General features: G+C 37.7%; 12 protein-coding genes and 2 pseudogenes across 61 annotated transcripts; 7 read left to right on the top strand and 7 right to left on the bottom strand.

Moving 5' to 3' along the window:
• Positions 1–2,272: 2,272 nt before the first annotated feature.
• On the bottom strand, positions 2,273–5,747 carry LOC126602006 (probable receptor-like protein kinase At1g11050). 2 transcript variants are annotated; one of them, XR_007615933.1, is made up of 2 exons: positions 3,294–5,745; positions 2,273–2,753 (listed from the first exon to the last, which is right to left on the bottom strand). XR_007615933.1 is itself a non-coding variant. In XM_050268804.1 (2 exons), the coding sequence occupies exons 1-2, from the start codon at positions 5,410–5,412 to the stop codon at positions 2,738–2,740; spliced, it is 2,028 nt and encodes a 675-aa protein (XP_050124761.1). In that variant the 5' UTR covers positions 5,413–5,747; the 3' UTR covers positions 2,273–2,737. The 2 variants fall into 2 exon arrangements, 1 of the variants encoding a protein (XP_050124761.1); XM_050268804.1 differs by having other exon boundaries at positions 3,401–5,747.
• A 6,118-nt stretch (positions 5,748–11,865) lies between these two features.
• Positions 11,866–13,941, top strand: LOC126602005 (uncharacterized). The gene is made up of 3 exons (XM_050268802.1): positions 11,866–12,183; positions 12,444–13,084; positions 13,232–13,941. The coding sequence occupies exons 1-3, from the start codon at positions 12,073–12,075 to the stop codon at positions 13,683–13,685; spliced, it is 1,206 nt and encodes a 401-aa protein (XP_050124759.1). The 5' UTR covers positions 11,866–12,072; the 3' UTR covers positions 13,686–13,941.
• Positions 13,942–21,178: 7,237 nt separating this feature from the next.
• LOC126601996 (uncharacterized) lies at positions 21,179–29,966 on the top strand. Of its 17 annotated transcripts, XM_050268786.1 has the most exons (13): positions 21,179–21,476; positions 21,921–21,981; positions 23,065–23,088; positions 23,666–23,728; positions 24,444–24,554; positions 24,802–24,870; positions 25,873–26,701; positions 27,208–27,281; positions 27,567–27,808; positions 27,950–27,998; positions 28,490–28,549; positions 29,689–29,734; positions 29,830–29,966. In XM_050268786.1, exons 1-7 carry the CDS (start codon positions 21,364–21,366, stop codon positions 25,939–25,941), a joined length of 510 nt encoding a protein of 169 aa, XP_050124743.1. In that variant the 5' UTR covers positions 21,179–21,363; the 3' UTR covers positions 25,942–26,701; positions 27,208–27,281; positions 27,567–27,808; positions 27,950–27,998; positions 28,490–28,549; positions 29,689–29,734; positions 29,830–29,966. The 17 variants fall into 17 exon arrangements, with proteins under 17 accessions (XP_050124743.1, XP_050124742.1, XP_050124736.1 ...); XM_050268785.1 differs by having other exon boundaries at positions 29,689–29,966; XM_050268779.1 differs by lacking the exons at positions 29,689–29,734; positions 29,830–29,966 and having other exon boundaries at positions 25,873–25,976; positions 26,628–26,701; positions 27,581–27,808; positions 28,490–29,619.
• Positions 29,967–30,217: 251 nt separating this feature from the next.
• LOC126602000 (uncharacterized) lies at positions 30,218–31,436 on the top strand. Of its 2 annotated transcripts, XM_050268800.1 has the most exons (3): positions 30,218–30,480; positions 30,634–30,724; positions 30,902–31,436. In XM_050268800.1, the coding sequence occupies exons 1-3, from the start codon at positions 30,226–30,228 to the stop codon at positions 30,946–30,948; spliced, it is 393 nt and encodes a 130-aa protein (XP_050124757.1). In that variant the 5' UTR covers positions 30,218–30,225; the 3' UTR covers positions 30,949–31,436. The 2 variants fall into 2 exon arrangements, with proteins under 2 accessions (XP_050124757.1, XP_050124756.1); XM_050268799.1 differs by lacking the exon at positions 30,902–31,436 and having other exon boundaries at positions 30,634–30,900.
• Positions 31,437–31,760: 324 nt separating this feature from the next.
• Positions 31,761–62,949, bottom strand: LOC126604479 (receptor-like protein EIX2). Of its 4 annotated transcripts, XM_050271753.1 has the most exons (4): positions 62,720–62,948; positions 35,887–35,921; positions 34,619–35,757; positions 31,761–34,042 (listed from the first exon to the last, which is right to left on the bottom strand). In XM_050271753.1, exons 3-4 carry the CDS (start codon positions 35,364–35,366, stop codon positions 31,938–31,940), a joined length of 2,853 nt encoding a protein of 950 aa, XP_050127710.1. In that variant the 5' UTR covers positions 35,367–35,757; positions 35,887–35,921; positions 62,720–62,948; the 3' UTR covers positions 31,761–31,937. The 4 variants fall into 4 exon arrangements, with proteins under 4 accessions (XP_050127710.1, XP_050127707.1, XP_050127706.1 ...); XM_050271750.1 differs by lacking the exon at positions 35,887–35,921 and having other exon boundaries at positions 31,761–34,271; positions 34,848–35,886; positions 62,686–62,949; XM_050271749.1 differs by lacking the exon at positions 35,887–35,921 and having other exon boundaries at positions 34,619–35,886; positions 62,686–62,948.
• LOC126602001 (protoheme IX farnesyltransferase, mitochondrial-like) lies at positions 38,473–40,480 on the bottom strand. Its single transcript, XM_050268801.1, has 2 exons — positions 40,355–40,480; positions 38,473–39,133 (listed from the first exon to the last, which is right to left on the bottom strand). The coding sequence occupies exons 1-2, from the start codon at positions 40,371–40,373 to the stop codon at positions 38,709–38,711; spliced, it is 444 nt and encodes a 147-aa protein (XP_050124758.1). The 5' UTR covers positions 40,374–40,480; the 3' UTR covers positions 38,473–38,708.
• Positions 43,289–46,282, top strand: LOC126601995 (uncharacterized). Of its 4 annotated transcripts, none has more exons than XM_050268769.1 (2): positions 43,289–43,885; positions 44,799–46,282. In XM_050268769.1, the coding sequence occupies exon 2, from the start codon at positions 45,599–45,601 to the stop codon at positions 46,271–46,273; it is 675 nt and encodes a 224-aa protein (XP_050124726.1). In that variant the 5' UTR covers positions 43,289–43,885; positions 44,799–45,598; the 3' UTR covers positions 46,274–46,282. The 4 variants fall into 4 exon arrangements, with proteins under 4 accessions (XP_050124726.1, XP_050124723.1, XP_050124727.1 ...); XM_050268766.1 differs by having other exon boundaries at positions 43,289–43,927; positions 44,841–46,282; XM_050268770.1 differs by lacking the exon at positions 43,289–43,885 and adding an exon at positions 44,276–44,580.
• On the top strand, positions 50,985–58,111 carry LOC126601998 (kinesin-like protein KIN-14L). Of its 22 annotated transcripts, none has more exons than XR_007615918.1 (10): positions 50,985–52,122; positions 52,232–52,300; positions 52,403–52,450; positions 53,479–53,559; positions 53,691–55,536; positions 55,672–55,722; positions 56,498–56,535; positions 56,670–56,833; positions 57,533–57,799; positions 57,913–58,111. XR_007615918.1 is itself a non-coding variant. In XM_050268797.1 (10 exons), the coding sequence occupies exons 5-10, from the start codon at positions 55,448–55,450 to the stop codon at positions 57,920–57,922; spliced, it is 417 nt and encodes a 138-aa protein (XP_050124754.1). In that variant the 5' UTR covers positions 50,985–52,122; positions 52,232–52,300; positions 52,403–52,450; positions 53,479–53,559; positions 53,691–55,447; the 3' UTR covers positions 57,923–58,111. The 22 variants fall into 22 exon arrangements, 9 of the variants coding, with proteins under 9 accessions (XP_050124754.1, XP_050124750.1, XP_050124748.1 ...); XM_050268797.1 differs by having other exon boundaries at positions 57,735–57,799; XM_050268793.1 differs by lacking the exon at positions 57,913–58,111 and having other exon boundaries at positions 50,985–51,533; positions 51,998–52,122; positions 57,533–57,848.
• Positions 58,865–62,166, bottom strand: LOC126603096 (receptor-like protein EIX2). Its single transcript, XM_050269846.1, has one exon. The coding sequence runs from the start codon at positions 62,164–62,166 to the stop codon at positions 59,086–59,088; it is 3,081 nt and encodes a 1,026-aa protein (XP_050125803.1). The 3' UTR covers positions 58,865–59,085.
• Positions 62,950–70,829: 7,880 nt separating the features above from the next.
• On the bottom strand, positions 70,830–74,973 carry LOC126602003 (protoheme IX farnesyltransferase, mitochondrial-like; annotated as a pseudogene).
• Positions 74,974–77,120: 2,147 nt separating this feature from the next.
• On the bottom strand, positions 77,121–85,595 carry LOC126604480 (pentatricopeptide repeat-containing protein At4g32450, mitochondrial-like). Of its 2 annotated transcripts, none has more exons than XM_050271755.1 (3): positions 85,271–85,595; positions 79,228–79,501; positions 77,121–79,111 (listed from the first exon to the last, which is right to left on the bottom strand). In XM_050271755.1, the coding sequence occupies exons 2-3, from the start codon at positions 79,459–79,461 to the stop codon at positions 77,249–77,251; spliced, it is 2,097 nt and encodes a 698-aa protein (XP_050127712.1). In that variant the 5' UTR covers positions 79,462–79,501; positions 85,271–85,595; the 3' UTR covers positions 77,121–77,248. The 2 variants fall into 2 exon arrangements, with proteins under 2 accessions (XP_050127712.1, XP_050127711.1); XM_050271754.1 differs by having other exon boundaries at positions 79,228–79,526; positions 85,271–85,594.
• A 1,278-nt stretch (positions 85,596–86,873) lies between these two features.
• LOC126601992 (membralin-like protein At1g60995) lies at positions 86,874–96,625 on the bottom strand. 4 transcript variants are annotated; one of them, XM_050268764.1, is made up of 15 exons: positions 96,249–96,625; positions 95,484–95,546; positions 94,951–95,033; positions 94,779–94,860; positions 92,860–92,941; positions 91,827–91,888; positions 91,599–91,693; positions 90,835–90,914; positions 90,594–90,677; positions 89,420–89,536; positions 89,008–89,093; positions 88,767–88,873; positions 88,100–88,191; positions 87,940–88,016; positions 86,874–87,553 (listed from the first exon to the last, which is right to left on the bottom strand). In XM_050268764.1, exons 1-15 carry the CDS (start codon positions 96,399–96,401, stop codon positions 87,068–87,070), a joined length of 1,749 nt encoding a protein of 582 aa, XP_050124721.1. In that variant the 5' UTR covers positions 96,402–96,625; the 3' UTR covers positions 86,874–87,067. The 4 variants fall into 4 exon arrangements, with proteins under 4 accessions (XP_050124721.1, XP_050124720.1, XP_050124719.1 ...); XM_050268763.1 differs by having other exon boundaries at positions 94,599–94,860; positions 96,249–96,624; XM_050268762.1 differs by having other exon boundaries at positions 94,599–95,033.
• A 9,925-nt stretch (positions 96,626–106,550) lies between these two features.
• On the top strand, positions 106,551–110,027 carry LOC126604478 (putative calcium-transporting ATPase 13, plasma membrane-type). The gene has a single exon (XM_050271748.1). The coding sequence runs from the start codon at positions 106,750–106,752 to the stop codon at positions 109,834–109,836; it is 3,087 nt and encodes a 1,028-aa protein (XP_050127705.1). The 5' UTR covers positions 106,551–106,749; the 3' UTR covers positions 109,837–110,027.
• Positions 110,028–114,389: 4,362 nt separating this feature from the next.
• The window catches only part of LOC126601994 (calcium-transporting ATPase 12, plasma membrane-type-like), a 20,781-nt pseudogene continuing 15,748 nt past the window's right edge, over positions 114,390–119,422 (top strand).

The raw sequence follows: 119,422 nt of genomic DNA, 5'->3' as shown, positions 1-119,422 counted from the left end.
TCTTGGGCTCAAAAACTCACAATTAAGCCCAAAAAGTCACTTTCCAACACCGCGCACTACTTTTTTATTCCATTGCCAGAAAATAACCGTTTGGTAGAAAAATCTCGAATTCTGATACGAACACGCCAAGGGACACACGATTGTCTTCCAATTTGAATCACCTCAAAATTCATCCGTTTGATCACGTTTTGCTCCAGAGGAAGTCGAATGTCCTATATTGAAAATATAAAATAAAGTATCAAAATTCTACCAAAATAATTACCAAAATATACTAAAAATAAGGTAAAATATATGATGTGAAATTGAGTCATCAAACGGCAAGGGTGACGGCGTGCCAATTTGCTATATAGAGAGGTGGATAATGACACCTCAATTCAACATCATATACACCAAAAGAAAAAAGTTACAAGTTAGTCACGTTAAGTTTTCTTCAATAGAATAGACTACCAAGTAGTTTGATTATTCCAATTTTTATTCAAGAAATTGAGCGGTCATAATTGAATTTTAAAAATGCTATTTATTGAATCGAAAAAATACTATTTTTTTTTCTCTTTAACAATCCAATGGATGAAAAGGCAAACTGACTCGATTGATGTAGCTCTGATTCTTGTCATAGTAATGCAGTTATCAAATACGTACATGCATAGTTAATTACACTTCTTCGACTCAATTGAACTGTTTCGTTGCCTCAATAGTCACCGGAAAATTCTTGACGACCATTCACTTGAAACTAACACAATACTTGGCCCGCGAATGGGTCCGTATGTGTATCACATAGTCAAACTAACATAATTTTAAAAGGAAAACTAATGAAGAGGACTTGAAAACTTTGAGTTTTAATGATAAGGATAAAATAAAGGGTAAAGTGAATAGTACCAGGATTGACTTTTTAGTGTAAAAATGTGGTTTTTCGTTAAAGTGAACAGTACCGGGTGCTTTTCGTTAAAGTTTCCAATTTTAAACCAAAGTTAACGCAATGGACCATTGACTACACTTTGTTAAATTCAAGGACTAGAATTGACCGAATTTTAATTCGGTTACTAAATCTAAACTAAGGTTATAGCATAGGACCAAATGAAAAAGTTACTCTAAAAACTCTATAAAAATGGTTAAAAAAAGATCGAGTTGTGCACATTAGCGTGTGATGAAAGGCTAGTATTGTTTTACGACAACATTGAAAAGACATGAGAAAATTAAATAAGTGATGTCATTACTGTCTTGAGCATCAGATGAATACAAGACAACGTCTTATATGTTTAATAAGAAACAAAACACAATTAAAATAGTTAAAATTTAAATTAAACCTTGGAAGTAGATAGACGCATGTTTATTTAATCTTCAACTTGTACCAAAACAAGTTGTTGATTGGGGGATAATTAGATAATTATTTGACAAATACAACAGCCAAATTGTCCGGTTGGATAAGGAAGACAGACAACAGTTGTTGGAGGACGGCCAAACTCGGTGCATGGTCGGATGCAGTCTTCCTTGGTTTTGCATTGGACTTGAACCCATCAGGACATTCTCCACTTGGACCCTCACTCGGTCCTTGCTCTGATGTCTACATTTAGACACACACACCAAAAAACATGCGAAAACGAAAGTGTTTTAGTAAACGAGATAAAAACGATGTGCGAAAATCACAAAGAGAGATGTTTTACCGAAGCATTGAGCAAAGAGAACAAGAGAAAGCAAAAGAAGAGCGACCACGGCGAGCTTCAACTGACATTGCTATTGTATTATCTTATATCCCTTCTAAAAGAATTAAATTTACAATATTTGACAAAAATTCTGAAGGTAAACATGCGCTTATTTATACTGTAATTCGGATGATTACAATTAATAATATTACATGAAATAATGTAAATATTGATATGCATTTATCTCGTATTGACCATATAATTATCATTATTTATTTATTGTAGGTCGAAATTTAATCTGCACTAGTAACACATGCATTGAACCAGATATGTATTTGGCACTTTGTTGATGATAATTTTCTGCTATAAATAAATAAAATACATGCATTGAACCTGCAATTCACGTCAGGTTAAATGGAGCTGGGCTGCCATTAAAATGGGAAAGGGATCATATTCGGATCTTGAAATTTGATTCAACGGTTAAAATTAATAATATTAGCCGTTTGATCAAATTTCAAGGGTCCGGATTTGTTGATTGACAAGATTTGGTGGAAGAGATCCGGAGAGGATCCATTTCCATTAAAATGAATCTCCGTCCTACTCCAAATCCAATCCATTAAAACAAGTTCCAATTTTTGAATCACTCTCTATTTTCCAGTTACTTCTTACAGAAATAGGGAAATATAGTGGGAGTGGCAGCGGCAAGCCCGTCACTGAGCATTAACAACTTGGATTACAAGTTGCCCACAAAAACGTATTACAAGCAAGGAAACAAAACAACAAAATTTCCCACCCCTACAGTTACAAGCTGATAGGTATTTACTATTTACCTTACTATTACTATACAAATATAAATCAAAATCTCACCAAAACCTATGTACATACGCTTTTGAACTAATAAACACGTTAGAGCGGTAAGAGAGATTGTTGAGTGTGTCGAGAACACGGCCCACTGAAAAATTCCAACCTCTTATATTATTACACTTGATAAATTAGGTTGCGTTTGATAAACTAGGTTGTGTTACTGCCATACTGAAATTTTTCGAGCTTTAAGAATCTCCCAAGGACTCAGACGGTCAGCAGGCCCATGAAGTGCTTCACTCTCTGCTAAACCTGTTGTGGGCATAGATATCAATGATGCTACTTCAATCGAGTAATTAAACAGTTAACGAATACAAGATAAATATATGTATTGCAGCTTGGTTACAAGAGAGAGAGAGAACGAAACACATAAAAGAAAGGAACCCATGATGAGATAGAACGGAACAACCATGAAAGTATAGGTTTAATAACGAATTGATTTCTCATTAGATTCATTTCCACATAAAATTTCCGAATTCATGATGATTTCGACTCCAACTTCTTGACTCAATCTGTACTTCTTGAGTCAATCTGTTCTTCTGGAGTAGCTGATTCAATTCAAACAATACTGTTTGCTTATACAGTTATCTACTTCTTCACTCGCGCTATTTATAATGTCAAGCCAACCATGTAGTTTGGTAAATATGATAACACCACAAGAAGTTGCAACTTTATAAAACACAAAGATCCTACACTAGCCGGTGCAATTCCTAACCTCGGATGTGTAGTATAGCCTTTAAATTTGTCTATGAGTTCTTATATGTCATATTTACAAGATTCTCAACCACATACCTTGAATGAACTCATGGACTGGAGGGTCTTCCATGAACATGCTTCTCACTCTTTACATCCTTCGAGGCAATGTACAAACTAAAGAATCGCAAATCTTTCTAGATTACCTGAGCATGTCTCTGCTGTGTAATTTTGGCCCGCTCAAAGCTGGTGATATGCTGAACGTGTTACCGTTGCCATTGCCATAACTTGAAGGATGACCAAGAGGCATCGGCCTATCTGGAATCTGTGGCACCTCAATATCTCCCTCCAGCATTTTCAGGGCTTCCAAAATGGTAGGCCGTAAAGCCACCATTACGTGAGCACACAAAATGCCGACCAGCAAATATCTCTCCATTATGCTCTTTGGATTCGAATTCGCATTATCCCCATCTCTCACCAATGAGAAGTCTAAAGCTTGCTCAGCTTTTCCAGATTTCACAAATGACCATGCCCAATCTGTGATCAAAAAAGCACGAGGGGAACCTGAAGATGACAAATCAAGTGCTTTTCTCCCACACATAATCTCCAAAATAACCACTCCAAAGCTATAAACATCGCTCTTCTCAGTCAGCTGTCCATAAAGAGCATATTCAGGGGCTAAGTATCCATGAGTCCCTGCCACTCTAGTAGTGAGATGAGACTGGCCTTCCAAGCTCTGTTTTACAAGCCCAAAGTCTGCCACCCTCGCTCTCATATCGGCATCTAGTAGTATATTTGTAGCCTTAATATCTCTGTGATATATCGCAGGCTTCACTCCATAGTGAAGATAAGCTAAACCCTTGGCTACATCCAAGATTATGCTCTTTCTTTGAGGCCAAGTCAAGGGTCTCCTTTCAGTTCCGCTCTGACTACTAGGCTGAGAAATAAAGAGATGGTCATCTAGATTCCCATTCGGCATGTAATCGTAGACAAGGTATCTGTGACTTCCTTTCTCCTCGTAACTGTCTTCCCCCTCGACCACACAACAACCTCTAAGCGGGACAAGATTCCGGTGCTTCAAATTGCTAATAATCTCAACCTCATTGCAAAATTCAGCATCCCCTTGAAAATCAGATTCTATAACTTTCTTAACAGCAACCGTAGTCCCGTCCTGCAACACACCCTTGTAAACAACACCAAATCCACCTCGACCGATAAAATTCTTCTGCGAAAATTTGTTAGTAGCCTTCTCAAGGTCCTGAATTTTAAACCAAATTGAACCGGTGTTTGGTCTCACTCTAATCCTAGCATCTCGTTCATCCAAGTCAAAACCGGATTCCATTCGAGACCCTATAATCCTTTTGTTCCTCCACCTCCTATCATACCAAAAGTACAACCCCAACAAACTAAACATGACAAACACCGCAACCCCAGCGCCAGTGAGGCCGAAAACAAGGGCAGTATTGCTCTTTTTCGACGATGGCGCATTGGAAGAAGACAACCCAAATATACAGTTCACAACACCATTGCTCTCAGGGCCAAACTCATTGACAATACCAGCAGCATAAAGAATAGTAAAGTACCAACAGTCTTTAGTGTGAGAAGAGTTACCATCGGCGGCAATCAACATCTTCTGAATGGCAAAGCCGGCGTCGACACAGCCCCCGCAGAGGGAGAGATCGGCGAGGTCAGGGCGGCAGGCGGAGTCGAGGACGGTGGAGTTGCCGAGCTTGGAGACCCAATCACTGGTGGACTGAATGTTGGCGCAGATGTTGGGGGAGATGACAAACTGGAGAGGGTCAAAGCAGTAGGAGACAAGATTGGGAGAGAGGGAGAGGGAGGAGAGCTTGGACTGGAAGTTTTGGAGGCAGGAAATGGAGGTGGGGAGGTTGGGGAGTTGGAAGAGGGAGGTTTCTTTGAGGTGTTGGGCGAGGGAGATCCCGAAGAGGGACAAAAGGGTTTGGCAGCAGGGGATCTTGGTGAGGTCCTCCGACTCCATTTGTGTGGTTTTGGAAGGAGGTTGGAAGTTTTTGCAGGTGGAGGAGTTGAAGGGGATTCTTAGGACATAGCTCAGATCCATTGGGCACGCTGCTGTTGTTGTTATATTTGTTCTGGGAGGAGGAGCTGGTGCTGGTGCTTCAGCTGCTGTCGATGGAGATAAGGTAGAGAGAGAAAGTAGAGAGAGAAACAACCAAAACCCAACTGCAAGTTTCATCATCTCTTCTCTTTGTCTGTTCTAAATTTCCAAATTTCTAAATTCCTAAACTTCAGATTGTGGGTTGTGTTTGATTTTGGAAAAGAAAAGCTGTGCATCTAGTTGTAGAGAGAGAGAGAGAGAGAGAGAGAGAGAGAGAGAGAGAAAGGAACTGACTTTCCTGTGCTGAGTTCGAGTTCTGAGTTAGGTTGATCTTTCACTCCTCCTCTGAGTTTCAGAGATGAGCTTTAGGATTGGTTAGTCAAACCTCCTCTGTTTCTTTTCTTCTGGCTGCCGGGATGGTTGGTGCCACAGGAACTGTCAAAGGGCGCGTGGCCTAAACGGCCTTTTTTGTTGACAAGATTAGATTATGATGTGCATGAACGTCAGAGGAACGTGTTGGACTTACGCTAGATCCGGCAATTGTATTAATTAATTATTAATTTGTGATTTAGAATCGGACGACGCTCATTTTTCTTACGCACATTTTTGGACCAAGAATGTCCGCCCTCTCATTTTTCATCCCCTTCCCATCCTTTTTTATTTTTTTATCATTGATTTCATGTTGAGTTAATTTGATGCTCTAGATTTTACCAACTCACATATTTTCACTCTCCTTTCTTCCTCTTGCTTCTGCTACTGCATTCACAATCCATGGCTCCTGTCACCTATCTCTCCCACTTGTCACGAGGGACAAGAATTGTCTGCCTTTCACTTTGATGTCCTTTTCATGTTTTTCTGTTTGTGTGGTCACGGTTAAGTCACGTCAATATTTTATATTATTATTTATTTTTATCTTATTATATTTATAAAAAAAATATAAAATATTAACGTGGCTTAACCGTGACCACACAAAACATGAGGGACAGAAAGGGCACCAAAAGTGGAAGGCAGAGAATCCGGATCCCTTGTCATAAGCCCCAGAAGCGTCATTTCGAATGGGGTGGCTTTAGAATCTTTAAAGTTGAAAGCTTTCAGTCCACAGTTTTTGCTACTTAAACCCCCCAAATCGCACAATCTAAATCCACCCAGAGCTTCCACCAATGGCGCCGACAACGGAAGCATTGAACCCAGCAAACCCACTCGCGGCAGGAAAAAGGGCACCCCTTCTTCTTCTTCGGAAGCACCGAAAAAACCCAGGCGTTCGAAGAAATCCGAGGTCGTAAACGGCGCCGTCGAACCCCAACCCGAAAACCCGAATTCGGAACTCGAGGATTACGACGACGGCATAGATTTCCCGTACGATTACCCGCCTCTGGTTTGCTGCTTCGGCGCCGCGCAGAATGAGTTTGTACCGACGGTCCGGGTCTCCGACAACCGGATGCACCCGGATATCTACTCGCAGTGGAAGATGCTTCAGTGGGACCCGCCAGATGCACCGGGATAGCCATTGAATGACGTTTCTTGGTCTGTGAATGTAGCAGCAGAAGCGAAGAGGAAGAAAGGAGAGTGAAAATGTGTGAGGCGGTAAAATCTGGAGCATTAAATTAGCTCAACATGAAATCAAAAGCTAGAAAAATAGAAGGGGATGGAAGGGGATGAAAAATGGGAGAGAGAATCTTGATCCCACATTTGTATATCGATTTTGTAGGACCTCCTCTATTGAACTGTCTATATTTTAATTGATCATTTATAGATTATTCATACAAAAAACTAAAATAATTAAGAAATTCATTATAAGTGAAGAAAATGGACAAATAGTTTTACAATAAGGGGTGTGATATCCACATATCATTTTTTTATATCTCACACATTCTTCTAATTTTCGACCGTCGGATTGAATGAATTAAAGAAGATCAACGAACAGAAATTAATAAAGGACGCGTGAGAAGTAAAATGGGGTGTGTGGATAGCACATCCTTACAATAAAACACTAAAATGACTATCATTTAGTCTACAGTCATAAGATTTGGAATTTGAGTGATTTTTTATAAACATGATCTTTGAAGGAAGACCCCATGATAGATAGTTTGGATTGTTGAAATATATTACAAAGTATGCCCTGCAAAATGAGTGTCAAAACATGTGTCCCTCGATCCTCACCCGTTATTTAAAGTTTAGATTTTACCTCCGATCAAGCCCTAATTAGCTGGTAATTCAATATGGTGCTAATCTCTCGTTTGAGCTCGCTTTACAAATTAAATATCATCATCATAAGTGTTTGTTTTTGAGGTCTTCATTCATACATCTTTTTTGCAAAAAATCACTCAAGTCAGAAATCGTTTAGCGTTTTAACTATAAATTTGAATATTTCATGATTAATCCGAAAAAAAAAGGGTGATTGCCTATCCTTCAGGTCACGGTTAGATAACTAAATGTATTCTGGTTTCAATGAAATTTTGCAGAATGATAACCTAACAAATAGTTGGTTCATATTATGAAAAAATATTGTCAAGGGGAATAGACAAATGATTAATGCCTTGTTAAGTTGCTAACTGATATCGCTTAAGCACTCACATCTCCTATTAATTAAAAAAAAAAGTAGGGAGACAATTTTTTAGGCCACGATTGTAGATCATATGATGTGTCTCTAATAAAAAATAAACTCGTTAATCATGTATTTAAGTAATAATCTAATATTTCCTTTCCCCTCTTTCTTACAAAACCCTAAATATATAAACTCCATATCCACCGGCCCGTTGGTCCGGCTTAAGGCCATTGGCAACCCCGCTCTCCATTTTTCTAGTATTCCTCCTTTATCTTCTCATGGATTGTTGCTTCTCAATTTTTTTGTCTTAGTATCTCGCCAATAAGTGTCTCCTTGGTGAGGTTATGTGTGAATCTTTCTTCATAAGTATTTAATTTTGTATTCATGTGATACCAAATCATTTGGTTCCACTTTGTTGGAATTAGTATCTTTGTCAATGGTGTTACTTGTAAAATTCATGGTGATATGGACACTAGTTGGTTCGCTGTTGTTTCCTCTTTGGAGTCAGAGATGTTAGTTGTTAAAGAGTGTTGATTCGTTATATTAAGACTTTGTGCGTAGAAGTTTTCTTAAAAAAAAAAAGGGAGTTTATCTAGCTTTGGAGTGCCATCTCAATTTTCTGAGTTTGGGAGTGGATCATTTCAAGACTTGGATGTGTTTCTTTGCTTATTATTGGGCATGTCTCGCCCTCAAATCCACCAGTACGATGATAATTAGATTGGCCAAGTTGACCTTTTATTTTATGTTAAAGTTTCATTGGATTAACTATTATCTCGAATGTCCTCCTTGATATTTGTAATGATTCTTAAAGTATAATAAAACCGCTATCGTTTCATCTAAAAAAATTAGTAATCATCAACAATCACAGTATATATTCTTTACAAAATATAATTTTAATAAATTGTCTTGTGTCTAGCATTACCCAAAAAACACACACTGGCAGATTGGCTACCTTTTCTAGTAACTTCTTGTTATAACCATCTTCACATTAAAATAAAGAAAACCAAACTAACGAAAAGGAGGATAAAACATGAATTACATATGCCTTTAAATATAATATAATATCAATTAGTCCACAGTTGCCAATTAGCTACGGTAACGTGTCCGTCCCTATCCAAAAATTGGACTAATTTATAATACCAACTTGTACAATAAAAAACAAATTTATTAAAAGTAAACAACTAATTAGAATTAATTAGAAAAAAAAAATCAACATAGTTTACAATAATTACACGTGTATTGAAGGAGGCTGCTTGGACGGATCTACCCCTCTCACACACGGGATAATGATAAGCATGATTGAACACACATTTCAAAACATATATCGAAGTACTTAAAAAAAAAAAAACATATATGTATGGCCGCGAGCTTGCAATGGTACCTCTTGTAAATGAACGAATATCCTTTCTGGATTCTCTTTGTAAGGATTATAAAGATTCTTAAATTGTGTCTGTTCATCATACATTATACGGTCAAAAATTATTTTAAATATTTTTATTTAAAATTAAATATGAACATTATCTAATGAAAACTGATCGTACGATGTACGATGAACAAACATAATTTGAGGATATCCGGAATCCTCACAAAGAGGATCCGAAAAGGATCCTCATTCCTTATGAACAACCAAAGTCCAAAGGGCTCTTAATGACGTCCATAAATACGTATACTCAAATCAAACAACTAATTGACTTAATAAACCAGATAATAGTTTATAAATCAACATATCAAAGAACACCACACACATCTCTATGAGTTATCATCGTGTTCAAACTTATCAGGTATAGAAGGATATGGTTTTTCACCATGTGACGTCACAGAAATCACCTATCTTTTCTTTGTTTAAATGACATAATCGGTTTTCGACACTTGTGTAGAATTCGTTTCGGAACAAGATATCAAACTCTAAAAGAAAGTGATTTGACTAAGCCAGGCAATGAGTCATTCGTAACTAGATATCAAACTCTACTTAAATATTATATGTCATCATTATTCAAGTGAGTCAAATTAAGACTTTCTAGTTAGAAAGGAATATGTATGCCCCACTAAACAAAGAAAAATTAAATCCATGTTTTTAATAGGGGATTTGAATATTCTAAATCATATAAATTGCTTGTATTAAAAAAATAATTTTTTAAATTAATGATACTTATACAGTGGAATATGTTGATGCTGGACTCTATACAAGCGCGTGGAAAATGAATTTGCCGGCTTTGGATAGAATAGGATAGAACGGTTAAAGAGAAAAAGTCTGCATGCTGCATGTAGCAATGCCATATTATAATATACACCGGTGTGGTAGCAAAATCTCATCGTCTTCAGTTTTGATGAATTTGTACTTATAAAATAATTAACGGTCAATAGATTTGGTGAAAGACCAAAGCTTCACGCTCCCACGAGGGGGATTTGGCCAATGGTCCGATGCTTAAGTTAGTAACTCTGAAAAAAGTGAGTGTTTAGGGTTTGTATGGGTAGTATTTTACCAAAATTTGATAGAGATTGACATATTTATAGGAGGATTAGCCGGCCATAGTGTTAGAGTTTTGCCCTACATATGACTGTTTCATATTGGCCAAGATGTGTCATCCATTAGATGAATAAGAAAAGGATATTCTCAAGATATAGATTAGGAGATAATATATCGGGAAGAGGATGAAAGGATCCATGATTGATTGTGATGGGGATAATATCTAGGGTTCCTATTAAGTTAATTAGGAACCTTTTCGAGCCTAAAAATATCGTGAAATGTCCACGATCACGTTGGAGCAACAGAGCTCCTCGCGGGAGCTTGGAAATTCTCACGATTCCAACGTCCTTTCTTCGAACAAAGGGTATGGTTAGGCTCGCGAGCTTGCAAGGAACTCGAATGTGGTCTCCAATAGCTGGATTTGTGCTAGATGAGGATGGTTGGGTGTATGGGTGTATGGGTGTATGGGTGTACGGACGGTACGGATGAGAGAGACTTCGAGAAGGATGAGGGAGAGGAAGAAAGGTTACGTGTGGGTGTGGGTGTGTGTGTGTGTGTGATTGAGTTACGGGATTGGCCGAAGAAAAATATCAAGGGCTTCCCATTGGGCAGCCGTGTGAGGGAAAAAGGAGAGAGGGAGAACCCAAGTGGCCCAAAACTTAATTAAATCCAATCCTGATTGGGGTCCAAGAAAACAGGAATAATTGCAATTGATCTAAGTTTTATTTTCCTACTTGATCCAATTGTATTCTAACGTTCCTAACTTTTTCATTACGAACCCAATTCAACCCTAATTCGTGTCCACTCGCTCGTGACGACGAATACAATTTAATTACATCAGCGAGAAAAATAATTTAGCACTCTATACGTACATCCACGTCACTAAGCCTCGAGGGCATAACCATCATTTTACATACATTCGGGGAGAAAATATTTGTTTTTATTCGGGACGGGTCGTCACATGAGCCCACTCTCTCCTCCTTAATATAGATAATATCGTTTGTTCAAAAAAAAAAAATCAAATTATATTATATTATATATATGTATATATATTAGACATGATATTGTAATGAGATGAAACATATCTAAATCTGCAAGCAGCCCTTACCACATTGATGGAAAAAAATTGTGCTTTTGCTTTCTGGCGTGGGTTTGAACCCCGTCAGCTTCCTAATCTAACATTTAGCCACTAACGCTATTGCCTTATAAAAAAACATATTTAATCCTACTAGATAAAGGATATATCTAATACTTAAAGGTTGGGATGATTCATGCCTGTATTCCACACGACACATTTTGAATTTAATTCTTGGCGTTGGTGAATTACATGATAATGACCAAAGGGAAGTTGAAATACCTCTGTGAATCTTTCTGACCTCTAAAAGATAGACTATTGTGATGAAACCCCGCTAATCTCTTTTTACAAACAAACATAAAAATACATGACTGGTCTGTAGAAAGGGTGATGAAAGTACATAAAATAGTGAGGTTTACTCGGAAATAACCTAAAAATAGAAGGTTTTCAGTGTAAATGTAAATAATAAAAAACGACACTACTTCATGCATGTCACAAAAACAAACACACTTTTGCCCCATCTCACCAAAGAAACAACACTAATATTTTGCCTCACAAAAGCTCCCAAGGAAACGCTTCTTCATCTTTGGATCCCCAGCCACTATCTTCCGATATCGATCGATCTACCTCCCTCCTCCGCCCTCCTCCTCCCTCCTCCCCCTCTCCTGTATGGGGGATCATCCACGTTGAGCGTCAACATCGGATCTCTACAACATGCTCGGAATATCGAATATCTGCAAAGGATACAAATCCTTTGTTATGAAATTGGCCCCCAACCATAAGCACGGAGACTCAAAGTTTGCAGACAATCATGACACCACCAAGGTAACATGCACACATTCATAATCCCTAATCATTAATCGTGCAATTAACACATGATTTACGAATGCGGAATTACGTTTGTTAAATTTAACGACATGTGTTACATATTTGATGATTGCCTTTATAAATCTATATATTAATTGACAATGTTTTCGTGATTTATATATCAAATTTACATGTATCATGATCTTGAAATTTTTTCTAGCTCGTTCCTGATGTAAATCTATGCTTAATTTGCATATTGTTTGTGATCCGAGGAGCAGGACGATGAAAATTTTACGATTAGTTACCCAACAACACCGGTAGGCGGGTTCGATAATCAACGAAGTATTGATGATAACTTCTTGCGCCGAAGTCTTTCAAGGACCTCGAGTAGAAGATGTAAGACACCGACACCGAGGAGCTTCTCAAGAAGTGCAAGCCGGAGCACCACTCCGACACCCTCGTCGTTGTCAAGAAATATGAGTCGAAGGAATGCCATGGAGACCGAAATTTCTGCTTCAGTTTCGAGAAATATGGGTCGAAGGAGCACTTCAGAGATGGAAATTCCTTCCCTTCTATCAAGAAATATGAGCCGGAGGCACCCTTTTGAGACTGAAATACATTCTCCATCACCCACCACAGCTTCAGCACCAGCCTCTCCAGCACCCGCTTCTCCATCACCCGCCTCTCCATCTCCAACCTCTCAAACGTCTAATGGCAGTAAATCAGGCACGTCTGATCAACCGGAGTCTTTATCAAGAAGTGTGAGCAAGAGGAGCACAACCCCGATTGTCTTCTCTCGGACAACTGCGAGAAAGAAACCTCGTCCGATTGAGAAGAAGCTTGCATTCACACTTGAAGAGTTGTGTCACGGATGCGTAAAGAAGATCAAGATCACAAGAGAAGTCATCAACAATGCTGGGTTTGTCACTAACATTGCTGACAATTTCTTACGTAATTAAGCAGCCTCTGTGTGTGTGTATATATAATGATGTGTATATGTGTATATATATAATGTGTGTATTTGTATATATATATATATAATGTGTGTGTGTGTGTGTATCTACAGGATCATTGTCCAAGAAGAGGAAACACTGAAAATAAACGTGCAGCCGGGATGGAGGAAAGGAACGAAGATTACATTTGAAGCGAAAGGCGATGAGAAACCAGGTTACCTCCCAGCTGACATACTCTTCTTGATAGATGAAAAGAGGCACCATCTGTTCAAGAGATCAGGCCGCGATGATTTGGAAATCGCTGTTGAGATCCCTCTGGCAGATGCACTGGGAGGCTGCTCATTTCCAGTTCCTCTGCTAGGAGGAGACAAAATGACAATTTCATTCGATGACATCATATATCATGGCTATGTAAAGGTCATTCCAGGACAAGGAATGCCAAAGCTTAAAGACCCAACAGCGAGAGGCGACCTCCGCATCACATGTCTTGTAAAATTTCCGACACATGTGAGCGACGAGAAACGAGCAGAAGCAGTTGAAATTCTACAAGATTGTTCTTATGATTAACAGTTCAAATATCTCTTCATCACTTCTGACTTATGTGCAGAGGAGCCAACTAGCATTGTTCTCTTTCGATCTTTTCTCTACGGGACGAAAAGAAGAAAAAATACTCACACTTGTTGAATTTCTAATTGCATTGCATCTAGCCATGTACATAGCTCTCCAGTGGACCTATATAATGTGAGAACATACATATATAAATTCCTCTGAGAATTTTGTAAAAGATAGTGTTCGTAATGTATTTGTGCCAATCTTAGCAATCTTTCCTCGAGTTTGTTATTTTTCCGATACAGCGGTTAAGCTTCCAATTAGTTATCTTTCCTACAGAACCACTACGTACTAAATCCTAAACTCCACATGCTTTACCCTAATCTTCCAACTAAATCCAAATGTTTTATGGATAGAAGCACAATTAGTACAACAATGTGAATATGGCTGGTAACATCAGATGGACTTGATGTGTTCAATACGAAAAGCCTAGATTACGGCACTGAAAATCTTAAGACTCTAGCCAAACAACGGTGAAAGTAAGCGGGCCATTTACACAAAACAAAACGAATTAAGTTTGATTTTATCTATTCCCTTTGTACTTTGTATGAAAAGCTTCATAAGGATTGTCAATTTCCCTAGTACTCACAACACATTTGTGTTTTCTTTTGGTCTACAACAAAAATCAAGCACAGATGAAAACTGCGTTTCAAATTCATAACCTACAGGTTATTGCACATCAACAGCTTGAGCTTTTCGATGGCGGGTGCTGCCCAGCAAGAAAAGGAACTTCTACCACTGTTCCAGTAATGCCATCTCCAACAACTATGGTGTCTCCCATTTTACTTCTCACACACGCTCTCAATTTATTTCACAAATCATATATTTTTATAAAATGATGAGTGACGACGAAGGTAAAATGTCTGCAGTACAACAAAGCAAGCCTACATTACTCACCAAAATGATATCTTTACAAGTACGTCAACAAAATTTCCCTCCCCCTCCTCCGCTTTGTAATTGCCTGCTGTAGTAGTACTAGTACAACTGATCATCAAGTCCGTTTTGGATCCTTCCATCTTATGATCTTATGATCGTTGATGATATTTTCGAGAATCATACTGAGCTTGCTTTGCATGTCTTTCATAGTAGGGATCGACCCAGTAACGTACCCAAGAAAACTGAGCGAAGGAAACAAATCAGGAATATCAAACCCAATAGCGAGTTTGATCGATCCGTTTAGTAGCGGAAGGAACTCCTTTTGGTCTTTGCATTTTGTGGAAATTTGCCATGTCAAAGTGTCTTTCTTGTATTTTCATGAAGAATGAGGTTACAAAAGAGGGCTTTAGATAGAGACTGAAAAATAAGAAAGGAGTCAGCCTCCTTTAACACACAATCAGATTTTAAGGAAAAAGTGCAAGATACTACAAGACATAAACCCTAGAATTAAGGGATATGATAAAAAAGAGATTAGGTAGCAAACTGACAGTAGTGGCAGCAGCAACTTTTCCTGAAAATAAGGGATTGAGTTGCAGCTGCAACTAGTGACAATCAACTTGTAGTCTCCAGTTTCAATACTCCCCCTCAAGCTGGATCAAGAGGGTTGATTGATCCAAGCTTGTGCAACAGCTGCTGAAAATTTGTAGAGTCCAAGGCCTTTGTAAACAAGTCAGCAAGTTGATCGTGACTGCGAGTGTAAATTGTATTGATAACTTTGGATTGAACTTGAGCACGGATGAAGTGACAATCCACTTCAATGTGCTTGGTACGTTCGTGAAACACCGGGTTGGAAACAATATGCATGGCAGCTTGATTATCACATAATAGGGACATAGGTTCCTTGTTAATGTGGCCAAGGTCTGCTAGCAAACTCTTTAACCAGATTAATTCACAAGCCGTAGCTGTCATGGCTCTATACTCAGCTTCTACACTTGATCGAGCAATCACGGTTTGTTTTTTACTCTTCCATGTCACGATGTTTCCACCAACAAACGTGCAGAACCCGGTGGTAGACTTTCTATCTAGAGCATTACTTGCCCAGTCAGCATCTGTGTATGCCATAATATGATGTGAACCATTTTTCTTCATGAGCAAGCCTTTGCCAATTGACCCTTTTAAGTATCTGAGAATCCGTTTGACAATCTCCCAGTGAGTTAGAGTAGGAGAGTGCATGAATTGACTGACGAGGCTTACGGAATAAGTAATGTCAAGTCGAGTGATTGTTAGGTAGATCAACTTCCATACAACACGTTGATAGACACTAGGATCGGATAGGAGTTCACTTGAGGCATCAAGTTGGAGTTTGCTTACAAGAGGGGTAGATGCAGCTTTGCAATCCAACATATTAGTTTCTTCCAGAAGATCAATAACATATTTACGTTGATTTAAGAACAAACCCTTGGCAGACGTTGCCATTTCTATGCCCAGAAAGTACTTTAGGGTTCCTAAATCCTTAATTGCAAACTGTTGTTGGAGAGAAGATTTTAGAGTATCGATCTCTTCTAAATTGTCCCCTGTTATAATGAGATCATCAACATATATAAGGACAATTAATCTGCCACTTGTACCACACTCGAACAAACAATGAAGAATCTGCATGACTCCGTTTGAACCCTGCAGTCTCAAGAACCGAGCTTAACTTCAAGTACCAGGCTCGGGGTGATTGTTTAAGGCCATAAATAGCCTTGTGAAGCTTGCATACTTTGTTAGCTTCACTTTCTTGTGGATGTCCAGGAGGCATCTTCATATATACTTCCTCTTCAAGGTCACCATGGAGGAAGGCATTCTTCACATCCATTTGGAATAAAGGCCAGTTATGGTTGACCGCCATAGACAGCAAAACTCGAACCGTGCTCATTTTAGCTACATGAGCAAATGTCTCATTGTAGTCAATTCCATAAGTTTGAGTGAAGCCACGAGCAACAAGCCGAGCTTTGTGACGTTTAATATTGCCGTTGGAATGGTACTTTATCTTGTATATCCATCTACTCCCCACTGCATTTTTTCCTTTTGGAAGATCGACTATACTCCAAGTGTGGTTGTCATTTAAGGCCTTGAGCTCTTCTAGCATAGCTTCCTTCCATACTTGACTTTGCACAGCTTCATGGAAGTTTCTTGGTTCAACATTTGAAGATAACTGACTTAGGAATGCAGCATAAGATTTTGACAGTCTGTGATATGATAGGGCTTCTGAGATAGGATGTCTTGCATTGTAAGTAATGTATTCTTGAAACCTGGAAGGAGGATGCCTATCCCGAGTTGGATTTCGTCGAGGAGCCTCAAAAGATTATGGATTAGTGGCTGAGCTTTGTTCACTTGTAGCTATTTCCTCACTCTTAAGTTGCTCCGAGAGATGTTCGAGGGAATCATCCTGGACATGAGCTTCAATAAAACTTGCTGGAGTAGGCAAAGGAAATATATCCTGTAGGCCCTCCCCCTGAGACTCTTCACCACAATTTTTATGAAAGAAATGAGCAAATTCATCAAATCGGACATCTCTAGAGACTCTAACCTTACCATTATGAGGATTAAAGTATTTATATCCCTTTTGAGAACTGGAGTACCCCATGAAGACACATTTCACAGCTTTTGGTTCGAGCTTATCACGGTGTGCAACTTGAACATGGACATAGCAAGTGCATCCGAAAGTTTTGAGATGAGAGATGTCAATGTCCCTTCCCTTCATTACTCCCATAGGGGACTGTGAGTTTAGAACTCGTGTAGGTAGCCTGTTGATGATGTATGCGGCGGTGAGAAGAGCTTGTGACCAAAACCTTTTAGGCACATTCATTTGAAACATGAGAGACTTAGTATTCTCCAACAAATCATGGTTCTTTCTTTCAGCTACTCTGTTTTGTCGTGGAGTGCCAACACAGCTAGTACGATGCAAGATTCCATGCTCACTTAAGTAATTAGACATGTTATTGGATGTGTACTCAGTGCCATTGTCTGATTGCAGTATGCTTAGCTTAGATGCGAATTGATTTGTGATGAGTTTATGAAAGTCTTTAAAGGCATCGAAAAACTCACTTTTAAATTTTAAGAGATAAACCCAGGTAACCCGAGAGTAATCATCAATGAAGGTAACATAATATTTATATCCATCAAATGAGTTTACACGAGAGAGACCTCAGATATCTGAGTGTACGACCTCAAAAGGTTTACAGGATATAGACTTGGAAGAAACAAAAGGGAGCCTAGAGGCTTTAGACATTTGGCAGATTTCACAAGCCTGTGTAGGTTTACAAAAATTGGGAAAAAGTTTGGTCATCACAGGGTCAGAGGGATGAGCCAATCGAATATGCCATAGCTGGTAATCTTGAGAGAGATTGAGATTGGCAATTGGGTGCTTAAGAGACTTGAAATCTTTTGAGAGGTAATAAAGACCATTCAGAAAATACCCTTCACCCATCTTCTTTCGAGTAACCCGATCCTGAAATATAACACTATGAGGTGAAAAAATGGCAAGACAATCTAGAGTGCTGGTGATTTTACTTATGGAGAGAAGTTGGAAATGGAAAGTAGGTACATATAAGGCCGATGACTCAATCTCATCACTTAACAGTTTAAGGTTTCCTTTTCCTAGAATAGGTTCTCCATTCCCATTTGCAACAAATACCCGTGTGGACTCAGGCAATTTTTGAAACTTATCCAAGCAAACATACTGATTTGTTATATGATCAGTAGCACCAGAGTCAATAATCCAACAATCATGACTAATTTCATTAAGGGCAGAGTTGAGGGCAGTAATGATACCTGAGGCATTGTTATGATTTGAGGTTTTAGCCAAGAATCCTGCAAACTTGCCTAGTATGGTAGTAGGAGTTGTAGTGGATACTTCCTTGACTTCAGTGTTGCCTCCTCGTCTTTGAAGAAAGATTGCAAATTCATTTATCAACTCTATTGGATTGGCAGTGAAATTTGAAATTCCACCAGTTGAAGAACTAGAGGATTGTAGAGCCTTAGGGTTGATTCTTTTCCATTCTTTGATCATTCTTCCTTCCTTATCGTATTTTGGCTTCAACTCCGGATGTAAAATCCAGCACTTGTCCCTTAGATGACCTTTCATGTTGCACTAGGTGCATTTCCAGTCTGCTTTCTTATTGGCAAAAGATTTTTCACCAGTATTCTTAAGGTAGCTCGAGAAAACCCTAGCCTCGGGATTTGATTTTGGCTCTATGTTCATAACTTTTCTTCGAGTTTCCTCCATTTGGACAGCTTGGCAGACACCATTGAATGAGGGCAACTCAGGTGTCATCAACAAGTGACTTTGAAGATTTCATATTCAGCTCCTAGACGTGCTAGAAGTTGAAACACCTTGTCCTCATCAGCTCTTTTAAGGAGCACAGCGGAGTCAGTTGTGTGTGGTCGGTACATATCGAGTTCATTCCACATGGACCTCATGCTTCCAAGATGTTGCATGAAGGATTGATCATCTTGCCTTAGTCCAACAAGGTCCTTCTTGAGCTGAAAGATACAGGCTACATTGTTTTGATTGCCATACATTTCTTTAACTGATTCCCAAAGAGAGGTAGAGGACTCCGAGTAGCTAAAAAGTTCTGAAAACTATGGTTCCATGGAGTTGAGTATCCAGGACATAACCAACTGGTCGTTGGCATGCCATGCACCATATGACGATGGTGATTGTTCAGGCTGTCTGATGCTTCCATTGATGTATACTAGTTTCGATCTTCCACATAGGGCAAGTGAAATAGCACAAGACCAAGGGAGATAGTTGAACTTATTTAGCAATAATGAGCACAGACGCAAGTTCGGGTTGATCTCACCCTGAATAATACTAGGAGATGCGTTGTTTTAGGAGTTTGTAGCCTCCTGGTTTGATGAGCTTTCTTCAGTCATTGCAGCAAATGAGGCCCGGTAACAGCAAGAATTTTGAATGGATGAATCAACAGAGACATGACCCTATGGTTCCTGCTCTGATACCATTTGGAAATTTTCCATGTCAAAGTGTCTTTCTTGTATTTTCATGAAGAATGAGGTTACAAAAGAGGGCTCTATATAGAGACCGAAAAATAGGAAATGAGTCAGCCTCCTTTAACACACAATCATATTTTAAGGAAAATATGCAAGATACTACAAGACATAAACCTTAGAATTAAGGGATATGATCAAAAAGAGATTAGGTAGCAAACTGACAGTAGTGGCAGCATCAACTTTTCCTGAAAATAAGGAATTGAGTTGCAACTGCAACTAGTGACAATCAACTTGTAGTCTCCAGTTTCAATACATTTTTTCCCAAATGATGCATTCGACACTACATCATTTGCGAAGCTGCAGCGAGTGTCACTAAAATTGATGGCAAGTCCCTCGTGAGACATTGAGCCAATGGACTCAACAAGATTTCGTACCTTTTCTTCTCATACGGATCTGAAAGACTGAACACGTTTCGGGCTCAGCAGCTCGAAAATACAAATCTTTCTCAATGATCTCCATAAATTTGCATAACCTCTGCCGCCAAAACCATAGGACTCTGCGCAAATGCAAGCTCATGTGTCTGCCACCGAAATCACACAACTTTCACATCGATAACAGAAGTTCCAGAGAAAAAAAAAAAGCATCACCTTAATGTTGAAATATCCCACATCGACGGTTTCTATGAGAAAAGAAGAGTTTAAATATCATAACTCCACTCAAACTAATATTGAGACCTTTTGTGATAAAACTCCTAACATGTCGGACTGTGCAGGTGATAATTAACAAGTTGCCGATAATATATATCGGTGTTATTGAAAGTGCGTCTTTTACCCGTCTCTCTAATAATTTGACACTTATAAGCCTAAATAAAAAGCACAGAAATTTACTTACTCAAGAAAAAATGTAGTCACGATTGACTGTGGTACATACAAGTTGTGGATCTCGTAAATCGAATTATTGTGGCCAGTCTTAGTTGATACAAGGAGCCTTTGAAGTAGCAGACATATTTCATAGAGCTTGGAGTGATTAGGTTACACCTGTATCTTACCTTGTATTTCCTTTGAACTTTCTTTTGAGAGATTTTGATTTTAGTGTGGATTTCTTAGGATAGATGGTCGGTTATATAGATACAAAAGAAAGGATTAGGTTGTAGATAATGCCACCTAATGATTCATTAAAAAACTTATCGAAATCTATCATCAAAGATCCTAAATAGATGACGACACGTGGAGCAACGAGATTGGTTAAAAATCTTATTGGAAATCTATCCTCAACAATTCTAAATAGGTAACGACACGTGGCGCGACGGAATTAGATAAAAATCTTATTGAAATCTATCCACAAAATTGTACTTTCGGATAATGACACATGGCGTGATGAGATCCGGTTAAAAATCATATCCGAAATTTAAAATAAAAAAATCATCTTTTATTATTTTATAAAAAAAAATACTAATATTTTAACACGAATTGCCTGATATATTCAGTTTATAGGTGGAAATGCAATAGGTAATTATTGTTAATCAAAAGTAGTAACTATTTACTTGTGGGGATTGAATTACCTATATGGTCATATGGTCATGGGAAGCTTTTACACACTGCAAATGCTGTAAGGAAAGAAGGTTGCGGCAAGGGAAGCCGTGGCTGGATATTTTTGAAACTTTTAATATTGTAGCGGGAATCCTTTTTTGGCCCCGGTTTTGGTTGCTTCCAAATTTTTTTACCATGTTTGGTCCTTGTCAAATAACATTGTCCCCCCAAATGTGATGGTAACACTGTTTTGGAGATTTACAATGAGGAGATTTATGATTTGTTGTCGAGCAATGGCGGCGGAGGATTCGGGTTTGGATGGCCAAAGAGCAATGGCTCCAATTCTAAGGTGATAATATTAACTGGGTCTCTCTTTTCTTTGTTGAATTCTTGCCGATCTATGGTTTTCTGTAAAAAAATTCTATGTTTAGAACTGTAAATTCGGATTTGGAAAATGGGTTTTCTGTGCAAATTTCGATATTTGGATTTGGTTGGTTGTTGGTTAAACTTAGGGGGGACTACCTTCAATTCTAAGGTGATTAGACTAACTGGGTCTCTCTTTTCTTATTGAGTTGTTGATGATTTATGCGTTTTCTGTCAAATTTAATTTTTGTTTAGAACTGTAAGTTTGGATTTGGAAATGGGTTTTATGCAAGTTTGAATTTTTAGATTTGGTTGTGTTTGCTCACTGTAAATTTGATTAAGTTGGTTGTGTTCACTTAAATTCAAGAAAACTAATTATAACTTACTTTGAAGACTGTCAATTTATAAGGATGAATTATTGTGAGCTCAGTGTAGATTTGGTTAAGCGGCATGTGTTGGCTAAAATCGGAGGAAATTGCTCCAGTTCTAAGGTGATTGTACATTAATGGGTTCTCTCTTTATTAATTCTTGATAATTTATGAGTTTTCTGTCTGTTGCAGAGAGAGATGGGGGAGAGCATGGGGTAGGGGCAAGGATTCTCCGGGAGGGAGATATGGGTTTAGGGAGAAAAAGTAAGGGAGGAGTATTGGGGTAGGCTGTGCCATTTGGGGGTAGGTTTAAGGGGAACGCGTTAGCCATTCTTAATCGAGGTGATGGGGACAACTCGAGGGGTTGAGGTGGCGTCGGGAAGGTGTGTCGTTTCTTTCTTCCCCTTCTAAATCTCATCTTCAGTTCACGTTGCTGATGCATAAACCCATCAGTTCCTCTGTAATTCGTTTAGGTTTTCATTATTCTTTTTCGATTTGTTTTGTCAAAATTGGAATGGAATTTCTTGGCTTGATTTTGTATTAGGCTGCGAGAGGGTTATGTTTTTAGGGTTTTCTCTCCGTCCCGCTCCCTCTCCCTCCCTGTTTCTCTTATTCAATCAGTCCGATTTAGTTTTGCAATTTAGGGTTCAGTGCATTTCAATCTTTTTTACTGGAATATACATACATATAAATGTCTAAATTTGTTCAATTTTTCTATACACAGGGCTGGGTTAATTTGATTCTTGACCTATGATTGGATATTATATTACAATTGTGGGTTCTGTTTTTGGGAAGGTAACATCATCCTAATATATTTTTTGAAGCAATTTACTTATTTGCATTTTTCAGTTTTATGTGTCCAAGAGTTTTCAAGTGCTAGTAAGGACCTCGAAAAGGTTAATCAGTAGTGCTTTAGTGGTACAAAATGTAAACATCACTTTGAGTGATTAATATAAACTCTGTACGTTTTCGTTTTGAGTGATTAATCTTAAATACGTGGAATATGTGGATATGTAACTCCAAATGTTCAATTTTATCAAATGAGTGTTGGTTGGTTGGCTATTTTAATCATGAAAAGCAATTTATTTTAGTTGAGCAAACATTTGGGTACGGGATTTCGATTTGTTCCGCGTGGATTTTTTCTATGGTTTTGTTCTTCGTTTCTTTGGAAACTGATATTTGGTTGTGTCGTGCTTTTGTGTACAGGTTTGGAAGCTGCGTATGTTAAAGGTGAGTGTTTTTGTGTTCTCCCTTTGGGAGTTTTGCACAGGTAGATTTTTTATTTTTGTGTGTTGTAAGTCTTGATTGAGCACTATAAGATGTGATTGATAATAATTTTTTTATGAAATCCCAATTGAATCTAGAGTGACAAGGTTTGCACACTCACCCTGAATTTATATATGGAGAATAAAGTTTTATATTGGGAATCCATGATATGTTTTTCTTAATCTGTTGTTCTTGATAGGAAGAGCTTGGTGAATAATGGTTTCTTGTTTGTTTTCAGAATTGAGATATATGTGTATTCGTGTTTTTGTTTACGTTTTCTACCTTTTAAGAGATTTTGAGGTTTTGATCCTGTTGTTTTTATGTTTTTTTGCTTTGCTGTTTTCGGCTCAGTTGTTTGTGTTTATTTTGCATTTATCAAAATTAAACTAGGGGAAATTGGTCTTTGTGTTCTCCAAAATCTTTAGAGATTACATTTGGCTTTATTTTTCATTTGATCTGTGTAGCAATTCTTTGCGTTACTTTTTGTGGATGTTATATGCTTGAATGGTGTTTAACTAATAGGCAATTTACTTTGAGGTAGAATGAGAGAAAAGTGAAGTATATGAATCAGCTACAAAGCAAGGTGTGCCTATTTCAAACCCAGGCAAGTGCCCTTTGAGGATACGTCGCATTATTAGAGGTATAAAAGATGTTATTGATTGTTTTTCTTTGTTTGTTAATTGGATTCAAATCGTCGTTAATGATATTCAATTGATGGAGAATGTCATCTAATTACCATTGAAATTTGATTGTTTTTCTTTGTTTGTTAATTGGAATCAAATCGTGGTTAATGATATTCAATTGATGTAGAATGTGATCTGATTCCCGTTGTGGATTGTCATTCATGTTTTATGGTTCTCCATCAGATGTTTTTGTGTCAACTCTACAGTCTAGACTCTAAACACAATGGTACCTCAATACAGTAAGCTTGGGTATTAAATATAATTGTCAGAAGATGTTGTATTGGAAGAGTTCTTTGTCATTGTAATTTCTTTCGTTTAATATAAAGTTTTAAATCTTGGGAGCAGCCTCTCCATAAATGGGGGTAAGACTAGCCGACATTCACCTCTCCCAGACCCTGCGTAAAGTGGGAGCCTTGTGCACTGGGTACGACCTTTATTTTTTTTTAATATAAAGTTTTAAATCTATAGCCTTCAAATTCTGAGATAAATGGAAAATGAATTTAAGGGCAGCAGTAGACTATTCAGTGCATTTGATACAAATATTATATGCATTGATTATGTTGTAGGATCCAAGATAACTGCAGAACTACAACCATACTATGGTCGCATCTTTCTAACTTATGTCATTTTCTGTAGCTTTCTTTCTTGCTTTTGGATTTTGGACTTAATGTGCGTGAAGTACATGTCCTCTCGACAACTGATGGCTACTCTTTAGATGTATTTGTGGTTGATGGATGGTCTGTTGAGGTAGTTTTCTTTTACTATATAATGTCGGTGTATGTTTGGTTTTTAAAGGGAGTTAAACGTTAGTGATTTATGGGTTAAAATATTCATTTGTTGGTCATTCATGTTTTATGCTGCAAGTTTACAACTTCATACCAATCTGACGTCATGTTTTCCCATTACAACTTCATACCGAAACGATTATGTGACCAAAAATTGAAACGATTTTGTGTATAAAATAAAGATCTACCTATTTTTCCTCAAACATCAGAACCGTCTTCGGCAACTGCTCCTGTCGTCTCCATTTGCTACTGCTGCATCGCATCTTATGCATCTACTGGTAACTGGGTTTCGGATTCCATGCTTGAAGCTTTCTTGTTCTTTTTGTTAGAGTCCTCTGCTTTACTGATTACAGTCCCCTTTTGCTTTTCTCAATCCAAACGAAAAGCTTCTTTTGCTTTTCTGTTTTTGCATATTATAATAATATTATTGTTAGTGGTCTAGAATATTTTAGATTATAATATAATTATATATGTTTTTATGTTGCTCTGTTGATCTCATAAATTTGAATTGTAACTTTTTATGCGACTACTTTGAATTGATTCTTACGATTTATATGTTGATAATTTAGGAAAATAAATCATTCTGATAATAATGCGAATGTTAATGTTAATCTAGTTGAGAATGTTGAAAATGATCATGGTACACTGTAGAAGTATGTCAAAAAGCTTGAAAGAGTGGAAAATGAAAGAGGAGATATTGTGTTTCAATGCAACTATTGTCAAAAGATTTTCAGAGGATCCTACTCTAGGGTCAAGTTTCATTTGTTAAAAATGTTTGGAAATGGGATCATCTCTTGCAATAAGGTTACTGATGAAGTTTTTGCAGAAATGAAAAAGCTAGTTCGAGAATGAGGGACTCTTTCCTTTTATTTTTTAAGTCGTTTGGATGTTCTTTTTAGTTTTTCAAGTTTGAAGACTAATTTAGTTGTTTAGTGGATTATCTTTTTAAATGTTTGAAGTTTATCGAAATAAATTTGAACTTGAATAGTATATTTGAATGCTTATTTTATAATATTTAGATATATTTATTTATTTATATTATTTTTAATTGCCGTATCCTTGCCGTATCGTGTCTTCATTTTTAGAAATTTGACGTATCCCCGTGTCGTGTCGTATCGTATCCCCGTATCCGGGTCCGTGTCCGTGCATCATAGGTGTAAGATATTGGCCATCATTTTTGCAGATAGCGTTATGTTGCCATTCCTAAGATACCTGTACATATATCTTTCTATATCGGGCCCACACTTGGGGTATCTTTACAGTTCAAACTCTTTATTCAGCTCCGGGCTGTGGCTCTTGAAGAAGCTCAAGAACACACACTGCATTCATCAGCTTACCTTCACCAATGATCCAGATCTTCAAAATACGTTCTTTTACAAGCTGGGTAAAGTACTGAATTCCTGTATTTAAGGCACTTAGCTTAGCCATCAGGTGTTAAGCTTCCTTGAATCTCGGATGGTTCCTCAGGGAGGGCAGATTTGTGGGTTTTTGGTTTTTAGGGTTTCACGATTGGTTTGCTCCTGGAGGTTGTTAAGCTTCCTTGAAAATCTGCATCTTTGCATTTCTTATGTGCTTTGTGTTTGTGGTTCTATATGGTTTGATGACCTTTTCCTCAATTTTTAAAAAAATATTTTTCTATTTAATTTGAACTGTTAAGATGTTTTACATTGTGGATTCACTTATAGACGCTGCACTCTCATTGTTTAGGTGTATAACGAGTCGATTCGTAGGCATTAATGTATGGCGGAGAAAGCATGGAAGAGAGATTTGGGATTAGGGATAGGGAAACAGAGGAAAAGAATATGATAGAGGAATGGGTTCAGTTCATTTTCACTATTTTTTAACTGATTTGGGATTTTGTTTGGGTTTGAGGCCATCATTGGCATTCAGGTGTTTATTGTCAGACCGTATGTGTTTTTTGCTAACTTTTATTGGTAATTTTTTATGTTGTTCTTGCGATTTTGTGTGGTAGGGTTTCTAAATTTTATCGTTGATCATTTGGTTTTTTGTTTGTGTTGGTTTGTTTGCTTTGCAGGTTGTGTTTGTGCTGGGACAACATTTTCCACCTTCTATTTGCACTGGGATGACTGCATTTTAAAATTGTTGAGGGTTAGATTTACATATGGAAACATTCCATTTTTTTCCAAATATTTGCATTTAGTTATCTTTAATTTTAAAATTTAAAAATTAAATCGTTATTTGAGTAAAATGTTTTCCATTGCTCTCAAACCTAGACCAATAGCGGAGCTAGGAATTTTTTACCGGGTGGGCTAGTTTAAAATTTTAAATCTTTTTAAATAAAGAAACTTGATAGCCTATTTCTCATAGTATCAGCTAGCTTAAAAAAATTCACAAGGTGAGCAAAAAACGTGTTAAAATTAAACAAATTCAAATTTGTACATGTACAAGAAGCGATGGGAAAAATAATGTAAGAAAAAGAGATGGTTTACAAACTGTATTATATAATTTTATATAGTTAAATTAACCTAGAAAATTCGAATTAACGACTAAATATTTGGTGGGCTTCAATCAAAATTACATGTAAAATTTTATTTTTCACCACAAGCTACCTGTAGCCCAGGGCAGCCCTTAACTTGGCTCCGCCATTGCCCTAGACTCCAGTCGAACTCACTTCCTTCAAGGCCACTTCAGCTCTTCGACTCGCTGCCCAGAAGATCAAGTTCTCAAGGTTTGATGTTTCATCAATTTCTTCCCCCTCAACGATTATTTTGGTCTTTCTTGTGTATTGATTTTTTTATTTTTGTTCACTTGGTGCGATGGCAAGTGCCTTCGCCCATGAGCGGTAGGTCTCGGGTTCGAGACTTGGGAGCAGCCTCTCCATAAACGGGGGTAAGGCTAGCCGACATTCACCTCTCCCAGACCCTGCATAAAGCGGGAGCCTTGTGCACTGGGTACGACCTTTTTTTGTTCATTTTATTGACGAAGAGAACAACGACTTTTGTAATATTTGTAGTCATTTACGCACAGATTCATAAAGCGGTGTTAACGAGCATTAGGCGAGGACTCATTATTTCCCTCTTGCTTTGCTGTACTGGTCGTGCTATATTGATGGAACTGCGACAGTGCTCTTCAGCTGCTTTGTTCTTCAATCATAATATGTTGCTTTTAATTTTTGGGGCAAAGCTTAAAGGAGATTGTGAAATACTGCACTGAGGTCCTCCCCCAACAAAGCCGTCAATGGCCTCCTCGCCCAAGGTCCTACGCCTATTTCTCTCTCCTCACTTTGTCTCTTTAAAATTTCAGATTTATTTCTCTAAATTTTTTAACTTGAAGTTTTTGGTTTTTTCTATTTTGGTTCTGGGTACTTTGTCTCTCTCACTCTGCAAATTTAAGCAGCAAAGCACACATCTTTGTGTTCTTCACTTCAGACAGTTCCGTATTACAGGTACATCCACTTTCTATCTATCTTTTTTTTTTCTTCTGTAAAGTGATTAGAGTTGTTTCGGTTATAATTGTGTTAAAATTTTAGTTAGGATTGAAATTATTGATTGTCCAGTTTTTGCTATGTGGAATTGGACGTGGGTTTTGTGTTAAAAGTCAAGAATTTGTGTGCAATAATAGGGATTGAGTTTCAAAGTTGTGTGCTTTGTGCATCAATTGGTGAATTAATTTGATTGGTTCTGTTTTTTGAGATTGAAATTTGAAACAAAATATTCATGCTTTTGTGGCGTAAGTAGGTGAATGAATTTGATTGGTTTTGTGTGGCTTCGCTGTTAAAGAAAAGCCAAAACAAAACGAAACAAAAAAGAAAATTAACAAGAGTGATCGAGCAATGATGAATAACCTTAACAGCGTCGGTGACCCTGAGTAGCATGAACTAGAATTATAGGTATTGACCTTTCCTTTTTGTGTTGAATTTTTTTTTTACTGATTTAGGGTCAGATTTGAATTGGCGAATTGCTGCGGTTATAGGAGAGCTTGATCATGGTGATGCAGGTACAAGAAAAATTGAGATGTTAATTTGATTTTATGTTTACTTTGGAGTTTTGGATACTGATCATGAATTTTGGTGGAAGGTATGAGATTTCTTTAATTTTTTGCTTGGTTTATGATTTTATTACTGGATTGGACTAGCTGGGGGCTATGGGTCTCTTCGAATTTGGATATTCAAGGGTTTCTGACGAGTTTTCTGTTTGTGGTTTTTGTTTTTAGGGCTCGGATTTTGAGTGTGGCTGTAGTTTTTTGGGGCTTTTGTGTGTAGGCTTCCAAGCTTTTTGTGCTTGGGCTATATAATTTCAGATTTTCCCTTTGACTTTTATTTTTGAAGAAAAATTTAATTTTGTGTGCTCTGAAGGTTGAATACGTAGGGATCTATCTGTTTTTATATTTTTGTGCATTTTGAGAATAACGTTTCCTGTATTTTACGGTTTTGTATCATATTTTATGAGTTTGCGCTCTTTCTTTATCGTTGCAATAGATTTTGCATTCCTTGGTGGGAAGTCAATGGAAACCCTACTGCTTGGATTTGGCTCTCCATTCACATTGAACACAATCTATTAAGCATAACAAGATGCCCATTCCTTTCTTCAGTTGGAAGAAAATGCAAACCCTATCAAAGTCTGTAACTGCAAGCAAACATGAGGAGACACAAATTGGGCAGAAGAAACCAAAAACAAAATTACGAGAAAAGCCAATGTGGCAGCAAGCAGTCTGGCAATTCTCCAAGAAATATGACAACTACCAATACATACGACAACGTCGTCCTTCTCAGATCTCCCCCACGAACTCCTTTCCGTTTGGATCATCTCAATTTTCTAACCTATTATTACACTCATTCCTCTGTCCTTTTCCTGTTTAGTTGATATAGAATGAGTTTTTGTTTGTTTTAGAGAATTTTTGTTTTCTTACCTATAGAAAGAAATTGAGGATGTATATTTTTGTGTTAGTTGGAAGGGTGGAGGCAGTAGTTTTTGAAAAAAGGTTGTTTTTTCCATTTTTTATTTCTGTGTTCATGGTTGTTTCAATGGATCTTCGTCTAATATAAACAGAGCTAAATTGAATGCCTATTTTTCTGCATTGTATTTTCCTTTTTAAATTCATTCCTTTTTCTTGATGAATGTAATTTGGTTTTGCAGTTCAAACTTTTCCAGCAAGAAGATTTAAGCTTCGAATTGGATTGAGGTATAAATGTTTCCACTTATTTAGTGTGCTCAATGGATTATTGCTTTGAATGCATTGTGGTTTGGAACATGATTTAGTACGTTTTTGATTGACAGTGAGAGATTGAGAGATTTATGTTTTGGGATCAGACAGAATCCCTTTAACCACAAAGACTATTTTTGGGGAGTTTTTTTTAGTGAGACAACGATGTTATTAAAATGCAGTTGGTAATTCTTTTTTGTAATTGATCAAATCCAAATGTGGTTAAGTTTAAGAAGGTTTTCAACATACCTTATACTCTTCATACCATTTGTTGCCTCTTCATTTTTTACCCTTTTATGTCTCTGCAAGTCTGCTTCTCTTATTTTGTGTGTGTGTAGAGAGAGAGGGAATGGCTTACATTCGGAGTGATCAAGAGGTGAGTGATTTTATTCAACTACAATGATTTCATGTCTTTTATTCATTTTTGTGTGTTGATTAGCATTTGTTTTCTATAATTTGGAGTGTGAACCATGAGTTACTTTACAGTAGTCTGTCTCATTGAGTTGGAGTTTCTTCCTTTTGCACACGAGGCAATTCCACGAGGTTATTCTGAGCAGACGGTACTCAAGGAGGGCATGTTTGAGGACCTGAGCTTGTCCAACAAGCAGCTCCGGTTTGTTTTGATATTTTTAATGGTATGCTTGCTCTTGAATTGGCGAGAGATGGTCCGGCAGCTGCTCAATCAGCTCAAAGTCTTGGTTGATGAGTGCAAGAGGACCTTCCAGGTTTATGATTTTCCATTGTTTTGTTATTAGGGTGCTTTGATTTGTTAGAAAACATAAGTTTAGTGTTCACATTCTTGCTCTATGTGTTTTTAATCTTTTCTAACTGACTACTATGTTCATTATCCTGTTAGTTAACTATGTATTTTTGTGCAGCCATGGGTAATGAAAAGGGAAACAGTTATTGGGAAAAAGAATTGCCATCAAATTTTGACAGAAGTGGGACTGAAAAATTTATTCGTGACAAGTAAGTTGTTTTCTAAAATTAATTATGAGCTTTATGTGGAACATGGAGAATGTTCAGTTATTATTTCCTTCTGCTCTTTTAACTTTCTTGGGAACTGTCAGTTATGAGCGTTATGTGTCTCTCTGTTCATTCATGATTGTGTTGAATTTATTCAAATTAAGTGTATTATTCATGCAGTTACACCTGAAACGGTTCCCGCCGCAACGCGTGAGCTTATTATCTAGTATAGTCGATAATGGTTATTTAACTCTTCATATTGCTCTCTCACATTAAAAACCGATGAGCTTTATTCTCCACATTATGTTCGTGCAAGTGGAATCCTTGCCGGACAACAACACTCAAGTTGGTGGGCTAGTTTTTCCACTCAAATTGGCCAACGGGACTCTACTATTTCAGTTACTCATCTGTCCTTATATATGAGTACATAAACTGAGTATCCGATGAGTTCCTATACTTTAGAGACTCATTTCTGATCAATTGGAGATTTAATTTGTCTTTATATTTGTTTTATACCGGTTTTATACAGTAGTTGTCCCTATTAGGGACAGCACTGGAGACGCTTTTAGCACCTTCATGTCTTCCGTTTTTGCTGTAAAACATGTCATGCTCTGAACAACTTATCATGCATGCAGTGGAGGGTTGATAACCTGTTAGGTGTGGCCCTTCGGGGAAGTGGTGTTGAAATAATTATAGTATTTTCAGCAGGTTTTAATTTGGGCCCGAACCTAATTTCAAAGAAAACTATACCCAATTTTTAGTAGATTATTCGAAGTTATTTTATTAAATTGGATCTGCATGCACGTTATGGCTACGTCACATTCTGAGCGACGGAAAACACGTCTTGATTTTAGTGTTCAACTTGACATCAGGTTAAGATGTGTCAATTTCATAAAAGAAGAAAACAGTGGCTCAAGCAACATATATGCTTGAGGAAATTGCATATCTACGAGAGAGATCATAATTAAACTCATCTAACTTAAGATTATATATATATATATATATATATATATATATATATATATAACTTCACGATCCGTATTAGGAATGTCATATTTATAAAGCAAATCTTACAATTTTATACAACCAAAGAAAAAAAACCAAGGAAAAGACAAAATAAATTGGCACAAAGAAGCATACAACAATGTAACATTCTAATTGGATAATAAAAGAGTAAAAACAAACCACACAAACTTGATCTATCAACACAAAATAGTTAATAACGTTCAACGATTGCAGCATAAAACTTCTTCACAATGCGATTTTGGAACTGAGAAAATGCATTGCTCCATGGCACATTAGACAGTAATGAACCAAGAACAATCCAAAACCCGAATGCAAAACCAAGCCCCAAACTCATATAGAAACCACCGTCTTCAAGAAAATGACCTTCTCTCTGCTTCTCATCACCTACTGGTGGCATGGCCTCATTTTTAATGCAACGCTCTTCCAATGGTGGTCCGCAAAGTTTATTGCCAACATAACTGGACAAATCAAAGCTTTGAAGCTGAGTGCTTTTTGGAATCTGCCCAATCAGATTGTTATAGGACAAATTTAGATGATTGAGAAATGTTAAATTCGAGATGCTTGGAGAAATTTCGCCAGAAAGTTGGTTCACAGACAAATCAAGCGACTCTAACGCTCCCATATCACCAATTTTGGAAGGGATTCTTCCGGTCAGAAGATTATCAGATAAATTCAATGTTTGTAGACTAGTGAGGTTGGTCAACTCTTCAGGGATTTCTCCAAATAACATGTTCCTTGAAAGGTCCAAGCTAGTTACCAAACGAAGCACTGTGTTATATTTCACTTCTCTGCCTTTGGCCACAAAAACTGCATTCTCTATGTAGGAGAATTGAAAAGAAGAACTATAAAACTCATAAACCGAGAATTCAGTACCGGAAGCTCCTTTGCTTGTAAATTTATTGGCCATGGATGACAAATTTTGGAAACATCTAGGTATCGTTCCCGAGAGATTGTTATGTGCAAGGTCCAAGATTTGGAGCGTTCTGAGACTACAAAGTTCATCAGGAATGGTGCCTTGGAACTTATTTGAACGAAGAATAAGAACCACCAAGCTTTGGCCAAACCATATTGGAATGCTTCCAACAAACTTGTTTCCACCAAGGTCAAGAAGTAACAACTGCTCGCAGTTTTGGAGGGACACGGGTAAATCTCCAGATAGGTTGTTATTGCGCAAGTGCAACGACTGAAGGAGAAGTAAGTCTCCAATAGAGCTTGGAATTTTCCCTGTCAAATTGTTGTCTTCTAAATTCACTACTGTCAAGTTTGGCCAGTGTAACCAACAATCAGGAATTTCTCCAGTGAGGTGATTGTTGTCAAGAAGAAGAACTCGAAGGTATTTAGGTACATCACTCGTATCACAAAAAAAGTGAGAGAGACTTCCTGAAAATGATGAATTGGAAAGATCTAGTACAAACACTGCCGAAGACACAAGAGGCAATGAACCGTTGAATTGGTTAGATCCTAAAAAAATGTCAACTGTTTGCAAATAAAAATCCAGTTTTTGCCAATGGGTAGAAGCTATATTTGGAACCTCCCCGGACAATTGATTACGCGAGAGATCCACAAAGATACTTGCATATCCCATTTCTTGGCTTTCAACAGAAGAAATGTTCCACAACCAAGCCGGAATGGTACCTGAAATTCCTGTACTGGACATATTAAGAGCGAGCAAATGTTTTTGACTCTGAAGCCATGCAGGCAACTGTGATGGGTCCAGGCGCCAAGAACTTAAACTCAACAGAGAAAGTTGAAAAGGAGGAACCCAGTCCGGGCTAGTTTTAAGAGTCAAGGAGTTCTCATTTGCATAAAAGGTATCCAATCTTGTAAGATTAGTAAAATGAGCTTCAGAGACAACGCCCTCGAATAAATTGTTAGAAATGATCAACTCCTCTAAGCGTGATAGATTTCCTAAAGACACTGGAATGAGACCTGATATTGAATTATTTGAAAGATCAAGGCGGTGTAAATTTTTAAAAATTCCCAACTGATCAGATAAATGACCTGAAAAATTATTATCTGAAAGCTGTAAAGAATATATTTGACCAAAACTACAGCTAGACAAACTTTCAAAGATTTCTGATACCCTCCCTCGAAAATTGTTTGACGATAGATCAAAAGAAGTCAACTTACAAAGATTTCCCAATGAGTTTGGGATTTCCCCTTCAAGCTGATTAGAACCTAATTCAAGATCAACAAGGGCTGTCAAGTTTCCAAGGGAACTCGAAATTTCACCATGGAAAGCATTGGAAGAAAGATCAAGGGACTCAAGATGGTTCAAACTGTACAACCATGTAGGTATGGCAGAGTTGAGATAGTTACCGTGTAGATCAAGAACTTTAAGACTTGTCAAGTTCGGAATACCACTTGGTATGTGATAAAGTTCGCAGCTTGACAAATGCAACTCGACCAGGAGAGAAGGGAGTGTGTTTACTTGTAACCAATGAGATGCCCTGGTAAGATCTATATTACTCATGCCAAGATGTTTCAACAGAGAAAGACCAGAGAGCCATTTGAGATTCTCGACCTTCCAACCATAGTTATAAGAAAGGTCCAGATAACGCAGGCTCGAGAGATTTCCCAACTGATGAGTAATGGTTCCGCTGAATTGGTTCAAGGACAGATCAAGAACTTTAAGACTTGTCAAGTTCGCAATACCACTTGGTATGTGATAAAGTTCGCATCTTGACAAATGCAACTCGACCAGGAGAGAAGGGAGTGTGTTTACTTGAGGTATGGTAGAGTTGAATTGGTTCCAGGATAGATCAAGAACTTTAAGACTTGTCAAGTTCGCAATACCACTTGGCATGTGATAAAGTTCGCAGAAGGACAAATGCAACTCGACCAGGAGAGAAGGGAGTGTGTTTACTTGAGGTATGGTAGAGTTGAAATAGTTGGAGGATAGATCAAGAACTTTAAGACTTGTCAAGTTCGCAATACCACTTGGTATGTGAGAAAGTTCGCAGCCTGACAAATGCAACTCGACCAGGAGAGAAGGGAGTGTGTTTACTTGTAACCAATGAGATGCCCCGGTAAGATCTACCCAACTCATGCCAAGATGTTTCAACTGAGAAAGACCAGAGAGCCATTTGAGATTCTCGACCTTCGAACCATAGTTCCCAGAAAGGTCCAGATAACGCAGGCTCGAGAGATTTCCCAACTGATGAGGAACGGTTCCGTCGAACCTTGCATCTGAGAGATTAAGATATCTTAAACCTTTAAGAGAACCAAGAAAGCTAGGAAACTGTCGTCCTCCAAAATCATTGTAGCTCAAGTCCAAGTAGGTGAGATGCTTTAAATTGAGTAGAGAAGGATTTACCTTACCACCCAGCCTATGGTACTCACCAGCCACTTCATCATAATAAGCAGCAAGGTGGAGCTCACGGACATGACCGGTTAAATTGTCGCAGGCAACACCGGTCCAGGTGCAACAATCGCCTTCAGCAACCCAAGAGGAAAGCAGATTTGAAGAATCATTGAGATCTTTCTTGAACATAAGAAGTGTTTGTCTCTCATTTTCTGGGCAAGGCACATTCAGGTTTCCATTGCATAAGCTAAGTGTAAAAGACGCAATGGATAGAAGAAAGGTGAGTAGTGGAACAAGTCTCATGACTCTAGCCATATAGATATCAAGTAGGTGATTGGTGTGAGGAATGAGTAATTTAGAGTGCTATTTATACACACATTAGTAAAGATAATTACCACAAATTACTTTTCTACATCTCCAGACCTACATAGACGGTAGTGAGTCAAGAGATAAAAGACAAAAAGGATGGTCCATCCCCAAAACAAATTGCAGACAGTGATGGTTCAACTTCATCCCCAAAACATAAATACAAGTACAAATTGCAGACGTTCGACCACTTTTATACAGCAGGAATTGATTCTCAATTTCACTCTTGATAAATAAAAAAATGAAAATTTAAAAGGAAACAAAAGCCTAGATGCCTTTGCGCCTCCTTCCACGGCAAAGCCCCACCCAGTTTCCGCCATGGCTGCTGTTCCAAAATTTTCTGATGATTTCCTCATCAGTCACGGAAATTTCAAAACAAAAGAATTAGCCTTGCAGCTTCCCAGTAACTTGTAATGTTATACTTTCTTCGCAACCATACATAAACTAAAATTGAATCTAATTGTCTAACCTTCAAATCAAATCCCGTTTTCTTCTTTACCAACTCTCCAAATTGAATCTAATTGGCTATAATTTCCCGTTCACAGGAAGGTAAAAAATGAACAAGATGTTTGAACCCAGAATAAGTTTGGGTCTATATTAGGCCTAATGCTTTTATTTCACTCAAGTATGAATGGATATTTAATTTCAACATAAGTGAACGGTAACTGAGCTCGAGGATTTGAAAGTACTTTACACGTGGCATTGTGGGTGACAAACACTCTGTCACACTGTACATTTAACCCAATCGGTTTTACAGAGAAAACGCTACTTTCTAATGACATTTTGGTAGTTTTGAGGAGATGGAAGCTCAAGTTGCAATGTAAATAATTTTTTTCTTCCTTCACTATTCACATCAACAATTAGGAGCAGACATAATTATACTAAGAGTAAAGGGTTTAAATGGGAAGAAATGTATGTTCTATATATAGGAACATAAAGAAAGAAGAAAAGGGCACACAACTCACAACTCATAAAAACTTTGAAGCTCTGCAGCCTACAATATTCCAAATTCCTTATGTAATCTAGCATATTTGTACTTGTATTCATGTTTATAGCTTTGCTACTTTGCATGTAGGATCGGTTCCCTTTAAGAAAATTCTTTTCAAATCACTTCAAGTTATTGTATTTTTCATTTCTTTTAAGTTATTACTTTGTAGTTGGATATTTTCCAAGTATTTAACATCATTTCTTTTCTGTTCTTTCATTTTCTTACAGTCTTTCATACATTTATGTGAACATATTCATGTGAGAATTGCCAACTAAGTTGAACTAAGAGCCAATCAGCTTGTGGTTATTATTTCTCATACATAAAGAAAAAATTTGAAGTCCTTTATAAAATAAGGCATAGAAAAGAGCTTTTTAATTAAAATTAGCTACTTGTGCATTGAAAATGAAATAATATAAACTTCATCACTTTTCATGATTCATCTCTTTTAAATTTGAGTGGTAGACAATGTTCTTCCATAACTTATATGTCAGTCTACAGGAGAGGAAAAAATGAACAAAATGTTTGGACCTAAAATAAGTTTGGATTAGGCCTAATGCCTTTCTTTCACTCAAGTACTAATGAATATTTAATTTCAACAAAAGTAAACAGTAATTGAGCTCAAGAATTTGAAAGTACTTTACACATGACATTATGAGTGACAAACACCCTGTAACACGGTACATTTAACCCAGTAGGTTTTACATAGGAAAAACTACTTTTTAGCTTGGAATTTTATGAAAAGAGCTTTCTATTTCTACATATCCCTTTCCATGTCACACGGTACATTTAACCATGTCGGTTTTACATGGAAAAAACTACTTTTTAGCTTGGAATTTTATGAAAAGAGCTTTCTTTTTCTACATATCATTTTCCCTATCACACGGTACATTTAACCCTGTCGGTTTTACATAGAAAAAGCTACTTTTTAGCTTGGAATTTTATCCTTTTTCTTGTCACACGGTACATGTATCCCATTCGGTTTTACATAAGAAAAGCTACTTTTTAGCTTGGAATTTTATGAAAAGAGCTTCATTTTTCTACATCTAGCGGCCTAGTTGGTTTTACATAGAAAAAGCCACTTTTTAGCTTGGAATTTTATGAAAAGTTTTTCCTTTTTCAACATCCAACCACGCAAAGACGTTTGACAAAGTGTATAAGTCAGTCAAGAGAAATAAGACCAAAGTGATGGTCCATTCCCAAAACAAATTCCGAGCAGTGATGGTCACACGTGGCCAAATGTAGACACACACTTGAACAGGTGCACATGTAATCTGTAAACACGTTTTAGTATGTTTGAGCATCTTAAAAAAAAACATCAAATTCAAAACATCAAATTTTTATTTGATGATTGATTTGACAATTTGACATGCTGTTAATATTTTCATTCCACCCAATAAGCCAAAATTTATTGTTTTATTTATGTTTTTTTAAACAAAAATAATAAAAGTTGGGTTGTTGGTTTAAAAATAATATAATTTATTACTTCATTTAAAGTAAAGCAAGTGGAATACCTTTGAAAATAAAAAAAAAAAAAAATCCAATTTGAAAGCAACTTCAAATTTAACATCTCTTTGTCCATGTCAACTTAACCTTCTTTTTCATGTCATCTTTGGCATATCGGTTGAAGTAAATGATATGTCAGCTTAACCTTCTTTTTCATGTCATCTTTGGCATATCGGTTGGAGTAAATGATATGTCATTTATTACTGTTATATATATGTGGCTAGTTAGTTCTTGGAAGTCTTCCAATCCCATATGTGAAATGCTAATGGACTTGCACTTGAATAGGTATGGAAGGTGAACGCAAAAACGATTGTAGAGCGATCGCCTGTACTCAAGCTTAAGAACATAAAGTCGACTCGACTTGTCTTCACAAAAACAACTGTAGGGCAATCGCCTAATTAGTAAACGACGATCAAATGATCTAAGAAGTGCACAAACCCGTGATTCAACCAGCAACCGCTCGATCATGCAGTTGATGCAGATATCTTGGCTCCTTAAGATTGCGGAGTTAGAATTTTGTGTTTATGATCAGAACCGTTCATATTATAAATCACCCTGTAAATATCATCTCCACAAAAAATCAATAGCTGCCCTTCCATAATCATTGAACAGATGGCCACCTTGTTCGTATACTTTAAATCAACAGTGCAATACCAACTCAAACACCTAAACCTCCAACACTACAAAGCAAAAAATACATTCGCAACAAGAAACTTGCAATTTGCAAAAGAATACAGGCTTTCGACCCTTCCGGGAGACGTTTGCTTGGGGAAAGACATTGCTCTTTGAACAAAAATACTTTATTGGGCAGCTTTCGACGTTTCATTGTACAAAACAAGGGACCCAGAAACATATCTTGGATCGGCATACGAAGGAACTGGGAGGAACGGAAACGGTGCAATAGAGGCGTATGATACAGGTGGGCGAACTTGTGAGCCATCTGAGGTATTCCTCAACCTACTCTTCCGTTTGACATTGCCGTCTTGTGAGGACAATGAAAGCTCAACGCTACTCTCTAAATTCTCTTCAGAAAGGCTTTGTTGATTATCAACGATGCGGTGGAACATAATCCCCGACATAAATACAGGAAGGTAAAGAAGGCTGGCATGAAACATCTTCCTTGCTTTATGTGTAGTACGGTCTCGGTAGAACGAAAATGATGTTGCAGCTATCGCGAGAGTAAGAAGAGTAGATTCAAGACAAAACCATCCAGACGTCATACCCCCTGCAGACAGAAGAAACGGGCGGAATGAGATGTAATCCCCAACATTAATTATTCCCTGATTAGTGATCAAGGGCCAAAGATTGCATCTCAAGCATGGAACATGTTGGTCATTCTACTACCAAGAAGAGTTGCATGATAACAAAGATGACATTTCCGATTAATCAATCACGTACTACGATGATCAAGAATTGTCCCCGCAGTATCATACAATTGATAATCGGTAGAAGGAACCACAAATTAAAGTCAATGTACGAGAGGACCAATGACATATGAAATCAACCAAAACCATGAATAACAAATATAACTCGTCAGCTTTGTTAAAACCATCAAGAGTCTTAGGAAAATGCAAATAGCTAAAGACTCAAAATGCAATCTGAAAACAGCCATATCAGACACGAAAGCCAGATAACAATCTATTTCGTGGAAGAAAAAAATGATAACATTTCTTGCGTTTTTCCCAATGGTAAATGTAAGTCTAAATCACTTATTTGCAATTCAAAGAAGACAAATGCTGACACCTCTACGATGGAAAACCTTCTTTCAATAAGACATAAGATTGATCGAACATTGGTTGAAAAGAGAGAAGAAAAACAAAAATGCTCAAAGAGCTTTACAAGACAACCACCAATAGAAATACAAAAATACAAATAGAAACACGATTAGGAAAAGAAAGATGGTTTGTGAGTCTTGGACTACAGTCATAGGCCAAGAACCCCAAAGGGATCATGTATATGCAATTCCTTAAAGCTACTGAGGCTGTTCTCTGACCAGAAGCATCAGCAAGGGAGAACATCCTAAATCTGAATATGAATCAAACGAAAAAGGATTAGAGAGGAAGAAGCCAAGTGAACTGCATCAATAATCTGTGGACCACCATCACACGTACAAAGATCCAACCTACAATCAGCTTGACTACAAATTCCTAAAATCTCATGCTAATCATTTAAAAGGGGAAGTAAATTGGATAACAAAACGGCTGCTCACACCATTCGCTCTCAAAAAGTATAAAATCTGTCGACTATAATTCTTTCTGCCTTGACCTCATAGGGCATAATTGGATATTGATTAATTCTTTCCATGAACAGATACATGGCCCATGAAAGCAAAGGCAGGAAATAAAACTCCTGTTCTGAAACAATTTCCAGGTGCAAAATATTTGAATCTTTTCAACTGATGACATAAATGTTAAAGTAAGACCATGAAAGACCCAGAAGCTCATACCCTCCAGCGGCATAGTCATTACGGCACAAGTATGCTAGGGCCATAAAATGAGGTATTTGCCAAAAGTAGAGAGCAGCTGGGAGTAGCATTGCATTGAGGGAAACCTGGCCGGAAGCTGCAGCCCAGCTGAAAGAGCCCAAAAGAGAAATCACGAGCCAACATGCAGGAAAATTCAGTTCTTGATATATGTCATGACTCGTAATGTAACAAACAAAAATATCAGTTAGGTCTGCAAAGGGATCAACATGAAGAAAACGATAGAGTTGAAAAGAAAACTTCAATACGAAGAATTATAGAAAAGAAAACTAGATCTATTCACATTTTTTTTCGATAAGAATTATTCTCATATGAATAAGAAAAAATAGGGTTGAATTATAGACAAGAAAATAGTAAAACTAATAGTACCTACATAAAGTTTCTATTTTTATGCCTACAGCTAAAGTCAGTCACCATGATTCCCAATCTATCCATAACAACATCCTAAGACCAAAGTTGATTGGCAGTGTGTGGCTACGTTAGAAGCTTCATTTCTAAAAATCCATGAGGCAGATAAAATGGGATATCAGAGAGAGGTAAGTAATTGTCACATATCTTCCCATATACATACCAAAGACAAACCGATCAACAATAATTGTGCTCCTTGTGGTGCAGGCCTTTGCTACAGGAGTGCTATACCAATCAGATGGTGAAGCAAAGAAAACCATCTCTGCATGGGGTGGTTCAAGATCATCAACTTGAAATGGTCCCATTACAAGGTGTAAACACATGCAAACATGTGTGTGTTTGGCGAGAGAGACATCTATTTTACTGTTCTATTTTACTGTTAAACAAGTGGAAGCTACGAGATAAGTCCATAGATATTGACAAAAAATTTCAGACCAGAGAGAAAAAGATACTGGGGGAATATGCAAGTTATGTGTATAAAATATTTAGTACAGTACAATGGGTACTTTTCAATAGATATTGGAAAACAAACTTGGTTTTTATTTAAAGTAAAACCCTGATCAGTTTTGGGCTGCCAAAATATTTTGCAACAACTAACATTTAAGCTACTATGAGTCAATTGAAAGCATAACTTTTCAACAGCCAAAGCAATACAACAACAACAACAACAACAAAGCCTTTTCCCACTAAGTGGGGTCGGCTATATGAATCCTAGAACGCCATTGCGCTCGGTTTTGTGTCATGTCCTCCGTTAGATCCAAGTACTCTAAGTCTTTTCTTAGAGTCTCTTCCAAAGTTGTCCTAGGTCTTCCTCTACCCCTTCGGCCCTGAACCTCTGTCCCGTAGTCACATCTTCGAACCGGAGCGTCAGTCGGCCTTCTTTGCACATGTCCAAAATCACCAGAGCCGATTTTCTCTCATCTTTCCTACAATTTCGGCTACTCCTACTTTACCTCGGATATCCTCATTCCCAATCTTATCCTTTCTCGTGTGCCCACACATCCCACGAAGCATCCTCATCTCCGCTACATCCATTTTGTGTACGTGTTGATGCTTCACCACCCAACATTCTGTGCCATACAACATCGCTAGCCTTATTGTCGTCCTATAAAATTTTCCCTTGAGCTTCAGTGGCCTACGACGGTCACACAACACGCCGGATGCACTCTTTCCATCCAGCTCGTATTCTATGGTTGAGATCTCCATCTAATTCTCCGTTCTCTTGCAAGATAGATCCTAGGTAGCGAAAACGATCGCTTTTTGTGATCTTCGCTAGATTGCTCCGGTCATTAGTGTGGATAAGTATATAACTGGATAGAGATAGGAAAGCAAACACAAGATGTACGTGGTTCACCCAGATTGGCTACGTCCACGGAATAGAAGAGTTCTCATTAATTGTGAAGGGTTTACACAAGTACATAGGTTCAAGCTCTCATTTAGTGAGTACAAGTGAATGATTTAGTACAAATGACATTAGGAAATATTATGGGAGAATGATCTCGTAATCACGAAATTTCTAAGTATCGGAGTGTGGTGTCGTCTTAACTTGCCTTATCTGTCTCATAGGTAGATGTGGCATCTTCTCTGGAAGTACTCTTCCTCCATCCAGGGGTGGTATCTTTAACTGGTGGAGATGCACAAGGTAATGTATCAATTTCACTTGAAGCTTACTTGTAGTTTCAGGCTTGGTCAAGCGCGATACAAACCATGTAGTAGGAGTCCCTCAAGTCGCCGAGCTAGGGGGTCTGCTGAAAGAGGTGACAGACAAGGTAAGCAATCAGAGCTCCGACTGATTGTTCACCTTCTCCCCATCTTGCAGCAGCATGAAGGATAAAGAGAAGAAAAATGAGAAGAGATGATATGAGATACTTTTGCTTTTGAAGAAGTAACTTTCCACAGGCTTATTCTTGAACTGAGCTGGAGGGTTTTCTGGTTTCCTCCAGAGTATAAGGCCGAATGAAGAATTTGAGGGTCAAAACAAGTCCATCAAATCTAGAGTACGTTCCACCCTGCTGATATAAGATACTTTTGCTTTTGACAGAGTAATGAATGTATCGGCACGTGTGCTGTTACGCTTGTCTCCACATGCTTCCTTGTATCCTTCGCACTTACCCTATCTGTTCCTCAAGCAGATGCGGAATCTTCCCTGGAAACATAAGATGTTGAAGATGAGTACTCGAGAGCAATGCCAGGTAAGTAATCAGGTAAGGGGTTCCAGGCAGTCAGTTCCTGGCTGGAAGCTTGATTCCAAGTGCTGACTGATTGCTCTCTTTCTCCTTGTCTTGCAGGTAAAAACAAGGCCAAAAGAAAAGACAGGGAAAAAGCATGATATGGGATACTCTTGCTTTTAACCCTGATGATATGAGATATTTTTGCTCTAGTATAGCTTGTTTGCAGAGGTATTATCGGGGGGAAAGAAAGCTGAATATTTCGAAAGGCTTCGTTGGGAGTGCCCTCTCAAATCTGATGAAGGGTTGAGCATTTTTGCAGGTCTACCTGTCCGTTGGGGATGGAGGTCGACATATATAGGAGTCTCCCTAACAACAAGTAGTAATGCTATTCCTTTACCCTGCTTGGTCATAGCACGGTAGTGGGAGCTGCCAGTTTCACATGTTTTAACTCTGTCAGAGCACTTTGAAAAAGTGGTCTGTGGTATCTGGCTCTCGAGATTCGGAGAACGATGCTTCTTCGATTTTTGAGAAAGCAATCATGCTGGGGGTATGACTCTCGAGATTCGGAGAGCAGTGTCTCTTCGATTTTTGAGGAAGTAATCATGTTGGGAGTCTGGCTCTCGAAATTCGGAGGGCGGTGCCTCTTCGATTTTGGAGCAAGCAATCTTGTTGGGAGTGTTGTCTCGAATGTGAGTAAAGGTTGGGCATGTTTGCTAGTCTACCTTGCCACGAAGCACAAAGGTTGACACACAGGGACTTTCCAATTATCCAGCAATGGTACTGTTCCTTTACCCTCTCTTCGATTTTGAGAAAGTAGTCATGTTGGGAGTCTGGCTCTCGAGATTCGGAGGACGGTGCCTCTTCGATTTTGGAGCAAGCAATCTTATTGGGAGTGTTTTCTCGAATGTGAGTAAAGGTTGGGCATGTTTGCTAGTCTACCTTGCCACGAAGCACAGAGGTTGACACACATGGACTTTCCAATTATCCAGCAGTGGTACTGTTCCTTTACAGTTGTGGGTAATAATATGGTAGCTAGACCTTCAAAATTTATGTGTCTAAACTTTTGTTAGTGCTGTTTCTTTGCTATTCTTTTACCTTTCTTGGTCAGAGCGATGTAGTGGGAGCTGCAAGCTTCACGTGCTCAACTTTGGCAGAGAACTTTGGCAAAGTTATTTGTGGTACCCATGAGCTATTGTTGCGTGTGGGAAGTGGGTGATTGAACAGTAAGATTCATGTGCTTTCTACTTCACCAGAAGTCTTCGACAGAATGCCCATAATTTCTGCAAAGCTGAGTGTGCGTGTGACAGGTGCTGACAAGGCTAGAAAAGTAGGTGCCTCTTCGATTTCTGAGATCGGCCCTCGTGGTCTCTGAGCAGCCCAGCTTTTGAGAAAGCGAGCGCCTCTTCGATTGATTCGGAGAACGATGCCTCATCGATTTTTGAGAAAGCAATCATGCTGGGGGTCTGGCTCTCGAGATTCGGGGAGCAGTCTCTTCGATTTTTGAGAAAGTAATCATGTTGGGAGTCTGGCTCTCGAGATTCGGAGGGCGGTGCCTCTTCGATTTTGGAGCAAGCAATCTTGTTGGGAGTGTTTTCTCGAATGTGAGTAAAGGTTGGGCATGTTTGCTAGTCTACCTTGCCACGAAGCACAGAGGTTGACACACAGGGACTTTCCAATTATCCAGCAATGGTACTGTTCCTTTACCCTCTTTTCGATTTTTAAGAAAGTAGTCATGTTTGGAGTCTGGCTCTCAAGATTTGGAGGACGGTGCCTCTTCGATTTTGGAGCAAGCAATCTTATTGGAAGTGTTTTCTCGAATGTGAGTAAAGTTTGGGCATGTTTGCTAGTCTACCTTGCCACGAAGCACAGAGGTTGACACACAGGGACTTTCCAATTATCCAGCAGTGGTACTGTTCCTTTACCCTTGTGGGTAATAATATGGTAGCTAGACCTTCAAAATTTATGGGTCTAAACTTTGTTAGTGCTGTTTCTTTGCTATTCTTTTACCCTTCTTGGTCAGAGCGATGTAGTGGGAGCTGCAAGCTTCACGTGCTCAACTTTGGCAGAGAACTTTGGCAAAGTTATCTGTGGTACCCATGAGCTATTGTTGCGTGTGGGAAGTGGGTGATTGAACAGTAAGATTCATGTGTTTTCTACTTCCCCAAAAGTCTTTGACAGAATGCCCATAATTTCCGCAAAACTGAGTGTGCGCGTGACAGGTGCTGACAAGGCTGGAAAAGGCTGGAAAAGTAGGTGCCTCTTCGATTTCTGAGATCGGCCTTCGTGGTCTCTAGGGAGCCCAGCTTTTGAGAAAGCGAGCGCCTCTTCGATTTTTGAGATCGGCCTTCGTGGTCTTTGAGCAGCCCAACTTTTGAGAAAGCAAACGCCTCTTCGATTTCTGAGATCAACCCTCGTGATCTCTTAGCAGCCCAGCTTTTGAGAAAGCAAACGCCTCTTCGATTTCTGAGCAGGCGCCTCTTCGATTTCTGAAGCTTCGTCGAGTGCAGATTTTTATAGGGGCTGGCATTAAGTTCCAAAGCACACTTGAATCTCCACCAGTAGAAGCTTCATTCTTGCACTTCTAAGATCTTGATTTGTCCGACCTCTTCTCTCTTCAACACCTTTGAAAATGTCTGGCCCCTCCGACCGTCGTTTTGACTTGAACCTTGTTGAAGAGGCAGCCCCGCCTTCTCCAGACAACATATGGCGCCCATCCTTCGTCTCCCCTACTGGTCCTCTTACCGTTGGGGATTCCGTGATGAAGAATGATATGACCGCTGCGGTGGTGGCCAGGAACCTTCTCACTCCCAAAGATAACAGACTACTTTCCAAACGGTCTGATGAGTTAGCTGTTAAGGATTCGCTGGCTCTCAGTGTTCAGTGTGCAGGTTCTGTGGCTAATATGGCCCAACGCCTATTTGCTCGAACCCGCCAAGTTGAATCATTGGCGGCTGAAGTGATGAGTCTCAAACAGGAGATTAGAGGGCTCAAGCATGAGAATAAACAGTTGCACCGGCTCGCACATGACTATGCTACAAACATGAAGAGGAAGCTTGACCAGATGAAGGAAACTGATGGTCAGGTTTTACTTGATCATCAGAGATTTGTGGGTTTGTTCCAAAGGCATTTATTGCCTTCGTCTTCTGGAGCTGTACCGCGTAATGAAGCTCCAAATGATCAACCTCTGATGCCTCCTCCTTCTAGGGTTCTGTCCAGTACTGAGGCTCCAAATGATCCTCCTCCGGTGCCTTCTCTTTCTGGGGTTCTACCGACTGCTGAGACTTCTCCTAAGCAACCTTTGTGAAGGCTCCCTCTTGTGTGCTTATTTTGACTCATGTATATGTACATATTTGTAGCTTATCGGGGATATCAATAAATAAGCTTTCCTTCATTTCAACGTATTGTGTTAAATACACCAAAGCCTTCTTCGCTAAGTTCTTTGAATTTTCTTTTGTTAAAGCTTGTATGTTGAAGCTTTCTGAGTGGAGCATGTAGGTTGGGGTAGTGTTCCCTTAATTTCCCGAGTGAGGAAAACTTCTCGGTTGGAGACTTGGAAAATCCAAGTCACTGAGTGGGATCGGCTATATGAATCTTAGAACGCCATTGTGCTCGATCCTGTGTCATGTCCTTCGTTAGATCCAAGTACTCTAAGTCTTTTCTTAGAGTCTCTTCCAAAGTTTCCCTAGGTCTTCCTCTACCCCTTCGGCCCTGAACCTCTGTCCCATAGTCGCATCTTCTAATCGGAACGTCAGTAGGCCTTCTTTGCACATGTCCAAACCACCGTAACCGATTTTCTCTCATCTTTCCTTCAATTTCGGCTACTCCTACTTTACCCCGGATATCCTCATTCCTAATCTTATCCTTTCTCGTGTGCCCACACATTCAACGAAGCATCCTCATCTCCGCTACACCCATTTTGTGTACGTGTTGATGTTTCACCGCCCAACATTCTGTGCCATACAGCATCGCCGGCCTTATTGCCGTCCTATAAAATTTTCCCTTGAGCTTCAGTGGCATACGGCGGTCACACAACACGCCGGATGCACTCTTCCACTTCATCCATCCAGCTTGTATTCTATGGTTGAGATCTCCATCTAATTCTCCATTCTTTTGCAAGATAGATCCTAGGTAACGAAAACGGTCGCTCTTTGGTATTTCTTGATCTCCGATCCTCACCCCTAACTCGTTTTGGCCTCCATTTGCACTGAACTTGCACTCCATATATTCTGTCTTTGATCGGCTTAGGCGAAGACCTTTAGATTCCAACACTTCTCTCCAAAGGTTAAGCTTTGCATTTACCCCTTCCTGAGTTTCATCTATCAACACTATATCGTCTGCGAAAAGCATACACCAAGGAATATCATCTTGAATATGTCGTGTTAACTCATCCATTACCAACGCAAAAAGGTAAGGACTTAAGGATGAGCCTTGATGTAATCCTACAGTTATGGGAAAGCTTTCGGTTTGTCCTTCATGAGTTCTTACGGCAGTCTTTGCTCCTTCATACATATCCTTTATAGCTTGGATATATGCTACTCGTACTCCTTTCTTCTCTAAAATCCTCCAAAGAATGTCTCTTGGGACCCTATCATACGCTTTTTCCAAATCTATAAAGACCATGTGTAAATCCTTTTTCCCATCTCTATATCTTTCCATCAATCTTCGTAAGAGATAGATTGCCTCCATGGTTGAGCGCCCTAGCATGAACCCGAATTGGTTGTCCGAAACCCGTGTCTCTTGCCTCAATCTATGCTCAATGACTCTCTCCCAGAGCTTCATTGTATGACTCATTAGCTTAATACCCCTATAGTTCATGCAATTTTGTACGTCGCCCTTATTCTTGTAGATAGGCACCAAAGTGCTCATTCGCCACTCATTTGGCATCTTCTTCGTTTTCAAAATCCTATTGAAAAGGTCAGTGAGCCATGTTATACCTGTCTCTCCCAAAAGTTTCCACACTTCGATTGGTATATCGTCTGGGCCTATTGCTTTTCTATGCTTCATCTTCTTCAAAGCTACAACCACTTCTTCCTTCCGGATTCGACGATAAAAAGAGTAGTTTCTACACTCTTCTGAGTTACTCAACTCCCCTAAAGAAGCACTCATTTCATGTCCTTCATTGAAAAGATTATGAAAATAACCTCTCCATCTGTCTTTAACCGCGTTCTCTGTAGCAAGAACCTTTCCATCCTCATCCTTGATGCACCTCACTTGGTTTAGGTCCCTTGTCTTCTTTTCCCTTGCTCTAGATAGTTTATAGATATCTAACTCTCCTTCTTTGGTATCTAGTCGTTTATACATATCGTCGTAAGCCGCTAACTTAGCTTCTCTGACAGCTTTCTTCGCCTCTTGCTTCGCTTTTCTATACCTTTCACCATTACAAAAGACCGTGCCATTCAAAAAATATTTTCATCTACACAATAAGCCAGGCCCAAAAAGAGCCGAATAACAAGGGGCACACAAACCTGATTTAAGGAATTAGCAGATGCTGCAACCATCATGGTACCAGCACATGTGCAACAAAGTCCAGCAAAATCAATGGCATGGCCACTTCCATGAATAAACCCAATTCCAGAAGTTGTGACGACTAGCATGCTGAAGTAAAAGTGATGAAATCATAAGAAAAAAAAATCTTAAACTAAGTTTCAATGACGAAAAATTGATAATCCCTAGTTAGAAGAGAATCTACTACGAACACAAAATGTAGATGTTTAACGCATGAATAAAAATACACCCAATACTGCAATCAAACCGAGTCCTGAATTCAGGAGTTGAAAAAAATTGGCACAATAACTTAATAAGTGATAATTCAACTTAACTAGATGAAGGTGGAAAATAAGTATATCTTCTAGCTAAGCGTCAACCGCTATTTCCTTAAGAAAGGGATCCTTTATGAATGTTTATATTGAAAACCAGTATGGGTTACATAAACACAGATGGGATGCAAATTCTGTTGTGAGGAGATCGAGTCTAAGCCCTTCAAAAATAGAATTTTCACGGATAAGAGTCCCATTTCTAGATTTGTAAGAACTTCCATTCCATTGAGCTGAGATGGTTTCAGGAAAGATTTGAATGATTTGGAAATTGGGGGAGCTCACTTCTTGGCAGAGGCGGATCCATTCAGGGACTAGGGTGGTCCCAGGACCACCCAACGGCAGAGGCGGATCCATTCAGGGACTAGGGTGGTCTCAGGACCACCCAACGGCCTGGAGTTTTGCGGAGGGGAGATATGCAGCGGTGACTCTCTGCAGACTGCAGATGAAAAAGAAAGAAGAAGGTTGTTTTCTTGTTAAACTGAATCGGCCAAAACGCACCGTTTGAGTCCAATACAATTAAAATGAATGTGTGAGCCCAATTCCCATTTTAATATTTTATATAAGAGACCCTAATCGGTAATCCCAATGCCCAATCCCTTTTTCCTCTCTCCCCAGTTTCCTTTTTCGTTCTAACCGCATATGACCAAGCCATCACCTGTCCACCTCTCTCCTCTCAAACACCGCTTCATTTCTTAATTTTATTTTTGTTATTTTAATACTGTCCTAATGTCTAAATTTAAATAAGTTTTCTAATTTTAGTCCAAAATAGAATGCTATTAAATTGATGTGTATCGGATAAAATTGTTAGATTCCTAATATATACTAGTTAGTGCTTGGATTGTAATATATGATTTTTTTATATTGATTTGATCATGTGATGGTTAATTTCTATATATATGTTTTGTTTTTCAACAAATATACATATGTTTTTATCTCCATTAATTTATATGAATTTTTGTTTTAATAATTGAATGTGTAGAAATTAAGAACATGGTACGACATAATACATGAAAATCATACTCGATTAGTTTAAACAATGTTATTTCAAATAGTACAACTCGGGAAGAGATCGGGTCCGGATCTCTCCCATCAAAGGCCCAAGAACAAATGATCCGGACCGTTGAAATTTAATCAAACGGCTACAATTATTATAACTTTTAGAAGAGCCCCCTGTTTGTAACCGTTGGATCAAATTTCAACGGTCCGGATCACTTGATCGTGGCTTTTGATGGGAGAGATCCGAACTCTTCCCGTTCAACTCCAATACTGGGACCACCCAATGATAAAAGTCTGGATCCGCCACTGCTTCTTGGTTGTCTTTGTCGAAGCATTTACATTTGTATCTGGTTAGATCAGATGTAGAAGATGGAGTTTATAACCATGCGGCAGCTTCTCGTTTTATGTAACAATCCATCTCTCTTTATTGGTTTAGTTTTTTCTTGGTTAGCTGCTTCATTGGTTTCTCATGGAGGGTCAAAACCTATGATATGACTATAAGGACAAGAATACGCGCCCGTTTGTCTCCATGATGGTGTATAATGTTCTAAAGCTGAGGATAACAGTGAAAGTCCCGTGTCTCCATTGTTCTACAGTTCTAAAGCTACGACTGAGATAGTGTTGCGAAGGAAATGTGAGTGTGCTAGCCAATTTTGGGTTTTGTTGCTGGAGAGAAACGAGAGAATTTCGAAGAACTTATTTGTGCGGGCGAGCAGGACTTAATGTGTTCAAACTAGAAATTTTTTTTCTCCTCACTCTTCACAATGGGGTATATCTTTTTGGGTCATATTCAAGCCAACTGGAGTGGAGCTGTTTTTCGAGAACCTAATTTCGGTTTAAGGTCCTAATCGTTGGAAGAAAAAATATTATTATTGTTATAATATTACTTTAGTATAAAGTAACGTTTTCAATTGGGGAATTGGATCTCCTCCTGAACAATTGGTGGGGATCTTCATGACCACACAACACAGATCGTTAGATTTTGATCTAACGGCTACAAATAGGAGATTGTTCTAAAAATTATAATAATTATATTCAACGATCCGTGTTGTGTGATCATGAGAGATCCCATCATTTGTTCAGGAGGAAATCCAATTCCTTCAATTGGCACTATTCATTTGAGATGGATTTTGAGTTATTTACAAAATTACCATCGCCTCGGCCTGCCGTTCAGATTGATAATTTCAATTTATTTACAAAAGTGCCACCGTTTTGCACAATGGAAGGGCGCCAACGTGTCAATCGTCGTGCATTGCTTCGACTCCGTTTCCATCCCCTTTTCTTTCCCTCTTTTCCTCTCCGACTCTTTCTGTAACCATCCATCACTGTAAATTCGTCAAAAAATCCGACACAAATAGACACGTTTCGAGGAGGACAAGGTGAAAAAACAAGGCGTTTGGTGTGTATGACGAGCGCTTCGGAGCTTTTCTACAACCGGGGGTCTCGCTACACCAGCCGAACCGCCACCGATCTAGGGTTCGACTCCCTCCCTCTTCTTCCGACAGTTGCCCGAAGTCAAAACCATAATCACAGTCGACGCCACCACAATTCCGACGGCTGTGATCCCCTCCTCCGCCGAACTCCTCTCTATTTCCGCCACCGCGCCTACCTTCCTTCACGGCACCAAGGTCGTCGCTGCACCACCTCTCTCTTCCGGAAGATTGAAAGCTCAGAGACACTTCAAGTCTGCTTATGCTAAAGCTTCGGACCACGTTCCCTAGCAGTTTAGGCAGGAAAATCTCGAAGATGGAGGTGAGTTTTCACTACCCTTTTGCTCAATTTTTTGTTTATTGATTTTTATAGATTGCCATCTCTTCTAATTTTGTTTTAAGTGGGAATTTGTGATTCGTTTCTGTATTTTAATCAAATTTGCTATGTGCACGTATTGTTTCCTTTCTGATTTTTTTTTTTGGTTTTGTATTTCGGATGGGAGGTTTCAAATTTTCAATTGGGTTACTGCGTAAAGAGGAAGGGAATATAGGGGAAGTTGAAGTTTGAACATTTAATTGTTAATCTTATGATATTTGAGGAGACAATAGGTTTTATTTGGTTGAAGAAGGTAGTAAATTTAGAAAAAATTGAGGGCAATTTCATGTTGCCATATTATTATCATGCATTATCCTATACAGGAAGAGGAACTATTGGGGTGAACTAGATTGGTCATGCTCTATTGATATGTCGAAAGTGAATGACTGACCATAATCTGATTGGAGAAGTCAAGGGAAGTGCGTAGTTGAGGATTGTATAATTTGGATTAGTGTACGACTATGGCATGGGAGGAAGAAGTGGACCGTGCACGCCAAGGTCAGAGGGATGCATAGGTCAAGCTTTCTTCTTTGAGGTAAGTGCCCTCTGTTTATTGCCCAACAGTGTTGTTATTATCAATTTGAAGCTTTGCGTTCTGAATTTTTTGCTTTGTCAAACAACCTCCTTGAAATGCTCGATTTCAGGCCGAAGTCCAAAAAATGAGAGTTGAGATGGCTTCCATGAAGAGGGATGCAGAGCATTCCTTGCGCCAAGTGATATCTGCTTCCTCTCCTTTTGTATATCTTCATATGAAGAGTTTTACTAGGTTATATTGAGCACTATGTTATTTATGGGTTATATTTTCCATTTTGCAGGAACACATGGAGCTAGAGAAGCTCTATCGTGAACTCACTGATCTACTGGTAATGTCACTCAAGAACACTTATTTACATGGTCAGATATCGCATCTTTATGACACTGCTTATTCCATTTGTTTTCATGTTTCCGTTTCCTTTTTCTGTTTATCATACTTAAACTGTTTATTTGTGCAAGCTGCTACTACGCGCTTGAATGCAATTTATTACTGGCAGGATGCGAAGAAAGCTAGATATATGTGTAGGATCGCTTGATTAGTGTTAGGGTTTTAACAACTAATTGTTAGTAGCTAGAAGATCTGGTTAGATGAATGCTAATCTGATATTCCTTACAGTACTTGAGTGCCAGTTTCATAGTGTTTGTTCCCTGCTGTATACCTGCTGTACAGTTTCATTTCTGTTTCTTCATAACTTTCTTGGTTCTGGGATAAATGCAGATTGAGTACAATGAATGTCCATTGTTCTCTTAGGGTGCGTTTGGTACGCGGACGGGACGGAACGGAACGGGACGGGACGGGACGGAACGGAACGGGACGGGACGGAACGAAGGTGTAATTTTTGAAAAAGACATGGGGTATATTTGTCTTAAAATGGTAAAACATTGTGTTCCACAGACGTGGAACAAACCCGTTCCAGGGGGGAGAGGTGGAACGCAAAAACACCCAAAATCTGTCCCGTGGAACAACCCGTTCCACCCATTTTTAGCGCACCAAACGCGGGACGGAACGCCTCGTTCCGTTCCGTCCCGTCCCGTCCCACGTACCAAACGCACCCTTACTGTTCAGGTATTTGTCATAGGTTGTGTAGTTCAAGAAATTTAACATTTAGCAATTGGTGGGTTAGAAGAAGCGGCTAGCGTGATGGGTAATATTTTAAGTTTGTATTTCTTAAATTTTTTCGTTCTGGAGTATATGATTTACCTCAATTGTTTTGTACTTTAATCTTTACTAATTTTCATTGTGGAGTATGATTTACCTCAACTAACAACTTTTCATTGTTTAACCTTTTCCTCCCTTAGTTGCATATGTTTGATTTGTTAGTTTGCTTCTTACACATGTTGTTTCCTAATGGTGTAGGTGAGTTGCCGGATGCATGTGCAGATTACTCAAATAGACGAAGCTAAGAATGACTTAGTATTGAGTGAGAAAGAAGCTTGGGTCGGTTGGACTTCGACATTTGATTTATTCATGTTTTTTGTTGCTTGCAATGTTCTCTCCTTGTTTGTTCTGAGATTCTGTGATCTTATTTTTCATAAGAACTGACATTGGTTTGCCATATAATGTTTTAGGAACTGTTATACCTTAAGGAGGGAACGCTTGTAGAAGGAACTGTCAAGAAAATCTTTCCATATGGAGCCCAAGTGAGGATAGGATAAACTAACAGGAGGTATAATGACTTTCAAACTTACTTTAAAATCAGACTGCGTGCGTGGTTTCCCTGCTTTTTCCACTTTTGAAGAAGCGTTGCATGTGTGGAGTACTTTTGAAAGATTAGAACACCACAAAATGGAAATAAAATAGCATGGGACTTTCTCTCAAAAGGTATCTAAATGCATGAAAAAATGAGAAGATACATAATATTGATCTTCAGAATAGAAATGAAAATTTTGAACTTTAAAATGGAAGGCATGCAATTTTGTACTCTTACCCAGCAGTTGCCTCTCAGAATTGTCTCATTCCCTTTCTTAAGAGGGATCTATTTTGATAAGAAACAAGACCTTACAACTATTGCATTCTTCGTTTTTCTTGAATTTCCTTGGTTTTTGATGGGTGATTGAGTGGTGTTTGATTGAGAAATTTGCTGATTAGGGTTAGGTTGGCGTCTGTTTGGTTGGCTGGAAATTTTGGGAAAGAAAATGGGGTCATGGGATAAGGATTTAGGACCTTTGTAACTCTATTCATGTATGTATCTCCTGATTAGTATTCAAATTTAGTGCATATAAGTCCATTTCTTAAGAGGGATCTATTTTGATAAGAAACAAGACCTTACAACTGTTGCATTCTTCGTTTTCTTGATTGTAAAGTCTGTGTACCATGTTAAGTATATTAATAGGATGCTTAGGTAATTGTAGGAGAAGTTATGCGTGCATTCTTTTGGCAATCCTTTCCCAGAACCTGTAGTGATCCTGATATGAGTCTAACTCTGCCTTGGTCATAGCTCAACATGGAAACGTTATGAAATATCTTCTTTATAAGTGTTTCTAGGCTCTAGCCTCCTCTTTTTTAGCAGACTTATCTAATGTATAACAAAGCATGTTCTACTAGAGCTCAAATCATACAAAGAGAGGGAAAATCAAAATACACCAGAAATATAAAAAAAAACTTAATTTATTAAGATGTATGGAGGAAAGGTTTTAGTCATTTAAAATTGGTTTAAATTAACGATGTTATATAGTGATTCTAATTTGATGCTTGCTTGCCCTGCAATCAACTCAGTGCTTAATGATTATGCATGTTTCCCACTTCCCAGGTCTAATTTGATCGCATGCATGTAACAATAGTTAAATTGGGGGACTGGACAATTAACTAATGGATTTGCTGTGTTTGCGATTTTCATTTTCATGTTTTTGGATTTAATTAGGTTTGTAGTTTGTCATATGATTGACTTCTGAATGATGTTACGGACTCATGTTGTGCCATCGCTTATGCCCTTTTAACCTGTATATGTGTTCCCTCAATGGGTTTTATTATCCCTGAAATCTTTTTGAAATCAAATGTTGCTCCTTTCGTTTGTGATAGTTTGTACACTACTAAATTCTTAATTGAAGTCATTATTCTTTTGTTTTCTGCCTTTTCACCTTCTTAAGAGTCTGAAATCCATATATATGTAACCCTTAATTAGTTTAGATATGCCTTTTCCCATTCTTAAACGCGATACTCTCAACATTTATTTCATGAATCTATAAGAACCACATATCTTGGGATGCAAAATCTGTACTGTAATATTAACTGAATATATTCATACTTTGATTCTACCTGTTGATTGGGCAATAATCTTCTCCTAAACTAACAATCTGACTATCTGACTATCATACTAATTAGAAACATGCTGATGCTATTTGATACGCATGCATCATATATATCATACATACCTTTGCAGGGAGATGTTCAACAATGGTGGACTTTCCGTATGCAGTAATTTCGGCACTCTTTCAGATTTGTACTTTATTCTATATTTGTTGCTAGAAGCGTAGTACTGTATGGAAGGAACACAATTTTTTATAGTTTTTTTGTTTGGTGCTAAACATCCCATCTCTGTGTTATTCTCAGACTCTCACAGTCGCCGCATCACTCGCCCACTCACTCACTCACTCACTCCAGGTACACCTCTTAAATCCCCTTTTGTATTTTTATCTTTCCTGATTGATGATTTAATTTGGGTTTTATTAATAGTTTAATTTGGAGTTTAATTGAAGGTTTAATTCAGGTTTGTAGTTGGGGTTTAATTGAAGGTTTTACTTAGGTTTAGAATTAGGTGGGTTTTTGCTATTTCAGCTCCCTAAATTACTTTAGAATACATAATATTTTTGGTCTTCTTTCTTTTGTTGGAATGTTGTCAGTGTAATCTGTTAATTTTGGATTGTTTAGTTTCATGGGTTCTGTAGAAATAGACTCCAGTTGTGTCATCCCACAAACAATTATGCCATGAGTGGGATGCTGCATGATTGTTAAAACATGAGACTTTCTGTTCAGTTCTCATGATGTTCCATGTCTTCACAAGTGCGAAGGATGGGACGTTATGGGATCATTTCAAGATAATAGCATTTCACAGTATTGCGATAATTTGTAGGCTAGAAATAAGACAACTCGGTGAGGGGATACATCATGTTCCAGGTCTGGTTGAGGCACATGTAAACAACATGAGTGAAGTCTGGGAAGTTCTGCAAACTGGCAGTAATGCAAGGAGAACGACTCAAGGAAACTCAAAACATAAATAGGTCTCTGTCTTCCCTTGGTGATGTCATATCTGCACTTGCAACTAAAAGCTCACACATACCTTTATGTTTAATGAATAGTTCTTTGTTTATATTGGCCAAGTTGCCACCTGATGTATTCAGCTATTACTTTCTTTTACTAAATTATGTGTTATGTGCAGGAACTCGAAGCTTACCCACTTGCTTCAAGACTCTCTAGGTACTTCATTTGGATCACAGAAGAATCAACAATTCTTATTCTGAGTTGTTTAATATTCCAAGTTCATATTTTTTATTTTATTCTCTGGTTTCTTGGATGAAACTTAAACTAATGAATATCATTCGTTGTTTTAGGAGGAGACTCGAAGACACTCATGTTTGTTCAAATAAGTCCTAATGAAAATGGTGTGAGTGAGACATTTTGCTCACTGAACTTTGCAAGTAGAGTGAGACGGATAGAGTTGGGTCCAGCAAAGAGGCAACTGGACACTTGTGAACTTTTGAGATACAAACAGATGGTAATTTACTGTGCTTGACGCTACTTATTTCTCTTTCTTAGACGAAATTATCCATATGTCAAATAAACCATAGTGGATAATTTCACTTCATTATAAATAACACTTCCATGTGCTTATTTCACTTCATTATTTTTTGCATTCCAATTGGTATTTGTTTCGTTCGCAAACGGTTATCGGCATAGATAAAGTAAAATTCCGTTCTTGGCTCTCTTTTACTTTACTGTAGCATCTGTTTGTCTGTTAATGTAAATTTGGGTTATGTTGGATTTTTCAATTTGATTCTCCAATATATTTTTTTGGTGACCGTGTTAAATTGGAGGATTAAATTTATATAAAACATGACATAGTATGCCACAACACATTTATGTAAATGTAATTGAAGAGGATACATGCATTAGTATGCCATTGGTATGGCATGGAATGACACCGGATACTATTTAGCTAGATTGTTCCGGGGTTCAAGCTTATCCAGTGACTTCCTAGCACTTTCTTATTACCTATCTCCTTAGAGATTTGATCAAAATTAATAATTTTTCCAAGACGAGAATTATTATGTGTCACCTGTCGACAGCCTTATAAATAGTAAAATGCTACTTAAATATTTAACACGTTAAGGTTTCAATGTTATTTGAGAATATCATATTTAGGTCACTAGAATTCTTTATACAGGACTGACTGGGCTAAAATTTTAAATGACAGGTCAATCCCCAATTTTATGCATTTAAGTGGATCACCCTCCTCTTAACCACAAAATATACAGACTTCGAAATCAATACTGTAATTAAGCTGCTGTTTCTTGCGAATATCAGTTTTCAATTTCCAATCAACAACGGGTAGATCTATAGGACATGCACGAACGCGTACTTCACAAGTAATGCTTTTATCAAATTCAAAATGGCAGGAGTTCAATTTCGCTGACAGCCTTCACACTTGGGATACACTTTCAAGTGATCTGAGGGTCCTCAGGTAGGATTATATCCTTTCAATCATTAATTTATGAATTGGGTTGTTTTTCTTTTGTGATTTCAGTATTTAGGTCTTTAGTGACTGCACAATTTCATGGTTTTTTACTATTTCAGAAGTAATTGATAAGAGTTGGATGTGATTCTACTAAAGTTGGAAATCGTTGTCCTTAGAGCAAGCAAGTTTGCAGATATCCATTTTGTTTTGATTCGGGCATCTTCAACCAGTTAGTATAGGACATAAAAAAATGATTTGATTGAACTGTTATGTATTTCTATTTTTTTTTAAGGAAAACTAATGAAAAGAGCTTGAAAACTTGGAGTTTTAATGATAAGGACAAAATAAAGGGTAAAATGAATAGTATCAAGTTTGACTTTTTAGTGTAAAAATGTGGTTTTTCGTTAAAGTGAACAGTACCGTGGACTTTTCGTTAAAACTCCATTTTTTTTATGGCGGTATCATTTTCTTAACAAAATAGAAATCACTTAAATAAATAAACCACTCAAGTAATGAATCGTCAATGAGAACTTTATATCTTCTCATGTTGGACAAACCAGCAGGTGTTTCTTCACAAATTTTACTGGCCCATCTCTTAGATGGACATAATAAGGAACATCAATTGTTTGTCTCTTACTTTTTTGGGTTTAGCTTTAAGTTATGATTTTTTATACCGTAATGAGGTTTTTTTTTCTCATAATGCATATGAAGACCTTTGACTCTGTTGGTTCTATTCTGTGTTTGAACTTTGAACCCAGAAAAACTCATATGTTGCTTTTGCAGTTTGATTAGTAGTTGTTAATTAGACACTTTCCCATATAATATGTTTATATGCCAACTCACTTAAATGTGTTAAAAGCAAAACTGCTTATCTTACCGGCCTCACCCACTCATGTATCCCTCTGTTTGTTCGTAATTGTCTTGAATTTATTCAATTTAAATGTGTTTTATCCATCTGATTACATCTGAAACAGCTGGTTCCCGCAGCAACGCGCGGGCGTAATTTCTAGTTGAAATTAAATCTTGCTTTCCAATAGAAAATCAAACATACTAAAGAGGAATACAACTGTGTGAATCAACATAAGATTAACATATCATATACTCACAAAATAAATTTAAAAATTATCACAGAAATTATAAAGCAAATCTTACAATTTTATATGGCCAAAGAAAAAACCAAGGAAAAGATAAAATAAATTGGTACAAAGAAGCATACAACAGTGTAACATTCTAATTGGATAGCAAAAGAGTAGAAACAAATCACACATACTCGATTTATCTGCACAAAATAGTTAATAACGTTCAGCGATTGCCGCATAAAACTTCTTCACAATGCGATTTTGGAACTGAGAAATTGCATTGCTCCATGGCACATTAGACAACAATGAACCAAGAACAATCCAAAACCCAAATGCAAAACCAAGCCCCAAACTCAGATAGAAACCACCGTCTTCAAGAAAATGACCTTCTCTCTGCTTCTCATCACCTACTGGTGGCATGGCCTCATTTGTACTGCAACGCTCTTCCAGTGGAGGTCCGCAAAGTTTATTGCCAACATAACTGGACAAATCAAAGGTCTGAAGCTGAGTGCTTTTTGGAATTTGCCCAATCAGATTGTTATAGGACAAATTTAGATGATTGAGAAATGTTAAATTCGAGATGCTTGGAGAAATTTCGCCAGAAAGTTGGTTCACAGACAAATCAAGCGTCTCTAACGCTCCCATATCACCGATTTTGGAAGGGATTCTTCCGGCCAGAAGATTATCAGATAAATTCAATGTTTGTAGGCTAGTGAGGTTGGTCAACTCTTCAGGGATTTCTCCAAATAACATGTTCCTTGAAAGGTCCAAGCTAGTTACCAAACGAAGCACTGTGTCATATTTCACTTCTCTGCCTTTGGCCACAAAAACCGCATTCTCTGTGTAGGAGTAGGAGAGCTGAAAAGTATTCATACCAGTAACCGAAGAAACGGAGAATTCAATACTGGGAGCTTCTTCACTTGAAAATTTAGTGGCCATGGATGACAAATTTTGGAAACATCTTGGTATCGTTCCCGAGAGATTGTTATGCGCAAGGTCCAAGATTTGGAGCTTTGTGAGACTACAAAGTTCATGAGGAATGGTGCCTTGGAACATATTTGAGCGAAGAATAAGAACCACCAAGCTTTGGCCAAACCATATCGGAATGCTTCCAACAAACTTATTTCCAAGAAGGTCAAGAAGGAGCAACTCTTGACAGTTTTGTAGGGACACGGGTAATTCTCCATATAGGTTATTATTGCGCAAGTGCAATGATTGAAGGGAAAGTAAGTCCCCGATAGAGCTTGGAATTTTCCCCGTCAAATTGTTGTCTTCTAAATTCACTACTGTCAAGTTTGGCCAGTGTAACCGACAATCCGGAATTTCTCCAGTGAGGAGATTGTTGTCAAGAAGAAGAGTTTGAAGGTTTTTAGGTACATCACTCCTATCACAAAAGAAGTGAGAGAGAGTTCCAGAAAATAATGAATTGGAAAGATCTAGTGCAATCACTGTCGAAGACACAAGAGGCAATGAACCGTTGAATTGGTTAGATCCTAAGTCAATGGCAAGATAAACAAATTCCAAATGCTTTTGTTTTGGCCTGTGGGTAGAAGCTATATTTGGAACCTCCCCGGACAATTGATTATGAGAGAGATCCACAAAGATACCTGGACCCATGTTTTCAACAGAAAAAATGTTCCACAACCAAGCCGGAATGGTACCAGAAATTCCTGTATTGGACATATTAAGAGCGAACAAATGTTTTTGACTCTGAAGCCATGCAGGCAACTGTGATGGGTCCAGACGCCAAGAACTTAAACCCAACGTAGAAAGTTGAAAAGGAGGAACCCAGTCTGGGCTAGTTTTAAGAGTCAAGGAGTTCTCATTTGCATAAAAGGTAAACAAGCTTGTAAGATTAGTAAAATGAGCTTCAGAGACAACCCCCTCGAATGAATTGTCAGAAATGATCAACACCTCTAAACTTGATAGATTTCCTAAAGATACTGGAATGGGGCCTTCGAATGAATTGTCAGAAATGATCAACTCCTCTAAACGTGATAGATTTCCTAAAGACACTGGAATGGGGCCCGATATTGAATTATTTGAAAGATCAAGGATGCGTAAATTTTTTAAAAATCCCAGTTGATCAGATAAATGACCTGAAAAATTATTATCCGAAAGATGTAAATAATCTATTTGACCAAAATTACTACAGCTAGACAAAATTTCAAAGATTTCTGATACCCTCCCCCGGAAATTGTTTGACCATAGATCAAAAGAAGTCAACTTACAAAGATTTCCCAATGAGTTTGGGATTTCCCCTTCAAGCTGATTATGATGTAATTGAAGATCAACAAGGGCTGTCAAGTTTCCAAGGGAACTCGAAATCTCACCATGGAAAGCATTGACAGAAAGATCAAGGGACTCAAGATGGTTCAAACTGTACAACCATTGAGGTATGGTAGAGTTGAAATAGTTTATGGATAGATCAAGAACTTTAAGACTTGTCAAGTTCGCAATACCACTTGGTATGTGATAAAGATTGCAATCCGACAAGTGCAACTCGACCAGGAGAGAAGGGAGTGTGTTTACTTGTAACCATTGCGGTATGGTAGAGTTGAAATAGTTGTAGGACAGATCAAGAACTTTAAGACTTGTCAAGTTCGCAATACCACTTGGCATGTGATAAAGTTCACAATCAAACAAATGTAACTCGACCAGCAGAGAAGGGAGTGTGTTTACTTGTAACCAATGAGATGCGTTGGTAAGATCTACATAACTCATGTCAAGATGTTTCAACTGAGAAAGACCAAAGAGCCATTTGAGATTCTCGACCTTCGAACCATAGTTATCAGAAAGGTCCAGATAACGCAGGCTCGAGAGATTTCCCAACTGATGAGGAATGGTTCCGTTGAACCATGCAAACGAGAGGTTAAGATATCTTAAACCTTCAAGAGAACCCAGAAAGCTAGGAAACTGTCGTCCTCCAAAATCATTGTAGCTCAAGTCCAAGTAGGTGAGATGCTTTAAATTGAGTAGAGAAGGATTTACCTTACCACCCAGCTTACGGTCCTCACCAGCCACGTCATCATAATAACCAGCAAGGTGGAGCTCACGGACATGACCGGTTAAATTGTCGCAGGCAACACCGGTCCAGGTGCAACAATCGCCTTCAGCAACCCAAGAGGAAAGCAGATTTGAAGAATCATTGAGATCTTTCTTGAACATAAGAAGTGTTTGTCTCTCATTTTCTCGGCAAGGCACATTCGGGTTTCCATTGCATAAGCTGAGTGTAAAAGACGCAATGGATAGAAGAAAGCTGAGTATTGGAACAAGTCTCATGACTCTATCCATGTAGATATCAAGTAGGTGATTGGTGTGAGGAATGAGTAATTTAGAGTGTTATTTATACACACATTAGTAAAGATATTTACTGCAAATTACTTTTCTACATCTCCAGACCTACAAAGACGGTAGTGAGTCAAGAGATATAAGACAAAAAGGATGGTCCATCCCCAAAACAAATTGCAGACAGTGATGGTTCAACTTCATCCCCAAAACATAAATACAAGTACAAATTGCAAACGTTCGACCACTTTTATACAGCAGGAATTGAATCTCAATCTCACTCTTGATAAATAAAAAAATGAAAATTTAAAAGGAAACAAAAGCCTAGATGCCTTTGCGCCTCCTTCCACGGCACAGCCCCACCCAGTTTCCGCCATGGCTGCTGTTCCAAAATTTTCTGATGATTTCCTCATCAGTCACGGAAATTTCAAAACAAAAGAATTAGCCTTGCACTTCCCAGTAACTTGTAATGTTATACTTTCTTCGCAACCATACAGAAACTAAAATTGAATCTAATTGTCTAACCTTCAAATCAAATCCTGTTTTCTTCTTTACCAACTCTCCAAATTCAACCAGAACCACGCTGAATGGATGAGTCCGACTCAGCCAAGCAAACCCATCAGCCACGCTGAATGTATTTCCAAACGCCTTCACACCGCTTTCGGATGCCGATCATTTTCGAGTTTAATCCCCAAATCGTGAAGAAAAGAGATGCGGCGGTGTGTGGAAGGGGATTACCAGATTGGGCCGGAGGAGGCAAAAACTTCAAGAACACGATCTATTTTGTTCTTTTTTTCTTTTTTTCTTTTCATTTTTAAATTTATTTAAAGATTAAAAATGAGATTAAATTCCACTTGTGTAAAAACATAACACATGGCGAAATTCGAAAGGAAATATCACGGATGACGAGGTATTACTGTACTACACTATAATTTCTCGTCTATGGGAGGGTAAAAAATGAACAAGATGTTTGGATCCAGAATAAGTTTGGGCCTATATTAGGCCTAATGCCTTTATTTCATTCAAGTACTAATAGATATGGACAAGGATTGTTTGCCCTCCTGTTTGTGTGGTCACGGTTAAGCCACGTTAACATTTTATATTACTATTCATTTTTGTTTTATTATATCTATAAAAAAACAATATAAAATGTTGACGTAGCTTAACCGTGACCACACAAAACAGAAGGGTACGAGGAGGAGGGCAGACAATCCTTGTCCAATAGATATTTAATTTCAACATAAGTGAACAGTAATTGAGCTCAAGGATTTGAAACTACTTTACATGTGGCATTGTGGGCGACAAACACCCTGTCACACTGTACATTTAACCCATGCGGTTTTACAGAGGAAAAACTACTTTCTGATGACATTTTGGTAATTTTGAGGGGATAAAGGCTCAAGTTGCAATGTAAATTTTATTTTTCCTTCTGTTAGTATTCACATCAACAACTAGGAGCATACATAATTATACTAAGAGTGTAAGGTTTAAACCGGAAGAAATGTTTGTTCCATATATAACAACATAAAGAAAGAAGAAAATGGCACTCAACTCACAACTCATAAAATTTTTGAATCTCTGCATTCTACAATATTTCAAATCACTTCAACAATGTGCACGAACTTGCCCGACTAGCAAGAAAGTTTGCCCAAATGGGTTTAACTTGCCTGATCTCTTATATTTTTCATTTCTTTTGAGTTATTACTTTGTAGTTGGATATTTTCTAAGTATTTAACATCATTTCCTTTCTGTTCTTTCATTTTCGTATGGTCTTTCGTACATTTATATAAACATATCCATGTGAGAATTGCAAACTGAGTTGAACTAAGAGCCAATTAGCTTGTGGTTATCATTTGTCATACATAAAGAAAATATTTGAAGTCCTTTATAAAATAAGGCATATAAAAGAACTTAACTTAGATCATAACCCCATCTATGCCACATACCTTGAAGAACATACCTTGTTTGCGAGAGATGGTTAGTAACCTGAAAAATACAACTCATATAAGGTCCTCTGAAATACACATTGTGAGATGAATGAGTAGTCATCTAGAAGATAAATTATGTATCAGAGTAAACAGAGCTTACTCTTCGTTGGTCAAAGAGAAAGACTTTATTCATCAAGACAATTTACCACTTGCATATGTAATTATATACCTCACGAGGAATAATATTCTACAGGTCTTATTTCTTTTTCTTTTTTGTCTTAAAGATGATTATTTTTCCCGTCAAAATATAATTGGAGGAGATTTTGCTCAGCCTTTGAAATTTATGAAAGAAGCTTCATTCTTCCACATCTAGCGCCACAAAGACGGTAGACAATGTCGTTGTGGAAAAATTTATAAGTCAGTCAAGAGATAAAAGGCAAAAATGATGGTCCATCCCCAAAACTAATTCCAGGCAATGATAGTTCAACTTCATCCCCAAAGAAAAGTCATGAGAGACATTTAGTAACCTGCGAAATAAAACAACTCCGATAAAGTTATTTGAAATGCGCATTTTGTGTGATGTATAGTAGTCTAGAAGACAAATTATGTATTAGAGAAAAGGGAGGTCCAAATTGGAGCATAGACATGACAATTTCTTAAACGGCTTGTTAATTTTATTCGAAACGATAAGAAAATAACGGGTTTTGGGTCAACGAGTTAACTAATTGGGTCGTTATCGGTCATACGTTAAGAATCCATTAATCTCTCATAGTATTTACCCGTGTATGACCAGTTTCGACCCGATAAGAAAAAAGCTAGTTAATAATTTTAAACCACTAAAAAAACCTTACTACAATAGCCATAATATTTAATCTCACATAAGTAAGATTAAAAAATTTCAAAGCACATTAAACATACGAAAGCAATTTAAAAATACCAAAGCACATTAAAATTTCATAATAATTGATTTACAAGTGTGAAAAAATATGCAAACACTTGTGATCGCACGATTTGGTGATGGGTGCATCATCGTTTGGATTTTTAAAACCCTACAAACCCTCATGAATAGTGTTTTAAGGGGGAGTTCAAAATTAAAAAAAAAACATATTATTAATGTAAAAGTATAAGCGCTCGAGGTTGCATTCTCTAAGCTTAGAAAATGGTTACATCGTCATCCTCATCCTTGCTCGACTAGCAAGAAAGTTTGCCAAAATGGGTTTAACTTGCTTGATCTCTTAAAATTTTCATTCTTTCAAGTTATTACTTTGTAGTTGGATATTTTCTAAGTATTTAACATCATTTCCAAACTGAGTTGAACTAAGCGCCAATCAGCTTGTGGTTATCATTTGTCATACATAAAGAAAATATTTGAAGTCCCTTATAAAATAAGGCATATTAAAGAACTTAACTTGGATCATAACCCCATTCATACCACATACCTTGAAGAACATACCTTGTTTGCGAGAGATGGTTAGTAACCTGAGAAATATAACTCCTATAAGGTCATCTGAAATACACATTGTGAGATAAATGAGTAGTCATCTAGAAGATAAATTATGTATCAGAGTAAACAAAGCTTTCTCTTCGTTGGTCAAAGAGAAAGACCTTATCCATCAAGACAATTTAACACTTGCATATATAATTATATACCTCACGAGGAACAATATTCTACATGTCTTATTTCTTTTCTCTTTTTTTTTTTTTTTGTCTTAAGATGATTATTTTTCCCGTCAAAATATAATTGGAGGAGAATTTGCTCAACCTTTGAAATTTATGAAAGGAGGTTCATTCTTCTACATCCAGCGCCACAAAGACGGTAGACAAAGTCGTTGTGGAAAAATTTATAAGTCAGTCAAGAGATAAAAGACACAAATGATGGTCCATCCCCAAAACTAATTCCAGGCAGTGAAAGTTCAACTTCATCCCCAAAGAAAAGTCATGAGAGACACTTAGTAACCTGAGAAATAAAACAACTCCGATAAAGTTCTTTGAAATGCGCATTTTGTGTGATGTATAGTAGTCTAGAAGATAAATTATGTATCAGAGAAAAGGGAGGTCCAAATTGGAGCATAGACATGACAATTTTTTGCACATCCTGTTAATTTTATTCGAAACGACAAGAAAATAATGGGTTTTGCTTCAACGAGTTAACTAATCGGGTCGTTATCGGTCACACATTAAGAACCCGTTAATCTCTCATAATATTTACCTATGGATGACCGGTTTCGACCTGATAAGAAAAAAAGGTAGTTAATAGTTTTAAACTACTAAAAAATCTTACTACAATAGCCATAGTATTTAATCTCACATAAGTAAGATTAAAAAGTTTCAAAGCACATTAAAGATACCAAAGCAATTTAAAAATACTAAAGCACATTAAACATAATAATTGATTTACAAGTGTGAAAAAATATGCAAACGCTCGTGATCGCACGATTTGGCGATGGGTACATCATCGTTTGGATTTTTAAAACCCTACAAACCCTCATGAACAGTGTTTTAAGGGGGAGTTCAAAATTTAAAAAAAAAAAACATATTATTAATGTAAAAGTATAACGCTCGAGGTTGCATTCTCTAAGCTTAGAAAATACTAAAGCACATTAAAATTTCATAATAATTGATTTACAAGTGTGAAAAAATATGCAAACACTCGTGATCGCACGATTTGGTGATGGGTGCATCATCGTTTGGATTTTTAAAACCCTACAAACCCTCATGAATAGTGTTTTAAGGGGGAGTTCAAAATTAAAAAAAAAACATATTATTAATGTAAAAGTATAAACGCTCGAGGTTGCATTCTCTAAGCTTAGAAAATGGTTACATCGTCATCCTCATCCTTGCTCGACTAGCAAGAAAGTTTGCCAAAATGGGTTTAACTTGCTTGATCTCTTAAAATTTTCATTCTTTCAAGTTATTACTTTGTAGTTGGATATTTTCTAAGTATTTAACATCATTTCCAAATTGAGTTGAACTAAGAGCCAATCAGCTTGTGGTTATCATTTGTCATACATAAAGAAAATATTTGAAGTCCCTTATAAAATAAGGCATATTAAAGAACTTAACTTGGATCATAACCCCATTCATACCACATACCTTGAAGAACATACCTTGTTTGCGAGAGATGGTTAGTAACCTGAGAAATATAACTCCTATAAGGTCATCTGAAATACACACTGTGAGATAAATGAGTAGTCATCTAGAAGATAAATTATGTATCAGAGTAAACAAAGCTTTCTCTTCGTTGGTCAAAGAGAAAGACCTTATCCATCAAGACAATTTACCACTTGCATATATAATTATATACCTCACGAGGAATAATATTCTACATGTCTTATTTCTTTTCTCTTTTTTTTTTTTTTTGTCTTAAGATGATTATTTTTCCCGTCAAAATATAATTGGAGGAGAATTTGCTCAACCTTTGAAATTTATGAAAGGAGGTTCATTCTTCTGCATCCAGCGCCACAAAGACGGTAGACAAAGTCGTTGTGGAAAAATTTATAAGTCAGTCAAGAGATAAAAGACACAAATGATGGTCCATCCCCAAAACTAATTCCAGGCAGTGAAAGTTCAACTTCATCCCCAAAGAAAAGTCATGAGAGACACTTAGTAACCTGAGAAATAAAACAACTCCGATAAAGTTCTTTGAAATGCGCATTTTGTGTGATGTATAGTAGTCTAGAAGATAAATTATGTATCAGAGAAAAGGGAGGTCCAAATTGGAGCATAGACATGACAATTTTTTGCACATCCTGTTAATTTTATTCGAAACGACAAGAAAATAATGGGTTTTGCTTCAACGAGTTAACTAATCGGGTCGTTATCGGTCACACATTAAGAACCCGTTAATCTCTCATAATATTTACCTGTGGATGACCTGTTTCGACCTGATAAGAAAAAAAGGTAGTTAATAGTTTTAAACTACTAAAAAATCTTACTACAATAGCCATAGTATTTAATCTCACATAAGTAAGATTAAAAAGTTTCAAAGCACATTAAAGATACCAAAGCAATTTAAAAATACTAAAGCACATTAAACATAATAATTGATTTACAAGTGTGAAAAAATATGCAAACGCTCGTGATCGCACGATTTGGCGATGGGTACATCATCGTTTGGATTTTTAAAACCCTACAATCCCTCATGAACAGTGTTTTAAGGGGGAGTTCAAAATTAAAAAAAAAACATATTATTAATGTAAAAGTATAAACGCTCGAGGTTGCATTCTCTAAGCTTAGAAAATAGTTACATCGTCGTTTAGATTTTTAAAACGTTCTAAGGCCTCATTAATAGTGTTTATTATTTGAGTGCAAATTAATAAAAATTCATAATAATTAATGTAGTGAAAAATGTTTAAAAAAAAAAAAAATATATATATATATACACACAATCACTCGTAGTGACAAACTTTACAACTTTCTTGAAGGGGTCAACTTTGAAATTCGACACCGCAATCCAAAAACCTAGATTTATATTAAACCTTTGATTGTTGTTTATGCTTTATTCTTCTCACCAAATTTCATTTTTCAGATTTTCTTTTTTGAAAACATGATCTTTTAGCGGATGCAGAAAAATGAATGGTTTGGATCATTGATATCACGTTCCAACGTTTACGGTTAACTCAAATATGAGTCGATATTGTATAGTTTCTAGAGACTTTATAAACTCTGAGCAATATTTTCACCAACTGTAAAATCTGAAAGTGATATCAACGATCTGAATCATTTATCTTTTTGCATCCGCTAGAAGATCATGTTTTCAAAAATGAAAATATGAAGGGAAAAAAAAACGAAATACCATGAGAAGAATAGAGCATAAACGTTAATGACAATCAACGATTAAATTTAAATCAATGGTTTATGGGATTATGGTGATGAATTTCAAAGTTGACATCTTCACAAAATTTGTAGAGCTTGTTATTACGAGCTTTGTATCTCTTTATATATATATATATATATATATATATATATATATATTTCACAATTCTACATTAATTAAAAAACCTTACTACAACACTAGCCATATAAGTGAGATTAAATCCTTACAGTTGGATTCTTTCATCTCATTTATGTTTTTATTATTACATTTTTCATTTTATTATTTGTTAACTAGAATATATTTTCTTTAACAGGTAATGAGTTAGGGCATATTACCCCATTAATATTAAAGGGTTGGGTTTGTGTTGGATCATATTATCGCTTCATTTTAATGGGTGTTATACGACACGATCCATTAAGATATTAGGTATATCACCACAACGACACGAATCAAACCATTCCATATCCCAAACCAAATTGCCAGAAAGCAACAAATATAAATCTATCAAATTTGCATTTCTTTCAAGTTATTACTTTGTTGTTGGATATTTTCTAAGTATTTAACATTATTTCCTTACTATTCTTTCATTTTCGTAGTGTTTGATACATTTTCGTAAACATATCCATGTGAGAATTGCAAACTAAATTGAACTAGGAGCCAATTAGTTTGTGATTCGATTCATAACTTAAAAGACACGTTATGTGCATTTCAAGTAATTTGATTCATAACAATTGACAGCTCAACATTAGTCTTGCATAATATTCTATAGCCAATCTTATTTCTTTTTTTTTTGTCTTAAGATGGTTTTTTTTCCCAATGAAACATATAATTGGAGAAGTTCTTGCTCAACCTTGGAATTTTATGAAAGGAGCTTCATTTTTCTACATCCAGCCCCACATAGACGTTTGACAAAGTCTATAAGTTAGTCAAGGGAAATAAGACAAAAGTGATGGTCCATCCCCAAAATAAATTCCAGGCAGTGATGGTTCTAACTTGATCCACAAGGAAAGTCATGTGGTTGTGAGGGAAGCCGTAGCTGAATATTTTTCAAACTTTTAATATTAAAGATTTGGAATTTGGAAATGAAGGGCTTGAAATAAACATTTGGCCCCTACATCCATACAAATTAAATGTAAATAGGATTGATAATTGAGCCAGTGATGGTAACACGTGGCCAAATGTACACACATTTCAAATTCAAAACATCAAATTTCAATTTGATGGCTGAATTGGCAATTTGACATATTGTCAATATTTTCATTCCACCCGATATGCCAAAATTTATTGCTTCATTTATGTTTTTTTAAACAAAAATAATAAAAGTTGGGTTGTTGTTGGTTTAAAAATGATATAATTTATTGCTTCATTTAAGGTAAGACAAGTGGAATACCTTTGGAAATAGAAAAAAATCAAATTTGAAGGCAACTTAAATTTGACATCTCTGTCCATATCAGCTTAGCCTTTTTTTCCATGTCATATTTGGCATCTCAGTTGGAGTAAATGATACGTCAATTATTACTCTTATATGTCTATGTGACATTTTTGACATCTTCTTTGAACATGATCTTACTTACAATCATGAACGAGAGACAGTTATGGCAAGTTAGTTCTTGGAAGTCCTCCAATCCCATATGTGATGCAAATGGGACTCGCGCTTAAATAGGTATGGAAGGTGAACGCAAAAACGACCATAGAGCGATCGCCTGTACTCAAGTTTAAGAACACAAAGACGACTGGACCTGTCTTTGCAAAAACAACTGTAGGGCAATCACCTAATTAGTAAACGACCACCGAATGATCTAAGAAGTGCACAAACCCGTGATTCAACCAGCAACCGCGGAGTCTAGGAGCTATCTCAATATAACAGGGGCTTAGCAACTCGATCATGATTAGTAGCGTTCATATTATAAATCACTTTGTAAATATATCTCTGCAAAAAATCAATAGCTGCTCTTCCATAATCATTGAACAGATGGCCGCCTTATTCGTATACTTTAAATCAACAATGCATTACCAACTCAAACACCTAAACCTCCAACACTACAAAGCAAAAATACATTCCCAACAAGAAACTTGCAATTTGCAAAAGAATACAGGTTTTCGACCTTTCCGGGAGACGTTTGCTTGGGGAAAGACATTGCTCTTTGAACAAAAATACTTTGTTGGGCAGCTTTCGACGTTTCGTTGTAAAAAACAAGGGACCCAGAAACATATCATGGATCGGCATACGAAGGAACTGGGAGGAAAGGAAACGGTGCAATAGAGGCGTACGATACAGGTGGGCGAACTTGGGAGCCATCTGTGGAATTCCTCGACCTACTCTTCCGTTTGACATTGCCGTCTTGTGAGGACAATGAAACCTCAACACTACTCTCTAAATTCTCTTCAGAAAGGCTTTGTTGATTATCAACGATGCGGTGGAACATAATCCCCGACATAAATACAGGAAGGTAAAGAAGGCTGGCATGAAACATCTTCCTTGCTTTATGTGTAGTACGGTCTCGATAGAACGAAAATGATGTTGCAGCTATCGCGAGAGTAAGAAGAGTAGATTCAAGACAAAACCATCCAGACGTCATACCCCCTGCAGACAGAAGAAACGGGTGGAATGAGATGTAATCCCCAACATTAATTATTCCCTGCTTAGTGATCAAAGGCCAAAGGTTGCATCTCAAGCATGGAATATTTTGGTCATTCCACTACCAAGAAGAGTTGCGTGATAACAAAGATGACATGTCCGATTAATCAATCACGTACAACGATGATCAAGAATTGTCCCCACAGTATCATACAATTGATAACAGGTAGAAGGAGCCACATATTAAAGTCAATGTACGAGAGGACCAGCGACATGAAATCACCCAAAACCATGAGTAACAAATATAACTCGTCAGCTTTGTTAAACCCACCAAGAGTCTTGGGAAAATGCAAATAGCTAAAGACTCATATTGCAATCTGAAAACAGCCATATCAGACACGATAGCCAGATACCAATCTATTTCATGGAAGAAAAAAAAGAAAAGAGAGACATTTCTTGTGTTTTTTCCCAATGGTAAATGTAAGTCTAAATCACTTATTTTCAATTTAACGAAGACCAATGCTGGCACTTATATGACTGAAAACCTTCTGTCACTAAGAAATAAGATTGGTTGAACATTGGTTGAAAAGCGAGAAGAAAAAGAAAAAGGCCCAAAGAGCATTACAAGAAGACAACCACCAACAGGAATACAAAAATACAAATAGAAACACGATTAGAAAAAGAAAGATGGTTTGTGAGTCCTGGACTTACAGTCATAGGCCAAGAACCCCAAAGGGATCATGTATATGCAATTCCTTAAAGCTACCGAGGCTGTTCTCTGACCAGAAGCATCAGCAAGGGAGAACATCCTAAATCTGAAAATGCAACAAACGAAAAAGGATTAGACACGAAGGAGCCAAGTGAACTGCATCAATAATCTGTGGACCACCATCAACATACAAAGATCCCACCTACAATCAGCTTGACAGCAAATTCCTAAAATCTCATGCTAATCATTTAAAAGGGGAATTAAATTGATAACAAAACAGGCTGCTCACAACATTCATTCTCAAAAGTATAAAATCTGTCAACTATAATTCTTTCTGCCTTGAACTCATAGGGCATAATTGGATATTGATTAATTCTTTCCATGAACAGATACAAGGCCCATGAAAGCAAAGGCAGGAAATAAAACTCCTGTTCTGAAACAATTTCCAGGTGCACTAGTTGAATCTTTTCAACTGATGACATAAATATTAAAGTAAGACCGTGAAAGACCCAAAAGTTCATACCCTCCGGCGCATAGTCATTACGGCACAAGTATGCTAGGGCCATAAAATGAGGTATTTGCCAAAAGTAGAGAGCAGCTGGGAGTAGCATTGCATTGAGGGAAACCTGGCCGGAAGCTGCAGCCCAACTGAAACCCAAAATAGAAATCATGAACCAGAATGCAGGAAATTCAGTTCTTGATAACAACTTTTTTATGGCATGACTCGTAATGAAACAAACAAGAATATCAGTTCAGATCTGCAAAGGGAACTTCAACATGGAGAAAATTATAGAGTATACGAATACTGCAAGGGGAACTTCCAGCACAAAGAATTATAACGAAGAAAATTAGATCTATTCCCATTTTTTTTCAATCAGAATAAATAAGAATTATTCTTGTATGAATAAGAAAAAAGAAGGTTGAATTATAGACAAGAAAATAGTAAAACTACTAGTAACTGAATAAAAAAACCCAGTTTCTATTTTTTACGCCTACGGCTAAAGTCAGCCACCATGATTCCCAACGATCTCCATAATAACATCCTAAGATCAAGGTTGATTGGCAGGGTTAGAAGCTTCATATCTAAAAGTCTATGGCGCAGATAAAACGGGATATCAGAGAGGTAAGTAATGGTCAATCATCTTCTTATATACATGCAAACACAAACCGATCAACAATAATTGGGTTCCTTTGTGGTGCAGTCCTTGGCTACAGGAGTGTTATACCAATCAGATGGTGACACAAAGAAAACCACCTCTGCATGGGGCGGTTCAAGATCAACTTGGAAATGGTCCCATAACAAGGCGTACACACACGCAAACACGTGTGTGTGTGTGTGTGTGTGAGTGAGCGTGCGCGCGCGCGAGAGAGAGAGAGAGAGAGAGAGAGAGAGAGAGAGATCTATTACTGTTAAACAAGTGGAAGCTACGAGGTAAGTTTGTAGATATTACAAAAAAATTCAGACCAGAGAGGGAGGTCATGGGGAGGACAGAGAGAAAAAGATACAGGAGGAATTTGCAGTTTTATGTATAATATATTTGGTACAGTACAACAATGGGTACTTTTCAATATATACTGGAAAACAAACTTCGTTTTTATTTAATGCTTAATGGGGATTAGAGAAAACCCAGATCAGTTTTGGGCTGCCAAAATATATTGCAACAACTAACATTTAAGCTACTATGAGTCAATTGAAAGAATAATTGTTCAACAGCCAAAGCAATAAATAAAGTAACTCCAATAGGTCCAATGAAAATAGCATGTAGCTCAAAGAAACTTACGGAACAAATTACCCTAGAAGTGGAGGGATAGCACCAACAACAGCACCAACCCATGTGTTCACTGGGTGAATCTGCTTCAATGGAGTGTAGACAAACGCATAAAGTATTAGATTGGAAGCTCCAAGACCAGCTGCCAACATATTAGCCTGCAACAACCTTGTCATAAGAGTTGCAACATTAGTCCCCAAACAATCAAACATTTGAGGTGATGGAAATCAAACATTTAATGTCATATAACAATTATAGAAGAAAGTGTAAATTCATTTGGGCACCTTGCTTGCTAACAAAGCAGTGCCAGCTAAACCAGCAGCAGACGCCAAGGTGACTGCATGAGGGATCGTAATGCGTCCTGAAGGTAGTGGTCTGTTCTTCGTTCTGTTCATTTTGGCATCATTTTGCTTCTCAAACGCCTAAAACCAAATAATTTCAATGATTTAACACCTTACCTGATCAAATTGTTGATCTACAAAACTACAGGTACTGCAAATAGTGAGCCATTAACTACTCAAAAATGATCAAATGGGCCCTAAACAATGAAAAATTAGAAACTGCACCATCAAAATAAAATAATACAAAACTTTCGAAAACCATTAATCTTGAAACGATCCTAATTATCATTAAATATTTTGTTCATATTTTTCATATTGGTCCCTATAAAGTCTGATTCCATGCTAAGCTTCATTCCTGCTTGTATCTTAGATCCAACTTTAATGGACAAAAAAAAAATGTTCCGTGTGTGTAGTATGTGTATCTATCCTGTTAAAGGGAGACCTCTCTTTGCACACTGACCCACCAGTTAGCTCCATTTCCGTATATTGTGTGTGTGTAGAAAGAAAAATCTGTTATTGAACAGCAAACCTGATTTAAGGAATTAGCAGATGCTGCAACCATCATGGTACCAGCACATGTGCAACAAAGTCCAGCAAAATCAATGGCATGGCCACTTCCAAGAATAAACCCAGTTCCAGAAGTTGCAATGACTAAAATGCGGTGAAAGTGAAAAACTCATAAGAAAAAAAATCTTTAACTAAGTTTCAATGACGAAAAATTGATAATCTGCAGTTAGAAGAGAATCCGCTATGAACACAAAATGTACATGTTTAATGCATGAAAGAAAATACACCCGATAGGGCCGATACTGCTTTTACATGTTGAAGCAAAATATCGAAACATCTTTTCTAACAGAGCAATTAAACTGAGTCCTGAATTCAGGAGTTGAAAAAAAAAATTGGCTTAATAACTTAATAAGTGATAACTCAACTTACCTAGATGGAGGTGGAAAATATGTATTTTCTCGCTAAGTGACAATGGATATTTACTTGAGAAAGGGATCCCTTATGAATGTTTATATTGAAACCAGTATGGGTTACATGAACATGGGTGGGATGCAAAATCAGTTGTGAGGAGATCGAGTCTAAGCCCTTCAAAATAGAATTCTCAGGATGATTGTCCCTTCATCTTGCTGCAAGTTAGCACTGGTTACCGAAGAGAGGATGAATTCTAGGACGAGAAAAAGGGTTGGGGAGTCATATTTGAATAATTAGTTTCCTCACCTGTACAATATCTCCAGTTATTAAAACATGCCCCTTACTAGATTTGTAAGAACTTCTATTGCATTGAGCTGGGATGGTTTCAGGAAAGATATCAATGATTTGGAAATAGAGGGAGCTCACTTCTTGGTTGTCTTTTTTGGGGAATTTTTGTTTATATCTGGTTAGATCAGATGGTAGAAGATGGAGTTTATAACCATGTGGCAGCTTCTCGGTTTATGTGACAATCCATCTCTCTTTATTGATTTAGTTTTTTCTTGGTTAGCTGCCTCATTGGTTTCTCATGGAGGATCAAAACCTATGATATGACTATAAGGACAAGACTACATGTCTGTTTGTCTCCATGTTGGTGTATAACGTGTTAAAACTGAGTATAAAAGTGCAAGTCCCGTGTCTCCATTGTTCTCTACAGTTCTAAAGCTATGACCGAGATAGTGTTGCGAAGGAAATGTCAGTTGGGAAATCCTATCCCAGTGCTCTTCCCTGATTCTTGAGAGGCATAAAACTGTTGCTGGAGAGAAACAAGAGAATTTCGAAGACCATATTTTTGCAGGCAAAGAGGACTTAATGTGTTCAAACTTGATTTTTTTTTTCTCCTCACTTTCTTCACAATGGGGTGGATCCTTTTGGGTCATATTCACGCAGACTAGAAAGGAGATATTTTCGAAAACCTAATTTCGGATTAAGGTCCTAGTCTTTGAAAGAAAACATATTATTGTTTCTGCAATCCAGTTTGTTTAAGAATGACAACTTGTCCACAGAGATTATCTTATTGACATATTGAAATTAAATCTTGCTCTCCAATAGAAAATCAAACGCTTAAGAGCAGTACAACTGTGTGAATCAACCTGAGATTAAGCGTATCAAATAATTGCGCACATACAAAATTATCACAGAAATTATCAAAAAAATATCAGATAATACAATGATTTAATTATTCCAAGATGAAAGACAATTTAATTTAAAAAAATTCAATGAAAAATGGATTGAAGAAAAGGAGGTAACGAGTACCTGAGGCGAGCTTTGGAGAGCTCCCAATAGCACTGCCCATAGTGGCAGGCCAAGTGCGAGGCCCTGGATGCCAACGACGGGAGATCATTTTGACAAAAATTCTAACGGAGTTGACGAAAATGACCATTACTGTACATTTTGATGAGTTAAAACACCAATGATCAAGCGGCGCTTTTTAAAACACTGCTTTTCGTACTTTATCTTTTGGGTCGTGTTAGGTTCTGTGTACGGGATAGAAAAAACTTTTATCTTACGCAGGAAGCGGTTTATTGCTTCTAGTAAACTCTCTGGTCGTGTTTGGTCCAATGGATTGCTTGTAGCTTTAATTTCTTGTGGTATTTGCAAGTCTTGGTCTTAAGATTCACAATCCTCTTCATTTAATTACGTGTCTTTGGTACCTCGGCGAAGAAGAGCAATACTGATAACATCAAGATTTCGAAGGACATCAAAGCTCCTGGCAGCAAAGTTGAACAGCAATTCGTATTTACAGAGGCCGATTTCTCGACAGATGCTACAGCTAAATATTGGACATCGAAAGAATGAGGTGCTCTTCGCGATAGGCTTACGCAGGTTAGCAGTTTGATCAGTTGAATTAAGGTCCGTCTCAAAATTACTTTTCAAAGCATTATATCATATAACATGCCGGCATTTCGAGTAATCAAAACAGAGTTTGTAATAATACCTGAGACAAAAGAATAATTCGAGTTTCGTATGTTCACCAATAATCTCGGCAAGAACACAATCCGTCTTTGAAATGGTGGAACCTCTTAGCATCTCGCATGATGAGTTCTCTGCCTACAATTTTCGAAATGATCTTCAGTGCGTTATGGCAATCGCCACAAACACGAAGATTCTTGATAACCCTAATAGTTGAACGAGCTGAGCTGCTGATGAGGCCATGAGCAAGAGCAAGTCTCTCACTATGGGCAAGCAAAGCATCTTCCTTGCCTTCCTGATCTATGTCATGTAACACAAATCTCGTTTCCGGAATGTAGCCAGCCTCCTTCATCTGTTCCCTTAAACCCCTGAGTTGAGCATAAATTTCATCGTTCTCAGGATGCGATTTATCACCTGCTCGATATTCATGGACTCGGCTCCTCACTTCTAAAAGATTTTGTGCTGCTATTTTTTTCTTCTCTTTCTCCTTTACCAGGTCAGATTCTTTTACAGGAATAAGGCCAGCCTTTGATTGCTCATCTAAGCAGGAGGGATGTAGCTGCTCAATAAGCTCCGCACACCGGTCCCCAAGCTCCAACTGCCCATGAACTCTACAGTGATTCATCAAGGTCTTCCAAACATCAACATTAGGTTCCAATGGCATCTTTTCAATGAATTCCAAAGCTTCATCTAGATAGCCCATACTTCCTAGCATATCTACTACACTCACATAATGATCCACATTTGGGACAATACCATAATCTTTGCTCATTGATTCAAAATGCAGCAATCCTTCATTAATATCTCCCACGACACTACAAGCGTATAAAACGCCAATAAACAATTGGCCATCGGGTTTCAAGCCTGCTTTCTTGAATTGGGTAAATAGATCAATGGCATCTTCCCCAAGACCATTCTTAGCAAACCATGTTATCATAATGTCCCACGATGTCAAATTCCGGTTTGGCATCTTGTTGAAAACCAAAAATGCGTTGTCCATAGAACCACATTTAGAATACATCTCCAAGATTTTGTTGTACGTACTCACATTCAAAGGAGGCAATAATCTTGTAATGCTGTCATGAACAACTTTTGCTTCTTCTAGAGCCTTGGCCTCACCGCATGCTTGCATCAACTGTAAAAAGTGATGCAAATCTACATGAACGTGCTGCTTCTCTAGCAGTCCCAAGATCTCCACAGCCTCCTTAACTTTCCCCTCCTTGCAAAAACGATCCAACTCTTCAAGACTGGAACTAGACGGGCTATCTTCCGAAGCCTCAATTAATTGTGCTTCAGATTTTGACTCACTTCCTATGTGAGAATCCACTATCGTATTTTGAAAAGCACCTGAATTTGTCTGATATTGTTCATAACTAGGGTTTTGCTGGTATTGCCCATAACTAGGGTGTTGCTGGTATTGCCCGTTTCCATAACTAGAATTCTGTTGATGTTGTCCATAATTAGGGTTCGGCTGATGCATTTCAGAGTAACCATTGGTATTTTGCCGATAATGTGCATAACTTTGCATAGAATTCTGATTATGGTTTCCCTGCGATCCTGAATTTACTTGTGATTTAAAATCATCGGGATTCTGTCTGACTTCTATGGATGGCTCCTTCCGAGACACATATGGATTCTGTATATTTCCATTTCCTAAATGTTTCCCATGCAGGTTTGGGGTTTTTTGCAACCATCTATTTTCATGACCATAATACCCTCTAAAATTTCCATTTTGTTGAACTGGGTCATTCATAAATTCGTTGCCTGTGCTTCTCCAGAAAATCCCATTGTTACTTTGACTATACTGGGGATCCCGTGAACCATCAGCACATGCCCCATTTAGTTTCTGTTGCACCTGCCCACTATTTTGACCATAATACCCATTATCCATTCCACTCTGTTTGGATGTATTGATCCTACTCTGTAGAAACATTAATCGAAACAAAATCACTATGTAGCCCACAATTAAGCAAATTTTATATTTTAAAACTGCAAAAATAAGAAAAAAAGAAATAACAGTGCAGTTACGTTGCTAACCTGATGCTCAGCCTCAAATTCCTCATGCTCATGACCCATAAATGCAGACGCACTGGAACAGGAAGTAAAGGTGGCGTGGGTGGAGGAAAGAGCAGGGTATCGCTGAAACAGTGTCATTGAAGAGGACGATGGTGAGAAGATGAGGAGTCGAAAGCTGTGTTTGAGACATGAGGATCTCTGAGAGGCTAGGGTTTGGAGCTGAGCTGAGGGTGCTTGTACCACTCGCTTCCACATTTTGCTCAGTTAGTCAGTTGTGCTTGTACAACTATTCCCACTGAAAACCAACGCCAGAAAAGAGCCTGTCAAATGCAGAACAGAATAAGAAAACCCCATTTTACACTTTCTCCACCAGCTGAACAATTCCCACCAGCAAAGAGACAGTTAAAACACCTAAATAACAGATCACAGCCTCTTCTTTTTCTAACGAAAAGTCCTAGTTTTTAACAGTGTTACTAATACCTTTCCAATAAGAACTTTGAACTCCAAAGCCACAACATGAACTCCCAAATCTAATTTCACAACATATTAAATCACAATTCGTAAACCCTAAACAAAAGCCCCAAATTCAACCCCAAAATTTAAGACCTGAAATTAAGTCTTACTACATCCCAGGTCCTATATTAGAAACAAATGAAACACTAAACCTACAAAGAAAAACAATCAGATGAATAAACACAATACCTGAAAATATGACAATTCAAAGAAATTTGAATGGGTGATGATAATGAAAATAAGAAGACCCTTGTCACGATATCAAAGTCGAAGAGGAAGAGAGGAGTGAGAACTCGTCCTCTCTGCAACTCCGTCATCGTCTCAGCAGCTCAGCTGGACTAGAGAAATGGGTCTTCCAGTTCCCACCATTAACACCACAACAACAACAACAACAACAACAAAGCCTTTTCCCACTAAGTGGGGTCGGCTATATGAATCCTAGAACGCCATTGCGCTCGGTTTTGTGTCATGTCCTCCGTTAGATCCAAGTACTCAAGTCTTTTCTTAGGGTCTCTTCCAAAGTTTTCCTAGGTCTTCCTCTACCCCTTCGGCCCTAAACCTCTGTCCCGTAGTCACATTTTCGAACCGGAGCGTCAGTAGGCCTTCTTTGCACATGTCCAAACCACCGGAACCGATTTTCTCTCATATTTCCTTCAATTTTGGCTACTCCTACTTTACCTCGGATATCCTCATTCCCAATCTTATCCTTTCTCGTGTACCCATACATCCCACGAAGCATCCTCATCTCCGCTACACCCATTTTGTGTACGTGTTGATGCTTCACCGCCCAACATTCTGTGCCATACAACATCGCTGGCCTTATTGCCGTCCTATAAAATAAAATTTTCCCTTGAGCTTCAGTGGCCTACGACGGTCACACAACACGCCGGATGCACTCTTACACTTCATCCATCCAACTTGTATTCTATGGTTGAGATCTCCATCTAATTCTCCGTTCTCTTGCAGGATAGATCCTAGGTAGCGAAAACGGTCACTTTTTGTGATCTTCGCTAGATTGCTCCGGTCATTAGTGAGGATAAGTATATAAATGGATAGAGATAGGAAAGCAAACACAAGATGTACGTGGTTCACCCAGATTGGCTACGTCCACGGAATAGAGGAGTTCTCATTAATTGTGAAGGGTTTACACAAGTACATAGGTTCAAGCTCTCCTTTAGTGAGTACAAGTGAATGATTTAGTACAAATGACATTAGGAAATATTGTGGGAGAATGATCTCGTAACCACGAAACTTCTAAGTACCGGAGTGTGGTATCGTCTTGACTTTCCTTATCTGTCTCATAGGTAGATGTGGCATCTTCTCTGGAAGTACTCTTCCTCCATCCAGGGGTGGTATCTGTAACTAGTGGAGATGCACAAGGTAATGTATCAATGTCACTTGAAGCTTACTTGTAGTTTCAGGCTTGGTCAAGCGTGATACAAACCATGTAGTAGGAGTCCCCCAAATCGCCGAGCTAGGGGATCTGCTGAAAGAGGTGACAGACAAGGTAAGCAATCAGAGCTCCGGCTGATTGTTCACATTCTCCCTATCTTGCAGGCAGCATGAAGGATAAAGAGAAGAAAAATGAGAAGAGATGATATGGGATACTTTTGCTTTTGAAGAAGTAACTTTCCACAGGCTTATTCTTGAACTGGGCTGGAGGGTTTTCTGTTTTCCTCCAGAGTATAAGGCCGAATGAAGAATTTGAGGGTCAAAACAAGTCCATCAAATCTAGAGTACGTTCGACCCTGCTGATATGGGATACTTTTGCTTTTGACAAAGTAGTGGATGTATCGGCACGTGTGCTGTTACGTTTGTCTCCACATGCTTCCTTGTATCCTTTTCACTTGCCCTATCTGTTCCTCAGGCAGATGCGGTATCTTCCCTGGAAGCATAAGATGTTGAAGATGAGTACTCGAGAGCAATGCCAGGTAAGTAATCAGGTAAGGGGTTCCAGGCAGTCAGTTCCTGGCTGGAAGCTTGATTCCAAGTGCTGACTGATTGCTCTCTTTCTCCTTGTCTTGCAGGTAAGAACAAGGCCAAAGGAAAAGACGGGGAAAAAGCATGATATGGGATACTCTTGCTTTTAACCCTGATGATATGAGATATTCTTGCTCTAGTATAGCTTGTTTACAGAGGTATTATCGGGGGGAAAGAAAGCTGAATATTTCGAAAGGCTTCGTTGGGAGTGCCCTCTCAGATAAGAGGAAGGGTTGAGCATTTTTGCAGGTCTGCCTGTCCGTTGGGGATGGAGGTCGACATATATAGGAGTCTCCCTAACATCAAGTAATAATGCTATTCCTTTACCCTGCTTGGTCATAGCACGGTAGTGGGAGCTGCCAGCTTCACAAGTTTTAACTCTGTCAGAGCACTTTGAAAAAGTGGTCTGTGGTATCTGGAAAGCTGATGTTGCGTGTGAAGATTACAGACAAGCTTTATCCAAGGAGATCCAGCTCTTGAAGTTGGGAAAGTGGTGCCTCTTCGGTTTTCGAACAAGCAATCCTGTCGGGGATCCGGCTCTCGAGATTCGAAGAACGATGCCTCTTCGATTTTTGAGAAAGCAATCCTGCTGGAGGTCTGGCTCTCGAGATTCGGAGAGCGATGTCTTCGATTTTTGAGAAAGTAATCATGTTGGGAGTCTGGCTCTCGAGATTCGGAGGGCGGTGCCTCTTCGATATTGGAGCAAGCAATCTTGTTGGGAGTGTTTTCTCGAATGTGAGTAAAGGTTGGGCATGTTTGTTAGTCTACCTTGCCACGAAGCACAGAGGTTGACACACAGGGACTTTCCAATTATCCAGCAGTGGTACTGTTCCTTTACCCTCTCTTCGATTTTTGAGAAAGTAATCATGTTAGGAGTCTGGCTCTCGAGATTCGGAGGGCGATGCCTCTTCGATTTTGGAGCAAGCAATCTTGTTGGGAGTGTTTTCTCGAATGTGAGTAAAGGTTGGGCATGTTTGCTAGTCTACCTTGCCACGAAGCACAGAGGTTGACACACAGGGACTTTCCAATTATCCAGCAGTGGTACTGTTCCTTTACCCTCTCTTCAATTTTTGAGAAAGTAATCGTGTTGGGAGTTTGGCTCTCGAGATTCGGAGGGCGGTGCCTCTTCGATTTTGGAGCAAGCAATCTTGTTGGGAGTGTTTTCTCGAATGTGAGTAAAGGTTGGGCATGTTTGCTAGTCTACCTTGCCACGAAGCACAGAGGTTGACACAGCGGGACTTTCCAATTATCCAGCAGTGGTACTGTTCCTTTACCCTTGTGGGTAATAATATGGTAGCTAGACCTTCAAAATTTATGTGTCTAAACTTTGTTAGTGTTGTTTCTTTGCTATTCTTTTACCCTTCTTGGTCAGAGCGATGTAGTGGGAGCTGCAAGCTTCACGTGTCTCAACTTTGTCAGAGAACTTTGGCAAAGTTATATGTGGTACCCATGAGCTACTGTTGCGTGTGGGAAGTGGGTGATTGAACAGTACGATTCATGTGCTTTCTACTTCGCCAGAAATCTTCGACAGAATGCCCATAATTTCCGCAAAGCTGAGTGTGCGTGTGACAGGTGCTGACAAGGCTGGAAAAGTAGGTGCCTCTTCGATTTCTGAGATCGGCCCTCGTGGTCTCTGAGCAGCCCAGCTTTTGAGAAAGCAAGCCTCTTCGATTTCTGAGATCGACCTTCGTGGTCTTTGAGCAGCCCAGCTTTTGAGAAAGCAAACGCCTCTTCGATTTCTGAGATCGACACTCGTGGTCTCTAAGCAGCCCAGCTTTTGAGAAAGCAAACGCCTCTTCGATTTCTGAGCAGGCGCCTCTTCGATTTCTGAAGCTTCGTCGAGCGCAGATTTTTATAGAGGCTGACATTAAGTTCCAAAGCACACTTGAATATCCACCAGTAGAAGCTCCATTCTTGCACTTCTAAGATCTTGATTTGTCCGACCTTTTCTCTCTTCAACACCTTTGAAAATGTCTGGCCCCTCAGACCGTCGTTTTGACTTGAACCTTGTTGAAGAGACAGCCCCGCCTTCTCCAGACAACATATAGCGCCCATCCTTCGTCTCCCCTACTGGTCCTCTTACCGTTGGGGATTCCGTGATGAAGAATGATATGACCGCTGCGGTAGTGGCCAGGAACCTTCTCACTCCCAAAGATAACAGACTACTTTCCAAACGGTCTGATGAGTTGGCTGTTAAGGATTCTCTGGCTCTTAGTGTTCAGTGTGCAGGTTCTGTGTCTAATATGGCCCAACGCCTATTTGCTCGAACCCGCCAAGTTGAATAATTGGCGGCTGAAGTGATGAGTCTCAAACAGGAGATTAGAGGGCTCAAGCATGAGAATAAACAGTTGCACCGGCTCGCACATGACTATGCTACAAACATGAAGAGGAAGCTTGACCAGATGAAGGAATCTGATGGTCAGGTTTTACTTGATCATCAGAGATTTGTGGGTTTGTTCCAAGGGCATTTATTGCCTTCGTCTTTTGGGGCTGTACCGCGTAATGAAGCTCCAAATGATCAATATCTGATGCCTCCTCCTTCTAGGGTTCTGTCCAGTACTGAGGCTCCGAATGATCCCCCTCCGGTGCCTTCTCTTTCTGGGGCTCTACCGACTGCTGAGACTTCTCCTAAGCAACCTTTGTGAAGGCTCCCTCTTGTTTGTTTATTTTGACTCAAGTATATGTACATATTTGTAACTTATTGGGGATATCAATAAATAAGCTTTCCTTCATTTCAACGTATTGTGTTAAATACACCAAAGCCTTCTTCGCTAAGTTCTTTGAATTTTCTTTTGTTGAAGCTTGTATGTTGAAGCTTTGTGAGTGGAGCATGTAGGTTGAGGTAGTGTTCCCTTAATTTCCCGAGTGAGGAAAACTTATCGGTTGGAGACTTGGAAAATCCAAGTCACTGAGTGGGATCGACTATATGAATCTTAGAACGCCATTGTGTTCTGTCCTGTGTCATGTCCTCCGTTAGATCCAAGTACTCTAAGTCTTTTTTTAGGGTCTCTTCCAAAGTTTTCCTAGGTCTTCCTCTACCCCTTCGGCCCTGAACCTCTGTCCCATAGTCGCATCTTCTAATCGGAGCGTCAGTAGGCCTTCTTTGCACATGTCCAAACCACCGTAACCGATTTTCTCTCATCTTTCCTTCAATTTCGGCTACTCCTACTTTACCCCGGATATTCTCATTCCTAATCTTATCCTTTCTCGTGTGCCCACACATCCAACGAAGCATCCTCATCTCCGCTACACCCATTTTGTGTACGTGTTGATGCTTCACCGCCCAACATTCTGTGTCATACAGCATCGCCGGCCTTATTGCCGTCCTATAAAATTTTCCCTTGAGCTTCTTTTTTTTTTTTTTTTTTTTTTTTAAATCAAAATACAGGACAACATATAAACCCTAAACCCATGACTTATCCCATCAACAATTCCAAAACCCACCAATCATTTCATACAAATTTTCATGCCCAATCAATCATTTCATTCATTCATTCAGCAAATTAATTAAAACCCATCAAACTATATGTATACGCAATGTATTACTGAAAGATAGAACCAACAAAAATACCTGAAAATATCCTTTCGACTCTGTGTGAATATTTTCAGCAAAAGCAAGCCCTCTTGTCCTTGTATGCCAAGACCGAGTGCCCTTGTCTTTTTTGCGGTGAGTAGAATTTGAAGGAGGAAGAGCCGCTGGAGAGAGGCTGAGAGGGACAACCTCTGACGGCGGCAACGAAAGGAAGAAAGGGCGGTACAAGACGGTGTGAGTGAGGGAGCAAGTGACACGGGGTTGGTAAATTGGAAATGGGTTGTATCGTGTCGGGTTTGGGAAATTGGAAATGGGTTGTATTGTGTCGGGTTTGGGTCGTGGATTGGAATTTAATGGCTCAGAAAATCTCCAACCTAATACAAACCAACAAGCTTAAGCCGTAATTTATATTCAACTCGTAATTTATGAGAGTTGAAACCAACATTTTTTATTCACAAATAAGAGATATTAGTAGACCTTGTGATACTATAATAGTGACAAACAGATAACTCATTTGACCCGTGTAACGTATTTGAAACCATTTTATACATTTAAATTCTAAGAACGCTCAAGCGATAACTCGTTAGTAACTTAATACGATGCTTATTATGCGTTTGGGTGGAATCTACAACATTTTTTTTCATAATTTAAACCATTCATTTTATAAATCTTTATTCAAAAAATTATCCTTAGAAAAATTCATCCCAATTGGAAGTCATTTCAGTAGCTAAATGTGATAGAAAAAATAGACAAGAACAATGTCGTTGGAAAACAAAGAAATGATCATGACAATAATCAAATGGCTAAATGATTTTCGATTTGGGTGGATTTTTGTAAGAATTATCTTTGAATGAAGATCTACAAAGTGAGTGGGTTAGATTATGGAAAAATATTGTAGTTACGAGTCAAATGCGTGGTTAACTCTATATTAAGTTACTAACTAGTTAATACTTGAGTGCTCTTAATTTAAACTCATATCAATATTTCTATGTTCAGAGATGTCTTTTTTTGTATGTAAAAGATGGTATGTGTCATTTATTAAAGTGAAAAGGTCCAAATGCAAAGGTTGCTAGTATTTCTTTGTTTTGAGTTTGCATTTTCGAAGCTACAAGTTTAGTGCGTGTAATTAGCTAACGAGGATTGCTATGGAGACTCCCAGACTCTCTTATGGGTTCTAGTGGAATCACATTAGATGAGTAGAAGTGAGAAAGTTGAAATAAGAAGGTTGCTAGCACTCCCCTATTATGATTTATTGGTGGTGTTCTACTAATCAAGATATTGGTGTTAATGATGATCTTGAACCATCCAAAAAAATTTCTAAACCCTAAACCCTAGACACCATTGAAAAATATTATGGTTTTTCTCATAATATCTTGATTAGTAGAACACTAGTAATTAGGAATTGATTCAACATGCGTCTGCAGCTTGAAAAAAGCGAACCCAAACCAACAAAGCCCCTCGCATTGCAAGGGTAAAGAGAAACATCTATTGTACACATCCGTACCCTTGTTTTGCAAAAAGAATGCGTCCACGACTTAAACCTGTGACTTTTCCATCAAAAAAGAGCAACATTTTCGAAGGCTCGCCCTCGGTCTGCAGCTTGAAAAGATTAAGAAAAATCACTTTGCTGACGGAGACACGGTTCAGAAAAATCGAACATCTCCAAATCCGATTCTTGCTTTCGATTGTATTCCTTAGATTAACCAAAAGGACGTCACGTATATCATTTATACAATCCAGCATAACCTTTGCTATCCTACTTCACCATGAAGATCTACAACAACAAAAGGAAGGCAAACTGAGATCGCCTTCCTCCACACATGCAATGTTCCGGTCCTATCTATGTACATCTTGATTTTCTTGCCTAGGGGGTTCCGCTTCCGCATAAACTTGTCCCTGCTCTCTCACATCTCTGAACATAGAAATAAGGGAATTGAGGCCGCCTTCAGAGGACGCCCCTCCCAAGATCCATAACAAAAGCGAACTGAATGAATTCATACCGCCGGGGTTGGGACCATTCTCTGCTTGATTCAGGTCAGCTTGGCCCGGAACCTGAGGGTTTCCTACCCTGTCTAGGTTGTCATTACCTGACTGTTCTTGAAGCCCGGGAACTTCTGCTGCATTTGATGGCACCACTGGATTGGATCCAGATCTCAGCCCAGGTCCAGGTGCCAAGTCAGAATTAACAAGGCCGGGATTTCTTGTGTTCAATCTTGTGATCTGTACAGTTGAGGCAAGGAACGTTGAGGAGGTAATGTGGAAATCTGGGTTTTGCTGGAGCTGAAATCGCCGATTTTGGATAAACCTCTGTAGAGTTGGTACCTGCAAGCAGTGCACCGACATAATAACAGATTAAACTTCGACTAATTAAGGCTATTACAGATCTCAACAATATAGACCACACTCAAATCTTCTGTAAATGATTTATTCTGGTAAAAGTTCTTCCGGTTTCTTTTCCAACGAATAACAAGAATTTAAACACAAATATTTTAACACCCGTGAAATGTAGCACACATACGCGTGCACATCTACCATCTGAATCTAGGAACTTCATTATTCATCTGCTCAAACAAGCCGTGCAAGCAAAGGGAACCAACTGAGACTACACTTGCAAAGCCAACTGAGGCTACCATTGTCATTCAAAAAATATTTTCATCTATACAATAAGCCAGGCCCAAAAAGGGAAAATTCTACACAATAAGGATTACCTCAAAACGGTTCCAGAAGTATAGAATGAGATGCAGCATAAAAGCGGCAGCCGTAGAAAGAGCCAAATAAGAAAAACCTGCAAACAGTTTGAAAGCAGAATTTTATCTAGAAAATGAAAAATAGTTTCCATCTACTAGTAAAATAAGAAGTAATACGTACCATAAGCATAGGAAAAGAAATAGATGTGGAAAACCAGAAAGTAGATCAAAAAGAAGCGGGGAAAGAACTTCATAGAAATGGGCGTCCGGACACTGCAAGAAGGGCAATCAAATGAAAAGAGCATGGCACAAATTAGAAATTTGGCGAAAGTAGGGTGTGCACACAGGAGGGAAAATTAGCCTCGAAGAGGTGCCATTATATAATCCTTTTCTAACATCATATCTTAAGCCAATTTAATCAGCTGACTCACAACATCAAAGCCCTTGATCTAGGAAATCTACTACAGAGATCAAAAGAGTGCCAATTACAACCTAACCCTGCCTCAAAATTGTTTAGCACTAACTTTCAGGTAATATTTTATCCATATTAAGCCTAGAACTACCAACCTAAAATAGGCCCACACACCAGAGTCGAAAGAGCAACAAGTTGAGCAATCATCACATTGTCTAGACCCCATATTTGATATATCTTACGACTAACATAAGGTCTAATGAAAATATGAACTCATGCATTGATTAATGACAGCACGACTCCCCATCACATGACCTGTGGAAAGGAATGAGAGTCTCAGAGTGAATGACTTTTGAAATGAAACGTACTCATTATGTGTACAGGCATGGGCACCCAATAATTTTCATGCCACTATTTAAAAGGGAGAGAGCGAAACCTGATCAGCGTGAAAAGTTCACTCAACCAGACAAGTATGAGGACCATAAAAGCCAACAGTTGATCGTCATAAAACTCGAACAGAAAAAATAATATACCGATCATTATCTGCAAAACCAATAATAGTTTCACATGAAAATACATTAGCAAGTAAAAATAAGTAAATGAATAAATAAAATCCAAAAAACTCATCAACTGGGTACATATTGTGTTGATGGTGAACAAAAAAGATGTACACTTACCGGCACAAAGACAAGTGATTCAATTACATGCACAAAAATTAACTGGAAAGTTGGAAGCTGATGACGAGCGTGGTGTTGAAGCTGCACTGCAATAATTTGACAAAAGTAAGCACCAAAATATAGAGGCAGGATAAGGAGGATGTATGACGCACTGGGAAACAAAATGATACTCATCAAAGCAGGGAAACAAAATGGATGATGTTTTCGATGAACAAAACCTTAAATTTGATAATAACATGTGAATAAATGCTATTTCTGGGTTTAACGTCAAAATACAATTAAGAGCTTCATCACATACATTATTTCATTGTCTCAAGGAGGGGACAGAAGAAAACATTAATGGAGGCAAGTATTGTGAATGGAGCTAGCATCAGCATTTTGCTTTATCCAGAATACACAAATTAACACAAACCTGTGAACTTCAGCATGCGAGTCTGTGTCTCTCTCAATGTGAAAGACACAGACATGGTGGTTGTAAAGAACACAAAAAGAGACATCATAAGCACACCACATTTTGTCACCAGGTAGTCTGCAAAGAAACCAAATCAAGCCAGAACTTTTCTTAACATAATGCATATATTATTGGAAAAGAGTAAAATAAGTTTTTAAGACTTATTTTTTTTCATAAATACTTGATATTTTTAGTTAGCCTAAGGTCCCTGATATGTAGCATATTTTTCTTACGAGTGTCCTCAGTTGATTGTTTGGCCAAATTTAATTCCATAAAGTGTGTTATAACATCCTTACTTTTACAGTCTTTTCAAATAACCAAATTAACCTTTATTGTAAAACCGAAAGTACCACAGTTTTAAACATCATTACATACATTCCACATGTCCGCCTTTTATAAAATGTCTTTTCGGAAAGCAAAATTCAAGATTTATGAATCAAGACCCATAATCAATATTACGAAAATAAATAAATAGAATAAACTAATGCAACTGTTGTACAGCTACTTCAACCAAACCATCCAAAACCCTACATCGCAATTGCCACCTAGTGAAAATTCTCTGCTGTCTTGCAATCACTTTCCATAAGTTCAAACCCATGTAACTCTCCTATGGCTCCCAAACTAACCCCCATCCCACAAACATTATTCCTCCAAATACATTACAGATTGAAATTTCCCAATATATCAGAGACTCGGAAATACATTAATACAGTCAAGTAATGTTGTACCAACTTAGTTCTTAATGTAGTGATACTTGTCTTCCCAAAATTGACAGAGATTAAAAGTTTAATCCCCCCCCCCCCCGGCCGCAGCCCGATCGATAAAAGAAAAAACAAGTATTCTCGTGCTGTCACAGGTGCTTTACAGAAAAACAAAAAGGTTTCTGTAGGACATTATGTATTCTTTGTTCTTTGTGTATTTGAGAAGTAGATGCACTATTTTTCAACAAAACATGAATTTGATTTTATATGCCTCAACAATAAGTGCTTCCCAGAATTGCAAATTTCACAAGAAATGGCTGATGTAAAAGAAAAGCCATGCCATCTTTTAATTATATGTGAAGACTGAAGAGTCATGTTTACAAGATGAAACAACATTGCACAAGAATGGAAATAGAAGGCACAATCCAACAAACCTCCAAACCTTGCAGGGCCTTGTGGCGGTTCTTGTGCATAACTAAGATTAAAAAACTCCTTTGTCTGAAAATTATAAAGATATCCTGCAATGTGTATCATAACAAGCTTAGGCACAAGTCGTGAAACTCACTCTCAAGTGGCATTTTTGCCTTTAATTTAATTAATGCTCTCTTCCAAATTCTTAACTTATTTAAGAATACAAGATATTGAAAGTAAAAAGGAAATTAACGGCTAATTTACCTTGTCCAGGTGAACTCAATAAACTATTTATTAAAATAGTATCATATCCAACAAATCTGTTAACGAGTAGCTGCTGCCACCTGGTGATTTAACGTAAATAAACCACAACAATCAAAACACATACTAGTTTACAACTCCCATATGCTTATTAACAACTCAAATTTACAAATCCATATAACCACGATATATCTTACATGTATAATGTTATTATGAGAAAGGAAAATGATTGTAAAAGGTGCACCATAAATATCCATTGTTGACCAATTGCAAAATATTTGCACATATCAGCAATATATTCACCAGATTCCTGAATTATTGAGCTATATTCAATCCCAACCAGGCTAAGTTAATAAGATCTCCTAAGTGTCACATCTTACTGAGAAATAATTTTCAAAAAAAAATTGTTATTTCAGTAACAACCTATTCAAGCCTAAAGAAAAGTATGGCTATTATCTATGCATACAACATAGAAATATATTAACAAAAACAACAATAAAAATTGCAAATAAATAAATCAGAATATTACTGATTAAAAACAAAAAAACACTCCTGCATATGACAGGTAAGCTGTAAGATGTTTGATTTAAGAAATACAACAAAGCCAATGCAAAGAACTGATGCTACATTTTTCACGCTACAAGCACTTGGGTTAAGTTAACCTTGATTTAATGTATGGGTTCTAGACAAAAAAATTCTCTACCAAAATCAAAAGCACGCTACCCAAACCAATATATGTAGTTATTTTGTGGAGATAATATCATTACCTGTTCCCAAAACAAGAATGCCGAGCTGATATGCTAATGTTTACAGCACGAATATTATGCTGAGACCTGACACTTTCAGGTAGTAAGAAATAACCCTACAAACAAAATTGACAAAGACATTAGAAAACTATCACAAAACAAGCTTCTGAAGCCAAAACCTGTGCAGTCCAACTCATCAGAAAGTTCGGGAGATACGAGTGGAAATAAACTATACCGCTGAAAATTTACCTTTTCCATAGTGTATAAATAAGTCGGTTCAAAAGTTTTGCTTCTGATCTCAAGCCACTGCACTGAAACAGATTCAAAACAAGTTGTCAATAACAATGACATTCAGTTCTCATAAGTTCATGAAAGGCTGTTGAAAACTGATACACTGAACAAAATGTTCCAGTGCAATCCTAATTGGTGAACTTTTATAATGGCTATAAAGTAACAACAACTAGAAACATGGGTTCAGATATCATGTTTCTTTCCTAATTGCTGCCCCTGGTTCCTGCAGCCAACCCCAAACACAACAGGACAATAAACATCCAATGACTGAAAAGAAAAGGAAAGCCCCTATAATACTTAGATAATGATGCCTAAAAGAAGGTAGGGGACCTAGCTGTGTCAAAAATAAAAGTATATATAGTTGAAATCTCTCTTACTAGTAAAAAGCAAAAACAAAAAACGAAAAAAAATAACTGCACAACCATTGCTTTACACAGCAGGCAGCAATCAGATAAAAAAGCAAAAATCCTCCTTTTTGGAGTACACTACAAGTGGTACAACAGCCTCCCAAATTATCTTTAGGAAAAACACTTATAAATGATTTTTCACCAAGCTCCTCCAATGGCATGACTTTCAACATAAAAAGCAACATCCTCATACATGAACATAATATCCAGTCTCCAGACAACTTGCTGAAAATAGCATTCTATACCTTTGTTTTGTATTCAATCAAGCATTTGCAACCAAATCACAGAAACAGCATTCCAGATTTAAATACTTTGTACAAAAATGTCAAAAAAATCAGCGTCCAACCTATGCAGATATTCTTTTTTTCATTACCATTGACAAAGAGACCAAGACAGGATCCAAAAAACAAAGGTGGAAAATGGTTTGTGCTCCTTTAATTATTAAACTGTAACACTCGGTTTAAATGCACTATGCAAGTAACTGTTTTTCTTTTCCCGGATGAAAAAGTAAAATAGAACAAGCATGGGTGTATGGAATCCAACATGATGTTATGCAATGAATAGTTAAAAGGATAGTCAGCAACCTGCATACAAGTTAAGCCTGTCCAAATGAAGTATGCGCAACCACTTGGGAATATCAAGATCTAAATGTATCCCTGCAATGTTCTGCACTTCAAAATAAAAATCAGTATAAAGGAACTCACACTAAAATACAAGAAATCAAATAATGTTCACACAAAGCATGTTCTTATAATCCGTTTCCAAATATGAAATTGGTCAAATGCATGAGAGAGAGAGAGAGAGAGAGAGAAACTGCAAGCGGCACCTATTTCAATGTTAAAGGAATCAGCACGTAGGTTGAAACTACAAAGAAAATTTAGAAGGGGAAGAAAGGCTTATTCAAAATCCTTCAAATGTCAAGGTAAAGTGGGGTTACAAGGTGGATAGAGCCATTTTTTCTTTTTTTAAAAGACGAGACGTGCACATGGCAATTTCAGTACTGATAATCTTCAACATGAACTAGATGAGATCAAAGGTACATGGACCTTGAAACATAACATACTGCCATTATTGATAATCACAATCTTCCAAAACTACCCTCTATTAGTTTGATTTTGTAGGTCCCTTTTGAATCAATAATAGTAATTTGGAAGTTTACTTACGAGAGATTATATTCACACACCCCAAATTACTTCTCCCACACCCTTTTAATTTTTTAATATTTTCTACACACCACTAACACTTGATAAAAAAATATTAAAAAATTAAAAGGGTGTGGGAGAAGTAATTTGGGGTGTGTGAATATAATCTCACTTTACATAATTATGCAATGCTCTTAGAATATGGGCACCTATTTTGGGACACCTAAAAACAAGGGGATGGAGAAAATTTGAGACACAGGGCAATATATAAATTTCCTACTATGTCAAAGAAATTCACATCAACATATTAAAAAGCACATAGAACACCCTATAAGATAACAGTAACAGTAGAAAGTAATAACATAGGTACAAAGTATAGAAACCAACCACAAATCAATTTATGCAGACTGGTTTAATCCAATGATTTTGGTAAATAGAAAACAGGGTCAAGAATATTTGTAAGTTCCGAGCAATGTTTTAAAAGGGCAAGGCGTAGGCAAGGCATTTCAGGATAGCCCCACCTAGGCGAAAGCCTTGAGGTTCGCCACACGGGACCTAAAGTTTTTACTATATATATATATATATATATATGTACATGTATATACATTAATATATATATACATATATATATAATAGAATACTTTGTACAACAAATATACTTTGTCATTCAAAAGTGCACAAGTCATGGACAAGTTTAACTCACAAACATACAAAAATAAAAAAGAAATCATTCATCTAAATATGGTACACATACATCCCCTGCCCACACTCTTTCCCTCACTACACTCTCACTTTCCCTCTTCGCTGGGTGGTGGCAGTGCTGCTCAGTTGGTGGTGTTGCGTGACGAAGAGAATGGAGGGTTTCAGTGTTTCACAGAGAAGAAGAAGAACACGAGGCTTCGAGGACTCAAGTGTCAAACGAAGAAGACTGAGAAGAAGTTTTATAAAAATAAAATAAAAACGCCATGAACGCCCTAAGGCGAGCATCAGCCACCTAGGCACGAGTCTACCACGTCTAGACGAGTTTTGGCCTACTCCCACTGGGCAAAGGCATTTTCACCCCCGCCCTGCCTCCAAAGCGACCTAGGCATGCCTCAGGCGCGTTTTTTAAAACAATGGTTCCAACTTCCAAGGATAACTATAATTCGGTTGTTAACATTCAAATGCCTCAGTCTACTTACCCACAAATTTCCAATGACATGTGTTCCATGTTTCTGAAGGACCGACAAGAGACGGGAACGCATTTTCCACAGTTTGTTAAAGTAAGTAAGTGCTGCCTTAACTGTCTCTTTCATACGTAAAAGAAAACTACTATGCCTCTCCTTTATTTCATTTTTGACAACTGCATCATCAAGTGTTACCATAGTGTTTGGGCTATTGGGAGAGCCATCCGTCTGTTGATCCACAACTTCAGTATCAGTCTTCAATGCCAACTTACCCCTCCTAACACCAGAACCAATCCAATTCAACCAAAATTTTGCAGCAAAAAATGTCAATCCATCTCCATCTACATTAGCAAATTCTAATTTATACATTACAGATTTTGTGTCTGTGCCATCATATACCACATTGGTGAATTCTGACTCATTCTGCGACCACAGCCCTGCACTAGTTATCTAAATGAAAACAACAAAAGTTAGGATATTCAAAGATGTCAGTTAGGCCACGATAAGAAACAAACTCAAGTCCACCTTAACATGCAACCTTGTCCAGGAAAGAAAAGCAGACCATTAGAGCTTCAAAAGATATTTAAAATAAGTACATCTGAAGTTATCCAAAGTAATAAATAATACTGAGTACAAAATTTGAACATAGGTCTAGCACAGAACTGAAACTATTATATCAACCTTTTTTCACTATAATCACAAAACTAATCACAAAACTTAAAACTAAATAAACCAAGGGACTTCAGAAAATAGAGTCACTTCAGTTCAGAAATTCTGATAGCTTTGCATTTGTTCTTATTAAGCAACAAAATGGAACCAAAGGCATCAATACGATTTACAACAAGCTTTCTGAGAGCACGCAAATATTCAAATGTTTGAGAAATAGAAGACAAGACATACCTTAATTTGAATAATTTGCGCTTGTGTTGTTTCAACGCCAGAAAGTTCACTTGAACAGCCAGGCTTCAAGTGCAAGAGAATCATAGTTAATCCAAAGGCTCACAAGATACGATGGAGGAAAATTACAAATTCAACGACGAAAACACAAAGCAGATCCTAAACCAATTACCTAAGCATTTCCGTGAAAACTAAAATGATCAGAACTTAAGGGTATGGGGGATTAGTTTCATGGAATCGCGATTTATGAAGATACAAGTTTTCCCGACACTCAAGCCCCTCTGGCTTTATATCAAAATCTACACTACACGAAGTTGATTTCAAATATGAAACATGATAAAAAAAAAACCAAAACACAAAATCTGTAGGACACTACTGATAACATCAAGGCTATTTGAATAGAAACTCGACCGCAACTGATCGTCTATTCAATTTCAACTTTATAAAGACACTTGCAATCAAGAGGACCAATAAATATGAGCTCACCCACCCATGTTACTGTGAAGTATGAACTCACAAAGTAAAATCCATATCTGCAAAGCTAAGACCTAAAATTGATCAAGAATTTACACGAACGGAACTCAAATTGAAATGCAATTGGTGAAGAATTTACACGAACCAAGCTCGAATTGATCAAAACCCTAACAGATACAAAACTATTAAGACAAATGTAAGCACAAATTGCAATTCTCCAGCTGAATTTCAAAGTCAAAAACCCTAAAACAGCATAAAAATATGTACAAGGAAGTAAGTAGGGAGAAGAGAAACCTGTTGAACGTAATTGGCGTGCATAACAACGAGAATACAGAACAAGGTGATGGCAATGAAGAGGTAGATATACTCCAAAGCAGCTCTCACTTTCGGCGTCAGGATCTGCGAGAACCGCTCTTGTACTCGGATGAAGGTCTGCTCCGCATCCATGTCTTCTTTTCCTTTTCTCTCCGATATTTCGATCTCCTTATCTACTCTCTACATAATGTGAGAAGTTCAGGATTGAGAAACGAGGATTTTCCCGAGAAAGTGATGGAAAACTGATTACGTCATTGTGTTTGAAGGAATGGGTAATCTGACTTTTCTCCCTTCTTCTAACCCATCTGGGCAAAACTGGTTGTGTTTGCGACTTTCATGTCAAATTCCTCATCGTGTCGTAGTATAATTTAAATCCAAATTTGACCCCTATATTCATCAGTGTAAAAAACCAAAAGAGGATAGGAAATTTTAACGAAAAATTCATTATTTATTTTAAAGAAAAATTATATTTTTATACTAAAAAATCAATTCTTGTACTATTCATTCTACTCTTTATTTTGTTCTTGTCGTTAAAATTTAAAGTTTTTCAAATCTTTTTTATTAGTTTTCCTAAAAAAATAAGAATAATTAGATGTAAGACTAATTTCGTAGTCAATGATTTTTTTTTTCAACATTTTGTAGTCAATGATTAGATCTTTGAGGTTTCATTTATCAATTTAGGTTCTTTTACTTTTAATTCATGTTTAAAATTTGAGGATGTCACTTTATACTACAATTTAGTGGTATTCCTCTTCACTTGTAAGTAAGAGATTTTTTGTTCAATTTTCGTCAAAAACAAATTTGAACCATATTATTGCTAGCTCATACCCTCCTTTTAATGTAAATAATATCGTTTGTTTAAAAAAAATATATCGTGGAGTAAGGGTGAGATGGTGGTCCCTGAGTTCTTTGTACTAGTCCGTGATTTTGGAGCTGGTGGATTGCATACCATTATTAGTTACTATGGTGTGCGGAATTCAAACCAGCATACAATGTTCTTCTAGACGAAGGACTTGATCACTGTTTCGGTAATTCGAGATAAGGGTTCGGCTTTGATCCACCTGGAAAAGTAATTATTTGCTACTATTAGATATTCTTTGTTGCCTTTGGCCTTTTAAGTGACCAACGAGATCTATGCCCCATGCAGGGTGTCGAGCTCTTCTGCATGTTGATGGTTCATCGGTGTATGTCTTTGATACTCGTTGCATGTTTGTGCACAATCTAAAGGCATCTTGCCTTATAGTTGGCCAATAATAATGATTCCAAGGACATGAGGTGTTGGGCAGGATGGTTTAAGTGTTCGCTTTTCAACGATTTCAACCTTGGCGAATTCAATGGCCATTTTGCTCAGCTGATGATGATACCTTCTGCTTCTGGAATGAGATGTAACTAAATTTGTGGATGGTAGCATAGAAGCTTGCCTTCCTTATAGCGAAGGCTCGACATTAATTGAGTTGCATATATACTTACTGCTGCTAGGAAAAGCCCCAACTACTACTTTTGGAAGCCAAAGCGGCTGTGGCCGGAATTGGTCGTTTTAGGCCGGCTCCCTGCCTTTGACATCCATAGAATTAAATGATGGATTAACTTGGTAAATGTGTGGGTTGGACTATGTATGTGGATGTTGAGAGTAGCGATGGCAAATCAATCTATTGGGTTGTTAGTGGGTATCTGTTAAGGCATGTTTAATTTTATATCACCGTAATATAGAGGTGAGATTGCAGATGTGATGATGGTGTAAGGTGAAATCAAACTAAATAAGTTTTAATGGGTACCCATTGACAACGGAATGAGTTCATTTGCCACCTCTAGTTGAGAGTGTGAATGACATATTTAGAAGGAAAAAAAAAAAAAAAAAAAAACTTTGCATGTGCTTTAGAAGTAGTTGAACTACTTTTCATATTGTCAATTAATTTTATGATGAAACCTCAACTTTCTACAAGGAGTTTTGGCCTTTTTCCTTTCAGTGTACCAAAGAATTAAATTGGTAAAGCTAGCTAGCTTTAGTTGTTAAACTAAGGGGTGTGTAGTCAAACTTGGATTTGAAATGATTTTAAAAGATTTTAAAATCCTAGTGTAGTCAACCAATAGATTTTAATAGATTTTTAGAATCCATGTAAATTTAGATGTAGTCAATGAAGATTTTAATAATCAGTTTTAAAGTTCATCCAAATCTAGATGTATTCAAAAATTAAAGATTTTGTAGGATTTCATTCAATTATGGATTTTGTCGGATTTGAGAGGAAAAAATATATATAACCAAGATCAAATTGAATCCTACCTCGCACCATAGGATTTCAAATCCAAAAACCTAGTTGAACGACTCCTCTTCTTCTCATTGCCAGCCACTTTCTTTGCCTTATCTTCTTCCTTCATTTTTGCAATTTTTTCTTCAATTTTTGTTGTTGGGTTGTATCATTTTATGCGATTTTTTCTTCAATTTTTTGTTGCCGGGTCGCAATTTTTCCTTCATGTCTGCAGTTTTTTCGTTGCTGATGGGCCCTCCTGCTAATTGATGTTGTTTGTGCGGCATGGGTTCATGTGTTGAGAGCATGTCTGCTTCTTTATGCTTGTTTTTTTTTTTTGTACCATGAATGAATTCGTTTAATTAATAAATATTAAAAGTACTCCTAGACAGTGGCGAAGTCAGAAATTGACGGAACGAGGGGCGAAGTTAAAAGAGTGCAAAGTTCAAAAGAATAACAACAATCAAATCCTTTTATATAGTAATGTCTTCCATAATTTATCAATAGAAACAAAAAAGCAAATACATCTCTCTCAATGTAAACAAACATGCCATCATTCAACGATTGATCTCCCATTTTGTTACGCAATGGTGTTTTCACAATCTTCATAGCAGAAAAAGCTCTTTTCACTAAAGCGGTTGTAATTGGTAACACCAAAACTAATGTAGGAAGCTTATACACTAACATATAGCTTGCATACCTCCCGGTCTTCACGAACTCCTTTGCAAGATCACAAATTCCTCTTAATTATGAAAACTCACTATGCATCTCCACATTTAATTACTTAATCAATGTGTGATATATGTTTTTGGCAGGCGTCGTCTTGTTTCCTATAAACTCCTACCTCATTTCAACCATCTAAAAACCTTTACCTGCATGATCAGAATCAAACATTAATCTCACCACCATTCACCACCAATCCACCACGAATCCACATCACCACCACCGCCATCACCGCTGCCCGCCAATTCAGTTCTCTCCCCCAACCCTTCAAACGCACCACCAAATTCGACCCCAAAACCCCCCAATTCCCCCAGTTTAACACCCCAATCCTCGATCAAAACCCTAATTCTAAATCAAATCCAACAGGCCAATTCAATCCAACCTTCTTCACAATTCCTACCTCGAGAAGCCCCAGATCATCAAAATTGATCCTTTTCGCGCCACCAGCCAGCCAATGCACCGGAACAGGGAGGGGCTGAACCAATCTAGTTTCCAACGAGGGGAAGGGCTGAACCTTTGCTCTAGGTGTGTTTTCCGGTGAAGGGGGTGGCGATCGCCACTCCTCGCCCTCGCGTGGCTTCGCCAATACCTAAATACATAAGGTGACAACGAAAAGGATAAGAATAAAGTGGGGGAGGAAGTAGGATTGGAAAGGGGTGCACTGGGGATCTTTGAGGAGTTGGGTTTATGTGATAATCTAGACTTTTTTTTTTCGGCTCCAAAGGATGCAGCTCCAGAGCATGAACAACTTCATTTGATTAGATTTATGACCTAGATACATTTATCACTATTTAATTTATTTGATTGTTAAGATTTAACGCTACAAAATCTTTCAAAATTCATATAAATCTGTTATACGAATCTTCTCAAATCTTCCAAAATGTATATGAATTTTGTAGAAATCTATATAATCCTATGAAATCCATCACGTATCAAAATCTATTAAAATCCTCTCAAATCCAAGTTTGACTACACTCCTCTAAAGTGTTTCGATTTCATTGTAAATGTAAATGTGAATTGTTTGCATCTCAATTATTTCAACCGTGATGTCACTCAGTACTACAGTATGGTGGTTTCTTCGCTTAGAAGTGAGATATCTTAGGTTCAAATCCCATGAATGGCGAATTCGATACCAAATTAGGCTGCCCATTGTGTGACTTAGCCATACTCCCCATTTTCCTAGTGTAAAAATATGATGTATTAAAAAAAAAAAATTCAATGTGATTTTATGTTGCTATCTTGATTTGACTTTTGATTATAAACAGAGCCTTGGCATGCTTTATACAAGGAAAAACGATTATGTTCTACGGATGAGGATCCCATCCGGATTCAAATGGTGGAGATTCTAGGGATCTTCACATCCTAGTCATTCATTGTACATTGTGCAGTCAGTTTTTGTCATATACTATTTGTGTGTAATTTTAAATAAAAAAATTAAAATGATTTATGACCGCACGATATATGATGAACGGCTAGGATGTAAGGATTCCTAGGATCCCCACCATTTGAATTTGGATGGGATCCAAATCCATGTTCTACATTAAGCAAGAGCTTCCTATGCAAAGTAAAATGCATAGAAATCAAAAGTAAAATGCAAGTCAATTGGATAGTTAATTATTCGATGGTTGTTTTATTCACGTTTTAAATACAATTCATATACTGAATACTTTCTAAAACTATTTTTCAATTAAATTCATTTTAATACACTTCTCGTACTTTTCATACTACCCTAACATCCCACACTTTTATATATTCCACATTCTACATGTACAACCCACATCAATCTGTATTTTGTATACAGCGGCAGAGCCAAAGGCACACCAAAAGTGGATGAAAAACCTGAAAGAATAAAAGCAACAAATACATTGTTGTAGGCCTAATTTACTGAACTAGAATAAGGACAGAGAGAGAGGAGGTGCGACAATAGTAGAGAAAGAGAGAGATGTGTAATTGTGAGGTGTGTTCTATTTCAACTCATTGTGCCTTTATTTATAGTAGTAGGGAAGGTTAATTCCTTACCCTAATAGGATTACAACTCTAATAGGAATTTAACTACTAAAGGGAATATTCAAAGATATCCCTAGATACACTAGGATTTACACACACTAGGATTTACACAATCACATTCCTAATCCAATAGGATTGCAACACTCCTAACCATGTCTCACGTGTGGCGTAGTGAAGTGAGGTGGGTTTTGAAGCGATTTGAAGATTTCGCAACTAAGGTCATATCGTGGACCTCCAAGATATTGCGATATCCCTAACGGTAAAGACATAACCATTTGGGGATGTGCCTTATGCTGGTTTGATAAGTAACCAACGTCAACATAACAAATAAGGCAAACATCATTCCGAGGATCAGGAGGGTCGGATCCCTCCCTTGTTGGTTCTTGTTATTAGTTTTTTTTACTAGATGGCTTTGCGCCATCCTTTTGTGTCTTTTTCAGGCTTGGCTGTGATTTCCTCTTTTCTGGGAGCTTTATGTATTAACTCCTTGAGCATGGGAGATCATTGTCTGTATTTAATTCTGTTTCTTGGAGCTTTTGTCATGTTATATAGGGGTGGGTACGGTTAAATTCGGTACGGTTTTAAGTGAAACCAAAACCAAACCAAAAGTTTTTGTGGTATGGTTTTGAAACTAAAACCGAAATGGGACTAAAATATTTAGTTCGATTCGGTTTCAAACAATTTCGGTTTCGATTTCAAACTATTTGCAAATAAAATAAAATAAAATAAAAATTATGAACATTGGTTCGTGTTTTGATTTCGGGTTACAATTCCAAGTGTCCACCCTTACTATTATATGCAACTACCTCTTTCTGACAAAAAAAATGATAAAGGTGGTCTTATTAGTTAATTATTGTCCCAAATTGTCTTAGAAGAGTAATGCAACAAAACAACATGAGGTCAATTCAAACGACTTGATCCAAATATTCCAAACTTTTACCCTATAATTTCTTCCCTTTATTTTATTTTATTTTATATATTTTTAAACTTAATTCTATGCGTCAACTTATGCAAATACCCAAGTCCTGCCGAAGGTTGAAAGCAAAAGCAATATAATTGTCCCTCGTGCTGACAGAGAAACTCATAACTTTCGACGTAAATAAATTATATAATGGTAAGTAGCTAAACCATTCTTTCTCAACTACTACGATTTATTTTCTTTCAGAATATTTTAGGGTTTGATATCATTTTAGTCAAATGGGTTTTTTTCCCTCCTTATTTTTCAACATGGTAATAGGCCATAAGTGTTTAATGAATTTAATTTTAGGTCAATGTACGAAGCGATCAAATTAAAACGCCAAAATGACTGCAAAACTTATACAAAATGCAGCACTTCTGCAAATATCGAAAATATTCACAGACTATATAAATCCATATGTTCGATATTTGGTATTTTCGATATTTTCTGACCTAAAATCAAGAAGATAGGATTATTGGATTCCTCGATGTCGAAAATATTTTTCTGACCTAAACCAAATATCTTATACTTATTAAACTTGACCTAAATTAATTTTTCTTTTACTTACAAGGCTTGAGGTGAAGGACGCGTTGTTAATGAATTGTTAAGAAATTTTGATCAACAACTTGACCCCAATGAGTCTTGTAAACTTACAAAATTAGCTGAACTAACTCCACACTCGAGGTGGTTGATGATGTGATTCTCATCAAACCATTACATTACCACACACTTAAGGTTGAGGTTGTTAATGATTTGATAGGAAATTAAGCCACTATAAGTTAATTAAGTTGACCCCAACCCCACGGCACTTTGTAGGATATATTTTTTTTAATACAATGATATATTTAAACTAAAAGTTTGATGAATAAATTAATATTGAACTCATCATTTATAATATTCGAAAATAAGACATCTTATTTATAAGTGAAAAAATACTATTAAATTGTAGTACTAAGTGGTTGTAAGATTTAAATTTGGTTGAGCTGACTTTACAACCCTAACAACTAATGTACGTATATTCATTAATTCATTGGAACATCGATCACTAGAAATATATATACAGGACCTAAAAATATCCACCATGGCTAATTTATTTTTGTAATTTGACCTAGGTATGGACTGGTGGACGATCCTCAAACACCCAAGCCTACCAAAATTTATTAGAAACGAAAAAAAAGTACAGCGAGGAGGACAACTAGCCAAAGCCTTGACGAAAAAATACAAAGTTATGAAAACCTATATCAAAACGGTAGTTGGCCTAACGATATACGGGACCAAAAAGTTTCCACCATGCATGTCTAATTTACTTTGTACAAATATCAATCTAACTTTAAAATCTTTTCGGCAAAAAAATAGAAATAAAAAAAACTTGAAATTCTTAATTGAATTGTATACATTTTGGGTAATTAATCAAGGATCGTAAATTCCTGCGAGACTGTTAAGAAGTTAAGAATCCCACATCGGTGGGTTCAAAGAAACTCAATGAGTTTAAATAATATTACCTTACCCTAACTAATACGGATGTATTTTGTGATAAAACCTCATACCTGATGGAATGAGCAGGTGGTAAAATGGGGATAGTATCGGTATTGTTGGAGTGGGCCCTCGGCTCGTCAACCTGAAAAATTCTACATGGTATCAAGGCAGGTTGTTGGGTGAGGTACAAGCCCAGTTAGTGGCTTATTATATGATATTGGGCTACTCTTTATATTTCTTCAATTAATTTTATGGTGGAACCAATTTTGTCATAGACTTCTTCCGCAACCAGCTAAAGTTCTGGCATTGTTTCTTTCTCCGACAGTGTACGCGGGTTACAGGCGCATGAATATTGTAGCCGTAATGTAAGCACTAACATATGGAAAATTGCCAGTTGTGCATGAATTTGAAGTGAGTCAACATTTTGAATCTCTGTCGACGAAAACCCATTGACCACTCCAATTGGAATTTGGATGCCATGGGGTTGGGAACAAAACCCACTCAAGGGTTATGTACTTCCACCCACTGGCGGAAGAACATAAGGGCTAGAGTAGTTCTAAACGTATCTGACTTGAAAAAAATGAAATTAGTATTACACTTATTTTTATTGCCTTGCAACCCTTCTCACACTTTAAACAAATTCAATTATTAAAGTTTCTTTCATCCAATAGATTCCATCCCAAAATTTAAGTTATTATGTTAAATGATCATTTATCACAAATGAATAACCTTTTAAATTAAAAATCACCATTCACTTTTAATTATAAAAAAAAAAAATCGTCTTTCACGTGTGCACTAATAGAGCTATTCCCCCTCTTCTTCTTGAATTTCATATATTTAGCCATTTCAAATCCCAAATTTATTGGACAAAGAACAATAAGGTTTGTAAAACCCTGGTTATTCTCTATACACTTTTATTTGTTTCTACTCTACCCTACCTCATACTTGAGTTTTAGGGCTTGCAATTTTTTTAGTAATTCTTTCTCGAGTTTAATAATTTTTTTCAATAATATAGATAACATCATGGAACGATTTTGAAATATGAAAACTCGTTGAGAATGATTATGGTTGTTGTATATAAATAGATAAAACTATCTACACATATGTAAATATTTGGATATATATTATGATGTTTTGTTCAGTAATTTTATAAATAGTATATGTTTTTTTTTCTTCTTCTATACTTGTGTGAGGCACCTGCTCACAAGAAATCCTGACTCCGCCACTGCTTTCGCCATTGGTTACTTCTAGGTTGTGTGTTGGAGGAGATGAGTAGCAAATAAATTCATATCATGCCTATACTTATTTGAATATTGTGAGAAATTATGAAAAAAAATAAAAAGTTAAGAATAAGTGAGATGAGGAATGCGCCTGAGATTAATTTATGCCCTTAATCAAATCTAAGAGACAATAATTTGACTGTAGCTAAGCTATAGTCAATCCCTTCTCAACTTTAGAACAGATAATGCTCTGAGTCTTTGCTTGTAATGTTATGGTGATTTCCCCTCCATAAAAGTTCATACGTTCTAACCAAGCCATTTGCACAACATTTTTATATATGAACTTTGACTTTTGTTCACCTCGTCAACTTAAATTCCGCGTCCTCATTTCATACTCGTTAATTAAAAAAAATATATTTAGCATTATTATCTACCTATGACAAGGATACAAAAAATTGAATATATTTGTCTACTTTTAGTAGTTATTTAACTACGAAATCGTGAAAAGCTTCATAAAAAATATAAAAAAACTTCATAAAAAATATAATACTATGTCACAAAACGAAGTAAAATACGCATAAACAAATAATATTATGTTACAAATGTCATGAAAAATTCTTAAATTAGAGCAAAATTTAGAGAGAGTCAAAATTAATAGCAAGGGTAATACGGTCATAAAAAAAACTTATCTATCTATACTATTAAGAGAACCCTCCTTGTAAATTTTTTTCCCTTTTTTCCTATTTTGCCCTCACTTTTGATACACACTATTGACAAAATGAGGGCAAAATACTAATTTTGTACCTTTGGACAAAATGACAATCATATCCCTATTTTTCTTATTTTACCCTTTTTTTTTTTTTGAGAAAATGACAATCATATACTTATTTTTGCAATTTTACCCTTACTTTTGATACACAATATTTATATAAGGAAGACAAAATAGTAATTATGTAATATTAAAAAAAAAAGCACTTATTAAGAGAAATTATTCACACACACAAAGTATGTGCTCTATGCTAGTATCAAATAGTCGAAGAGTTTAATCTGAAATTTTTTATTTTTTTATTTTCCCTAAAGTACGCTAAGAAAGTCCTTTTTTGTTTTTTAGTCAAAAAAAAGTTTGGAGAGGAGGGAGGCTATCCCATCACAGGCTAAAAACAACACAACCTCTTTGACTTACAGATGAAGTGTTAGGCCTGTTTTTTGTTTTACAGATCGTCCATTAAGAACACTTGTCGAAAAAAATGTCTTTACTTTATAAAAAAGATTTTTTTACCTATGACGAATATGTTCCATCCTTTCCTTAATCCCAATTATAACGCGTCCACTATGTAGAATCATTTATCCCACCTACGACGATTAATAATGAAGTTACGTGTGAATAGTTCAGAAAAAGCACCTTCCGGGAGATAACATTGTTTTCACCATGGCGGTTCGTCTTCTTTTTTATACTATATGAACGTACGAACTTGTGCCGCGATGCCCTCTGCTGCTTCTGCTTGGTTTCCGGAAAGCTACCACCATGATGTTAGGCATTCGCTGTGAATTCGAAAAGAATTAATACTTAAACGCGGGAAACGTTATGCCGTCTTTAACATCACGTCACCAATGAACTATAAGTAGATACTCACGCAAACTTATGAGGAACAACAATTGCTTCCATTTATTTGTTTGCCATTTGAGATATACTTCGTTCATCTCCGAAGCTTTTTCTCCACCTCTATTGGGAATCCGTGATAGTATTCCGGTTGATAGTTGTTTAAATTTGGCCGTAGCTATCATCATCACTCACTGCGGCTGCCACCTTCATTGCGATTTCTAAACTTGGAAGCATTTTTCATTTAAGCATGTCTACCGCCTTGCATGCAAAGTTGGCTTGCATTGAAATCGAGCTGCTTTTTGATGTTTCAAAAATCACTCTTAGCAAACACCAAAGAAAATGGCGTTCTGCTTTTGCCACAATCTACTGCTCTAGAGCCTTCAACCTTTCACTACCAAAATATAAAAACACCAAATTATCTCCATCTCCTTCTCATACCGCCATTACTGTTGAGCCATCATATAGCTTATTCCAAATTGATCAAACTACCCTCACTAACCTTGTCAAGCAGAAAAATCTCAACCAGCTTCAGGAGCTAGGAGGGGTTGAAGAAATTGCCACCGATCTCAAAACTGACGCAGAGCACGGAGTCCATGGCGGCGATGATCCAGAAGACGACATTGCGAAAAGACTCAAAGCATTCGGCTCGAACACGTACAAGAAGCCACCAACAAAAGGGTTCTTCCACTTTGTGTGGGAGGCCTTCAAAGACCTCACAATTCTCATCCTCTTAGGCTGCGCTACGCTTTCTCTTGGCTTGGGAATCAAAGTGCACGGTCTAAAAGATGGATGGATCGATGGCGGAAGCATATTTCTTGCAATCATTCTGGTAATTTCTGTTTCTGCTGTGAGTAATTTTAGACAAAACAGACAGTTTGATAAGTTGTCTAAAGTCAGCGACAATGTCCAAATCGAAGCCGTGAGAGGCGGCAGGCGCCAACAGATTTCGATATTCGAAATTGTAGTTGGTGATGTCATTTGTTTAAAGATCGGAGACCAAGTTCCGGCTGATGGATTGTTTCTAGACGGCCATTCGTTACAAGTAGACGAATCGAGCATGACAGGGGAGAGTGATCATGTCGAAATTAGTCACCACCAGAATCCTTTCTTGTTTTCCGGCACAAAAGTGGCTGATGGCTACGCTCGGATGCTTGTCACCTCTGTTGGAATGAACACGACATGGGGCGAAATGATGAGCCAAATCAGCCGCGACAATGGTGAAGAGACGCCTCTGCAAGCTCGGCTCAACAAGCTAACGTCATCGATTGGTAAAGTCGGTTTGGTAGTTGCACTTTTAGTCCTGATTGTCTTGATGGTTAGGTACTTCACTGGAAATACAGAGGACGAGAATGGAAACCGGGAGTATAATGGCAGCAAGACTAAAGTTGACGACATATTAAACGCGGTTGTAGGGATTGTTGCTGCTGCGGTTACAATTGTTGTGGTGGCAATTCCGGAAGGCCTGCCTCTGGCTGTGACTCTAACGCTTGCGTATTCGATGAAGAGAATGATGGTAGATAAGGCGATGGTAAGGAAGCTTTCTGCTTGTGAGACGATGGGGTCTGCCACCGTCATTTGTACCGATAAAACAGGCACTCTCACCATGAATGAAATGAAGGTGACCAAGTTTTGGCTAGGGGAGGAACCTGTGGAAGAAGAGGCGTATTCGTCCATATCACCTTTTGTTCGTAACTTGATTCATGAAGGGGTTGCTCTGAACACAACCGGGAGTGTGTTCCGGCCTAATTCGGGTTCGGAAATTGAAATCTCGGGGAGTCCTACTGAGAAGGCGATTCTTTCGTGGGCAGTGCATGGGGCGAAGATGGATATGCAGAAAGTGGTGAAGAGTTGCAGCATTCTCTATGTCGAGGCCTTCAATTCTCAGAAGAAACGAAGCGGGGTTTTGATGAAGCGGAAGGTGGACGATTCTGTTCAAGCACATTGGAAAGGAGCTGCAGAGATGGTATTAGCAATGTGCACAAGTTACTACAATGCATCCGGAGTTGTTAAAGATATGGATGAGAACGCGAAATTGAAATTTGAGCAGATTATCCAAGGTATGGCGGCGAGCAGCCTCAGATGCATTGCTTTTGCACACACAGAAATTGAGGTACAAGAGCAAGTGGATGATCAAGAACATAAAAATTTGCTAAAAGAAGATGGATTGACATTATTAGGCCTTGTTGGGTTAAAAGATCCATGCCGCCCGGGGGTGAAGAAAGCTGTTGAAGACTGTCAACGTGCAGGGGTGAATGTTAAAATGATCACAGGCGACAATGTGTTCACTGCAAAAGCAATAGCCACAGAATGCGGGATACTCAAGCCCGATCAGGACATGTTCTTCAGCAGCGCAGTGATAGAAGGCGTGCAATTTCGGAACTACACACCGGAAGAAAGAATGGAGAAGGTGGACAAAATCTGTGTGATGGCAAGGTCCTCCCCCTTTGACAAGCTTCTCATGGTGCAGTGCTTGAAACAGCTAGGCCATGTGGTGGCGGTGACAGGGGATGGCACAAACGATGCGCCCGCATTGAAAGAAGCTGACATCGGACTTTCCATGGGGATTCAAGGCACAGAAGTCGCGAAAGAGAGCTCGGATATCGTGATCATGGACGACAACTTTTCGTCGGTGGCCACAGTTTTAAGGTGGGGAAGATGTGTTTACGAAAACATCCAGAAGTTCATCCAATTCCAACTCACCGTCAATGTCGCAGCGCTAGTGATCAACTTTGTAGCAGCAATTTCCGCTGGTGAAGTCCCGTTAACAGCTGTTCAGTTACTATGGGTGAATTTGATCATGGACACACTAGGTGCTCTGGCTCTCGCCACAGAGAAGCCAGCAAAAGAGCTCATGAAGAAAAAACCGGTCGGGAGGACGGAGCCTCTGATCACCAATATAATGTGGAGGAACCTCCTGCCTCAAGCACTCTACCAGATTGCAATCCTCCTGACATTGCAGTTCAAAGGAAAATCGATATTCGGTGTGGAGGACAAGGTGAAGGACACACTGATCTTCAACACATTTGTGCTGTGCCAGGTGTTCAATGAGTTCAATGCAAGGAAGCTTGAGAAGAAGAATGTGTTCAGAGGAATCCACACCAACAAGTTGTTTTTGGGAATTATTGGTGTCACAATTTTGCTGCAGGTGGTGATGGTGGAGTTTTTGAAGAAGTTTGCAGATACAGAAAGGTTGAATTGGGGGCAATGGGGTGCTTGTGTTGGCATTGCAGCAGTCTCTTGGCCAATTGGTTGGATTGTCAAGTCGATTCCTGTTCCTGAGACTCCTATTTTCAGCTATCTCAAGATGAAGAAGTCGAAGAAGAACTCTATTTGAAGTACCTTTGATTTTGAAGGATTGAAGACCCAATTCGGTAGCGACTCAGACACTGCTGGTACGTGTAAATCACAGTTTGATATGCATTTTTATTTAATTATTTCTTACATTCTTTTATTATACTAAAATAATGTAATTTAAACTTTGCTGTACAACATATATTTGTAGGATGCATTTTTGTTTAATTATTTCTTACATTCTTTTATTATACTAAAATAATGTAATTTAAACTTTGCTGTACAGCATGTACAAGCAACTTAGCCCGCGGGATGCCGCGGGTCTAAAACCATGTTAAATGTATAAAATATATTAAAATATATTTACTTCTATATCAAAACATATTTATATCTTTATGATCAACAAAAAAAAACAAAAAACAAAAGATACATGTTTGTACAATATATTACAACACTCGGACGCTCATGTCTTTAGTTCTAGTGATTCATACTTCCCCAGCAAATCAACCATTTGTTCTTTACCAATGTCCAAGGCCTGTTATGGAGAAGGCAAATGGAGTATAGATGTCAATGGGGCTACCAATACTTAACTTAAACTTAGTAAAGAAAGTATATTAAATTTAAAAGCAAGAAATTAGAAGATAGCTAAATCATGTAGAAAGTCATAATAATAATAATAATCAAAATTTAGACGAAACACATGAAACTGGAGTAATCTTAATGCATTTATATCGAATTCAAAATAGAAGAAGATTCAATTAGGCTAGAATGGAAAATTTTAAGCTTTTAACATAATAAATTCGCAGGCACATACTGCTCATTCGATATGTGGTATGACAAAACTCTAAAACTTACCCAAGTTTACACAATCATACTTGGCACTCGTCAGTTTTCACCTATTACAAATGCAGAGCAACACTACATTCCAAAGTTAATTTCAATAGGAAATACTACTCTCCAATGATTTTTCCGATCAAACAATGATTAGGTGATGTGACTCAATTGACAAAGTCAAGCAGAGATTGCCACCTACGTATTCCAAAGCTAAAATTTCAAGCAGAAATCTATGTAATGATTTGGTGAGATGACTCAAATGTGAGAACCAAGCAGAGAGCATCGAAAAATAAACCTCAGTAATCGAGCAACACAATCACAAACCAAGGGATGCAACTATTAGGATGTACTCGGTTATCTTTAAGAATACATAACCTACTACCTAAAGCCTATAATGTTATATCACCAACAGTCATAGATAAGAACCAAAATAAGCAAAACACATGATTTTATCAAGCAAAGAGAGGGAAACAATTTCACCATAACAAAATCAAAGGAACCAAGTTTCAACCAACAACCAATCAAAATAACACCACACAAACACCAAAAGTTGCACCAATTCCACACAAAAATGTAAACTTGTACGGAAATTACTACGACTTGAACAAAATTCAAGCTATCCATCAACAACTAACAGAAATACCAATATTTCAAACAGAGAGAAAAAAAAAACCGCTAATAAAAAATCCAACATATTGTATAGAAAGATAGCAGCTTTACCTCCCCAGAGAATAATAATTGAAATTTCAGCACTTGGAATCAACTCGGTATTCGACTGTTCATTCTAAGCTTTTCATGTTATTGTTCAGTCCTCTTTATCTTAATATAAAGTTTATTTCCAGAAAAAAAAAAAGATTTTTAGTAATGGATTAAAACTAACATGTAATTTAGAACGTATGTGTTTCACTTTCTTATTGGTCCAAGGCTCGAGAAAAGTATTTCTTGAGCTGCCAAAAAAATAAAAAAATCAACAAAATAAATATAGTTGTTCTATATCATCTATTGAAACCATTAAAATAGTTTTTACATTATGTAAAGCAAATTATATGAAAGTAAAATTCAATTGAAATGTCAATTAACGGAAGATCTAAATTGTTCATATATTAAATCATCATATAAGCGAAGGACCTTTTTACCACAACTTGATCCACACTGTTAGCGACCGCAATAGTTTGATTCTTTATAAACAAAAGGAAAAGGAAAAGAGAACGACAATCAACATTTGAAATCAAACGATCAGATTGAGATACAAAAACTTAATATATGTTTACCCCCTCCTCTTGACTTTCAACTCCCCCTGCATATTTTAAAAAAAATTACAGATGAAATTAAATAAAAACAATTCAATAAAATTAATCACAAATTTCATTTGAGTAATCATCAAAATCTGAGAGTGTATATTGGTGAATTATGGACAATTTACTATGGCTCAGTCAAGTAAGGACCAATTGTAAAAAGTGACATGAAGTCAAAAGTGTAATGAAAAAAAAAAGATGAAATAAAGATGGTGATATTATCACAAAAACAACACCAAGAGACCTTAATTAATTAAGGTGGCTTATTTTAGTGAGCAAAGAAAAGCTAACAATTAACAAAGCATGGATTTATTTGAGAAAAAAAACGCAGGATGAAATAACATTATCCATTAGACATAAGGTAAAGTACCAAAAACTTGATCCAAGAAAAAAGAATCATTTACCTCTACGGCTCATAGTAAACTTGATCCAAGAAAGAAGAATCATTTACCTTTACGGCTCTAACCATGTGACGGGGGAACTTCTTCCTTCCCATTTGGGAACTTCTTCTTTCCCATTTAAATGGTGGATTGAATATCAAACATGCTTCTTTCTAAAGAGAAGTGTCTGATGAAGATGAAAAAAATAATAATTCAGATTACATCAAAAGAGGTAATAAAGTGGATAGGAATGGCAAAGAATGAAAATTGAACACGATGAATTACTGACACGATTAAATTTTCTATCTTCAACTCTCTGACTAATTTGATATAGCACAACAATTAACCGTTTGAAAGAATTGTGCAAAACATTATTGATTTTCATAATTTGGTAGACATACAATATCTCTTTGCTTCAGCAGTTGAAAAGAGAAATGGAGAAAGCGTGAATGTGTATATAAAAATTTGAACGTTATGGGAGATGAAGAAATAACTTTACAGCTAGCAAACTATTAGAAATCCTATTTTCAAACTCACTTACGTTATCAACAATGCTAGCCTTTGCCTCCTCTCTCCCTTTGCGTTGGGATGTATAAGTTTGTGTTAAATAAAACCCTGTAAGAAAGGGAAAGTAGAAGAAAGTTTAGGGAAGTTAAAATGAAAGCTACAATATGCACAAAATGTAACTATTAGTAATAATAACCAATGTAATCAAACATAAATAAAATGGTATGATACAGTTTTATTCTTTTTCATAGAGTTCTGAGGTTCGAGTCTTATGAAATGGCAAGTTTGATACAAATTATTAATGATGGAATGGCTATCTCATCCAGCCATCTTGCCCGCTTTGATGGAGCAATCTTTCTTCAATTAATCTACCTTCGGTGGGTACCTACGACTGAGTTTTGGGTTGTGGATTGAAGATTTCTCGTTCTAAGGTTTGATGGAGTTTGCAGCCAGTTGGAGAAGGATTGAAGCGGTGGAAAGGAAGCAACGAAACCGTGAGAGAAGAAAATTAAAAGGGAATAAAACCATGAGAGCAAGATTGAAGCGGTGGAAAGGATGAACAATGAGTCGAGGAGAGAGAGGGAAGAAGCAGTGAAAACCCATGCATCCCATTTTGTTCTCCGTTTGACAGCAAAGCAAATTGGCAAAATTGAAATAACAGCAAATAAGAGGGGGTAAAATCGGATATACACTGTAGAAGTAACAGTGAATTGAGTCTAAAAGGACATAACGGGAATTAAAACAAAAGTTACTCTTTTAGTATATACTAGCATATTGGCACACACAAAGTGTGTGAGAAATTTTATTATTGTTTATTATTTTTAATTTTTAATTAGAGATATGTTAAGATTACATGTATGTGAGGCTTTGAAAAAAAAAAGTAAAATTTGGTTGTGTGAAATTACATTTCTACTCCATATTTCTTATTCATGTTCTATTTTAATTAGAGGGTTAAACTGGTAATTTTATAGGATTTTGGTCGACAATGAGTGTTTTATTAATTAGTAGAGATAATATAATATATAATTTGTAGGATGCAAGTATGTTCAACATATGTTTTTAGTTGATAATGTAATTAAAACCTTAGTCCCAATAATGTAATGTTGCTAATTCTTTTTGAGCTTTTCTCAAAGTATAAAAATAGTCTTTTGCTTATTTTATAATTAATAGTTTATAGTACTATGAATTCAATATTAAATTAGGTTACTCATTTGTGACTTAGTCTAACTCTCATTCTCCTTAATGTAAAAATATATTGTTATACTACCAAAAAAAAAAGTTCATAGTAACTAAAGCCTATAGTCACTTTTAATGGTGGCTAATTATCATTTGTGACTGAAAAGATAATGACAATCCGGACACTGTTGTCTATTTTTTAGAAAGTAATAAAATTCATTTCACGATTTCATGTCAAGTAAGCACGCTCAAGCTCAATTTATAAAAGTTTTACAACAAAACAAAAAAGAGTAAAAATAAAATAATAAAATAATACTCATTAGAGCAATAGTAAGGGTCATTTAAAGTTTGGATAATAATTGCATTTCTCCTTCAAATGCAAATGAGTTGGATAATATTTGCGCATGGACGAATCAAGCATGATGGGGGAGAGCGAGCATGTGGAAGTTAATGGAGGCCAGAACCCATCCTTGTATTTCGGAACCGAGGTGGTTGATGGATATGGACAAATGTGTTGTGCTAGGATAACACCAAACCAATTGGAACCAACTCAAGCTAACCTACTTGAAATATATCAAATGGAATGCAAGAACTGACACACCCCGATCCAGAATGTCCACTAGGATTCCGAATCGAGCTGTGCTAGCCGCCACCTGGAAGGTGACGAAGCCATAAAGTGATGATAAGGAAAGATGTGAATAACTTTAAACCTAAAGGTGCTTAAACATCAGAATGCACTGTGCGTGGGTATGAACTCAAATCATACATGATGTCAGAGCATAATCCAGTACAGCAATGTAGGTAGAAACCATACCTACAAAGGTAGCCACCTTAACAGGGACATGCCACGAATCCTCGTCGATAAAGAACTTTGCTACTAGAACCTGGAGGGGCGCAAAACAGAAAACGTGAGTGGGCGAAAATAAAGCTTTTTAAAACATCTCATTTATTCAATATTTATAACCCCTCTCTGAAAAACCTGTATACTTTCCCAGAAAATAATAAATAATATATAATCATATATATAAGCAAATATCTCAAATCACAATCCTTTAACACTTTTCAGAAAATATGCCATGCCATGCGTCAATAACATAATATGGATGCATCAATATAAATTAAGTGAAATGATAAATCAACCGGAGACCCTAAAGTGGTCATGTACGGCTGATTCTATAGCTCAACATCCAAACCAGCCGGAGTGACATACTATGACTTGTACGATGTTGCTGGAGCCACCACGGTGACCTGTACGACACTACACTGCACATAAGTTGGAACTACCTGAAGTAGTTTGTACGACAAGAATGGTGTAAGAATACGCTCTAGTGCTTCTCTCATCAATCATCTGTGCACATAATCTAAGGTCACCTACCAGTCGGAACCACCTCTAGTGGTCTGTACGACTGGCATGTCGGAACCACCTTTAGTGGTCTGTACGACTAGCATCTACTTGGATCCAAGGTGAGCGTGTGATGCAGGGTGAATAATATAAGCACTAACACCGGGGGTGCATGTTATGAGCTCTCAACACAATCCACAACAATAATAAATAACTCACCTGATACTCACCTATGCGTTCACAGCACCATTTCACATATATGCATCATATATTAATTCAACATTTCATATAAAATCTATGCATGGCATTTTAAAACATACTTTCATTTAAATTCGATTTTTGGGAAAATCAGTAAGTATATAGGTATATACAGAAAACAAATGCCCACTCACCTGGGATCCGCGCTACGACTCCCTAACATCAGAACTAAGGCGTCCCGAATGCTCGACGCCTAAAACAGTTATCAAACCACATCTCAGAACTCTTATCCAAAGAATATGAAATTCACATAACACATAGCCACAAGGGCATTCAAGAATAATGTGAGACCCGTTGATCAAAGGTCAACCGTCGACTAAGTTCGACGGTAGGGTCATAACCCCACATAACTCAATCTGAAAGATCCACAACTCAGATTTCCGATCCATCACTTCCCAACATACAGATTAAGCTTCTAGAACAACATATTAAAATTTCGTTACGATCCGACGGTTGGATATCTGCCAATTTCCAAGACTAAGTGGCGGTTAACCTTTTATTTTATGAACTTACAAATCCAATTCGGGAAGATCCGTCCATTGAATTTCCAATCCGTAAGTTCCTAAATTCTTCAAATATTATGTACTACCATGTATCAAAGTTTGGTAACGATCCGACGGTTGGATCATCGATTCACCTGTTGGCCTAACTATGAATCGTATCGAATTTAAGTCCAAATGATCAACCAACGACAAACCACTATCAAAACTAAATTCAAGATATCAAACATAGCCTAAAAATAACATTGACGGTCCACTGGCCATGCGCCGCCACATGCTCCGCCGCGGGTGGCGGTCGGCCGCCCCGGCTCGCCGGAAAATCCAACTATTTCAAAAAATGACCAAAATTTATAAAAATGACGATCTCAATGAGTAGAGCAACTTTCATACCTGTGTCCAAGGCCATTTTGGTCGGAAAGGCCTCCAATTTCAACAAAACCTATCGGAAACCCTAGGTTTTGGGTGTGCTCAATCCGTCCTCAAATCAACCCCGCCGTCCCAACCATTGCTTGGGCTTTGTTCTAGGCCTCAAGAGGATGCCATGGGTGGTGGAAATTGAAAGAAATAATTTCAGAATTGAGAGAATCGGAGGCTAGGGTTCATCCCACCCACCGGTGCGATTTTGCTAATTTGGAGGCCAATTATCACCAAATTTGGGGTGGGAAGGATAGAGGATAGGTCCTAGAATGTTTCCCAAGTGGTTAGGCGGTTCAATTCGTCGGAAAAATGGGTGGAAATCCACCGGAAACAGTAAAAGATCCCGACCGGGTCGGGTCGCACACCCACGGGTCAGGGATCCCCCGCACCTCATTTCCCTCATTTCTCTGAATTCTGATTGGTCCTTCCCTTCTCTCACTGTTCCGATTGGTCCATCTCCCCCTCCTTGGTTGGGCAGCCAATCCCACTTCTTCTTTCTTTTGTTTCTGATTGGGTAGTCCATCTCTCCCTTCTCTAATTGGGCAGCACCCAAACCTTTAATTTCCCTCTCCAAAACTGAAATTCTACCACAATTAATTAAATTACCAAAACGTCCCAAACTTTAAACGTTAATATCTTCGATATAACTCCAAATCACGAATCGCTTGCGCACACGTGTCCGTAGCGACGAGTACTACAAGAATATGCCAAAAAAAAAATCAAGTCTTACGTGTTATGACAAGCGATTAACACAATTCAAGACATATGCCTCAAAGGGCCTTTTCGAAATTCCACATAATAAAATTATAAAAAATCATAATTTTTCGGGACGGGCTGTCACAAGAACAAAATATAAAAGACACCAAGATTTTAACGAGGTTCCTCAACAGTCAATGTAACTGGAGTACGTCCTCGGAGCAGTAGGAGCTCACCCAATAATCCATTATCAACCAAATGGGAGTTTACAAAGTGTTGGCAATCTCACAACCCAAAACCCCATTACAACCAATAGCTCTCACACACCAAAGAAACAAATAGAGAAAGAAATAATGTGAATAATTTCTTCTCTATACAAAGCTCAAAGCTATTACAACAACAACTACCTTGGTGGGTGATTACTAACCAAAGAGAAGAGTACATTCTTCTTCTCTTCCAAGTGGGGCTACTGCACTTCTATTTTTCTGCTACTATGTGGCTGCCTTACTCTCTCAAAGATAGGCTTCTCAAACAAAATGGTGCTCACTCTTTCTTCTCTCCCACTTCCGTATGCTCACATTCATCCATTTTAAACACCCAATAAACTAAACCAAAGTAAAGGAATAATCATTCCTCTACAAACATCATCATGACCTTCCTTTTTCTTTTCAACAAACATAATCATTTGTCTCCTTATAATGATGTTCCCACATCATTATGTCCTTCATTTTTTATTATATGCACTTTTTGGCCACTTGGCCACTAATTCAACAATCTCCACTTTGGCCAAGTTCCGAAAATGCCATGATAAGCCAACCAACACAATCAACACACAAATTACTCCCAAACACTAGCAAGAGAACAACTCATGCCGAGCCAAATGCTCCAAAACTCCTACTGCTCAACGCCTTCTTTATATAGGCAAAATGTGAGCCAAGTTTAAGCAATGAACAAACTTGGCTACACCAACAACCTTAGTCAACATATCAGCGGGGTTGTCTTTAGTTGGAATCGTCTGGAGAATGATCTCTCATTCACCAATGACTTCACGCACAAAGTGATATTGTACATCTATGTGCTTGGTCCTCGCATGATGAACCTGATACTTAGCCAAATAAATGGCACTCTGACTATCACAATGTACCTTCACTTGCTTCTGATCAACCCCCAAATCTCTATTCAGCCTATGTATCCAAATGGCCTCCTTTATAGCTTCAGCAACTGCCATATATTCAGCCTATGTAGTAGACAAGGCAACAAACGACTGCAAAATGGACCTTCAACAAACTGGCCCTTTAGCCATAGTAAACACATAGCCTGCAGTAGACTTCCTTCCATCCAGATCACCTGCATAATCTGAATCGACATAACCAACTGCAAAATGACCAATACCAGAGTCATCTCTCTCAAAGCATAAACCAACGTCTCGAGTACCATGGAGATACCTCAATATCCACTTAGCTGCTTACCAATGCTCTTTACCTGGATTATGCAGATATCGACTCACCATGCCAACTGCATGAGCAATATCCGGTCTAGAGCATACCATTGCATACATCAAACTAACAACCAAATTTGCATATGGTATATTTTTCATTTGCAGCTTCTCTTTATCAGTTTTAGGACATTGTAGAGAACTCAATCTAAAATGAGGAGCCACAGGGGTACTAACTGGTTTGGTTGAATCATGAACTCCAAACTTCCGAATCAACTTCTCAAGGTATTGTATTTGATTCAAACTGACCAAACCCTTCGCTCTATCTTTAGGGATCTCCATGCCATGGATCTTCTTCGCTTTACCAAGATCCTTCATCTCAAACTCATTCTTCATTTGCTTCTTAAATTTCTCAATCTCTTCAACATTCTTTGAGGCAATCAACATATCATCAACATATATCAACAAATAAATGAAAGACCCATCTTGCAACTTCTTGAAGTACACACAATGATCATATTGACTTCTAGAATAATTTTGGTCTTTCATAAATTTATCAAACCTCAAATACCATTGCCTTGGAGATTTCTTCAAGCCATAAAGTGATTTCTTCAATTTGCAAAACAAATTCTCTTTCCCTTTCACTGTATACCTATCCGGTTAAGTAAACTAACCCTGCTAATGGCAAAGATTGGCTTAGGTGTTGCATTCATGGTTTTCAAGGTCTTGGTAGTGCGTTACTTCATAGGCAACACGAAGAACGAGAATGAACTTGGCAAGTTTGAATGC

This window comes from Malus sylvestris, chromosome 15, assembly GCF_916048215.2.
Source record: "Malus sylvestris chromosome 15, drMalSylv7.2, whole genome shotgun sequence".
NCBI classification, from domain to species: domain Eukaryota; kingdom Viridiplantae; phylum Streptophyta; class Magnoliopsida; order Rosales; family Rosaceae; genus Malus; species Malus sylvestris.
This window is presented reverse-complemented; position numbering and strand designations above follow the sequence as displayed.

Coding starts and splice junctions, on each gene's coding strand:
- LOC126602006 (XM_050268804.1), bottom strand. CDS start 5,412: ATGATGAAACTTGCAGTTGGGTTTTGGTTGTTTCTCTCTCTACTTTCT.
- LOC126602005 (XM_050268802.1), top strand. CDS start 12,073: ATGCTCGGAATATCGAATATCTGCAAAGGATACAAATCCTTTGTTATG. Junction 12,184..12,443: donor ACAATCATGACACCACCAAG/GTAACATGCACA, acceptor TCCGAGGAGCAG/GACGATGAAAATTTTACGAT. Junction 13,085..13,231: donor GAAGTCATCAACAATGCTGG/GTTTGTCACTAA, acceptor GTGTATCTACAG/GATCATTGTCCAAGAAGAGG.
- LOC126601996 (XM_050268787.1), top strand. CDS start 21,364: ATGGTAACACTGTTTTGGAGATTTACAATGAGGAGATTTATGATTTGT. Junction 23,089..23,665: donor GGAAGCTGCGTATGTTAAAG/GTGAGTGTTTTT, acceptor ACTTTGAGGTAG/AATGAGAGAAAAGTGAAGTA. Junction 24,871..25,872: donor CGCATCTTATGCATCTACTG/GTAACTGGGTTT, acceptor CTCTTTATTCAG/CTCCGGGCTGTGGCTCTTGA.
- LOC126602000 (XM_050268799.1), top strand. CDS start 30,226: ATGAGTTACTTTACAGTAGTCTGTCTCATTGAGTTGGAGTTTCTTCCT. Junction 30,481..30,633: donor AGTGCAAGAGGACCTTCCAG/GTTTATGATTTT, acceptor ATTTTTGTGCAG/CCATGGGTAATGAAAAGGGA.
- LOC126604479 (XM_050271750.1), bottom strand. CDS start 35,366: ATGGCTAGAGTCATGAGACTTGTTCCACTACTCACCTTTCTTCTATCC. Junction 34,272..34,847: donor CTGGGAACTATGGTTCGAAG/GTCGAGAATCTC, acceptor TATGGTTGGAAG/GTCGAGAATCTCAAATGGCT.
- LOC126601995 (XM_050268769.1), top strand. CDS start 45,599: ATGTCTGGCCCCTCCGACCGTCGTTTTGACTTGAACCTTGTTGAAGAG.
- LOC126601998 (XM_050268793.1), top strand. CDS start 55,448: ATGCTGATGCTATTTGATACGCATGCATCATATATATCATACATACCT. Junction 55,723..56,497: donor CACTCACTCACTCACTCCAG/GTACACCTCTTA, acceptor TGTTATGTGCAG/GAACTCGAAGCTTACCCACT. Junction 56,834..57,532: donor TTTTGAGATACAAACAGATG/GTAATTTACTGT, acceptor TTTAAATGACAG/GTCAATCCCCAATTTTATGC.
- LOC126603096 (XM_050269846.1), bottom strand. CDS start 62,166: ATGGATAGAGTCATGAGACTTGTTCCAATACTCAGCTTTCTTCTATCC.
- LOC126604480 (XM_050271755.1), bottom strand. CDS start 79,461: ATGTGGAAGCGAGTGGTACAAGCACCCTCAGCTCAGCTCCAAACCCTA. Junction 79,112..79,227: donor AATTTGAGGCTGAGCATCAG/GTTAGCAACGTA, acceptor ATGTTTCTACAG/AGTAGGATCAATACATCCAA.
- LOC126601992 (XM_050268762.1), bottom strand. CDS start 96,401: ATGGATGCGGAGCAGACCTTCATCCGAGTACAAGAGCGGTTCTCGCAG. Junction 91,889..92,859: donor CAGGCTTAACTTGTATGCAG/GTTGCTGACTAT, acceptor AATCTGTTTCAG/TGCAGTGGCTTGAGATCAGA. Junction 88,874..89,007: donor AATCACTTGTCTTTGTGCCG/GTAAGTGTACAT, acceptor TTGGTTTTGCAG/ATAATGATCGGTATATTATT.
- LOC126604478 (XM_050271748.1), top strand. CDS start 106,750: ATGTCTACCGCCTTGCATGCAAAGTTGGCTTGCATTGAAATCGAGCTG.